This window comes from Arachis hypogaea, chromosome 18 (assembly GCF_003086295.3).
Source record: "Arachis hypogaea cultivar Tifrunner chromosome 18, arahy.Tifrunner.gnm2.J5K5, whole genome shotgun sequence".
NCBI classification, from domain to species: domain Eukaryota; kingdom Viridiplantae; phylum Streptophyta; class Magnoliopsida; order Fabales; family Fabaceae; genus Arachis; species Arachis hypogaea.
In genome coordinates this window covers 124,662,400-124,806,578 of record NC_092053.1, presented here as the reverse complement: position 1 = coordinate 124,806,578, position 144,179 = coordinate 124,662,400, and the positions used below count along the sequence as shown (strand labels likewise).

The 144,179-nt window shown below is 36.2% G+C and overlaps 8 protein-coding genes, 1 long non-coding RNA gene and 1 pseudogene across 22 annotated transcripts; 4 read left to right on the top strand and 6 right to left on the bottom strand.

Moving 5' to 3' along the window:
* Positions 1–4,653: 4,653 nt before the first annotated feature.
* Positions 4,654–18,974, top strand: LOC112770451 (protein DETOXIFICATION 43). Its single transcript, XM_029295210.2, has 9 exons — positions 4,654–4,842; positions 6,199–6,334; positions 6,444–6,540; positions 16,237–16,337; positions 16,446–16,609; positions 16,693–16,881; positions 17,057–17,152; positions 17,400–17,521; positions 18,758–18,974. The coding sequence occupies exons 1-9, from the start codon at positions 4,828–4,830 to the stop codon at positions 18,816–18,818; spliced, it is 981 nt and encodes a 326-aa protein (XP_029151043.2). The 5' UTR covers positions 4,654–4,827; the 3' UTR covers positions 18,819–18,974.
* Positions 18,975–23,079: 4,105 nt separating this feature from the next.
* LOC140181168 (uncharacterized) lies at positions 23,080–24,446 on the bottom strand. Its single transcript, XR_011875942.1, has 2 exons — positions 24,004–24,446; positions 23,080–23,496 (listed from the first exon to the last, which is right to left on the bottom strand). It is a non-coding gene; the product is annotated as an uncharacterized lncRNA (long non-coding RNA).
* Positions 24,447–27,271: 2,825 nt separating this feature from the next.
* On the bottom strand, positions 27,272–28,711 carry LOC112772745 (uncharacterized). 3 transcript variants are annotated; one of them, XM_025817746.2, is made up of 3 exons: positions 28,490–28,711; positions 28,145–28,363; positions 27,272–27,622 (listed from the first exon to the last, which is right to left on the bottom strand). In XM_025817746.2, the coding sequence occupies exons 1-3, from the start codon at positions 28,541–28,543 to the stop codon at positions 27,464–27,466; spliced, it is 432 nt and encodes a 143-aa protein (XP_025673531.1). In that variant the 5' UTR covers positions 28,544–28,711; the 3' UTR covers positions 27,272–27,463. The 3 variants fall into 3 exon arrangements, with proteins under 3 accessions (XP_025673531.1, XP_025673534.1, XP_025673532.1); XM_025817749.2 differs by having other exon boundaries at positions 27,272–27,610; positions 28,131–28,363; positions 28,490–28,693; XM_025817747.2 differs by having other exon boundaries at positions 27,272–27,610; positions 28,490–28,692.
* Positions 28,712–60,741: 32,030 nt separating this feature from the next.
* LOC112770450 (uncharacterized) lies at positions 60,742–61,995 on the bottom strand. The gene has a single exon (XM_025814804.1). It carries the CDS (start codon positions 61,993–61,995, stop codon positions 60,742–60,744), a length of 1,254 nt encoding a protein of 417 aa, XP_025670589.1.
* A 7,788-nt stretch (positions 61,996–69,783) lies between these two features.
* LOC112770449 (phosphoribosylamine--glycine ligase, chloroplastic-like) lies at positions 69,784–73,728 on the bottom strand (annotated as a pseudogene).
* Positions 73,729–83,619: 9,891 nt separating this feature from the next.
* Positions 83,620–86,378, bottom strand: LOC112771061 (senescence-associated carboxylesterase 101). Of its 4 annotated transcripts, none has more exons than XM_025815646.3 (4): positions 86,134–86,378; positions 85,706–86,042; positions 84,856–85,395; positions 83,620–84,746 (listed from the first exon to the last, which is right to left on the bottom strand). In XM_025815646.3, the coding sequence occupies exons 1-4, from the start codon at positions 86,148–86,150 to the stop codon at positions 83,877–83,879; spliced, it is 1,764 nt and encodes a 587-aa protein (XP_025671431.1). In that variant the 5' UTR covers positions 86,151–86,378; the 3' UTR covers positions 83,620–83,876. The 4 variants fall into 4 exon arrangements, with proteins under 4 accessions (XP_025671431.1, XP_025671429.1, XP_025671430.1 ...); XM_025815644.3 differs by having other exon boundaries at positions 84,856–85,401; positions 86,134–86,354; XM_025815645.3 differs by having other exon boundaries at positions 83,620–84,743; positions 84,856–85,401; positions 86,134–86,354.
* A 9,227-nt stretch (positions 86,379–95,605) lies between these two features.
* Positions 95,606–104,517, bottom strand: LOC112770726 (cellulose synthase A catalytic subunit 3 [UDP-forming]). Of its 8 annotated transcripts, none has more exons than XM_025815106.3 (17): positions 104,140–104,517; positions 103,965–104,046; positions 103,628–103,673; positions 103,010–103,218; positions 102,607–102,802; positions 101,530–101,750; positions 101,326–101,443; positions 101,053–101,230; positions 100,607–100,873; positions 100,149–100,494; positions 99,889–100,026; positions 99,305–99,430; positions 98,998–99,210; positions 98,613–98,877; positions 97,954–98,156; positions 96,915–97,265; positions 95,606–96,413 (listed from the first exon to the last, which is right to left on the bottom strand). In XM_025815106.3, the coding sequence occupies exons 4-17, from the start codon at positions 103,031–103,033 to the stop codon at positions 95,829–95,831; spliced, it is 3,231 nt and encodes a 1,076-aa protein (XP_025670891.1). In that variant the 5' UTR covers positions 103,034–103,218; positions 103,628–103,673; positions 103,965–104,046; positions 104,140–104,517; the 3' UTR covers positions 95,606–95,828. The 8 variants fall into 8 exon arrangements, with proteins under 8 accessions (XP_025670891.1, XP_025670896.1, XP_025670893.1 ...); XM_025815111.3 differs by having other exon boundaries at positions 104,146–104,447; XM_025815108.3 differs by having other exon boundaries at positions 103,961–104,046; positions 104,140–104,401.
* A 2,425-nt stretch (positions 104,518–106,942) lies between these two features.
* On the top strand, positions 106,943–107,848 carry LOC112770448 (uncharacterized). Its single transcript, XM_025814803.1, has 2 exons — positions 106,943–107,073; positions 107,155–107,848. Exons 1-2 carry the CDS (start codon positions 106,943–106,945, stop codon positions 107,846–107,848), a joined length of 825 nt encoding a protein of 274 aa, XP_025670588.1.
* Positions 107,849–108,052: 204 nt separating this feature from the next.
* Positions 108,053–110,903, top strand: LOC140181464 (uncharacterized). The gene is made up of 4 exons (XM_072225061.1): positions 108,053–108,895; positions 109,061–109,310; positions 109,514–110,038; positions 110,158–110,903. The coding sequence occupies exons 1-4, from the start codon at positions 108,053–108,055 to the stop codon at positions 110,901–110,903; spliced, it is 2,364 nt and encodes a 787-aa protein (XP_072081162.1).
* A 19,192-nt stretch (positions 110,904–130,095) lies between these two features.
* Positions 130,096–139,798, top strand: LOC112771177 (uncharacterized). Of its 2 annotated transcripts, none has more exons than XR_011875941.1 (11): positions 130,096–130,408; positions 130,495–130,562; positions 131,471–131,552; positions 131,688–131,771; positions 132,251–132,290; positions 133,029–133,074; positions 133,503–133,561; positions 135,591–135,658; positions 137,469–137,552; positions 138,324–139,058; positions 139,365–139,798. XR_011875941.1 is itself a non-coding variant. In XM_025815823.3 (11 exons), the coding sequence occupies exons 1-11, from the start codon at positions 130,353–130,355 to the stop codon at positions 139,427–139,429; spliced, it is 717 nt and encodes a 238-aa protein (XP_025671608.1). In that variant the 5' UTR covers positions 130,096–130,352; the 3' UTR covers positions 139,430–139,798. The 2 variants fall into 2 exon arrangements, 1 of the variants encoding a protein (XP_025671608.1); XM_025815823.3 differs by having other exon boundaries at positions 138,324–138,388.
* Positions 139,799–144,179: the final 4,381 nt, after the last annotated feature.

The following is a 144,179-nucleotide window of genomic DNA, read 5'->3' as shown; positions in this document are numbered from 1 at the left end:
TAAAATATTATTTTGTTTTTCAATGAATTTTCTTTTGGTCTCTAACATTTTAATCGTTTTATTTTTATTTCAAAACGTTTAAAAAAATCGTTTTATTTTTATTTCAAAACGTTTAAAATTACATCAATATTATTTCACTGTCAAATTTTTTATTAATATTTAACAAAATTGATGTATTATTAATAATGCTTATGTTAAAACTCCCTTCTTCTTCATTCTCAAACCCCTCTTAAAGAATTAATAGTGTAAAATAGAGAAGAGAAAGGGATATGAGAATGAGATTTGAGCTTGTTGAGAGAGTAAAGGTAGAAGAATGAGGTTGAACAAATATAGATTTAATAAAAATATTATTAACAGTACATCAATTCTATTAATTGTTAGTGAGTGATTAAAATAGAATTCACTTCAAACATTAGGGACTAAAACAATACTTTACTCTGTTTGTAAAATTTGTGAAAATTAAAAATTTGAAACTTGACAAGTTAAAAAAATTTGTCAAGCATTACAAATTTTTTTAATGGATAAAACCGAAATAATTTATAAGCCTGATCTATGCAGTAACATAAAATTAAATACATTTCGTTAATTTTATACATACATTCATTTATATAATATCATATCAACAAAAATAACTACTTTATTTATATATTTACCACATAAATAATTATTCAAAAGAATAGATATTATTGTATGATTACGTTTTATACTGTTAATATATCAAAATTAAATTCAATCGAGACTCGTATATACCCTATAAAAACATGAGTTTGAATTTCTCTGCATATATGTGAGAATTCTATATAGGAAATTTTGTTTTTTTCCCATATTATTAGGTACTATCTAAGTCTAAGATTGTTCGATAATGGGTATTTAACTAGCCTATAAGCTTCTATCACAGAAATATTAACATAATAATAATTTTATTTGCTATATCACAACTAATAAATAACTAACATTAGTCGAGCGATTATTATTTTATTTGTCTGTTTAAATAAAGAAGTTAGGAAATTAAGAGAAGTATAGCCAACAACAAATTAACAAAGATTTTTAAATTGCATTCTATATTCATTAATTGTCATTAATTAATGATTATTAATTACCTCTTCTTAGTCTAATTTATCTTTTACCATTTATCACGTAAATTCTAATTTCTCTTTTTAAAAAGACGTTCAAACTCTAAAAAAAAAATACCAAAATATAAGATAAAGAATCATCTAAATCTTAAGAAAAAAACATACAAAACATAAGAAAAAAAAATCCAAAACTAATAAAAAAGAATCATCCAAATTTTAAGAAAAAAACATACAAAACATAAGAAAAAAAAATCCAAATCCTGATAAGAGTTACAGGAAAACTTCATCATTAGACACTCAAATAGGAAGAAGAGTGAATTATTGCACCAATTTTTGAAAAACACTTGCACCATAATCAATTGCTGCACCGCTAATGACGTTAACGACCGAGGATAACCGACAAGGGAGCGCCGTAAAAATGTCTTGGATGAAGAAGGTTGGTACTTGCTATTTGGATGAGAGCAAAGGATTCACCGAGGGTTGACGAGAGAGAGAGAGTGAGTGAAGACTAGGAAGGTATCCCGTGATTTCCATCGAGAGTGAAGGAACGTATCCCTTTAAACCTGATTTTGGCGTTAAAACCCATTAATAACAAATATTTTAAATTATAAATGAATAAAATTAAATAAGATAATTATAAATAATTGAGTTGTTTAATTCTTGACTGATTAGAAGCTCGTTCCATATACTTTTTCTTAAATAAATGTCGTTGTTTGAATTTTATTATATGCATGTAATAATGTATTGACCAATTATTTTTAAATAGTTTGATTATTTTAAACTTTGAATTGAAGCTATTTCTTTTGATGCGTAGGACCGGTGGAGCTTGCGGCGGCCGGAGTGGCGATCGCCTTACTGAATCAAGCTTCGAGGATCACCATATTCCCTCTTGTTAGTATCACAACTTCCTTTGTGGCCGAGGAAGATACCATTGAAAATCTTAACATCAAAGCATTAGAGAAGGAGTTCATTGAGGATGTTGAGAAAGGTACAATAGTACAACACATTTCTAATAATAAATCTCCAAAAGAGTTTTTGGCTACCAACAATAATAATGGATCAGCAGCTGATGATGAGAATGTGGAAAAACATGCTATTGTGAACTTTGACGGAAATAATAATAATAATAATGGACAAGGTATAGTTCCTTTTTCTATGTCTAATTCTAATTAACCATGCTTTTAAATTGTTGTTGTAATTGGGGTTTAGTACTGCAAGTAAGGTATCTCAATATTTAAGCAAGAGTTTAATGTATGATCATAACAAAGTATTTGAATTATCTATTCATTTATTTTAGAATGAATTTTAAATATTTTTGTTGATTTTTACATAACCTTAAAAAATAAACAAAACAAAACCCTAACAAGTTGGTCTCTAGCATTTTAAATGATTATATATTCTTTTTAAAAAATAAAAATATAAATTAATCCTTGATATATTCTATAATAACAATGATATATATATATATATAGGTGCTGTCTGTGGTGACTAGTTAGAATCGGTGACTAGCGTGGCTATTCTAAGTTAGCCTGTAATCAAGCGACATGTAGTAGGTTGAATAAAAATGTTGACTGCACGAGTCCAAACTTAGGGAGCGGTGACTATGCTAATGACACGGTAATTTTAAGCAGTTTCACTCCTTTTTTTTTGAAATTTGGGCCCAAACAGATATCACAAAAAAACCAACCATCATAAAAAACAAGCCAATTAATATTATAAACAAAAACTAATTTCCTAAACTCAATGACACTAGCACACACTGATCTTTAATCTCTCCAAGCCAAGACTTAAAAAAAACATAGTTATCTAAAAAAATGATCTTTTATTCATCTTTTTATTATAATATTAAAATAAATTCATCCAATAAATTTAGTATTTTTTAAAAATTGAATGCACATTTAAAATACAAACTAAATAAAACTAAAATTTAAATTTTAAATTTTAAATTTTAGGTTTTAGTTTTAATATTTTTAATTAATAATAAATTAAAATTTAAATACAAATTATAAAATCAAATTAAATAAAATTTAAAATTTTAATTTTAAAATTAATAAAGACTTTAAAATGAAAAAATACTAATGCTCAAATAAATAATAAAAATTTCAACTAATACTATGATAAAAATATGTTAAATATATTTTTATTGAATAAGATCTAAAAAATTTAACTTAATTATTTATTTTAATAATTTAAAAAATATTAATATTCAAATAAGTAACGAAAAAATATAACTAATAATAAAAAAAAGAAATATTAAATGTATTTTTATCGAATAAGATATAAAAAAATAATTTTATTTTTAACTTTTAAATTTAAATTTTAGATTTATGATTTTGGATGTGTTTTAAAATATTTTATATATAACTTAATAATTTTAGATGTGTTATAATTGAAAAAAAATTATTAACATACATTTTAATAATTCAAAAAACGTTAATGTTCAAATAAGTAATAAAAAAATCCAACTAATAATAAAAAATAAAAAATATTAGATGCGTTTTTATCGAATAGGATATAAAAAAATTAATTTTATTTTTAACGTTTAAATTTAAATTTTTTATCTATGATTTTAGGTGTGTTTCAAAAATATTTTGTATATAACTCAATAATTTTATGTGTTATAATTAAAAAAAAATTTATGAATATAAATTTTAATAATTTTAAAAGCGTTAACGTTTAAATATATAAATAATGAAAAATTCCAACTAATAATAAAAAAATAAAAAATATTAGATGAATTTTTATCGAATAAGATATTAAAAAAATAAAAAAAACGTATAGAGAGAATAAAAAATAATAAAATATCTATTTTATGAAATGGGTAAAAAATTTTAAAAAATTAATATTTAAAATTTAAATTAATTTTAATTACTAATATATTTATCTACAAAATAAAAATATATTTTAATTAAAATTTAATTAAATAATATTATTTAAATTAAAAAAACTGATTAAAACCTAAAAATTAAAAAACAACAAGCATCTTCCAAAAGAAAAAAAAAAAAGCCCCAACTTGAAACCAACTGCGGTAAAGAAAACACAAGTTACCGCGTTTATTATGTTAATCAAACATTAATGATGCGCTCTTACAATCCAGATGTCATCATCCTATTGCGTGGTCAACACATAGCCATTTGTAGCCACCACTGGTATAGTTACCAGAGACGCAACCACATATATATATATATATATATATATATATATATATATATATATATATATATATATATATATATATATATATATATATATATATATATATTAACTTGTCTGTTTTTCTAAAGGAGATATTTATCATTTTATTTAAGAATTTAATTTTGATATACGATCAGTGTAAAGCAGTTTTATACGTATATTTAATTATATTTTTTGTGTGAGTAAAAGATAATTATTTTTTACATTGATATTGTAAATAATCATCCAAAAAAAAAATGTGATTAAACGACAACGGTATAAATTATTTTACACTGTCAATGCATCAAAATTAAACTATATATTTATTTTGTTAAAGACTAGTTTATTTTTTTAATGAAATTTTATACTCATAAAATTTAACTATAATTGAGTTCCAGAAGATGGCAAATTGAACAAGTTTTCATCAGCTAATAGAAGTAAGAATAAGATTGAAGCAGAGAAAGTTGGAAAGAAGAAGAGAAATATTGCTTCAGCATCAACAGCACTGCTATTTGGCACAATCCTTGGCCTCCTTCAAGCTTCAATCCTTATTTTTGCAGCCAAACCTCTTTTAGCTATCATGGGTCTCAAACTTGTAAGTTTTTCATTTTATTTACAACACTGCTATTTTAGGTTATGGATATTTATTATTATTTTTTTTAAAAATGTTACATTTTAATTAATAATCTCATAATCGTGCGTTATTAGTATTATAAATATTTAATAAATAAAAAGATAAATAGTATCTATTATATATTCATTTTAAAAAAGAGATGTTTCTTCTATTGCGGTCTCTGCTTTCTCTTTATTACAATTAAATTGTTTTTTTATTGGTGTTATCAATTAGTTTTTTTTTTCAATTATTATAATTTTATCTATTTAGTGCTATAAAAATGGTACCATATCTAATAGTTTAGCAGTTGTTTTTTTTTTAATATGTAGAAATTGCGGCGGATTAAAACCATTGTAATTTTTATTAAAAGCATCCATTAGAATGGTATTTAGAAAAAAAAAACTAGAAAAAAAAATTACAGTCCTGCAAAATCAATTATCTTATTAGCGACGGTTATATCAGCAGTTGCTGAAAATCGCTGCAAAATTTATTGCCCACACCATAAACCAAGACGGTTCATGAACATCTAGAATTGAGTTTTGCAATGATTTAAAACCGCCGCAAATAATGAAAAACTGCCATTAATTCCTGTATTCCTTGTAGTGCGTCTAAACAAACTAAGGCTACCGTCAATTTTTTTTTTTTAATTATAATGAACTCTTGTTTGTGATTCAATGGACCTATTTCTCGTCAGAAAATATGTTTTCTTATTAATAAGAAAAAATAAATGATCTTTTAATCTTGTGTATTTAGTAAAATATTTATTTATTTTTATCAAAATCAAAATTACTAAAATTAAGAAAAATAAAAAACCTAATACTTTTTCAAAGTTTCAATTTTTATCTCCTTAAACGTATTTAAAATAACTAAATTCTTTTATATATACCTAAATAAAAACAAATAATTCATATGAGCTAAAATTTAATAACTAAACCAATTACTATATATTTATACATATTTATACCAATTAAATTATATACTTTTTTAATTATATACTAAACGGTGTATTTTAATAAATAATGTTATTATTGGATTATTTCGTTGAAAAATTTGACAGTAATATACGCACCAATTTAAATAAAATTTGCGTCACTAATTATCGTCGAATATTTTGATAGAAGTCGAAATTTGACTGTAAAATTTATTCCTCGATGAATTTAGGCCGTAATTGTTAGAAAATTTGACGTTAAAATCATCGATAAAGACCAACGATAAATCCGACGCAATATCAAGCGCATGTTTGTTATTGTATGCTAAAATAATTAAATTTATCATAATAAAATAATCAAATCTAAAAACTGATCTATAATATATTAAAACTGTGAGTTGTTTGTTTAGGATTCTCCTATGAGAGATCCAGCAGAGAAGTACCTGAAGCTGAGATGTATTGGGGCTCCTGCTTATCTTCTCTCATTGGCGATACAAGGCATCTTTCGCGGCTTCAAGGACACAACTACTCCTTTATATGTCATTCGTATGTTGCTCTCTGCTTTCACTTTAAACAAACCACAATCATCCAATAAAATTACAACAAAATCGAATCTCATAGTTTTTAATTTGTTTGTTGACTTTTTTTTTTCCAGTTGCGGGATATTCTTTGAATGTGGCATTGGATCCGCTATTTATTTTTGTATTGAAATTTGGCATCAGAGGCGCAGCATTTTCGCATGTCATCTCCCAGTAAGTAAGAATGTTTAAGGTTTATAAATTATAATATTAAAAGGATTAAATTTGATTCTGTGCATATACATCATGTTAAGTAGGAAGTGTAAAAAAGTTACTGAATTAGTCCTACATAAAAAAATAAAAAATTTATAAGATGAAAAACACGTTAACTCGATATGTTTTAAGATTTTAAGTTAAATATTATATATTTTATTTACTCTTTAGATCTTTTTCTTTCTTTTATGACCTTTCTTTGTCTTTTTTTTTTCTTTTGTTATTAACTATTTTTATTAGTATAAGTTAATATTTTAAATAGATACTTTATTTTTATACTATTAGAATTTGTTCGGTACTTCGTGCGTAGATGGGTCGGGGGTGTTCTCCGGATGAGATGATGGGAATTGGCCTAGATATGAGTCTGGTGAGAGAGACGTGAGGGTAAACGACCTCCCGAGCTGGTTCGATGTGGAGGGGGGAGCCACCTGCAATGACACTCCGACGTCTAAGTCAGAGCTTTTCACAGATGGCAAGGAGAATATAGGATAGTAACGTACCGTGGGGGAGGGGTAGGGCCCTCCCCATATATACCCTGTCAGTAGGACGGGTCCCACAGGAGAGGTCTCTTTCCTCGAAACTTCCTCTCCCAGCTGTCGCATAGCTGGCTGCCAGGGGGCAGGTGTCCGGGTCACGATCCGGGCGTATGAGGCCCGCTAGGTCGGCCGCTAGCGTCGAGTCGGACAATGAACCAGTCGGGGCGGGTCAGAACAGTTCCCCCAACGCGCCAGCTACGACCGTGAGCGCCGTTGTTAGCGCGTTATGCTCTCCTTCATGTGTTGTCGCTTGATCGGGGTGCCGTTAATTGTGGTGAGGGCGTGCCCCCTACGCGCGAGTGAGGCTCATCGCTTCGAGAGAATGTCCTGCGACGCCTCGATCTTTGCACCGAGCATTTAATGCTCTTGATGGCTGATTTGAACCCTGCGTGAAATGTCCATTATGCCCTCGTCTTTCGCGCTTCCTTCGCGTCAGTTTTCCTTTCAGTTTCCTTTCATTTCCGTTTCCACTTCCCTATTATCATCATATCTCTCTCGTTTTCTCTCATCTCTTCCAAAGTTTCTTGCTGCGAATCCCCTGCTTCGTCTAAACTTTCCCAAGGTTTTCTAGCTTTCCTCGATCACTATCATTATTCTGGTAAGCTATTTTTCCCATTCATGTTCTTTTAATTTTATCTGGTAGTTGTATGCTTTCCTTCTGTTTTGGCTTTGTGTGTGTGCCATGCTCTTGATGGGTTGCATGCTTGATTAGTTCCTAGGTTAGGTAGACATTCGGGGGGTAACCATTCCAGGTTTTTGGTTTTTTTAGGCTTCGTTTTGGCTGTAGATTTATCCCTTACTTGATTGTAGATATTGAATAGGAAAACTGTAGTTTCTGGTGTGTTAGTCCCGATCTCCCAATCTCCTAGACTGACTCTGAGTGGTGCCCCACTGTAGGTATGGCCCAATGTCCTGTCGCGCGGGTTCCCGTTGCGAGAGCACCCTACGATCGGTATGCCTGGGTGACCTCGGACGTGAAGGAAACCCCCAACCAGATGACCCTAGAGGAACTTAGAGAGTTCCGACAAGCCGAGTACCTTTGCGAAGGAGGCGACGAGGAAAACAACTACGAGGCCTTCGTTCCTACCGACCAGGAACGGATATTCCATCTAAACTTACACTCTCCCTAGTAGCCGATTAGATCTGGGTGTATAAGGCGATGTTCACCAACCTGGGGGTCCGACTCCCCTTTTCCCCCTTTCAAATGGCGCTGCTTAACCGATGTGACGTGGTGCCATCTCAATTGCATCTGAACAGTTGGGCTTCTATCCGCTGTTTCGAGATGGTTTGTCAATATTTAGAGTTGCCGACCTCCGTCAAGGTATTTTTATTTCTTTTTAGCTTGAACAACCCTTCTAAGGAGGGGAGGGCTAAAAAAGGCTTCATGTCCTTCTGGTCAGCCCAAGGTCGGAGGATCTTTGGCCTGTTTGAGGATTCCTACCACGGTTTTAAGGATAAATACTTCAAGGTTCGCCCGACTGAAGGTCGGCATCCCTTTTGGTTGACGTTGGAGGGGGAACGTTGCATCCCGACCTACTGGAGTTTTGGGGCGGGAGCTAATGCCTTTACTAAGGTGACGTACAAAGGGTTACCTCCCGAGAACAAGAGGGTTGCCGACGTCTTGTTGGCGGTCTTCGGCAAGAATCATGTTAACCCCCATATCCTCGTGGGAGATCAAGACATGGCTAGGAGTTATATAGGTCTGTGGTCATTTGGTTGCTGTTTTGTTTGCTTCTCTTTTTTTTACCGTTTTACCGACTAACGAGCTTTGGTGCGTTGTTTCAGTATCAATGGCTGGCGAGCAGGTTGGACTTGATTCCTTGTTTAACAAATTCTTGCTCAAGTGTAGCGATGAAGATTCCGCCACCCGTACTAACAAGGTACCTCACCCTTCTGCTGCCGAGGCCGATGCCCAGTCCCAGCCTACGCAAGGGGAGGTGGCTGGGACCAACTCTGGTCCGAGTCCTCGACCAGAAGTCGAGGTGGAGGTTGGAGGACCTGAGCTCATCGTCGTTGAGAACCCGAGGAAGAGGAAGCTGTCCTCCAGCCCTGAGGGTGTTCTTATGATGATGGAGAAGAATCTTGATGCCAATACCTTTATTGATTCCCATCTCTTACCTGGCACAGAGGACTTCTTCCTTGATGGGGACCTTGCTTCTCAAGCCAAGTGGGTGTATCACACCTTGCTCCGGGCCGGCGCTATAGTGAGGAAAGCAGAGCCTGTCTTGGTGGGAGCTCGGAATCTTGAAAACAAGCTTCAATCCTATGTCAGCTCCAATGAGAAGTACAAAGTTGAGGTGAATTTGCTGTAGACTCAGTTGGCTGCTTCCGAGGATAAGGTCAAGATTTCTGACGTGGCGGTGGCGTGGCTTACCGAGAGGGAGCTTACCCTCGAGAGTAAGCTTAGCGCTGCTCAAGGTCGGGTGTTAGAGCTAGAGAAGGAGCGTTATGAGGCCCTTTCGTCGGTGACCACGGCCAAGGCTGAAACTGTTGAGTTGAAGAAGAAGTATAGAGAGACCGTGAAGTAGGGTAAGGGTGCCATCTTGGCGACTGAGGAGGCTATCAAGACTCAAGTGAAGCTTCTGGCTCCCGACTTTGACACCTCAGTCGTTAGCGTTTTCAAGACCATTAAGGATGGCAAGATTGTTGATATTCCGAAGAAATGATGTAATCTCCCTTGTTGTATCGTTTGGATTTTTGTAATTTGTGTAGATCTTCGAACACTTGAGTAGTCTTATCAAACTCGTTTACCGTTTTGTCGGTAATTAGCAAATTGTTTGTTCGCCGTTTTGCTGGTAGCTAACGACTTGCTTGTTGTGTTTGTTTACCATTTTATTGGTAGTTAACTATTTGCTTGTAATTGTTTACCGTTTCGTTGGTAATTAACAAAGCCAGACCGTGGCTTCTTATGAGTGTCCGAAACTTGGCTCCCGGGGTGATCAGTCCCGGGGTGTCGTGCTGTTATGGAATTGGTTCCCATTACTTGGCAAAGTAATTCGAAAAATTTGAATAATATTGAAATATGAAATGGAAAAGGAGACGACGATTATATCATGACGAGTTGCAAATAAACAACTAGTGGCAAATAATCTAAACATAGAGTAATACGAGTCTTACTAATCCGGTAAAACCGGCAGACTGCCTACTCGCTGGGTGTGCTTCGGCTTCTAGGAATAGAATCTTCTTAGGTTTCTCACGTTCCAGGTTCTGGGAACTTCCCTGCCGTCTAGTCGTTCCAGCTTGTAAGCATCGTTGCCGACTACTTCCTTTACCTTATATGGACCTTCGCAATTTGCCGCCAACTTTCCTTCTCCTGGTGCCGGGGGTCCGACGTCGTTGCGTCGCAAGACTAGATCGCTTGGCTCAAAATCTCTTTTTAGTACTTTGGCATTGTAACGCAGGGCCATCCTTTGTTTCAACGCCATTTCCGACAAGTGAGCCATCTCTCTAGTCTCATCCACCATGTCCTTTTCTATGGCTTCTTTGACTTCTCCCAAAAGTAGTCGTGGGCTTGGTTCCCCAATCTCTACAGGTATTATTGCGTCAACCCCGTAAGTGAGTCAGAAGGGCGTCTCCCCGGTGGATGACTGCTATGTTGTGCGATAGGACCAGAGGACCGACGCTAGCTCGTCTGCCCATGCTCCCTTCTTCTGGTCGAGTCACTTTTTGAGGCCTTGTAGGATGACCTTGTTTGCTGCTTCGACTTGGCCGTTAGTTTGGGGTGTTCGACAGATGAGAACTTCTGTTTTATCCCTAAATCGGTGAGAAACTCCCCAAACTTTTTGTCGGCAAACTGCATCCCGTTTTCCGAGATGACGACCTCTGGGATTCCGAATCTAGCTATTACTTGCCTCCATATGAACTTTCGGAAATTTGCCGATGATATACTGGCCAATGGCTCGGCCTCCACCCACTTGGTGTAATAATCGATGGCGACAATTAGGTATTTGACCTGCCCAGGCCCAACTGGAAAGGGTCCTCGCAGGTCAACACCCCATTGGGAGAACGGTTGGGAGGCCATCAGTAGGCTTAGTTCAGCTGTCGGTGCTTTGTGGAAATTGGCGTTTTCCTGGCACCTTCTGCACTTCTTCACGAACTCTTTGGAATCCGACATCATTGAGGGCCAATAGTATCCGGCCCTAACGAGCTTTCGGGCTAAGGCCTTTCCTCCGATGTGATGGCCGCAACATCTCTCGTGGACTTTGCGTAAGACGTAGTCCATCTGGTCAGATTACGTAGGCACTTCAATAGGGGTTGGTTCAGCCCTTTTTTGAATAGCTGGCCTTGTATTGTCGTGTACTTGGTAGCTTCTCTCCTTAGTGCCTTCGCCGTCTTGCCGTTATCAGGGAGCTTACCCCTTTCCAAGAAATCAATGATTGGATCCACCCAGGAGGAAGGGTCAGTTGCCTGTGTTATTTGTAGGGTTACCGTTGGCTCCTTCACTAAACTTTGAATCAGAGATCGGTTCCCCATTCCTGGCTTTGTGCTTGCCAACTTTGATAGGAGGTCAGCTCGGATGTTCCTTTCTCTTGGAACGTGCTGTACCGTGACCTCGTCAAATTCCTCGCTCAGCTTTTTGACCTTCTCCAAGTATTTCTGTAGTAGCGAGTCCCTGGCCCGGTATGTTCCATTAATCTGTGATGTGACGACCTGAGAGTCGTTGCATACTTCCACTCTGGTGGCCCTGACCTCTCTTGCCAGAACTAGGCCGCCAATGAGGGACTCATATTCTTCTTGATTGTTGAACACCGGAAACTCGAACTTGATCGACTGTTCGTATACGACTCCCATTGGGATCTTAAGGATGATTCCCGCTCCCCCGATCATTTGGTTGGAGGCTCCATCCACATGGAGCTTCCATCGTGTGCTCGGTGTCTCGGGAGGGTTTCCCGTTACTTCTACCAGGAAGTCACCCATGGCTTGGGCCTTGATTGCATGTCTGGGTTCGTACTGCAAGTCATACTGAGAGAGTTCGATTGCCCAGGTCATCATCCTGCCCGCCAGGTTGGGTTTTTGCAGTACTTGGCGGATCGCTTGATCTGTCCTGACGATTATTTGGTGTCCTAGGAAGTACTGTCGCAACCTACGGGAGGAGGTCAAGAGCGCATATGCCAATTTTCCAGCTTACTGTACCTCAGCTCTGCCCCTGCAGTGCCTTGCTCACGAAGTAGACTGGTTGCTGAATCTTCCCATCTTCTCTTACCAGGATGGTTGCCAAAGCTTCCTCAGTTACTGCCAAGTACAGGAATAGCGCCTCATTGCTTCTGGGCTTACCGAGGATAGGGGGCGCTGAGAGGATGGTCTTGAAGTGATTGAAGGCTTTCTCGCACGCCAGGGTCCATTCGAACACTATTCCCTTTGTCATCAAGTTGAAGAACAGAAGGGCTTTGGCGGCCGATGAGTCGAGGAACCGAGATAGCGCCATGAGTCTTCCCGCCAGCCTTTGAACATCTTTAACACATCTCGGGCTCGTCATCCGCAGGATCGCTTTACATTTCCCTGCGTTGGCTTCCTCTTTGTGTTATCATAAAATCCAAGAACTTTCCAGCTTCCATGGCGAAGACGCACTTGAGCAGGTTAAGCCTCATGTCGTGCCGCCAAAGTGATGCAAACCCGGTCTCTAGATCACCGATGAGGTCTTCGGCCTTGGTGGTCTTTACCAGAATGTCGTCTACGTACACTTTCACCGTCTTGCCGATAAGATTGGTAAATACCTTGTTCATCAGCCTTTGGTATGTAGCTCATGCATTCTTCAGTCCAAATGACATCACCTTATAGCAGTACATACACCCTGGAGTTATGAACGCCGTCTTCTCTTCGTCTGGCCGGTGCATCGGTATCTGGTTGTAGCCAGAGTATGCGTCCATGAAACTCAGAAACTGGTATCCCGCGGCCGCGTCTACAAGAGCATCAATATTATGGAGGGGGAAGGAATCATTGGGGCACGCCTTGTTGAGATCGGAATAGTCTACGCACATTCTCCATTTTCCATTGGCTTTCTTAACCAGGACTACATTCGACAGCCAAGTCGAATAGTCCAGTTCCCGGATGAACCCTGCTTCTAGCAGGCTGGCCGTTTGTCTGGCCACCTCGTTAGCTCTTTTCTGGGACATTTTCCTCCTCCTTTGTGCCACTGGCTTAGCTTCCGCCTTCACAGCTAGGTGGCGCGACATGAACTGGAGGTCAATCCCCGGTATGTCAGCTGGTGTCCAGGTGAACAGGTCACCGTTTGCTCGGATCATCTCCACCAATGGTTCTTTTAAGTCATGAGGGAGGTTCCTATTCACGAAGGTGAACTTTCCTTCCGAGTCGCTGACCCTGAACTTCTTGAGGTCTCCTTCAGGTTCTGGCCTGGGTTTGTCATCGACTCTTGCGTCTAGGTCAGCTAGGAAGACCCCGGATGCTTCTTTGGACTTCTTTCTTAGGGAGAGACTAGCGTTGTCGCAAGCAACCGCTGTTTCCAAATCTCCCCTAATAGATCTAACCGACCCATTATCAGAAACAAACTTCATCACCAGTAACTTGGTACAAATTACTGTTTCGAACTCATTGATTGTTTTCCTACCCAAGATGAGGTTGTAGGCCGTGGAGGCCCTTAGAACAACGAACTCCGCCATTACCAACCTCCTCTCTCGGCCTCCTCCTATGGAGATCGGCAGGAAGACTATTCCATCAGGTTTAACAAAGTTATCGCCTACGCCAACCACACCGTGCTGGTGGGTCCTCAGGTCGGTATCCCGGAGGCTCAGAGCATCAAACAAGTTATGAAACATGATGTTCGAATCGGCTTCGGTATCCACGAGGATTCGCCTGACCAGACCGGTCCCCACTCTTGCTATGATCACCATAGGAGGGTTCTTCGGAATGTCGTCAAACCATTGGTCCTCTAGACCGAATGCTATTGGCTGGAATCTCCTGGAGGAAGGCGCAGGATTAGATGATGACACTGCCAAGATCTTGGCATCCTTCCTGCATTCCGACTTCGACCTAGGAGCCACATCTCTCCCGACCACAATGTTCACAATGGTGAGGCCGCGCTCATTTTCCTCCTCAGGTTCTTGTCTCTGTCTCACGGCGTGGCTCTTGTCGTCGCCAAATCGATCACGATCCCGCCCCCTGGGTTCTCTTATGAGGTGAGAGAACTCTGCCAACTTGCCTTCCCGGATCGCCTGCTCCAGAGCATCTTTCAGGTCGAAACAATCTTGGGTCTTGCGGCCGAAGCCCTTGTGGTAGTCGCAGTAGAGGTTTTTGTTCCCTCCAGTTCTATCCTTGAGTTGTCGGGGATTCGATGACAAGATGTCTTTGTCGGCAATCTGCTGGTAGACTTCGATAATTGAGGCTGCCAGGGGGGTGTAGTTGGTAAACTTTCCTACCCGGGGGAACGACTTGAAGGTTTTAGCTGGAGCTCCGTCCTTGGAGTGCTCCCTAGGCCTTTTCCCGTTATCGGGTTGACGAGCATGGTTATAGGCGGGCTGCCGGTTGTTGGCTGCCACGACCTGGCTAACCTCTTCGTCGTTAATATACTCCATATCCACATTTTGGATTTCTTGCATTGTCAAAACGGGCTTGGTGGTAAGGTGTTTCCTGAAATCCTCTTTCAGCAACTCGTTCGTCAAGCATAAACTGGCCACCGAGTTGGTCAGGCCGTCAATCTCCAAGCACTCGTCAATGAACCTATCCAGGTACTTCCTGGTCGGTTCGCCGCTTCTTTGTGTCACCCCAAGCAAGTTGATCGGGTGCTTCGCTTTAGCAATACGTGTGGTAAACTGAGCTAGGAAGGCATGGGTGATGTCCGCGAAGGTCGTCACGGAGCCTTGGGAGAGAGCGTTGAACCAACGTATTGTCGGGCCTGCCAAGGTCACGGGGAAGGCGCGACACCTCACTTCATTACCTACCCCTTCCAAATTCATCCTGGCTTCGAAGACCGTTAGATGTTCTTGGGGGTCTTGGGTCCCATCATACCTCATGTTTGTTGGCTTATCGAAGTGCTTCGGTAGCCGGACCTCGAGGATAGAATGATGGAAAGGGGTTGCCCCCATGATTACCGGATGTCGCATTCTCCTTGGTCTTTCTCTGCTGTCTTCTCGGTTCTCCTCCGCGGTTTGTTTCGTCGGAGGTCGCGTGTAAATTAGGGGATCTCGCCGTCTTCTTGGCAACTCCCTGCTTTTCCCTTGGCTTTCCGATTCTGATCGGAGGTTTGGGGTACATCTGGAACGACTTCTTCGGGGACTTCTCCCTCTCCTTTGAGGAGATCGGGAGCGATCTCGTCCCGGAGCTGGTTGATAGCGCTCCCGGCTTGCCAGCTCGCGCTCCAGGTTCTGCATCCTGTGACGCAGCTCCTGTATTATTTTGGCGTTGTCACTGCCTGTTCCTCCAAAGGGGCACCTCTCCTGAGAGCGCGAGGGGAGCTCGGGTCGTCGCGGGGGGACCTTGTACGTTTGCGGGAGGAAGCCACAGAGGCTACCCTACCGGTTCGGGGAGCCATCTATCCCCCGTGTGGTTCGCCTCTGTCATCCACCTCCACAGGACCCAACAGAAAGTCCATTCATGCCAGTCCCCACAGACGGCGCTAATGTTCGGTACTTTGTGTATTGGACGGGTCGGGGGTGTTCTCCGAGTGAGATGGTGGGAATCGGCCTAGATCTGCGTCTGGTGAGTGAGACGTGAGGGTAAACGACCTCCCGAGCTGCTTCGATGTGGAGGGGGAGCCACCTGCAATGACACTCCGACGCCCAAGTCAGAGCTTTTCACAGATGGCAAGGAAAATATAGGATAATGACGTACCGTGGGGGAGGGGTAGGGCCTTCCCGATATATACCCTGTCAATAGGGCGGGTCCCACAGGAGAGGTCTCTTTCCTGGAAGCTTCCTCTCCCAGCTGTCGCATAGCTGGCTGCTAGGGGGCAGGTGTCCGGGTCGCGATCCGGGCGTATGAGGCCCGCTAGGTCGGCTGCTGGGGACGGGTCGGACAATGAACTAGTCGGGTCGGGCTGGAACAGAATTTAAAATTTAAATTTAACTAATTATTCACAAAAAATAATAAATTTTATTAGTTATATAACATTATTGATGCGTTAAAATTTGAGTTGTTCAAATCTTACAAAAATGACGATCTTTTATAGGTACATGATGGCAACGAGCCTCTTGTTTTTATTAACGAAAAAAGTGTATCTGTTACCTCCAAGGCTGAAGGATTTGCAGATTTTTCGATTTCTCACAAATGGTAATGTTCTTAACTTTGCAAGCAGGCGGTGTGATTTTAAGGTGACATTTACTAAAAGATTACACTAGTTTGATTGATTAACCATTACTGCTTGTTTTTTAAGTACAGGAGGACTGTTGTTGATGAGGGTAGTAGCTGTGACTTTTTGTACAACTTTTGCAGCATCATTAGCATCTAGGTTAGGTCCAATTCCTATGGCAGCATTTCAGACATGCTTACAAGTTTGGTTAACTTCATCCCTTCTTGCTGATGGTTTGGCTGTTGCTGTTCAGGTACACAAAATAAAAAGTATTAATTATTATGGTACCAAATAAATCAAAAGAATTCTCCCCCATGCTTCTTCAATAATTGACAGGCAATTCTAGCATGTTCCTTTACCGAGAAAGATTATAAGAAGGCAGCAAGTTCAGCAACCAGGACACTGCAGATGAGTTTTGTGTTAGGACTATTCCTCACGTTTCTTGTTGCCTTTGGACTTTACTTTGGAGCTGGATTGTTTTCCAAAAATCATCAAGTTGTGCAACTCATCAGATTAGGCACTTCGGTATACACGTTAATGTCTATTTCTTTGAAACAATTTAATTTTGATGCACGATTAATTTTACACGTGCATCCAATTACATAATGCCAAATCAGTAAAATTAACTACCTTTCACGTTGTTATGTTTTCTAAGTTACAATTTTACTCGGTTCCTAATTTGATCTACTTATGTAACCAGTTTGTGGCTGCTACTCAATCAATCAATACATTGGCTTTCGTCTTTGATGGTGTAAACTATGGAGCTTCTGATTTTGCATATTCGGCATACTCCTTGGCAAGTCCAATTTAATTATTATTCACAGTCCATATCTTCAATTTTTTTTCTTTTTCTCTTCGTGATTATGATGCCATATTTTATAATAATTATTAAGTAAAAATTCAAGTACAGTTAACTTTATATAATAACAATTTTTAACTATTAATTTTACGTAAAGTTAACTACAGTTGAATTTTTTTTTACTGTTATTACCCAATTTTATTTAGTTTTTTTTTTCGCTCCTAAAGTGAAACTGTTGGTACAGGTGCTTGTGTCAATAGTAAGTATTTCTACAGAATTTGTTCTCTACAAATTCAAACAATTCATTGGGATCTGGATTGCACTAGCCATCTATATTACTCTCCGCATGTTTGCTGGAATTTGGAGGTAAAAATTAATAAATTTGTCAATCACAAAAGATACTCTACTTTTGAAATTTCTTATATTAAAATTATAGAAAAAAAATACAATTAAATAAAGTTCCTATTTTTCTTTTATAAAAAACTTGTTTTATTTTAGAGTAATTACCCAAATCAGTCCTCGAGGATTTTAGAATTAGACATTTTAGTTCCCAAGGAAAATTAATACATAGATCAATCCCCAAGGTTTTACTCTGACAGACAAATCAGTCTCTGGTTCATTTTCCGGCAAAGTAATTATCCATATCAGTCCCCAAAGATTTAAAAAACGGACATTTTAGTCCCCAAGAAAAACTAATGTACAAATCAATCCCCAACGTTTCTCTCTGTTAGACATAATAGTCCTCCATCCAAAAATAAAATAAAATAAAATAATTATTATTATTAATTGCACAATAATATTGTACTATATTTTTTGTATTTTTTGGACAAAAATAATGATAAATTTATTTATTAAATTCTTATATATATATATATATATATATAGTCACTCAATAATAATAATAATAATAATAATAATAATAATAATAATAATAATAATAATAATAATAATAAATTTATTCATTAAATTTATTAGAAATTATTTTATAAGAAATTCAAAGTTTCATTAAATTCAAAGTTTCATTAAATTCTTATATATTTTGATTATTTTGATAATAATAATTATTTTATTATTATTATTATTATTATTATTATTATTATTATTATTATTATTATAAGAATTTAATGAATAAATTTATCATTATTTTTGTCCAAAAAATACAAAAAATATAGTACAATATTATTGTGCAATTAATAATAATTATTATTTTATTTTATTTTTGAACGGAGGACTATTATGTCTAACAGAGAGAAACGTTGGGGATTAATTTGTACATTAGTTTTTCTTGGGGACTAAAATGTCCGTTTTTAAAATTTTTGGGGACTAATCTGGGTAATTACTCTGCCAGAAAATGAACTGGGGACTAATTTATCTACCGGAGTAAAATCTTGGGGATTAATCTGTGTATTAATTTTTCTTAGGGACTAAAATGTCCTATTCTAAAATCTTTGGGGACTGATTTGGGTAATTACTCTTTATTTTATTGTTGTTGCTGCTTTGCTTCAGATTTATAAACTTTATACTCTACAATTTTTTTTTTATTACAAGCATAATATATATGCATTACATTTATTATTAATTACAAAATTATTGAATTTGCAGGATGGGAACAGGGACTGGACCTTGGCGCTTTCTCAGAGGAGGCTCTTATTCAATTCTTTAGGATCATCTTCTCATGTTTTTAATTTGTACCACTTTGATTTGCGCCAGCATGTTATCATTTCTTATAGTAGTAAATGTTTAATTTTATCCTTAATCCTTAATATAAGATTTTTACACTTTGCAATTATGATTCAATTTAACTTTTGAATTTTCAAAGTATTTAATTTAGTCTCTGGATTACATTATGTTATTCAACTTAGTCCCATTAAATTTTAAGGACTAATTAAATTAAATATTTTTAAAATATTTAAAAACTAAATTGAATCATATATAAAATACCAATAATGATATGAAAATGATGCTTGACTCCATTTTTCATCTCTACTTTTGTAATCCATTTATTGGAATACGTTATGTTATATGTATCGTTGTGTGTACTTTTTTCTTTGGTTTGAGAAACGAGATGTTCCCTGCCTTTGATTTTTAGCCTTAATTCCTTCCTCTTATTATCATGATTTGAAAGCAAATTTGAGGGTAAAAATTTAAGTACAGTTAACTTTATCTGAAGTTGATACTGATAGTTGTTAGATAAAAATTTAGTAAAATCATTTAAATAATTTAATAGCTGTTAACTATCAACTTTATGTGAAGTTGACTATTACCTGAATTTTCACCAAATTTGTAATTTCTAGTACACATACAAGTACACACGCATACACATGCATGCGATTAACGGCTCAACAAATATTATTGTGTCTATTTAGCTGCTTTTATTTTTGTTTGTACTAGATATATTGTTATTGTTAGGTGTATAGATGAGCACACAAGTGGTTGATACTTGATAGTTAGTTTTTTATTTTCTGTTAGTTATTTTAATAACTTTCGGGCCTTATGCTCAAACAAGTTTAACCATTTCAACAATTCATAATTCACTTGCAAATTTTCCAACAAGCATTAAGTTAGTTGAAGTTAGATGAAAATAATTTCAATGTCAAACTCTTACATGCATCAAGTCAAATCAGCTTTAGAGTTATCTTGATAAGAAATCAATGCTAGCAAACAGGGATACACATGATCCGGTCCAGTTCGAATCTGAATATTTTAGGATTCAATGAAGAAGGTCGAGCAAATGAGTTCAATTAAAGGCTAGTAACAACTATGGAGAGTAATTTTGCGAATAGAGTTGTTGAATACAATTATGCCTATAAAATTTGAGAAATAAAAATACTTTACTATCAGATTCAGATCAAAGAGCATAATCTAAAGATTTAGCTAAAATCATGAATCTTGAAAAATAGAATATTTAGTAAAGATAAACAAATTAATAAATGCTGCTTTAACAACTCTACTATTAGAAAGATGAATATTTTGAAGCTGCATTGAGAGGTTTGAACAAAGAATACAGCACAAAGCTGCATTATGTTAGTAGTAGTGTACCCATATAGTTTACTAATTAATTACATATTTTTATTCATTTAAGAATAATTTTTTCTATTGATAATAAATTTAAATGTTACTAAGATTTATCTTTTTTATTATTATATTATTTAGACAATTATTTAAAAATAAAGAGATTAGATGATATGCCAACAAGCTATAGCTCAAATGGCATAGTTCAGATTTATGATGGATTAGTCTTTTGTTTATCGAATTGAGAGATACTGTGGACAATAAAAAATGTGTAATATATATTAAGGTTCTAAAAATCGAACCGGTCATTAAATTGCTCTAGTTACTTATTTACGTTTTTATTGGTTCGTTTGACCAATTCAACCGTAGTTCAACCGAAATAACCATTTTATAATAAAAGAATAAATAAAATATAAATAAACATAATTATGGTCTAATATAAAATTTAATATATTATTCAAATTAAAAATAGTACATCAATTATAATGTTATAATCTCATCCAAATACAAATTCAAAAACCAAAAATCAAAATAAGGGCAATTTACTATATTAAATAATATGGGATCCAAATTTACCAAAATGCATAAAATGCAAAATGGATACCAAAATGCATTTTTTTTCATAATCTATGTAAACCGCGACAGGGGTGTCGCGGTTTACAAATACACGTAAACCGCTAATGGGGTGTCGCAATTTACGTGCTACGAGAAATAAGCATAAACCGCGACAGGGGTGTCGCGGTTTATGTGTGGACGTAAAATGTGCATAAACCGCGAGAGGGGTGTAGCGGTTTATGCGTTAGTATAAATACGCTGAAGGGGTCTCGCGGATTACATTTGTCCTGTCGCGATTTACGTGTGGACGTAAAATGTGCATAAACTGCGAGAGGGGTGTAGCGGTTTATGCGTTAGTATAAATACGCTGAAGGGGTCTCGCGGATTACATTTGTGCTAGAGAAAAAGTTTTCTAGAGAGAGAAGTAGAGGTTTTCTAGAGAGAGGAAAAGAGAGAAAAGTGTGGTTGAGGTGAGATTGGAACCAGGACCATGGCGGAGGCACGTAGTCTATACAGGTTCAACGGCGTTGCGCACGTTGCTGGGAGCATTAACAAAGATGTTAGTTTAATTATTTGTAGTTAATGTATTTTGTATAATATTTTTAGTCTATGCATGTAGGTATTTAAATTTAGATTTAAATTATTATTTTAAATCATAAAATATAGTATTTAATTAATTTAGATTAAGGTGTTGAATCGTTTATGCCTTTCATTGAATTTTGTGGTTAGAAAATATGAACTGTATGTTACCTGTTTAAACTTTAAAATTGTAGTGTTTGTGTTAGATTACTATAAATTAGTGTTGGATTTTTTATATGTTTGGTTTCTTTTGTCACATGCTTCAGCTGACTAGGTGTGTATATAGTGTCCGGAGGTAGCAGAACATGTCTCTGCATGATAGGATCGTACCATATCTGGAGAGGGTCGGTTTGTACCACTTGGCGAGGCTAAACGCCAGGTAGTTCTGATTGGACGAGCCCTTAGTCAGTGCTTTCATTGAGAGGTGGCGTCCTGAGACGCATACCTTTCATATGCCCTTTGGAGAGTGCACTATCACGCTGCAGGATGTAGCATACCAGTTGGGGCTACCCGTGGATGGTTTATCAGTATCCGGGTGCCTTACTGATTTTGAGAAGTTTATGGAAGAAGGCAAATCGGCGTGGGAATGGTTTGAGGAACTGTTTGGCGAGCTTCCACCACAGAATAAGGTGAAGCAGTATACAGTCCACTTCACATATTTTCATGAGAGGTTCAGGGTGCTGCCAGATAATGCTACGGAGGAGACCGTACGCACATACGCACGGGCTTATATTATGATGCTGCTTTCCACTTAGCTTTTCATCAGGGGGCACATCTACTGGTCCTGGTGATAGACCCGCTGAGCATGCAGGAGCGGAGACCCATGAGGTTCCTCTTACACATGTTTCGAGCTCCCAGATATACCATGACATCCATGGCCAGATGTATGATGACCTGGTGGGTCCGACTTTCACGATGGATATGGACCACGAGGTTGGGAGTTCACAGTTCTATTCCGACTTTGCAGATCTCATCCGGGATGATGACCCTCCGCATTTTCAGCAGTAGACCCCACATGATCATGTGCCTGAGACCCAGCCCCAGATGGACGTTGCGCAAGGGTACCGCCCATATATGGATGATATGCAGCGGTACCAGCCGCAAATGTCTGACCCTCATGGATTCCAACCACAGCTACATGTAGACCTGAATGAGCCTGCTGGCAGTCCATATGACAGTTGGTTGGGCATGGGAGGGACACCTGCATCTGCATATGGCGTAGGCATGCCAGTCGATCCTCCAGCACAGTAGCGCCAGAGGCCCGCCAGAGCGAGACGGGCCGCTCGATGTGGTATAGGGTCACATCTCCTAGGCGCATTTGGACATAACTTTGACGACGAGGATGACGACAGGCAGGAGCCGTAGCTTACTATTTTATGTTTTCATTCATGATACCTATGTATGTCAGATTTACCATGTACTTTTGTATTATACGTGTTTGTACTTAGTTTATTTCCATTGAATTAGGTGTATGTAATGTATGTTTTTGTTAACTACACAATTTGTTTTATGTTTATATAAATTGTATACTAATGTATAAACCGCTACACCCTTCTCGCGGTTTATGCTTATTTCTCGTAGCATGTAAACCGCGACACCCCTATAGCGGTTTACTTGTATTTGTAAACCGCGACACCCCTGTCGCGATTTACATAGATTATGGGAAAAATGCATTTTAGTATCCATTTTGCATTTTATGCATTCTGTTAAATATGGATCCCATATTATTTAATATAGTAAATTGCCCACAAAATAACTAAATGTAAAATACCAAATCATCAATGATCAAACCATTTAATCACAGGCCATTTAATCACATACAAAGTTTTATCTACAGGAGCCGATGACAAAAACAATAATTTAAGATCAACAACGTGAACAATTTATGATAAGAAAAAATTTAACAAATAACTGAATATTAAGATTGAGAAGAGTAACTTGGTTGTGAAGGCAGTTGCGCTCACCCTTCAGCTGGATAGATCTGTTGTGGAGTCGGTTGTTGCCTTTGGAATTGTTTCCTATGCATATGTCCACGATTACTATTTTTGGGACCTTTGCCAAATTTTCCAGCATTTTGCATCTGATGCAAGATTCTACCATGATTTCTCGACAACCGAGGTGGTAGAAGTGGTCTTCTTGCTCTATGGGCTTGCCGGGATGCTGAAAATATGAACCGTCATCTACTTCAAAATGCCCTGGAATATACCCAAAACAGTTTTATATGCCGATTCTATGTCTTCCTTAAATCATGTATAGTTCCATAATAATCAACAAATTGGCATTACTATAGATGTGTCAGTATCAAATTAGTAGGTCATTAAATGTTAAAACATTTTATTTTTAATTACTCAATAACATGACAAATTATGAGCTTATTTTGGGAGGAAAGGTTCTTTATTACTCCAAAAGATAAAGATGTAAGACAACCAGCTGATTTTTGTCTTCCAAATTTGCAGCACCCTATTATGCTCAAATACACGCTTATTACTAAACAAGCACAAAGTTTCAGCTGAACAATTTATCATATTAAGATCAACAGCATGAATAATTTAACAAATCAAGAACACGAAAAATCAAAATACAACAACAATTAAAACTTTAAAATACAAAAAACCCAACAACAAAACAAAAACTGGAACAATATACTAATCATTAAAACAACAACTAAATAGTTAGATTGGAGCATGTTCTGAAATACTAACAAAACAGGGAGAGGGAGCTGGACAGGACACGACCAAAGGGCTGATATGGTGGAACAAAGCTGGTGACGACGGGAAGGACGGTGGTTTTGAAGCTCGAGCGGTGGCTGCACAATGGAGGGGAACGACGTTGCAACGGTGTCTTCAAAGCTCTAAGTTGCGACGGCGGCGGTAGCTTGCTGGTGACTGGACAAAAGTGAAGAAAGAGCTCGATGATGATGAAAGGAAGGAGAAGCTCGAGGTCAAAGATGATAGCCTAACGAAAGTGATGCGTGTTTGCTGTTTTAGATAAATTCAGAAAATCGGCTAGGTCGCAATTGGATTCGACCGGCTGGTTCATGGCGGATTCAATGATCCAACGATGGTTTCTCAAATCCCCATTTTTGGCATATGTTCGAATCAATTTTTCTATAGTTTGCAATTTAACCGGTTTGACCAATCGATTCAAACCGATTTTCAGAATTTTGATATATATTCAATTTGTTCCTTTTAATTAGTAAGTTTAGTTTTTGTTTCGAAGTTTACCTGAAAACAAAAATGATAAAAATGGGCCGGGATGTAGCAATCTAAACGCCTCTAAAAATTATCTTTTATCCACATCTGAGCAGTAATAAAAATATCCACAATAAAAATATCCACAATAGACTTTGATACTTGAGTTACTAAGAGTTTAAATATAGCATGTGTAAATTAGATGAAAAATACTTGGAAGTATTATGATACTTGTAGAGTAGAGCAGTGACTTAATCATTTATCATTAGAGTAGTTTTTTTCTTGTTATTAGTAAGTAGTTACTTCCCTACTACTAAAGAATGTATGTCATCCCGAAATAGTTTGATAACCAAAATAGTAGGAATTTTTAACTCTCTTTTTTCAATACTTTTAGAACTCACTTGAATCTAGTGAAGTGAAAGCCACAAATATCCAACAAAAAAAAATATAATAATTGATAACAAGAACAATAAAAATATAATTTTTTAGTGTTTTGTCGATTTTTAGCAAATCGATGATGGTTCGATATCTAGTGATCTGAGAGCGAAACCTACTCCTCTGTGCGAGTACCAATTTTCTAAAAGTGCATCAAAGTGTCTTCGATTAGATGACTATTGAAAATAAAAGTAAAAGAAAGTTTGTAAATTAGTGAAAGAAGCATAAAGATTAAAGTTTTCAAAGGATAAATGTACGGGAAATGTAAAGACTTGCATTGAAATTAAAAGAAAGCAGTAAAATGCTTTCAACTAAATCAAAAGACTTTGACATGAAAACTTAAAGATCCAGAAACAAATAAATCAGACAGAGAAGATAAAGGATACTTGAAGAATAAATTTACTTGAAAAGATAATATTTATAGAAAAATAAATTAAAAGAATGAAAATATGGAAGGAACCCTACAGAAAAGTTACCTCAGACGTAGACTCAAAAATTCGCTGAGGATATGAGTGTGCTTGAGTGTTTTTTCTGATTTCAAAGTTCCAACCCTTATTCCCTAAGACTTCCTAGTATTTATAATTCATTTTAGGTAATTGACCACTAATTACAATTAGGGCTGGAAGTGAGCCGAGCTGAGCCGAGCTAGACCAAGCTCAAGCTCGGCTCACCAAAATTGAGCTTGGCTCATGGCTCGGCTCATTAACAATTGAGCCTATTTCTTAAGCTCAAGCTCGGCTCACCAAAAGCTCACGAGTTGGCTCAAGCTCACGAGCTGGCTCAAATAATAGAAACATAAATACATAATCTATAACTTTATATCAATAAATTATAACTTATATATTTTTAAAAATATTTAAAAAGAACAATTATTGTTTATCTATTAATAAATATAAATTTTTTATTTATGTCTTACATCAAAATTATGTGTAATAAATAAATATAAAATTTTAAATAATTAAGATCATTAATATATATAATTATATATTACTATTTCATAAGTATATATATAATATTAAAAGTATAGACTAGATGCATATAGGATATGTGTATTAATAATTATATATATAATCGAGCCAGCTCACGAGCTATTGAGCTGAGCTTATCCAAGCTCAAGCTCGGCTCATTTAATTTATGAGCTCAATTTCAGGCTTAAGCTTAGCTCACCAGCTTAGCTTATCGAGCTATTAACGAGCCGAGCTCGAACTGGCTCATAAGCTGGCTTGACTCACTTCCATCCCTAATTACAATTAATTACAAGATTAAAGTCTTGAATGCATTCTTTTTGGTAACCGTTCTCGCTTAAACGTTTCTCGTAATTTTCTCGCGTGATGAAAACCTCTAACTTTTCCACTACCACAGTAACTCGATCCCCTTATTCGAATAACATATTTCGATCAGCTAAATCGAGTACCCTGTTCGATCCAACTTGCTCGATTTATCGAAAAGCCTTAAATTCGAACCTGTGTCGAGAACTTTCGTTTAATGCTTACACGTGCGTCTTGTGGAAAAACTGCTTATACATTCGATCTCTTCACCACTTCGAACATTTACCTTGATCGAAAATATTTTCCGATCAACATTTAGTATAATCTAATCTCTATTTTAAATAATTATCTAAATAATATAATAATAAAAAAATAAATCTTAATAACATTTAAATTTGTTACGAATAAAGAATATTATTCTTAAATAAATAAAAATATGTAAATAATTAGTATTTAATTATTTTAACTAAATTTTTAATATAATTTTTTTTTAAAATTTTTTTATTAGTCTTGTTTATAATATAAATAATTATTTTTTGTATATTTCAGATATAAAATATTTAAATAAAAATTTATCATCCTATCTCGTTTTCATTATCATCGTATCTCGTTGTTTTTCTTTTTGAACAAAAAATTACAAGAATTTTTGTTTTTCTTTTTGCTCATCATACATAAATTTTTTTATTTTTCATTCTAATTTAATTAATGATCACTACAAAAACCCATAAAAAACAATTTTTTATATTACATTTTTCCTTTTATCACAGCAATAAACTTCACTTCTCTATTTACAATTCATATTTTTCTTGAATAAATGATAATAAATCTACTTATAAGGTATCATCTATTAAATAACCACTCAACCTTTAATCATATTTAACCACTACTTATTGGAACACCAGAGGCCTCACCAATTAATTAACAGAGATTCTCCATAATCTACTATGGATATAAATTTCACTCGAAATTTTTAGCTGAGATTACTAGCACAACAAATTGCGTCATTTGGTTTACGAAAAAGTGAGATTGTATTTGGAGTTTTTGGAGATAATAATAATATATTATATAAAAAAAAGTTAAAAACCATTATACAATGATCATTTATTAATGACAACTCATCAAAACTGAATTCAATAATCGATCAGAATCTCAAGCTGCCATGCATGATTACTCTTGAGCATTCCAAGAAAAAAAAAAAAAAAAGAAATTAAGGAGACCAAAAAGGTATATCGACACACACACAGAATTATTATAGACACAGGATATTATTATATTGATCCTTCTTGCTTCTTATCATGTTTCCCTCTAACATTGAGACATTGTTGCATTAGTTGTTTGAAACCCTTCTTCTTTTTTGGCTGCTTCATCTTTTTCTCTTGTTCCATTTTCCTTTCCGCTTCCCATTCATCCTCCAACTGCAAGCAAAGCTTTAGTTCAATAAAAAAAAAAGAAATAAATTATTGTCTTGTTGAAAGAAATTCGTTTTCTTTCAAATAACTATCTACTTCGAAGAATTTAGATAAGAAATAGTTTTTCTTTAGTTTCACATTCTCAACATTTAAGAAAAGACAGAGAGCACAATAAATAAAAACAATAATAAAAATTTAATTAAGAAAATTGTAAAATATATATATATTCTACACAAATTCATACCTTCATCAATATCTATCAATTAATTTTTTCAGACAAATTAATCCTTTAATTTATTTAATCCCTATTTTTAAATATTAGAAATCAATTTTTCAATTTTTATGTTACAAAATTAATCATAAGTAGAGTTATTAGTTAAATAAAAACTTTTATGCTTATTACTTAAAAATTATCAAAAATTATTAAAATAATTTAATAAATTTGACTAAATAATTATACGAGATTTTTAACTTTCAACTTCACCCTCAAAACTTGAGGTAAAGATAATAAGACATGAATGTTCACCTATGAATTATTACCTTCAAGACACGGTCCTCCACGTGGCTGAGTCTCTGAATCAACGTGCCTTTGGCTTCGGCCTCCATGATGACGTTCTCAATCGGACGGCAATGCTTCTCTAAGCTCTTAGGGGAGAAATCAAGGGACGAGATTCGTCCATCACTTGCGCTTGTTGGAGTCGACGCACACGAGCTCTTTGATGATCGGTTGCACCCTCTTATTTCCTCCAATTGCCTCAACTGTACTCATTTTTACATTAATAATTACATAGAAAATTCATTTGATCAATTAAGAATTCTTTTGTTTGACATGCAATAAAACCTAAGTAAAATTAAATAAAGGAATTAAGATGAATCACTAATCACCATATTATCCAAGCGCTCAATCCTAGAGAGAATTGGTTCCTCAGCAGTAGCCATTTTCTGTTACTTTCTCAATCAACAAACACACAATTTTCCTTTCTAAACGGATTCCTTCAAAATGAGTATCTTCTCTTTCGATTACTTGCTTTAAGCTATGACTTTTTAGCTCTCTTTTTCAGTTAGAATCTTTAACATGGAAGATGTGTTTTAATTTATAAAGGATATAAATATAAATTAATAATCATGATAAATAATATATAATGATTTTAAGTGCACGTGTCAAAATATTACTGTAAAATGTTAATTTCATATTTTGACACGTGTGATGATGACGTGTGCCGGATTGAGTTAGTTAGATTTTAATAAAAAATGAAGAATGATAAGATGAGATAGACACGTTAGTGAGTGCATGCAATGCATGAAGTTTTAAGACGCCACGTGTCTCCTTACGTAATGCTACAGACGAAGATGTTTCTGGATGAACTGAGGAGGATAAGAGGGGATGAATGTGGCGCAGGAAATAGCACAACAGAATTATGCTTATGCAGCTTAATTTACTTTGATTTCTATCTCGTGTTTTTAAGTAAGAAAAGTATAGATAGATAATAAAAATATTAAATAATGTGAATAATGAATATGTTGAATGTTTAATTTATTAGGTATTTGAATAGTTATTTTAATATTAAAATTTAAGAAATAATTTGTGAGTAATATATTTTTTATTTTATTAAATTAATTTTAAAATTTATTATTTATAAAAATTATTATTTATCTAACAAAACCTTTTTAAAGGAGATATGCCTCTTCTACGGTCCAGTACGGTGTTATATTAGATCATTTTAGTATGATGACTATAGTATCGTAATTACGATAATTATAATGTTTTAAAAGTATTATTAAAAATTAAAATAATATTTTTTATTATTAAATAATTTTTAAAATTTATTATTTAAAAAATTATTATTAAAATTAAAAAATATTATTTTAATTTTAATAATATTATATAATTATTTTAGTTATTATAATATAATTATATTAGAATCTAATATATATATATATATATATATATATCAAAATTAATTATTTTATATTTATATATAAATAAATATATTATTTTTAATATATATTTTATAATTTTATATATGTTTTATATGAATAAATAATTTAATAGTTGAGTTTTTGTATATATACGTGACATATTAAATCTAATATATTATTTTGTTTAATATTTTTTGGTGAATTATTTTGTTTAATATGTAAGTTTACCATAATTATTCCACATAAATAAATAAATAAATAAATAAATAAATAAATAGCATGCTCAAGAGAATATTCTTACATTTTTATTCACGTAAAATTTTTTCACTGATGAAAATGATATACGAAATTTGTTGAGTCATATTTAATTTAACTTTTAAATTTTGAAATTAAATTTAAATTAATCTTTAAAATTTAAGTTAATTTAAATTAAATTTAAAAATTTATAGTTATAATTTATATTATTTTTTAAATTTTTTTTATTAATGACGTATTGATTTAATATGTTAATTTATTATATTAGATAAAATAAATTAATATCATTTTATTTAACATTCAATCATCAATAAAATAACGTCGTTTTATACAAATTAAATTTAAAACGTATTTTATTTTATGATAATCACTAATAAAATAAAAATATATTTTAAAGGTTTTATTTAGTGTAGCAAGTTAGGATGTTAAATTAACATATTATTAATGGAGATGAACTTAAATATTAATAATACGAATTATGATTATAAATTTAAAAGTCAAATTCAAGTTAATTAAAATTTTAAGAGTCAATTTAAATTTGATATCAAATTTAACTTACCTTTTATATATATATCCTTATTCATGCATGATGCGTGCATATTATCATCGAAATCTACATGTTGCGTTTTTTACTGGGATTCATGATTGCCTATGCAGCTGCACACTGAATTCAAGTAATTGTAGACATATTCTCTTCCAATGGGACAAATAAAGAAAAATCCAAAGCCTGCTTTGATCTTCAGATTTGCACAAGATGGAAATTGTGAGCAGAGCTGTCTAGACAAGATTACTAGCCATGATTTTATATTAGGCCAATTCTATGGTGTCTTTTGTTTGGTGTCTAATTTTTGTCTAAATTACTTTTTATAGTAACTTTAAAATATTTAAAAAATTTTAACTTTTATACTTTTAAATTTAGAATTAATTATTTTATCTATTTTAGTAATTAGGCAATATTTTTTAGGCACCATAACAAACACCTTCGTATTATTAACACCATCCTCTTAGAAAATAATATTAAGATTACTTTTAATTTTTAGTTATTCTTAAGTAAAAATTGCAGTTCATCCTATGAATATAAAGTGTGTGTTTGAATTACCGTTTGCAAATAGGAGTTTGCATAGAATTAATTTTGTAAATTTGATTTTAATGAAAAGTTTTTTTTTGAAAAGTAAGTTTGTGTTAACGTGATTTATATTTGGCAATCTTTATATCAAAATGGATTATAATAAAATAAATATTGTTTGGATTATACTACTCAAAATCGCTTTTAGATGAAAAATTATTAAAAGAGACATCAATTAAAATAATTTTTTATATTATTCTATTATTCTACTTTAGATATTTAAATAAATCTTATTAATTCATTTTATAATAAAGTTAATATTTACTTACTAAATTAAAGTAACATATAAAAATTGATAAAATATATTTTAATACATAAAAACACTAATAAATATTAAATTAAAAGATAAAACACTAATGAAATATATAAAAAATAATATCTTATACAAAATTAGTACATAAGAACACTATTATTTCTACTGCATGTGATTAATAATTTGATCTCTAATCGAATCTCGAATACGGTCCATTTCTGCAAAAGAGCTAATGGTTAGAGTTTGATCTGAGCTTTCACCAACATAACTATTATATTCTCCATCAAAAATGTTTGTATGTTCATATTGATTAAACTCAGTATCTGTTTTAGAATGTCTTCTAATAAAATTATGAATAGCCATTGTTGCACACACTATCTGCACTTGAGTTTCAATTTTAAACTTGGGCATGTGTCGCAAGATAGCAAATCTATTTTTTCACACTCCAAAAGTCTTTTCTATTATGCATCTTAAACTTGAGTGATAATAAATAAATAATTCATTATGATTTGTAAATCCAAACGCCTAAAATCTGCAAGATGATAGGACCAATATATCCTTTCGGTATTGGATAACCGGCATCTACCAAATAATATTTACTTAACGAGGAAAAAAATTAGTTACATGATAACCAAGTAAATATAGTTTATTTGTAAGAAAATAATAAAAATTAACATGGAGGTGGATGCAAAAAATTCATAGTAGGAGTTGTAATAACATTATCAAATACACGAGCATCATGCGCAATGCCTTCCCATCTAGGTAAAGAAAAATAAAGCACATGTTCCAATCACACAAAGCCATTATATTTTGTGTTGGATATCCTTTTTTTTTCCAATAAATTTGGGTTGGTCACTTGGGCTAACTACACATAGGATATGAGTACCATTAATTGCTCCTATAGTATTTTTAAAAAATGGCCAATTTGTCATTTTTTATTTTACTATGAACATTCTAAAACTTAGGATCCGATGGCTTAATATATTTAATAGATAATCTCAAACAAGCAACCAATATCTCATGAAAATGTCTACTTACTGTCTTTTCAAAATGTTGAAATATTTTTTGTATCATCCTATTACACACCCCATGACCAACCGTATTTAAGAACATTGCAACCATTTCCTGACAACATTGAAAAACATGTTTTTCCATCCGAAATATTTCATAACAACGAATTCTATGGTCACATAAAATTTCTTGCACCCATAAATAATCTGTTTGTTCACTAGTTCTGCATGATTTTTTGCATAAATAATTGACTGCATATTGACCAATTAATGCAGAAATATTTTCAATTTTATTTGTTTTTTCTTGTATAATGAAAAGTAATTTTAATTCTTCATGTTGTTCCTTTTTATACTCTTCAAATAAATACTCCATGTTCATTTCAAATTAATTAACAAAAATTAAGTCCTACATAAAAATATAAATAAATTCTTATCAATACCAAGCTAAGAAATAAATTATGTATATTAAGAACAATAATTAAGTACCACAAACATTATATTATAAAATGATAAATAAGCAACACACAAATTTTTCTATTGTCTTATCTTAGCATAACAAAAAATTTATGGACAAATTAAAATGGAGTACAATAATAACTTAATTAGTTTTGCATGAAATCACAAAAAAAAATTTTTTTTGCATGAATGGTAGTGGATTATATGCTGCATGTTTGAGCCAATCCAACAATCTTTGCTCATATCCTTTTAAGGATACAAACATTTCTCTAGCGGTTTAAACATCATTAGTTGACAACAACTTCTATGAAAATTAGGATCACTAGTGATCATTTCTATCTTTTGAATCTCAGCCATTACTTCCCCAATAGATGCACCGGGTACTAGAAATGCGGACACAATAGTTGAGCGTGATTCAGATGCAGGCAATTCTATTTATTGCATCTGCAATTTGCTTTGAGGCAGGGACTTTAAAATTTTTCTTCTTTTTTGTTGTTTCACAAACTACATCTCTCTTTCTTTTTTCCGTACTCTTTTGACTATTATTTTCTTGAGAAGAGCTAAGATTTATGTGTTGAAATTCAGAACTAACTCCCACACTAGCACCTATACATTCTTCACTATCTCCAGAACCTTCTTCTATATCAACATGACCTTCCTCAAAGTATGATCGATATCTATCCCTATCTTCTTCTATGCCACTAGGTAACATCCCAGATGAGGGAGCCCAAGCATCGGCCATAACATCTTTAAATAATATAGTTAACTCATCTTTAAAAGGAATTCCTTTATTTCTGAATTTTTCATATAAGGGATTTTCTTGCATGTATACAACTAATCAACACAAGACTTATTACTAAAATTAAAGTTAAAATTTTTGCTTTACTAATAAGTTACTACGTACCAATTGTTTTCTCTCCCACCATTCATTTGGTACATCAACGGTATGTTTAGTATAATTCCATCCTAAACTAGTTTCTTTGCCAAAAAGTTTGTACCATGCTGACCATTCCTTCTTAAGATTGTCCCACTTATTTTTTAATTGAATCTTATTATATTATTTTCTAGTTTTTTCATTAAATTGAGACAAAGTATCTTTTCAACTTTTTTTTATAAGAGTGGTTCCATTAAGTTGTTGTTTAGCAACTTGATCTAAACATGCTTGGATAAATTGTTTAGTAGTCTCCATATCTCATGCTGCTTTTGTCTTTAGAGATTCATTGTTACTCATTATTCTATTAAAAAAAATATAAATTTTAGATATATATAAGAATATTTAATCAAATATGTTACCTTTTTTTAAATTTCAAGTAATAACGTGAGAATGTTAATTTAATATTATTTTTATACCGTCCTCTCAATAATTTTATTCTTATAAGACTTTTTTGGTATCCAACATTCATAATTTTATTAATACTTTATGAATAATTTTTTATTTAGTTTGACTTTTTTAATGGGATCAATTAATCTATATTATAAAAAAAGTTACAATAAAATATAATATATGAGAATTATAATTATAAATTTTACATAGTCGAATAAAAAAAAAAAATTTCAGCTGACACAAAAATAAAGTATAATAAAATATAAAACGAGAACTCACGCAAATAAAAAACGATAAAAATTTTATAAAACCAACAATATATATCATATGAATAAAAGAAATATAATAAAAGATAAAAAAATTCATATGAACTATATCAAATAATAAAAATAAAATAAACTTCATATAAGATATAAACACAGTGCATAAAAGAGAAAAAAATAGAATTCATATGAATAAGAAATAATAAGAACACCATAAAAAATTAATAACATACCTGAGAGATTAGAACACTGAAAAAATAATATAAAAAAAAGTCAATAATAAAAATAAGTAAAAAATAAAAAAGAACAAAGTCAAATAAAAATAAAAAAGACACTTTACATATTAAATATAAAGAACAGTAAATAATAAAAAAATTCATATGAATTAAAAAACAATAAGAAATAAAAATATAAAAGAGAGTACTATACATTTTATAATGTTAAACAAAAAGAAAATATTTTATAATTTATTTTAGTGCCGTTAGTATTCTTTAATTTAGTATCATTTTGAACTATAAATTTTTATTATTTATGACTCTTTTGTTACTTTTAATTAGTATATAATAAAAACAAAAATACAGTACAGTAAAAAGTACAATAAAAATAAAAAACAAAAACAAAAAAAATCCATACAAACATAGTATATAATAATTACAACCAACAACATATATTATATGAACAAAAAATTATAAAAAAAAGTAAATAAAATTCATATGAATAAAATCAAATAAAAAAATAAAAAATTTTATACACAACATAAATATAGTACAATAATAGATAGAAAAAAATAATTTATATAAACAAAAAATAATAAAAATATAATAAAATTAATAAAAATAAAAATTTATATTAACAATAGTTGTGATATAAATAAAAAATTACAATAAAAATAAAACAATAGAAAATTAATAAAATAACATCAAAACACTAAAAAAATAATATCAAAAATATTTATTATATAAATAAAAAATATAAAAATCAAAATATAAAAGAAAGAACTAAAAATAATAAAAAATTAAAATCTTTACTTTGGCAGTGATGAAAACAAATCTAGAAAAAAAATCTAAAACAAAGAACATACAGAGAACTACTGTGAAATTATGTAGTTATGTGCATCTTTTTTATAGAAGAAATGAAGGGTACAGTTAGTAGATATGTAATAAATTTCTTACCTAATTCCTCCAACGGTAATTAACCTTACCAACGTGAACGCAGAAGCTAGAATTTTTAGCTTCACTACCTTCAAAGGTAAAAGCACTTCTGAGTTAGGGATTCCAAAAAGTTACCAAACATAACAATGGGACGTTCAAGACGCTCAAACGAGCTTTTCTATTCCCCAGCGTGAACCCCAAACACACCCAAATTTGTTAGTAGCAACACAAAAATTTTCAACCTAAATGAAGTGAATACTGTTCACTACAAAAAAATATTGATACCGTTAAAAAAACGAATAAAATCCGAAATACACTACGTTTATTGCCAAATTTTATGTCGGAACTTATCCGATGGAATAAACTTTGCCAATAATAAATTATCATCGGCTTTTATGTATCCGACGGTAATTTGCGTCGAATTTAATGACAGAATATGGATATAAAAAAATGAAATCTATTGTAACTTACCGTCGAAAATTAAATTTTCTGACAGTAACATTGACGCCAAAGCATACGGCTTCGCGCTCCCTTATCGTCCGACGGAAATATTTTCTAAGTTTTTTGGAAAATTAGCTGAGGCATTATCGTCGGTATATTCCAACGGTAATTCCTACGGTAGATTTTTTTAAATAATTTTTTCCGTCCATCTATAATATACCCGGATAATTAATAATTGAAACAGTGATATAAACCTGAGGTGAAATATCAAATATAGAAATTAAAAACACGAAATGATGGTAATTGAAATATCTGAAACAATACTAATTATATTACATTCTTCTCAAAGTTTGGTAAAGAAATATATAAGATAGAATTATAGTTGTCATATAAATAAAAAAATACAATAAAAATAAGACAATAGAAAATTAAAAAAAGAACACCAGAACACTAAAAAAATAATATAAAAAATGTTTATCATATAAATAAAAAATACAATAATAAACATAAAAATCAAAATATGAAAGAAAGAACTAAAAATAATAAAAAAAAAAATTAAAATCTTTACCTTGGCCGTGATGAAAATAAATCTGGAAAAAAAAAATCTGTAACGAAGAACATACAAAGAACTACTGTGAAATTATGTGGTTATGTGCATCCTTTTTATAGAAGAAATGAAGGGTACAGTTGGTAGATATGGAATAAATTTCTTACTTAATTCCTCCAACGGTAATTAACCTTCCCAACGTGAACGCAGAAGCTAGAATATTTAGCTTCACGTGAACGTACCTTCAGAGGTGAAAGTACTTCTGGGTTAGGGATTCCAAAAAGTTGCCAAACATAACAATGGGACGTTTAAGACGCTCAAACGAGCTTTTCTATTCCCCAACGTGAAACCCAAACACACCCAAATTTGTTAGTAGCAACACGAAAATTTTCAACCTAAATGAAGTGAATACTATTCACTACAAAAAAAATATTGATACCCTTAAAAAATGAATAAAATCTGAAATACACTGTGTTTATTGCCAAATTTTATGTCGAAACTTATCCGATGGAATAAACTTTGCTGATAATAAATTGCCATCGGCTTTTATGTATCCAATGGTAATTTGCGTCGAATTTAATGACAGAATATGGATATAAAAAAATGAAATCTATTTTAACTTATAGATGGAAATTAAATTTTCTAACAGTAACATTGATGTCAAAGCATACGGCTTCGCGCTCCCTTATCGTCCGACGAAAATATTTTCTAAGTTTTTTGGAAAATTAGCTGAGGTGTTATTGTCGGTATATTCCAACGGTAATTCCTACGGTAGATTTTTTTAAATAATTTTGTCCGTCCATCCATAAGATACCCTGATAATTAATAATTAAAACAGTGATATAAACCTGATGTGAAATATCAAATATAGAAATTAAAAACACGAAATGATGGTAATTGAAATATTTGAAACAATACTAATTATATTACATTCTTCTCAAAGTTTGGTAAAGGAATATATAAGATAGAACTATAGTTGTCATATAAATAAAAAAAATATAATAAAAATATAACAATAGAAAATTTAAAAAAATAACATCAGAACACTAAAAAAATAATATCAAAAATATTTATCATATAAATAAAAAATATAATAAAAAATATAAATATCAAAATATGAAAGAAAGAACTAAAAATAATAAAAAAAATTAAAATATTTACCTTGGCAGTGATGAAAACAAATCTGGAAAAAAAATCTGTAACGAAGAACATACAGAGAACTACTGTGAAATTATGTGGTTATGTGCATCCTTTTTATAGAAGAAATGAAGGGTGCAGTTGGTAGATATGGAATAAATTTCTTACCTAATTCCTCCAACGGTAATTAACATTCCCAACGTGAACGCAGAAGTTAGAATTTTTAGCTTCACGTGAACGTATCTTAAGAGGTGAAGGCACTTCTGGGTTAGGGATTCCAAAAAGTTGCCAAACATAACAATGGGACATTCAAGATGCTCAAACGAGCTTTTCTATTCTCCAACGTGAACCCCAAACACACCCAAATTTGTTGGTAGCAACACAAAAAATTTAAACCTAAATGAAGTGAATACTGTTCACTACAAAAAAGATATTGATACCGTTAAAAAAACGAATAAAATCTGAAATACACTGTGTTTATTGCCAAATTTTATATTGGAACTTATCCGATAGAATAAACTTTGCCGATAATAAATTACCATCGGCTTTTATGTATCCGACGGTAATTTGCGTCGAATTTAATGACAGAATATGGATATAAAAAAATGAAATCTATTGTAACTTACCGTCGGAAATTAAATTTTCTGACAGTAACATTGACGCCAAAGCATACGGCTTCGCGCTCCCTAATCGTCCGACGGAAATATTTTCTAAGTTTTTTGGAAAATTAGCTGAGGCGTTATCGTTGGTATATTCCAACGGTAATTCCTAAGGTAGATTTTTTTAAATAATTTTTTCCGTCCATCTATAATATACCCCGATAATTAATAATTGAAGCAGTGATATAAACATGATGTGAAATATCAAATATAGAAATTAAAAACACGAAATGATGGTAATTGAAATATCTGAAACAATACTAATTATATTACATTCTTCTCAAAGTTTGGTAAAGAAATATATAAGATAGAACTATAATTGTCATATAAAAATAAAAAAATACAATAAAAATAAAACAATAGAAAATTAAAAAAATAACACCAGAACACTAAAAAAATAATATCAAAAATATTTGTCATATAAATAAAAAATACAATAATAAACATAAAAATCAAAATATGAAAGAAAGAACTAAAAATAATAAAAAAATTAAAATATTTACCTTGGCCGTGATGAAAACAAATCTGGAAAAAAAATCTGTAACGAAGAACATACAGAGAACTACTGTTATGTGCATCTTTTTATAGAAGAAATGAAGGGTACAGTACAGTTGGTAGATATGGAATAAATTTCTTACCTAATTCCTCCAATGGTAATTAACCTTCCCAACGTGAACGCAGAAGCTAGAATATTTAGCTTCACGTGAACGTACCTTCAGAGGTGAAAGTACTTCTGGGTTAGGGATTCCAAAAAGTTGCCAAACATAACAATGGGATGTTCAAGACGCTTAATCGAGCTTTTCTATTCCCCAACGTGAACCCCAAATACACCCAAATTTGTTGGTAGCAACACGAAAATTTTCAACCTAAATGAAGTGAATACTGTTCACTACAAAAAAAAATATTGATACCGTTAAAAAAATGAATAAAATCCGAAATACACTGTGTTTATTGCCAAATTTTATGTCGGAACTTATCCGATGGAATAAACTTTGCCGATAATAAATTGTCATCGGCTTTTATGTATCCAATGGTAATTTGCGTCGAATTTAATGACAGAATATGGATATAGAAAAATGAAATCTATTGTAACTTACCGTCGGAAATTAAATTTTGTGACAGTAACATTGAAGCCAAAGCATACGGCTTCGCGCTCCCTTATCGTCTGACGGAAATATTTTCTAAGTTTTTTGGAAAATTAGCTGAGGTGTTATCGTCGAGATATTCCAACGGTAATTCCTATGATAGATTTTTTAAATAATTTTTTCCGCCCATCTATAATATACCCCGATAATTAATAATTGAAACAGTGATATAAATCTGATGTGAAATATCAAATATAGAAAGTAAAAACGCGAAATGATGGTAATTGAAATATTTGAAACAATACTAATTATATTATATTCTTCTCAAAGTTTGGTAAAGGAATACATAAGATAGAACTGTAGTTGTCATATAAATAAAAAAAATATAATAAAAATATAACAATAGAAAATTAAAAAAAATAACATCAGAACACTAAAAAAAAATATCAAAAATATTTATCATATAAATAAAAAATACAATAAAAAACATAAATATCAAAATATGAAAGAAAGAACTAAAAATAATAAAAAAATTAAAATATTTACCTTGCCAGTGATGAAAACAAATCTGAAAAAAAAATCTGTAACGAAGAACATACAGATAACTACTGTGAAATTATGTGGATCCTTTTTATAGAAGAAATGAAGGGTACAGTTGGTAGATATGGAATAAATTTCTTACCTAATTCCTCCAACGGTAATTAACCTTCCCAACGTGAATGCAGAAGTTAGAATTTTTAGCTTCACGTGAATGTACCTTAAGAGGTGAAGGTACTTCTGGGTTAGGGATTCCAAAAAGTTGCCAAACATAATAATGGGACGTTCAAGACGCTCAAACGAGCTTTTCTATTTTCCAACGTGAACCCCAAACACACCCAAATTTGTTGGTAGCAACACGAAAATTTTCAACCTAAATGAAGTGAATACTGTTCACTACAAAAAAGATATTGATACCATTGAAAAAACGAATAAAATCCGAAATACGCTGTGTTTATTGCCAAATTTTATGTCGGAACTTATCCGATTTAATAAACTTTGCCGATAATAAATTACCATCGGCTTTTATGTATCCGACGGTAATTTGCGTCGAATTTAATGACAGAATATGGATATAAAAAAATGAAATCTATTGTAACTTACCGTCGGAAATTAAATTTTCTAACAGTAACATTGACGCTAAAGCATACGGCTTCGCGCTCCCTTATCGTCCGATGGAAATATTTTCTAAGTTTTTTGGAAAATTAGCTGAGGTGTTATCGTCGAGATATTCCAACGGTAATTTCTACGGTAGATTTTTTTAAATAATTTTTCCGTCCATCTATAATATACCCCGATAATTAATAATTGAAACAGTGATATAAACCTGATGTGAAATATCAAATACAAAAATTAAAAACACGAAATGATGGTAATTGAAATATCTAAAACAATATTAATTATATTACATTCTTCTCAAAGTTTGGTAAAGAAATATATAAGATAGAACTATATTTATGTTAACCCTATTCATATTCATCATCTTCTTCCTCTGGTTTACCATCCTCCTCTTCCAAGATAGTTTTCTGATTATCGAACTCGTCTTCATCTTCTTTGTCGTCCTCAACCCTATCTTCTTCTTGAAGATCATCGTCCTCTAGTGGTAGTATGTTGTCATATGTTCGAAGGTAAATGATGTCATCATCCATAACAGCCAACCTAAGGATGATTGGGTCACCGGTATCAACCACCATTTTCGAATGAGTTGGGTCATCAATCTGGTAAAGCTCCTGACCATCTGTCCCATCAGACTCGATGTAGCATCTTGTTCGTCTTAACCACAACCGTCCAACTAAACTTGCATGAACCCGAATAAGGAAAATATTATACCTATTGTGCATTTTGAGGTAGAATAAAAAAATCGTAGTGCCTATATTTAATGGTTACATTAACTTCAGAGATATCGTAGTCCTTATGCTTTCATGTTTCTTGTCGCGAACTTGGATCATTATTCACATTTAAACACGCACACCTTGTACATACTTTGACAGAAATACTCTAATTGAATTGTATTGTGCAACACACCAAACCAATCCAATCAGAATGACCACTGCATGAATCCCTACGAACCCAAACTCCGATGTTATCTGTTTTCTTTCCAATCGACTACTCTAAAAAATGGAACCAATATCCATTAACATTGTATATTGGGTAGCTTGTGTCCTTATTCATTGGGCTCCAACTAAGTGCAACTAATTCCCAATCTATTGTGTTAGCTAGATGCACGCTAACATATTCTCTGAACCAATGTGAAAAATTGTTCAATGAGGTATCAGGATTTGTCTTTTGTAATAACCTATATGATAGAATAGGATAAATAAGTTTTAATTAGATTAAGAAGTTATTATCTTACTAATTGCAATATTTACAAAGACTTGAAAAACTCACATGAGGTAGAGTGAAATCTGGTCACAGTTTAGCAGCACATGCAGATGTGCGGCATCGAGTTCCTTCTTCTCTAACTAGTAGTCACTGCCCGCACCCATTGCAACTCCTTCCGGAGCAAGGATTGGATATGTTGTTCCACTTGAGGAGGATTCTCCCCTCTCATTGTTTCTTTCAACCCTTGTTCTACGTGACTCAACATAAGACTGAAAATAGAATGAGCAAAATGTGGATGTTTTCTTAGCTAGGAATGCTTCACAGATGCCACCCTCAATCTGAGCTCTGTTCTTCACAGTGTGCTTGAATGAATCAATCATCCTCTCAAATGGGTATATCCACCTAAATTGGACCAACCCACATAATCATGCTTCGTACGGTAGGTGGATTGTTAAGTGTTCTATAATATCAAAAAAGGATAGAGAGAATATCCTCTCTAGCATACAAAATATGATGGGAATGTTCTTGTCCATGACTGTGAGATCATTAATGATAAGTTTTGTAGCACATAATTCCCTAAAGAACTCACTTATTTCTGAGGAGTTTCCAGATGTTGGTTGGAAGTTCTCTGAATGCGACAGGAAGCAAAGACTCCATGAAGACATGACAATCATGACTCTTCAACCCAGCAAGCTTACCCTGTGAGACGTTTGCACACCTACTCAAGTTAGAGGAGTAACCATTAGAAAACCTCAATCCTCTAATCCACTTACAAATATTTTGTCTCTGGTTCTTCGTTAGAGAGAACAACGCTTTTGATTTAACCCACCGTCTGTTCTCAAGTCTTTTTAAGTTTAGATATGGCCGCCTGCAAATGTCTACCAAGTCTAACATAGCCTTATCGTTATCCTTTGTTCGCTCATCGTCCATTACTATGTGTATGATATTATCAAACACATTTTTTTAATGTGTATTGCATCAAGACAATGTCAAACCAAGTTGTCTTTCTAATAAGCTCACTCTCAAAATATACTCTGTTTAGTCCAATTATGCTCCCTGCCATATCCTGGAGGTCTCAAACTTACCCCCATTATCGACGATCCTTGGGATTCTATTGACACAATGCCAAACTTGCCTACCACCCAACCTCACGGGTGCCTATTCTTGTTTGGTTTTTATTCTTTTTGAATGAGTCCTTGTTGCACCGAAAAGGATGATCCATGTCGAGAAATCTTCGATGCAATCAAACCACGAATTCTTACCGCCATTCGTCAACCAAAATGCCTTTGTATCCTTCATACAATTGGGACATGTCATTCTGCACTGAGTGGACCAACCTGACAACATCCTGTATGCAGAAAAACCGTTAATGGTCCACATCAACGCATCATGCAGTTGAGAGTTTGTCTTCGTCAAAATATTATACGTTTCTATACTATGGATCCACAACTCCATTAACTCATCTACCAAAGGCTGTAAGAAGACATCTATTTTGAGCTTTGGATTGCTGGGACCAAGTACGATACAAGTTAAGAACGTGTATGGGTCCTTCATGCACATTTCATGACTAAAGTTATAAGGAGTTACCATATAGGCCAACAAGAGTACGTGTTACCAAAATTGGAATTTGGTACGAATCCCTCAGAGCACAAAGTTAGTCTAACGTTTTTAGACTCGCTTGCAAATGTAGGATGGACTCGATCAAAATGCTTCCAAGTATCACCGTGTGATGGGTGTGTCATGATTCCATTATCTCTCTTGTTGGTACTATGCTAGGTCATATGAGGGGCCGAACTCATCGATGTATACAAGCGTTTCAGCCTAGGGATTAAGGGCAAGTAGTGCATCCATTTCATTGGAACTTTCGTTAATCGCTGTTTACCAATCTGTTTTCTCTCGACTTGAAACTTCGGTGATCCACAAAATCTACATTCAGTTAGATCTGTATCCCTCTTATAATACAGCATACAACCATTTAAACATCAATCAATACTCACCGAATTTAGACCCAATTTCGAAACAAACTTCTTTGCTTCGTAGTGGCTCCGGGGGATGCTAGTGGTCCCAACAGGTACCAGTTCGTTGCAAAGGGTGCCCACTTATCAAAAGACTCTTGTGTATGATTTGACTCTGACTTAGTGCTCATCATTCTAACATATGCAGACAACTTCCAATGAACGCACCATTCAAACAAGGTTTCGCGGCAAATTCTAACAGATGATAAAATCTCTGACTTTGGGTTAGGCTCTTATTCAGCCTGTTCTATTACCGTAACACCTGTTGTATCAAACACCATCTCGTTGTATCTCTCTTGGTTACCCTCCTAATTCATTTATTCTATATTTTATTTTCTCACCACCCGAACCCTCGTTGATCGATCATCGGACCTATTCAAATTCGAGGCAGACCGGTTAATTCCCTACTCGTCCACTTCTCCGTGTTCCATCCACATCCAATACCCATCTTTGAATCCATTATGATAGAGGTGAAGCGTTATATTCGAAGGTCCTAACCACTTAGTCAGTCGACACTTATGACACAAACACCTAGATACCCCTTCAGACCTAAACGGTTCCATGCTGAAGACATGCGTAACAAAAGCGTCAACCTACTCAAAGAATTTAGTTTTAAACCCCCCGTTCACCGTCATCCCTATCATACATTCATAGACGATGGCTTGGCATTATATTGAAACACACACCCTAGAATTCAACGAATAACACATTATTAAACTTTTTTAGAAAGTTCGGCAAAGTGTACCCTATAATTAGAATCTTCCTCCAAATACAATTATCATTTTCTAACAAATCAAGCATGTTTTAAATAATTTAAACGATATTTCGGCAGAACTTCTCCTTAATTTAGAGACATCCATAAAATAAATATAACATTTTTCACAGAGAAAACAACTACAGGCATAAATTATAACATACATGCATTCAATAAAATATCAAATCCTAACCGTTCTAGTGCGCAACCCCTCATAATGCCATAATTTTTCAGCAAACAAGGGTTTTAAGAAGGCGCCACTACGCGACTTTCTCCCACTTCCGTCCTAAAACTCTATCTTAGAAAAAGTAAGTCCAACATAAAATTTAAACAATTCATTATATTTAGAGATAGAAAACTAACCTGAAATATTACTGCACATGCTACAAAAAAAAAAAAGCCAACTCCAACTGATCTCAAAGCAAATAACACCGTCCTAATAAAAAGGACAACTTATTAAAATTCACAAGTTGAAACTAATTTGAAAGAATAAGTAAAACTCATTATTCTAATTAATTAAAGCTTAATTAGAATTTCACCAAACTAACAACAGGCATCACAAAAATAAGCGACATAAGTTTAATGCAATTGAAAGAAACTCATTCACTAAATTTAACTCAAATCTTCCAATAGTTCAAACACTTTTAATCTCATCGTACTTAACCTACCCTAACATTATTTAATTTTTAGTTACATTAAATTAACACAACTCCTAATCACATACTTCATCAAACAAATTTAATCATTGATTTAACAAAAACTCTAACAAAATGCTAAATTCACAAAATAATCTGAAAAAATAAAATAACCATACTAACAATAAATCTGATGATAGTGACTGCAGGGTCTCTTTAACGTGGTGGTGACAGAGGCGGCAGTGACGTCGACGTAAATAGCAACTGCGATAGAGGATGTGGTGGGGACAACAGCAGCATCGACAACGACGACATGCTCTCGACGGTCGCAACAGTGACAGCTTCAACGGAGAGGGAGAGAGGAGAGAGAGAGAGAGAGAGAGAGAGAGAGAGAGAGAGACCTTGTTCGCAGAAGTGAGGGAGAAGGGTTTCATGTTTGAATTTTACCCTAAGTTTACCGTTGGATTTACTGGCGGATTAATCCGCAATCTACTGGTAAATTACCACGACGACGCGTTTCGTTAAACCGTGATACCAACAGAATATACCGACGAAAAATCCGAAGATAAAATTGGCACAGATGAATTACATTTTCGAGCCTTTAATTACCATCAGATTTAGCGACAGAAAAGCTATTCCAACAATAATCTTTTTTTGTGACGAATTTTTCCTCCTGTCCTTTGAAAAATTCGACACTAAATCTGCCAATAAAAATTGACGCTAAATATAACAGTAAATCTAATGATTCTCAACAATTTTCTTGTAGTTGTTATAACCAACTCATTTAATCACAATTGAATACTGTTGTAACCAACTTCCTAAATAACTAGCCTATAATGTTACACTTACATTTGTCACTCAAATTATTCTATATTATTATTAATATAAGATTTCATATCTCACGCTCATGTCTAAACAAAATTAGCAGAAATCCGCAAATGAATTTACTATTTCTATGAGAATTTGAATGTCCCACAATTTTTGGCACTTGTAAGACTATCCCTTTGAATAAAAAGCGCCGTGATCTTGAACACAAATAATTAACCATCTTAATTTCTTAAACGCACAACATAACAAGAATAATGTTGCAAGATCAAGAGCAATAATGTTTAGCACAAGGTTGTATATATAAACATATATTATCGCGTTTTAAAAAATATAAAAGACATACATATGCCAACATGTGTGAGACATAATATTATAATATTATAAGTTTAATTACTCTGTTAACTTTTATAGTTTTATTAAATTTTTAATTAAGTTTTTATATTTTTTTTAATTGAGTTTTTATATCAAATTTTTTTATTTTATTTTATCCCTATTCGTAACAGACATTAAATAAAACGTTTACATGTGTCTAATTAACCAAAATACCTATATCTATAACTCTACATAATCATTATAATATTCTTTTAACCTTTCACCCTTTCTTTTTTTCTTATTTCTTTCTAAAATTATCTCATCTTGTATGGATTCTATCCAATTTTTTTCGAAAATTTCGAGTTCAAAAAGTCTCAACAAGAGAAGATATTTGTGTTTTTGTGGGGAGGCAGTTGTTATTCTATCTTCTTCGAAAGTGTCAAGCTATGAAAAAAGGTATATAGCTTGTGGAAGGGTAACAAAATGCAGTTTCTTTGAGTGGATTGATAATGAGAATGATATGAAAAGTGAGTGGTTGAAGCAAAAGGAAAGGAGATCCGTTATTTCTATGAAGACACTCTGATTCTCAAAAATTCTGGTACACCTAAGAATCTAAATAGAAGATTCATTTCTTGCTCAAATAGGAGATGCAAATTTTTTGAGTGGGGGATTGATGAAGAAAAGAAGGTTGGCAATGTTTGCTTGTTGGCTTCACAGCATCATTTTGGTTGGGTAGAGGGTGAAATGAAGGATGCTAATGTAAAAAAAAAAAGGATAGATAGACTAAGTATTGACATATAGAGAGGTTAAATGTGAAGATTGGAGAAGTAGATACTTATGTAGGAAGAGTTTGTGTTGAGTTCAATTCGGTCCAAGAACAACTTCGAAGATTGAAAGAAATTATGAAGAAGCAGAGCAAGATGTAAATGATGGTTTTCCTTTTCTTTGGAATCCTAATAGTAGTAGTAATTCGTGGAAAGGTTAACGGATGAAGTGGCCACCGTGGGTTTTAAATTGACTGCAATGATAAAAAGTGTATTTTATGTTGTTTAAATTGAATGGGATGAAGTGTGTTTTTTATTTTCCACTGTCAATATAATATAATGTTGTAGTCTTTAATAAGACTGTGTACAATGAAAAACAACTACGGTGAGAGATTCACTTCAAGTTCGTTCCACCATAGTTTCGTATATTTCTTGTAGTCTAAATCCTTCAACAAATTCACTATTCCTTCAACAAATTCACTATCTCTTGCAAGACCATTCATCTAGTTCATAATGCAAATCCTCCACAACTACCCCACCTAAATATTCTAGCCCATGCATGTCCTATGTCAACAAATTTTTTACCGTGATGGAGCTCTATTGTGAACTTTGATTCTCCTATTATTACATAGTATAGGACCTAATTGAAAATTTGATGAAACTATAGGACCAACAGAGTAATTAAACTAATATTATATACAGATAAAGTACTATTTTGATCTCCAACATTTGAACTAAATCTTAATTTGATCCCTAATGTTTTAAACGTCTTATTTCTGTCCCAAAATTTTTTAAATAGATTTAATGTGGTCCTATCATTGAATTTGACACTAATAGTTAACAGAATGAGTGATGTAGACATTAATAATATTACTAGTTAAGTCATATCTTCTTCTATGTGTTAGAAAAACATAACCAAAATTTTATTGTAACACTTTTTCTCCTCAATTTTCTTTTTGTACAAAACTACAAATCCTACAATCAATCATCAATGCTTCAAAATCAAAGAAAATTATTAGCTCTTCAATATGCAAACTATTTGTGTCAAATTTAATGATGAAATAACATTGAACCTGTTTAAAACTTATTTGAAATTAAAATAGGATGTTTGAAAGTTTTGAGAATTGAAATAGGATGTTTGAAACATTAGGGACCAAATTAAAATTCGACCCAAATATTCGGGACCAAAATAATATTTTACTATATTATATAATTATTACATACTTCAAATATAAATATAAAATATACTCAAAAAATCTTAGAAGTAATTCCACCTTGCCATCAAATATTTATTCGGTAAATTAGAAATAATATATTAAATATCTTAATATTTATCAAAGTTAATTTTTCTTTCAACGTTTAAAACATTCAATTTTATCCCAATTTTAATGTGTTAATATTTTTCTCCTTATAAAATTATTAATGGTCAACTATTAATCAACATTCAACATAATTAGTCAATATGTGATGAATTGATAATATAGAAATGTATAAATTGATAATATAGAATGGTATAAATTGATAAATAGATGAATTGATAATTTAGTATTAGTTTTTTATTTTTTTGAAAGAAAATGTATAAAGACCCGAACATTTTATTATAGTCTAGATATAAAAGAAAAGAAAAAAAACAATTAATTGACTTAATTTTTATCTAAGTATATAAAATGATGAAGTTCATTCTAAGGTAAAAGTTATTTTACATACTAGGCACTTGAAGCATTTTTAGTCATAAGATCAATCGTGGCTGTTCTTTGAATCAAGATAATATCAGTCTTTCAATTTTAATTCATAATCTCTTAAATTTTTTTACTAGGTTCCTATCCAGCATAATATCATCAAAATTCTTTCTATGCACCACTGTACAAGATGTTTCTGGTATGGGTTGAGAGATAGATCGAGAACTTGCGGGTTGAGGCAGATGTCGGATCACTTGACTGGAGCAATGGGGGGAGGTACCTGCAAAGACACTCCGACGCTCAAGTCAGAATGGATCTGAGAGGTGTAAGGTGTGAGGGATAAATGAATACCTGGAGGGACCTGGGTCCTCTATTTATAGGTGATGGTAGCTGTCTTATCTTATCTTGTTTGGCTAAGATAAGGGAGACGTTTGAATTCGAAAATTGGTTAGGAGCTCTAGTGGGCTGGTTCGGGCCTTCTAGAAGGTCTTGGTGGGTCGGATCCGTAACAGTTGCCCCCGCAGTGGGAGAGCGAGCGAGGTCGGTCTGTCGCTGGGAGGTATGGTTTTGACCGTTTGTGGCCTTCTTTTATTTTATTGGGTCGTCGTTTGATGCCTTTGAGGGGAGGTCGGTGCGCTGGCCCTGGTTTTTGTGGCTAAGCCGAGGTTTCGTCTGGCCTTTTAGGTTGATGCGACTCTTCTGCGTCCTTGCGCCTGTTGCGTTTTTCGAGGCATGCTTTATTGGTTTCATTTTCCAAGGGAGCATTTATTGTGAGGGGATGTTTTTGGGTAGCTTTCCTTTATTGCCCCTACGCCCATTTTTACTTTCCGGGGCTATTTGCATCTTTTTGTCTTTTTTAAAACCGTTTTGTCTTTCCTTCTTACTTCCCTTGTTTGTTTCATTTCTCTTTTACTCTCTTCTCTGAAGAAATCTCTTTCTCTTCCTTGCGTTCTGGTGTTTCTTTATGGTTGAGTTTCTGCTTTCCTGCTTCAACATTTTTCAGGCTTGCTTTCTGTATTGCCAGGTTAGTTTCCTTTTGCTTTCATCATTATGTGGTATTTTGTTGTTCCGTATTTGCCATGCATTATTTTGCCATCTGCTTTCTTGTACCGTGTTTTGCGTTTTGGGTAGTGGTGGTATTATGTTTTGGAGGGGCTGAGCACCACTGTGTTGGACTGGTGGTAGGTGGTAGGTTTTTGGTTGTCTTCTCTGCTTCTGCGTAGGGTTAGTGGCTGATGGTGGTGCTCCTTCCTGTTTTAGGTATGCATCGGCGGAGAAGTGAGGGTGTGGGTACTCCGATAGCCCCTTCCAGGGGGTCCCCTCCCGCTATACTTGGGTGACTAGCGATGTGTGGGGTGTTCCGTCGCGGATGACAGAGGCTGATCTCCAAAGGCTCCGCGATCAGGGGGCGGTTTGCGGTGGCGGTGATATGGAGCGGCAATATGAGCTTGCCCTCCCTGACGCTGATGAGCGGGTTTGTTATTTGAACCTCAATTCACCGACCGTGCCGGACTGGATGTGGGTCTATGAATCAATGTTTACTCGACTCGGTGTGCGGCTCCCCTTTTCGCCGTTTGTTCAGGAGTTGCTGAGTCGGTGTTCCGTGGCGCCATCTCAGCTTCATCCAAATAGTTGGGTGGCTGTTCGTTCCTTTGAGCTTGTGTGTCAATATCTCGATCTTCCGGTCTCTGTTCCTATTTTTCTTTTTCTTTTCTTGTGTACTCTTCCGACTAAGGAAGAGAAGCATAAGAAAGGATATATGGCGTTCAGGGCTCAGCCTCATCGTCGTATATTTGGTTTATTTGAAGATTCTTTCCATGGTTTTAAGAGAGAATATTTTAAAGTGTGCCCTGTTCAGGGGCATCATCCTTTTTGGTTGACGTTAGAGGGCGAGCGTCGATTCCCGACTTATTGGAATTTCGGTGCTGGACCGTTGATTTTGACCAAAGTTTCATATGATGGTTTGTCTCCGGAGGATAAGGACATCGCTAGTGTCCTTTGGCATTTGTTCGGGGAACGTCCGTTAAATCCTCGGGACGTCATGGGGGATCCTGTGGCCTGCCGAATGTATATTGGTGTGTGGCTATCATTTTCTTTGTTTTTATGTTTGTTTTACCGATTTTTTGACTTTGTGTATTTCTTTGGTTTTTTCAGTTGAGATGGCTGGTGGTTTGACTTCTCTGGCGAGGTTGAAGGCAGCAATGGATCGGGAGGAGGGGTCGTCGGCATCTCCTTCTACCCCTGTCTCGAATCCTGCTGTGGATTCCCGAGCTGTATCTCAGGAGGTGATTTCGGCTGGGGTTAGGGTTGGTGCTCAGGTTTCCCCTGGTCCCGTGAATTCGCCTGAGGAGGAAGTCGTTGTGGTCTCAGCTGCCGAGGCTTCTCGGAAGAGAAAGAAGCTTGAGGAACCTAGTAGTGAGAACTTGGGGGAGGAGGGTGCTGTTCCTACCGTGATGGATCGGCGTTTCGATGCTTTAGGGTTTATAGATCAGTACCTGATGCCTGGCACCGAGCCATTTTTTGATGACTGTGATGTGTCTTTTCAAGCCAAGTCGGTATATCGCGCCCTCCTCCGATCTGCTGTTATTGTCCGGAAGGCTGAGCTGGTGATGGTTCAGGTCGGTTTGCTGTATAAGAAGCTCCGTCATTCCCAAGCTGATGCGGCCAAGTTGAGAGAGCAGCTTGAGGCTGTCGAGGTAGCGAGAGAGAAGGCGGTGAAGTCTTCCAAGGAGGCTGGGGCTAAGGTCCTCCGTCTTTCCGAGGTTGAGACTTCACTTCTATCTCAGCTGGGTGTGGAGCAGAAGCGGGCTTCCGATGCTGAGTCTCAGGCTGCCGTGCTTCTTGGCGAGATGGAGGTTCTGAAGGCTGAAGTTGCTGCTTTGAAGAGGGAGAAGGTGGAGTTGCTGGCTGATGCAAAGGGTGCGATTGCGGCTACCGAGGAGACGATGAGAGCTCAGGCTTTGGTGCTGGCTCCGGGTGTGGACGTGTTTGTGATGGGGGCTTTCAAGACTGTCCATGATGGCCAGATCGTTGACCTTGAGTAGCTTTTTATTATAACTTGTTGTATTGGTTTATGGGACTTGTTAGTTTTTTGGATGTTTGTTGGCCTTGAGGCCGTGTATTTTGATACTTTTTGCTGAACTTTTTATGCCATTGTGGCCATTTATAACTTGCTTTTCTTAATGACTCTTGTATGATTGTGGCCGTTCGGGCTTTTTCGTTTTTCGAGCCGTTTATATTTTGAAGCCGTCGTGACTTAGGACCTTCGGTAGGCTGTTCGGTAGTGTTTGAGGATATCCGTTTGTTAGGCCCCGAGGGTGATCGGTCCTCGGTGTTGGCCGCTTTGTTTGTTTTGCCGTTATAGTGGTATTGGCAAATGTATTTTTGTAAAAATAAAATTTTATTAAGTTTGGGCCTCGTTAAAACCCTCCATTTTTTGTTTTGGGAGGGAAAGAGTACCCGAAGATAATGAAAGAAAACTATACTAGAGAAAAGAAAAATAAAGTTCAGATAAGTAAAAGGGCATAGTTTTTTAGGGGAGGAGCGTCTTTATGTGTAGTATCGTCGTAAATTGGCGGCTGACAAACCCCATTTGTAGGGTTTATCTTGTATTGATTTTTGGGGATTTTATCAACTTTTACCCACATTTATTCAATGAAATAGCATGGTTTTATAACTTCTCCCTTAATTGTGCTTAAGAGTGAAAACATGCTTTTTAGGACTTAAAATAGCTAAATTTAATTCACCTTGATTCTATTAGATGCCTTGATATGTTTGTTAAGTGATTGCAGATTTAGGAGGCAAAGATTGGATTAAGGGAATGAAGAAAAAGCATGTAAAGTTTGAGAACTCATGAAGAAATGATGGAACCAAAAAGCTGTCAAGCCTGACCTCTTCGCACTTAATTGACCGTAACTTGAGCTACAGAGGTCCAAATGATGCAGTTCCAGTTGGGTTGGAAAGCTAACATCTGCGGCTTCGAAACGATATAAGATTTGTCATAGTTGCATCGTGCATAGGGGCGCGCACGCGCACGGTACGCGGGCACGCCGTTGGTGGCACATGATTCACTTAATGCAACACGTGGCCAGCGATTTGAGAAGCCTTGTGGGCCCAATCCAACTCATTTCTGATGCTATTTAAGCCAAGGATTGAAGAGGAATGGATATACTTTAATCATGAGTCATAGTTTAGTTTTAGAAATAGTTAGAGTTAGAGAGAGAAGCTCTCTCTTCTCTCTAGAATTAGGATTAGGAATTAGGGTTAGATTAGGATCTCATAGTTCTAGGTTTAATTCAAGTCTCCTTCCACTTCTACCTTCAATTGATGATTGCTACACTTTGGTTCTTCTCTCTATCCCTATTCTCTTGTTGTAATTTCTCTTATTTTGTTTCTAGGTTTTGTAATTGAGATACTCTTGTTCTCTTTATTTTCTTTCAATAATGCAATTTGAGGTCATTCATGATAATTGTGATTTCCTTGATTGTTGTTGTTAATTCTTTACATTCAATTGTAGTTAGAATTCATTCTTGTTGTGATTGACTATACTTTTCTTTTGTGCCTTCCAAGTGTTTGATTAAATGCTTGGAAGAATGTTAGACTAGAATTTTATGTTCTTGGCTTGAGAAGGTAACTTAGGATTTCTTGAGTCACTAGTGTCCAATTGATTGATAGTTGATAGCCATTAACTCTAGCCTTCATTAATCCAATTAGTGGAAAGCTAGGACTTATGGACTAGGATTGATATAACTCACTTGACTTTCCTTTGTTAATCGATTTAAGGATGACTAAGTGGGATTAATCCTTGCAACTACCATACTTGTGGCTAGTGATAATGATGAAGACCCTTGACAACCAAACCTTGCCAAGACCATTTTGTGAATAAAGTTTTCCTACCATTTACTATTCACATTCCTCATCCAAAACCCCAAAATAAACAAGTCCATAACCAATAACAAGAACACTACCCTGCAAGTCCTTTGAGAGACGACCCGAGGTTTAAATACTTCGGTTTATAGATTTTAGGGGTTTGTACTTGTGACAAACAAATTTTTGCATGAAAGGATTATTGTTGGTTTAGAGACTATACTTCAACGAGATTTTATTTGTGAAATTCTAAACCGTCAAAAATCTGTTCATCAAAATGGCGCCGTTGCCGGGGATTTGCAATGGTGTTGTGTTATTGGTTATTGTACATATGTGAATATTGTGAATAGGTTTATCTTTTGTTGTTTCTTAATTTTTGTTAGTTTTATTTTGTTCTCTCATTATGAATTGTCACCACTTTGGCTTTGAGTTTGGTTCTAAGTGTGTTGTAGGAAATGTGGACTTTAACGGCAACATGTACCATGGATGGAACTAACAAAGATGGGAAGAGCCTCAAGGAATTGATCACTCCTATTGGCAACAACCTCCGGATACTTATAGGTATAATTTCCATCCTAATGCATGCCAACTTAGCGGCTATGATGATTCTTTTTGTGACACTCAACAACCACCATCATATGCCTATGAATCTCATCCTCAACATGAACCTCAACCATTCTCACAAGCCTTTCATCACCAAGCACCACCCTATGATCCATATCCATCATATAACCAATCATCCATACCATATTTTTATGGCCATTATGAGCAAGAACCTCTAGAATCACCACAACCATATCAAGATTACTCCCAAGAACCACCTCAATACTCATCATCTCCATACCTTTACCAAGAAGAACCACCTTCCTACTATGAACCCTCTCTCCAAAATAATGAACCTTCCTATTCACCCCAAGCCCCAATAGACGATCCTCTCACTTTGTTACTCCAAGGACAAGAAGCCATGAAGCGGGATACACTTGAGTTTGTGACCAATTTGACCAAGGTGGTGCACACTTTAGCCCACCAATGCTTGAATACTCAAGGTACTTCCGTGACCACATGTGAAAAGTCAAAAGAATAGCAAAGTATGAAGGAGAAATTGGAAAATTCGGTGGAGAAAGAGGAGTCAAATTTTGTATTGGAGCAACTAGAGGAACCTATAATCATTGAAGAAAAGGAAGAAGTGGTTGAAGATTTAGGAGATGTTGAAAGTCCAAGGGAATGTAGTCTCATGGAGCACTCTTCCAAGGAGCTTGATATTGAAGTTGAAGAAGGTGCGCAACCCCCAAGGCATATCATCGTTGGAGACTTGGAAGAGGCTTATCAAGAGATGGATTCAATCATGGATGAATTTCTCTCTACAATGGAATCCTCTCCCATTGGACATGGAGTTGAAATTATAGAAGAGTGTGCACAACCTCCCATACCCTTGGTGAGCAATGAGAAAGAGAGCTACCAAGAGGAAAACGTTGGCACGATGTATATTGAGATTGAAGACTATGAAGAGGTTGATCAAGAGATGGATTTAGTCATCAATGAATTTCTATCCAAAATTGAATCACCTCCCATTGGGCAAGAAACCGAGGTTCTTGAAGACAACACCAAGCCAAGTAAAAGGGAAATGGTTGAAATTAAAGAAATTTGTCAAGAGGTGGAAATACACAAAGAAGAGTACAAGGAAGTAGACCCTGCATTGTCTAAGTGTGGGGAGGTATCCCTTCCCAACTTACCATCCAATACAACATTTAAGTGGGTAAAATCTCTATCTCTAGGCTTTAATTTCCCACTTGAATATGGTTTGATTGAGAATAATAGACAACTTAGAGCTCTCTGTGGACTTAAAGGAAAAAGAGAATTGTGTAGTGGTTGCAAGTTAGGAATTAGGCTCATTAAGGTCAAGGTTTCAAGGCATAGGAACGATGATTGGAAGAATGCCACATTGCATGGGTCTCAACGGAGGGTTTGGTATGTTAAAGAGAATTCTATATGTCTACCACCCGGAAGGAAAAAGTATGAAGATCAAATTGAAGACGAGAGCGAAGATAAGATATGGGACCCCGGCTCGCTAGGTGAAGACCAACTATGGGGACTCATATCTTGGGTAGAACTTTGCCCAAGCTTGACGAAAATGGTTGGAAATTCTGTCAACCAATTGAGAAGCAAGGATCCTTGGAGATTCAAGGATGAGTACAAACATAAGCCACCATGACAATGAGCCCCTCAAAATGTCCAACTTAAGGACTTAAACTAAAAGTGCTAGGTGGGAGACACCCCACCATGGTAACCTCTTTCCATTCTCTTTTGGTTTTGTATAATAAGTGATTTGAGTTGCCATTATTGATTTGTTTGTAAAGATTGGTTGTTAGTATGTTGTATTCATTAGTAGTAGATGAATAAATCCTAAAATCAAATTGTAATTTTGTGAATTGTTTGATATTTGATTGAATAAAGAAGAGTTTTGGACATTATAGGGAGCTCTTGGGCATTTTTTCTGCTTTTTGGGCAAAAAAAAAAAAAAAAAAAGGCCATCGGCGCGCTAGCACGCTGTGCGCAAGCGCGCACATTGCACTTCCGCAACTTCTGGTACAAAAACCAGAGAGTTGTGCGCGCGTTGTGCCAGCATTGTGCTGGGAGCACAAGCTCATCCACGCGTAAGCGCGCTGTGCGCGCGCGCGCGGATCGTCCCTGCTGCACCCACGCGTGAGCGCGCTGTGCGCGCGCGCGCGGATTTGCACCCTGCTTTTCTCCTTCCTCCTTTCTCCTTCTTTCCTCTTCTCTTCTTCTTTCTTTCTTATTTTTTTTCCTTTTTCCTCTCTTGAAAGATTTTTTTTTCTTTTCTCTTTTAATATAAATAAAAAAAAAAGAAAATTTTTTTTAATAAAAAAAAAATAATAATAATAAATAAATAAATAAATACATAAAATACTAAAAAATTAAAAATATAAAAAAAAAATTTTTTTTTCTCTTCTTCCATTTCCTTTTGTCTATTACATTTGCATACTTTTATTCTTTGCATTTTAATTCTATTTGTTCTCATTTTATTTTCTAAATTTCTCATTTTAATAATGGTGTTGAATTCTCTCACTAAATTGTTGAGAATTTCTTGCATTTGTTTTGGTGCTTCATGACTTGTTACATTAATTGTAATATTTGTCAACACACAAGATTAGTGCTTTAGTCCTTCCTAATTCATTACCCTTTGTTTTTTTCTTGTACCGCTTCATCATTGAGTTAGGATAGAATCAAATGCTTTCATGCGTATCACTAATCTTGTTTGTGTCAATTCTTATTTGATCTTGATGCTCAATATACTCTCCATGCCTTAACTTTACTCTTGCATCAAGTATCAGTTGATATGCTTTTTGCTTATATTGATTTCTCACTCACATGTTGTAGCTACCATGTAGTAGAGAATCATACTCTTATCTGGCATTAGCCCCCGCCTATGTTCTATTTACTTTGATATCTTTGTTGTAGGCTTAATTTTCTTTCTTTTTCTCTCCTTTTAGGCTGGCCACCAAGAAAGGAAAAACGAAAAAGCTTTTAAATGGGGCAACGAACAAGTCATCTGTACAACCTTTCGAAGAAGCTCATCAATTGTAGCAACCCATCCACCTTGCTCTCCTTTGCATGCACCGAGGGCGGTGCAATCTTCAAGTGTGGGGAGGTCATTCGACCGATCTCCATGGGTAACAATTTCCTTTTCAACACCAAATTTTTTTTATTTTTCTTTGTTAGAGTAGCTATTGCATTGCATGATAGGTTGCATGTTAGTTAGAATTTGTACATATTCTTACCACTTCTTTCATATTAGGACTACTTGGTTATGGTGATGATTTCTTTTCCAAAAAAAAAAAAAAAAAAAAAACTATGTTTTTAGGGCACCCTACCAATTTGAAAATTTTTGTTGAACTTGCTTGAAAGAATTTATTTTGGAACATGGTTTTGAGCTAAGAACACAAGCTTGTGAGATTTGAGCCTAATAGTGTGGTTACATCTTATAACCACTTATTTTCCTTCTTGCGTGTAATTGTTCTCTTTCTATGATTGTAATCTTTGATTTGTTTGAATCTATATGTCCCATTATTCCTTGTATTCATGCATTTATATGATTGAGGCCATCATTTCATTAGCTCACTTATCCAAATAGCCTTACCTTTTACTCTCCTTTGTTAGCCGATTTTGAGCCTACGCTTAACCCACTTGTTCTTATTTTAGCACATTACAAGCCTTAAAGCGGAAAACAATGAATGTCCTTTATTTGGATCTTTGATTGGCTTAGGCTAGTGAGTGTGAGTGTCATCCAAGAGTGGGAAAACTTTGGGACATTGGTTGGGATAAAAGGATGTTTGTGTTTTGTATTTTTATATTGGGGAATTGGTACATACTCATGTATTGATTAAATGTATAGACCTTATGCATTGATGTTCTTGTGTATAGTTTGAAAGAAAAAAGAAAAAATGAAAAGAAAAAGAAATAAAAGTGAAAAAGAAAAAAAGAAAAGAAAAGAAAAAAATGTATATAGAAAAAGAAAGAAAAAAAAAAAGAAGAGCAATAAAGGGGACAAAATGCCCCAAAATGAAGCTCAATAAGAATCAATGCATAAGTGTTGTGAAATGAAAAGAAAATGCATGAGTATGTGAAAAAGTGAGGAATGGGTAGTTAGATTAGTACTTAATTGTATAGGTCATTATATAGGTTAGGTGGGAAAGTTTAAGTTAATCAAAGATTCAAATCCTTAAGTCCACTAGCCATATATGATCCTACCTTGACCCTAGCCCCATTACAACCTAAAGAAAAGACCTCATGATACATGTATGCATGCATTGAATAATTGTTGATTGTTAGAAGAAAAACAAATCTTGGAAAGCATGATTAGGGGAGAATTGAGAGAATCAACCCCAAACACCGAGCGACTAGAGTGCAAACACTTCCGGTGAGGGTTCGATGCTCAATTCCTTGATTCCCGGCTTTCATGAGCGTTCTTCTCGCAAGTCTACTTGAACTTCATTTTGATATTCGAATTGGTAGGATTCATGAATCGTTATATGATCTTGGCCCTACTTGTGCACGTATGACTTGGAGGATTGATTTATTTTTAACCAAGTAGGTAAAACCATTTTGCATTTAGTTGCATCCATTTAGATAATTGCATATAGTTTAGGTTGCATATAGTTTATTTACATTGAATAAATGTTGATACCCTTTGTTTCTCTCTTGGCTTAAGCATGAGGACATGCTTGGATTAAGTGTGGGGAGGTTGACAAACCCCATTTGTAGGGTTTATCTTGTATTGATTTTTGGGGATTTTATCAACTTTTACCCACATTTATTCAATGAAATAGCATGGTTTTATAACTTCTCCCTTAATTGTGCTTAAGAGTGAAAACATGCTTTTTAGGACTTAAAATAGCTAAATTTAATTCACCTTGATTCTATTAGATGCCTTGATATGTTTGTTAAGTGATTTCAGATTTAGGAGGCAAAGATTGGATTAAGGGAATGAAGAAAAAGCATGTAAAGTTTGAGAACTCATGAAGAAATGATGGAACCAAAAAGCTGTCAAGCCTGACCTCTTCGCACTTAATTGACCATAACTTGAGCTACAGAGGTCCAAATGATGCGGTTCCAGTTGGGTTGGAAAGCTAACATCCGCGGCTTCGAAACGATATAAGATTTGCCATAGTTGCATCGTGCATAGGGGCGCGCACGCGCACGGTACGCGGGCGCGCCGTTGGTGGCACATGATTCACTTAATGCAACACGTGGCCAGCGATTTGAGAAGCCTTGTGGGCCCAATCCAACTCATTTATGATGCTATTTAAGCCAAGGATTGAAGAGGAATGGATATACTTTAATCATGAGTCATAGTTTAGTTTTAGAAATAGTTAGAGTTAGAGAGAGAAGCTCTCTCTTCTCTCTAGAATTAGGATTAGGAATTAGGGTTAGATTAGGATCTCATAGTTCTAGGTTTAATTCAAGTCTCCTTCCACTTCTACCTTCAATTGATGATTGCTACACTTTGGTTCTTCTCTCTATCCCTATTCTCTTGTTGTAATTTCTCTTATTTTGTTTCTAGGTTTTGTAATTGAGATACTCTTGTTCTCTTTATTTTCTTTCAATAATGCAATTTGAGGTCATTCATGATAATTGTGATTTCCTTGATTGTTGTTGTTAATTCTTTACATTCAATTGTAGTTAGAATTCATTCTTGTTGTGATTGACTATACTTTTCTTTTGTGCCTTCCAAGTGTTTGATTAAATGCTTGGAAGAATGTTAGACTAGAATTTTATGTTCTTGGCTTGAGAAGGTAACTTAGGATTTCTTGAGTCACTAGTGTCCAATTGATTGATAGTTGATAGCCATTAACTCTAGCCTTCATTAATCCAATTAGTGGAAAGCTAGGACTTATGGACTAGGATTGATATAACTCACTTGACTTTCCTTTGTTAATCGATTTAAGGATGACTAAGTGGGATTAATCCTTGCAACTACCATACTTGTGGCTAGTGATAATGATGAAGACCCTTGACAACCAAACCTTGCCAAGACCATTTTGTGAATAAAGTTTTCCTACCATTTACTATTCACATTCCTCATCCAAAACCCCAAAATAAACAAGTCCATAACCAATAACAAGAACACTACCCTGCAAGTCCTTTGAGAGATGACCCGAGGTTTAAATACTTCGGTTTATAGATTTTAGGGGTTTGTACTTGTGACAAACAAATTTTTGCATGAAAGGATTATTGTTGGTTTAGAGACTATACTTCAACGAGATTTTATTTGTGAAATTCTAAACCGTCAAAAATCTGTTCATCAGCGGCGTTCCAGGTTCTCGGGAGCTCGGTTCCGTCGAGCTTTTCGAGTTTGTAGGCTCCTTTCCCGACTATTCCTTTGACTCGGTATGGTCCTTTTCAGTTGGGGGTGAGTTTTCCTTCCCCTGGCGTTGGAGTTCCGATATTGTTTCGTCGTAGGACCAGGTCATCGGGTAAAAGTCTCTCCGTATTACCCCGTGATTGTACCTTATTTTTATTTTTTGTTTTAGGGCTAACTCTCTCATGTGGGCTACCGACGTGACCTTGTCATTGAGGTCTCGTTCGGCATTTTCTTCGTTACCCCGATGGTTCTTCTCGGGCTGGGGTCCCCAATTTCGACTGGGATAATGGCTTCTATTCCGTATGTCATGCGGAAGGGGGTCTCCCTGGTGGAACTTTGGGGGGTGGTCCGATATGACCAGAGGATCGATCCGAGTTTGTCTGCCCAACGTCCCTTGGCTTTGTCGAGCCATTTTTTTAAGTCCTTTGACTATTGTTTTGTTTGCCGATTCGACTTGCCCGTTCGTCTGGGGGGTGTTCTACCGAGCTGAAGCGTTGGGATATGTGTAGTCCTTCCAAGAATTTCCTGAACTTCTTGTCGGTGAATTGTGTTCCGTTGTCCGAGATTACTACTTCCGGGATGCCGAATCGGGTGATGATGTGTTTCCAGAGGAATTTACGGCACTGGATAGCCGTGATGGAGGCCAGGGGTTCGACTTCGATCCACTTGGTGTAGTAATTAATTGCAACAATGATGTATCGGAGCTGCCCGGGGGCTGTCGGGAAGGGGCCGACAAGATCAATGGCCCAAGTTCCGAACGGCCGATCTGCTGTGATTATGTTGAGCTGGTGTGGGGTGGCTTTATGATAGTTGGAGTGCTTTTGGCATTTGTCACAGTTCCTGACTGTTTGTATGGAGTCCCTGATGATTGAGGGCCAGAAGTAACCGGCTCGGATGATCTTCTGGGCCAAAGTTCTGCCTCCGATGTGATGGCTGCAGCAACCCTCATGGATTTCGTGAAGTATGTATTCCGTGTCTCCGGTTTCGATGCATTTGAGTAGGGGCTGCGAGAATCCCCGTTTGTATAGTTGTCCTGTTATGATGGTGTAGTTGACGACTTCCCTTTTTACCCGGTTTGCCTCTTTAGGGTCTTTGGGTAGTACTCCGTTGAGGAGGTATTGTAGGATGGGAGTGGTCCATGACTCTCGGTCGGAGATCGGTAGGCTGTTGTCGGTGGTGTTTGATAGAGATGGTGTTCTGACGATCTCTTGAATTAACAATCGGTTACCGTGTCCTGGTTTGGTGCTAGCCAATTTTGAGAGCAGGTATGTCCTTGCATTTCGTTCTCGGGAGACATGTTGAATGGTTACCTGATCAAAATCTTCCTTCAGTTTGTTTACCTTGGTGAGGTATTGTTGGAGTAAGGGGTCTCGTGTTTGGTAGTCCCCGTTGACTTGGGAACTGACTACCTGTGAGTCGCTGCATACCTCTAAAATTTTTGCCCCGACTTCTTTTGCTAGAATTAAACCGGCCAAAAGAGTCTCGTATTCTGCTTGGTTGTTGGAAACTGGGAACTCATATCGAACGGATTGTTCGATTATGATCCCGTTTTGGCTTTCGAGTATGACTCCGGCTCCGCTGGAGGTGGTGTTGGATGAACCGTCTACGTGTAGTTTCCAAGTTTCGGGGGTGGGGTTTCCTGGCGTCATTTCGGCGATGAAGTCGACCATGGCTTGCGCTTTGATTGCGTTTCGGGGTTCAAACTTTATTTGGAATTAGGACAGTTCGACAGACCATGCCAGCATTCTCCCCGCTAGGTCGGGTTTTTGTAGGACCTGTCGGACTGCTTGGTCAGTTCGGACCGTAATAGGGTGGGCTTGGAAATATTGTCGAAGGCGGTGGGATGCCATGAGGAGTGCGAAGGCCAGTTTCTCGAGGCGTGAGTAGCGTGATTCCGTGTCTTGTAGGACTTTGCTTATGAAGTAGATGGGTCGTTGGGCTTTATTTTCGTCTTCTTGGACAAGTGCTGCAGCGAGGGCTTCTTCAGTTATAGATAGGTATAGGTAAAGGATCTCTCCTGTTTGAGGTTTAGCGAGGACCGGGGGTTCCGCTAGGACTTTCTTAAAGTGTTGGAATGCCTTTTCGCATTCCGCTTCCCATTTGAAGGGGATTCCTTTTTTCATGAGCTTGAAAAAACGGAGCGCTTTTTGAGTTGATGCCCCGAGAAAGCGGGATAATGCGGTTAACCGGCCGGTGAGTTTTTGGATGTCTTTGAGGTTTTTAGGGCTTGCCATTTCGAGGACGGCTCTGCATTTTTTGGGGTTTGCCTCTACCCCGCGTTGTGTGATCATGAAGCCGAGGAACTTTCCTGCTTCCATTCCGAATGCGCATTTGGTTGGGTTGAGGCGCATTCGATGTTTCCTTAAGGTGTTTATTATGAGCTCAAGGTCAGTGATGAGCTGTTCGCTAGATTCAGTTTTTGCGAGCATGTCGTCTATATAGACTTCTAGCTTGGTCCGGGACAGGTCTTGGAATATTTTGTTAACGAGTCTTTGGTAGGTGGCTCCGGCATTTTTCAGGCCGAAGGGCATGACCTTGTAACAGTAAGTGCCGTCGGGAGTGATGAAGGCCGTTATTTCCTCGTCGGGTCGGTGCATAGGTAACTCCGCCTATGTTACACTTACGATACATAGCCGGTCCCAAGCCCGGATAAAGGAGGAGGGTTGTGTTAGGTCTTCGGCAACCAACATAAAAATATAGCCGAACCCCCATGACATGAATCAAAGACATTATTGCGCTAAAGCTAGGTCGTTGCTCGGAAGCAACGCACCGTATGGCTCGAGTACGGTGTCAAAGCAAGAGCCGCTGCATCGGTGCCCGGATGTAGTGTTAAATGAGCAAGGGTTCTCGCATTTTTGTGAACGGACGAGGGTAAACAAGCTAGTTCACAAAGTAAAAGGTAAAGGTCGAAGCGACAGAAGGTTGAGATTTGGGACATGGAACATAGGCACTCTAACAGGAAAGTCCATGGAGGTGGTGGACACCATGACAAGGAGGAAGATTAACATTATGTGCCTACAAGAAACGAAATGGGTTGGTGCAAAGGCTAGGGAGTTGGATACTTCTGGTTTCAAACTTTGGTATACAGGAAAGGTGAAGAATAGGAATGGGGTTGGAATAATTGTGGATAAGCAGTGGAAGAAGGACGTAGTGGATGTCAAGAGGGTGGGAGATCGGATCATCTCTATCAAACTTGTGGTGGAGGGAGGTGCTTTCCATGTGATTAGCGCCTATGCACCGCAAGTGGGTTCGGACGAACAACACAAGATAAGGTTTTGGGAGGATCTAGAGAGTTTGGTTCAAGGCATACCTTTGGGAGATAAGATTTTCTTAGGAGGAGATTTAAATGGCCATGTTGGGAAAGAAGTGACTGGATATGGGAGTATTCACGGAGGCCATGGTTTCGGGGTGATCAATGTCGAGGGTAAAACTATTTTGGACTTTTCCTCAACCTTTGATCTTCTCATCGCAAATACATGGTTTAAAGAGAGAGATGAACATCTTATAACCTATAAGAGTGGCATGACAAGCTCTCAAATCGACTTCTTCTTGTTGAGGAGAGTCGACCGAAAATTTTGCATTAACTGTAAAATTATCCCGGGAGAGAGTTTGACAACACAACATAGGGTGCTCGTCATGGATTTTCGCATTGAGCAAAAGTTGAGGAAAAGACATCATACGAAGAACCCAAGGACGAGGTGGTGGCGGATGAAAGGTGAGGAACAAAGAAGCTTCCTAAGACGGGTAGGAGAAGAGGCAAAGTGGGATGGGAATGGAAGCGCGGAAGAGATATGGAGGGAGATGGCAGAAGTTATTAGAAGAACAGCAAAAGAAAGTTTTGGTGAATCTAAAGGAATAGGACCAAGAGACAAGGAGTCCTGGTGGTGGAATGCGAGTATACAAGAAAAGATAAAGATAAAAAAGGAATGCTTTAAAGAGTGGTCTTTATGCCGCAATGCAGATAATTGGGAAAAATATAAGGCGGCTAAGAAAGAAATAAAAGTGGCTGTAAGTGAAGCAAGAACAAGAGCATATGAGGGTCTCTACCAATCTTTGGGCATGAAAGAAGGAGAAAAAGCTATATATAGAATCGCAAAGAGCCGAAAAAGAAGAACGAGAGATTTGGATCAGGTTAAGTGCATAAAGGATAAGGATGGAGAGGTATTGGTTCAAGAGGAGAAGATTAATGAAAGGTGGAAGAGCTACTTCTACGAGTTATTTAATGAGGGACAGAAGACTCTTCCGAGCCTTGGTCAATTATGCACAAGGGAAGAAGATCAAAACTTTGACTACTATCGAAGGATTCGAGACTTCGAGGTAAAAGAGGCTCTAAAGCAGATGAAAAATGGCAGGGCAGTAGGACCTGATAATATCCCGATTGAGGTTTGAAAGGGTCTTGGAGAAAAAGGCATCAATTGGTTAACTATGCTTTTTAATGAGATTTTAAGGTCAAAGAAGATGCCTGATGAGTGGAGAAAGAGCACCTTGGTACCTATCTACAAGAATAAGGGGGATATACAAAGTTACGGAAACTATAGAGGGATTAAGCTTATGAGTCATACTATGAAGTTATGGGAAAGGGTGATAGAACGGAGGTTGAGAAAAGAGACACAAGTAACAGAGAACCAATTTGGATTTATGCCAGGCAGATCTACCACTGAAGCGATATACCTATTAAGAATGATGATGGAGATGTATCGTAGTAATAAAAGGGATCTACATATGGTGTTTATTGATCTGGAAAAAGCGTATGATAGGGTACCAAGGGAGGTCTTATGGAAGGTTTTAGAAAAGAGGAGAGTAAGGATCACATATATTCGGGCAATTAAAGACATGTATGATGGGGCCACAACTAGTGTGAAGACTCAAGGTGGTGTGATAGAGGAATTCCCTATTGGTATAGGATTATACCAGAGATCATCCTTAAGTCCATACCTTTTCACATTAGTCTTGGAAGTACTCACAGAGCACATCCAAGAGCCTGTGCCATGGTGCATGCTTTTTGCCGATGATATCGTCCTTATGGGAGAGTCAAGGGAAGACCTAAATAAGAAGTTGGAGTTATGGAGAGAAGCTCTAAAAGTGTATGGTCTGCGCATAAGCCGTAGCAAGACGGAATATATGGAATGTAAGTTCAGTCTGAGAAGGGAAAACCCCAATATAGAGGTGAAGATTGGAGAAAACATCTTACGAAAAGTTAAAAGTTTTAAGTATCTTGGGTGCATCATACAGAATAATGGAGAGATTAAACAGGATGTAAATCATAGGATCCAAGCAGGTTGGTCAAAATGGCAGAGTGCATCTGGTTTTATATGCGACAAAAAAGTGCCTTTAAAACTTAAAGGTAAATTCTATCGCACCGCTATAAGACCGGCTATGCTGTATGGTACGGAGTGTTGGGCGGCTAAAGGGGAGCACGAACATAAGCTGAGTGTGGCAGAGATGAAGATGTTGAGATGGATGAGTGGTCATACGCGATTGGATAAAATAAGGAATGAAGATATAAGGGAGAGAGTTGGAGTAGCACCCATTGTGAAAAAGATGGTTGAATCGCATCTCAGGTGGTTTGGACATGTGAGAAGAAGACCGATAGAACATCCAGTCAGGAGGGTGGATGAGATGGAAGATGGACAAAGGGCGAAAGATAGAGGAAGACCTAAGAAGACCATCCATGAGGTGGTCAAACGAGATCTACATGTAAATGGTCTCTCTGTAGACATGATACATGACAGAGCACAATGACGTCGTTTGATTCATGTAGCCGACCCCACTTAGTGGGACAAGGCTTTGTTGTTGTTGTTGGGTCGGTGCATAAGTATCTGGTTATACCCTAAATATGCGTCCATGAAGCTAAGGTATTGGTGGCCGGACGCGGCGTCTACTAATCCGTCTATGTTTGGTAGGGGGAAAGCGTCTTTCGGACAGGCTTTGTTTAAGTCCGTGTAGTCGACGCACATTCGCCATTTACCGTTTGCTTTTTTGACTAGTACGATGTTAGCCAGCCAGGTCGCGTAGGGTAACTCCTGAATAAAGCCTGCTTCGAGGAGGGCTTTGACTTGTTTTTTAACTTCGGCGGCTCGGTCGGGGGACATTTTCCGTCTCCTTTGTGCGACGGCTTTGGCCATAGGGTCAACGGCCAGTCGGTGGGACATTAAGTCGGGATCTATGCCTGGCATATCCGCGGGTATGAATGCGAACAGGTCTCTGTTTTGTTTCAAGAGGCGGGAGAGGTCCTCTTTGAGGTCGTAGGGAAGGTTCCAGTTGATGAAGGGGTGTTCTTCTCTGGTTTTGTCTATTTGTAGCTTCTCCATGTCTCCCTCAGGTTCTGGTCTAGGTTGCCCATCTTGTCGGGCGTCTAGGTCTGCTAAGAATATGCCGGCCGCGTCTCGGGATCTCTTCCGTAGGGCTAGACTGGTGTTGTCGCATTCTGCCGCGATTTTCCGGTCTCCGTGGATAGTCCCGATCGAGCCATCTTCCGCTGTGAACTTCATCAGGAGGTATTTGGTGAAGATGACTGCTGAGAGGTCGTTTATAGTTTTTCTTCCGAGGATGACGTTATAGGCGGTAGAGTCTTTAAGGATTACAAATTCGGATAGTATTGTCTTTTTCTGGTCTCTTTTTTCTATGGTAAAGGGGAGGATAATGGAGCCATCTGATTTGAGGAAGTTGTCCCCTAGCAAGGTTACTCTGTTGCGATGTGTTTGGAGGTTCTTATCATGGAGTCCGAGTTTGTCGAAAGCCCCTCTGAAAAGGATGTTGGAGTCTGCTCCTGTGTCGACTAGTATTCTTCTTACCAGCCCGGTTTCGATTTTTGTCGAGATAACGAAGGGGGCATCATCCGCCGAGGTGCCGTGCTGGCAGTCTTCGGGGGAGAATGTTATTGCTCTATTGGTAGCGTTTGAGTCTTGTTGTCTAACTGCCAGTATTTTGAGGTCCTTTTTTAGTGCCGACTTCGATTTTCCCGGGACGTCTTTACCTGTGATGATGTTTACGATAATGGTTGGGTCGGCTTCCGGGCTTTCTCTGGGGCCCTATTTTTGTGTTCTCGGGTTACGTCCTTCTCTTTCGAGTGATCTTTCCTTTTCCACGCGTCTTGGTTTCCTGATGAATCTGGCGAACTCGAGGAGTTTGCCGTCTCGTATAGCTTGCTCGAGGGCATCCTTAAAGTCAAAGCAGTCTTGCATCCTATGTTCGTATCCTCGGTGATAATCTCAATATAGGGTTTTGTTGCCGCCTGTTCTTTCCTTTAGCTGTCGGGCCTTCGGGAGGATGCCTCGATCTGCTATTTGGTGGTATATTTCAGTGATCAGCGCAGTTAGTGGTGTGTAATTGGAGAATTTTCCGACTCTGGGGGGTCGATTTGCGTTTATCGGCTTGTGGTGTTCTCTCTGATTCTCTTTGGGGGTCGGGTTATGTCGGTTTGCCGGCAAGCCGTGTTGTGTGCTGCCGTGTTGCCGTTTGTTGGCGGCTACGACCTGGCTTACTTCTTCGTCATTTATGTACTCCTTTGCGACGCCTTGTATTTCGTGCATCGTCCATACTGGTTTGGTAGTGAGGTATTTTCGGAAGTTTTTGTTCATGAGTCTATTTGTAAGGCAGAGGCTTGCGACCGAGTCTGTGAGCCCGTCGACTGTTATGCACTCGTCGTTGAATCGGTCGAGGTATTTTCTTGTGGACTCGTCATGTTTCTGTGTGACTCTCAATAGGCTGATGGGGTGTTTGGCCTTGGTGATTCTGGTGGTGAATTGGGCCATGAACCTCCGTGATATGTCACAAAAACCGGCTATGGACCCGTTGGGGAGGGCATTGAACCATTTGATTACTGGCCCGGCTAGGGTTACTAGGAAGGCTCTGCATCGAACAGCGTCGGTGGCGCCTTCTAGGTTCATTCTAGCCTCGAAGGCCGTTAAGTGCTCGTGGGGGTCTTTGGTTCCGTCGTATTTCATGTCCGTGGGTTTATCAAAGCCTTTGGGGTGTTTCGCTTTCAAAATTCTCTCCGTGAAGGGGGTGGCTCCCATTATCACGTGGTCGTTTCTCATGCGTTTGGTCTCTCGGTATCGTTGGTCGTCGTCCGTGTGAACAGGATCGTGGGAGGCGCTGCGGTCATACCTTTTGCTGTGTCGCCGTTCTGGTGATCTGTCGTGTCTTAGGTCGCACGAGGTGCTTCTATCGTGTCTCTTGGCGTGTCGCCGTTCTGGCGATCTACCGCGGCGAGATCTTGATCTGGAGGTCGCGTGACTTCCTTTTTCCTTAGTGGCAACCCGACCTTCGAGTTCCTGTACTCGGTGGCAGAGTTCTTGGATTATCTGGGCTGACTTATCTTCCGAATTTTTAGGATGTCGTGTTTTTGTGATGACGGGGCCATTCTCTTTGTTATGGATGGTGCTTGCTATCCTTTCGTGGAGTACGGCTTCTTGGTGTTCTGGAGTAGGGTTTCTTGTTCTGGAGTCATCTTGGTGGCTAATGGAATGCTCTTCAAGTTCGTCCGCCATTCCGACTCAACCGGTGCCAGTCCCACAGATGGCGCCAATGTACAAGATGTCTCTGGTACGGGTTGAGAGATGGATCGAGAACTTGCGGGTTGAGGCAGATGCCTGATCACTTGACTGGAGTAATGGGGGGAGGTACCTGCAAAGACACTCCGATGCTCAAGTCAGAATGGATCTGAGAGGTGTAAGGTATGAGGGATGAATGAATACCTGGAGGGACCTGGGTCCTCTATTTATAGGTGATGGTAGCTGTCTTATCTTATCTTGTTTGGCTAAGATAAGGGAGACGTTTGAATTCGAAAGTTGGTTAGGAGCTCTAGTGGGCCGGTTCGGACTTTCTAGAAGGTCTTGGTGGGTCAGACTCGGGTAGCCGGGTTCGAGGACTATCCCGGGTGTAGAATCCGTGGACCGAATCCGTAACAACCACAAAAAAAACATCCAAATAATCTGTCTCACAAAAATGATCCCAAAAATCATATTCACAAGCAAAAATTAAATCCCTCCAAATAGTATAGAGCTTAGCCTAGAGAGCACTAGCATTTTCTAACTTCTCCGACAAATATTTTCTCTGACACCCATCAAAACTACGAATGAGACGATCAAAACCTGCTAACCAATTAAGAGAACTCTGACTAGCATCATAGTTTACTTTAACCAATTTTACAAAAAGAGAAACCGAAAAGAATTAATTAGAAAGACCCGAACTTAGTACTAGATCAATTATACTATACGTGTTTTATACAAAAACTCGCCATTCTCATGCTTGTAACCACAGTTAGTTATTGATCAGTGCCTAAATGTGACTCTTCCAATAATTTCTTATGAGGTTCCACATTCTCCTCCAAATGGTTTATGTTGTAACCACATTACCTAATCTTGTTACACAAAAACAAATTACAAGATTCATCAAATGAGGATTGACAGTTATTGATCAGTGCCTAAATAAGTAAATATCACTCTTCTAATAGTTTATCCTCTAGTCGCATATTGTTTTTGAGAAAGGGCTGTCCAACCAATATCCTGGCGATAGAAACCTACCAGGGGGCAGCATGCTCAGCTCCTTCAAGGTTTTTAATCAATGTTACCTTCTCATGTTTTCCAGGATATCCCTTACTCGCCATTACCACTACCATGGCCGACCCGGGCAACCAGTTCAGAGATTCCCCGCTCAGCTCTCCTCTGCAAGCCGCAAGCAGGACTTGTGCCAAATCAGACTCCAACCGAACCATGAGAACCTGTTTAAAATTCCCAAAGGGAAAATGAAATACATCGGTTAACAACGTAGCCTCAACATTAGTAACATAAACACAGAATTTTGTATATAAACCGATAATTGTTTTGATGCAAGCAACCATCTCAGGACTTTAACTGACCTGGCACTCTGGATCACCGAATCTCACATTATACTCGATTAACTTCGGCATGCCAGATTTCTTCTCAATCATAAGACCAGCATACAAAAGGCCAACAAACTTGCAACCTTCTGCTGACATTCCTTTCACTGTTGGGGTGATAATATGATCCATTACTATTGACTGAAGCTCCTTGGTTAATACAGGAGCTAGAGAGTATGCGCCCATGCCGCCAGTATTTGGCCCTGTATCGCCATCACCAATTCGTTTTGGTCCTGAGCAGATTCAAGTGGAATTGTACTTTCTCCATCAACCAATGCAAAAAATGATACTTCTTCTCCCTCTATATATTCCTCAACAATTACCCTACAACCTGCAGAACCAAAATCACCCTTTACCAGCATTGAATCTACAGCTTCATATGCTTCTTCCAGTGTCCTGGCAAGGGTAACTCCTTTTCCAGCAGCCAGTCCATCTACTTTGACAACAATCGGAGCTCGCTGTTCTTGAATATATTGTTTTGCAACAGATGGGTCTGTAAATATTTTGTAATGCATTAATTAATCCAGGATTAATAAGACATTACACATCCAAAACCCAACAGAATACAGGTTTAACTAATCCTCTTAAAATAAGAATGATACGAGATTCAACGAGACAAATTAGAAACAATGCATGAAAGAATAATGCACAAAGAAGCAGGTCCAATAAAATAAGGATAAATTACTAATTTGATCAATGAGAAACAGACCTTAGCAGTTGGAATATCATACTTGTCATACAAATGCTTCATGAAATTCTTAGAACCTTCCAAAGCTGCAGCCTCCGCAGACGGGCCAAAAGTTGGGATTCCTGCCTTAACTAATTCATTTACAAGACCTGCAACAAGTGGAGCCTCAGGTCCCACAACAACTAGTCCCACCCCGTGTTTTACGACAAAATGAGATTACTGCTGCTGCATCATGGACATTGAGGTCTGTAATACAAGTGGTGTTTCCAGAGCTGGAAATTCCTGCATTGCCGGGGGCACAAAATACAGCATCACAGGATGGTGATCGTTGCAAAGCATAGCAAAGTGCATGTTCACGTCCTTCACCACCAATAACAAGAACAATCACCTTTTCTTCTTTTGCACAGAAATGAAAGTGAGTTAGTGAGCAAACATGTGAAAATAAAGACAATGTCACAGAATTGAAAAGTTTGAACTCATCAATCCATTTAGCAGAAACAAAGGCTCCTATATTTATCAGTAGCCAATCAATTACTTGAAAGCTCTCATTTCTATTCATGTACATATCTGCAAAAGTTCATTTGAATAAAGAGAAAAGATTTTGAGGACATTCTAGCTAAGATTTTACTCCATCTCCATGCAATGCAATTGTGTTGGTTTTAGAATATGGATTCTCCAAAAAAAGAAAAGGGCATAAAAATATTTGGTCTTATAGATGAAATTATTAGTGTATTTGTCTTACTTTATTTTACCAAAAAACTACATATATTAAATTATGTAGAAAACTGATTCTACATAATACAAAAACAGGGGAATTTATAAATAAAAAGATAAAGAGTAAGTACAGTGCTTACGAGAACTATTGTTTGTCTCAAACCCAACAGAACCTGATAACTGAGTTTTGAGCAGGGCATTTGAAAACACTATGGCTTGGGCTTGAGGCGCTAAGACTAACATTGGAGCTCCTAAAATTCAAGTTCTAAAGGAAAAGAGAAGTAGAAGACGACTTCTGCAACACAGAGTGTTGGACTCTAAGGTGAAATGGGTTAGAATCTCCAACATGAGAGCATCCATGAAGGTTGAAAGAAGCTCCAACGTTGAAGATGACACATGACATTGTTATAACTCACTGATCCCCTGCAAACAAAAATTCAAGAACCTGTTATGGTTTGAACGAAATTAGCATCATCAACGAGAAATGGAGCTTAGAAATTACTCAAATTAGTATTATAATGTTGGGCACAAAATTCGTTCAGGCATTTCATCAAACAGGTTGTGCACTACCAAACAGGTGAAAAAGTTGCACACTTGACATTACAAAAAAAATATAATAATATACCATAGATTTAGAAAATAAATGCAAGACCATAGATTTATGACATTTGAATCGGTTATTTAGTAAACCCTAATGCTCAATATGCCACACCAACATCAGTCGACTATGGGCAGTTGATGACTGCATCACAACCTCTGCCTCCTCCACCATAGTATCCTCTTAACGCTCCTCACTATCAGACAGAGCTATATCCGTGGCCACAGTATCGTCATCCTACGCATTTCCCACCTCCTCCACCGCCCGGCCGACGAGATCGTCACGTAAGACACAGCCCCCATTGTGTGGCACGGGGGATTGCCTTCACTACCCACCTGACCAGCATTGCCGATTTATTTTAGTTACTTATTTTGTACTGTATCATTTTGATTACTTTGAATTCCTTGTAAAATGTAATTTATTGTTAATTTTCTTGTATGATAAACATTTTTTAGTGGTTTGTATAATATTGCTTTATATGGTATTTGTGCATATTTTTTGAGACCCATGAAGTACATTAAATTATAAAACACAAAAAAAATAGCAAAATAAATAAACACAACATACGATTGATAGCTAACACGACAATTAAAAGATTTCAAAACACAACTACGAAATAAATACAAAATGACACACAACTAGTCATCCTCTACTGGCTGGTTCGGGCACCCTCTCCGAGTGTGGCCTAGTTGCCTGCATAACCCACATCTTTTCTCTGCACGCACAACCTCGTCCATCTCATTCTGGAATTTCATAAAAACTGATCTTTTTGTTGCTTTCTGTCGTATGGCGGGATTAGGATGCAGACGTGTCCCATACCACTCCGGCCATAGCTTTTTATCTGGTATTGGTGGAAACTCTACCCCATACACCTTGAAGACGTTTTTTTGCCTGTAAACCGGATGAACATATCTCCCCCATCAATACTTGCAGCGGCACAAGCTGCAAGTGCATGACAACACGGAAAATGAAGAGACTAAAAATACCACAGTCACATGTGCGCGCACTCAACCAGACACGAAATGAGCCTAGACTCCAACTCTCAAGAGGCTCTAACTCCTCTACCACAAACACTAAGGTCCTCCTATCACAATGTGTTACGCGCATCTTCGACAATCCTTCCCTATTCTTCTCAATAGCACGTACAGCCACTGTGAAAACTCTTGTCCAGCCGCCAGTTGTGACTGTGCCTCCCTGCCCTTTATGACGAACAATTGTTGCAATCGCTCGTAAGTGCATCTAACAATAGCTTCTACCGGTAAATACTGCGCACCCATTAACACTGCATTTATGCACTCTGTGAGATTTGTAGTCATGTTCCCAAACCTACGACCACTATCACAATGTTGTAACCATATCTCCTTGTTGAATTTGTTGGTCCAATCTGACATCTTACGGGATAACCCTCTCAATGCATTCATATACCACTCGTATCCAGCCCTGCTTGGACTATATGCAGCATTCATCAAGTATCGCTTACCCTCTGATGATTTGAAATGGGTCATGAAGTTTGCTGCCATGTGTTTGACACAGTACGCATGAAAAGCATTAGGAGGTCTTTAACCACTATCATTGGCTCTCAATGTGGTTTCGATTGCTTGGGATCTATCAGATATAAGCAACAGCCCTTCTTGTGGTGTCACATGCATCCTTAGATTGTTTAGGAAAAACGACCGTGACTTAGTCGTCTCAGACTCTACGATAGCAAAAGTAATAGGGAGAATATTATTGTTACCATCTTGTGTCACGGCAATTAATAACACACAGCCATACTTGCCATACAAATGTGTGCTATCCACAGAAACAAAGGGCTTGCAAGGCTTGAAAGCCTCAATACAAGGAGGAAAAACCCAAAATACCTCATCAAATTGGCTGTAATTGCGGTCCAACAAGTGGTTATCATAGTATGGTACCGCACTGAAATCACTTATTGTGCCGGGACAACAACTCTGCAATGTTTACAACAATATCGAAATTTTGTTGTACGACTCTTCCCAATCACTATAGATCTGGGCTATTGTTTTTTGCTTTGCCATCCAAACCTTCCTATATGAGGGTTTATAGTAATAACTCTGTCTGACTGCATTTTGTAGGACAGGGATAGATACGGCTGGGTTGGATTGTATGAGGGGCATGATGACATTACAAATGAGGTTGCTGTCTAACTGTCGATGGTCCTGAGACATGGTGGGAGCTAGACAGATATACGGTCCTCCAAATTTACGTACCTCCCTGTTCAATTAAATTAAAATGGAATTATTATATGTCATTATGTTGGTCCCAAAATAAATATGATAAACAAAAATATGCTTACTTTAGACATCATAAAGTGGCTTACCAATATCCAAGATTTTATCGGAGTACAATACACACATTGTACTTCATTCGATCAGACTCGACAATCCTGTACTCAGCACTCCTCCGAATGCTATAATTCTTCACACCTAGCATGACAGCCTCCCTACTCTTGAATCTATGTCCAATGTGAAACTCCACACTACTGTTTGTGTTGTAATCCCCCCCCCCTCGTATTGAAAACTGGAGTATCCTCATGCATTGCGTCAAGATTCAGTGTGTGATAGTGACTAGCTACAGCTGACAACTTCGAAACTGGTTTTGGGGCAGGCAAAAGATACTGAACTGTTCCACCTACCGGGTTCTCTGGTACAAACTCTTCCTCATCCCCAGAAGAACTACTTTCGTTGCTGTCGGCGATGTATTCTTCATCCAACTCCTCGCTATCCACTTCCATGTGTTCCACTGGACTAACACGCTGCAAAGGTGGTGGTGCAAAAGGTGGGTCATCTTGGACAAAATTTGAGTGCCCAGGATCACCATCTTACATCACTAACTTCCGCAGAAAGCTCCATCACTTGTTGGGTTATGATTTTTCGGTGGATATCAAACATCAGGCGCATCTGCTGATCGCCATGTAACCGAAAAAGATGAAATCGACATACTTTATTTTCCATTGGTGCTAACAATCTATACCCAACTCTTCCAACCTCTTTTGTCTCATTAGCACTCAAACTCGCCAATATTAGGTTCTTCAACTCAGACAACGAACCTAATCGACGAGTGCGCAATAGGATAGGACTATCACACTCAAAAATAACTCCATCATCACTGTTTCTCATTTGACAATTAGGATATACACTCACAAAAAAAATTCACCACTTACGTCACGAAACTCCGCAAAAAGCTCCATCACTTGTTCGGTCATGATTTGGTGGACATCAAACATCCAGCGCACATGCTCATCGTCATCTAACCAAAACAGACGAAACCGAAATACTCTATTTCCCGTCGGTGCTAACCATCTATACCCAACTCTTCCAACCTCCTTTGTCTTATTAGCACCCAAACTCGTCAATATTAGGCTTTTCAACTCAGACAAAGAACTTAATCGCCGAGCGCGTAATAGAATAGGATTATCACATTCAAAAACAACCTCATCGTCACTGTTTCTTATGTGACCATTCAGATATACACTCACAAAAAAGTATTCACCACTAGACATTTTTATTAAACCTATTGAAAGAACAAAGAAGAACAATGGGTAAGAAGTGATATATTTATGCTCAAGGCGAATACTTACAAATCATTTTATAATTGAGCGAAATTTGCCGTACTATATCTCTCATTTACAATGTAAACGAAATTATTATGTCCGTATCTCATTTATAGTATAAATAAATTAATAAGACATGTATCTCGTTTACAGTTACATTGGGATCCTTCGTCGCATGTACACCCGTTTTATTTGTTTAAAAAATGTGTCTTGTCTTACTACGAGATACATGTATTATTAATTCATTTACATTAAATAAATAATGTTACCTAAAATTATAAATTACCTCTATATTTTAGTAAATAAAATATTTAAAATATTTATTTAAACAAAATCCAGAAAAAAAATTAACTTAGTGGCAAGAAATTCAATAAACTACTACATAGCAAAAAAATTTAACAAACCAAACAAAAAACAATTAACTCATATAGCAATTTATCAAATTAACAACAGCAAAAAGTGAAGTAGTGAACTGTGAACAACACATCAAACAGCAAGAAGAATAAACCCAACAGCAGCAAGGATCAAAGAGGACTAGAGAATTATGCGTACCGGAACTGAGGCACCGACGGCGACGAGACGGAGGAAGACGACGATGGGAAGGCGACGGCGGCGGGAGAACTTCGCGGATTCTGGGAGAGGGAGAAGGGAACTCGTGGCTTCTGGGAGAGGAAGAAAAGAGTGGCGGAGGGGGAGAAGTGAGAACGGTGGCTGGCCGAGAGAAGAGGAGGACGGTGGCTGTGGGAGATTATTGGTCTTTTAAAACGACGTAGTTCTGGCCCTGGTTTAAAAAACGACTAGTCATGATATTTTTGTCTTTTAAACAATTAATACTAAAATGATATTTTGGTCTATTAATAAACAATTATGCTAAACATACAAGTGATACAAGTTGGAAAAAATCCAACAAAAAACACGCCCACCTATAAAAGCGTGTTAACACGCGTTACTCAACCGTTTTCATAGCGCGCTTCGCATTCCTCTTCTTCCTTCTTCTTCTCCTTCTTCTTTGTGTTTCTCCTTCTTTTACTTCACGTGTTTCATCTTTATCGTCATTTTTTTGCTGTATTTTTTTTCCTCCTCTTCTTTCTATTAATTTTACAACATTATGTATTTGTTTTTCTTTTTTGTTTGATTTTTTCTCCCAAGAAGAATTATAAAAAAAAAACAAAAAGAAGATGAGAAAGAAGAAGCAGTAGAAGATGAGGAGGAAGAAGATGAAGAGTTTTGAATTATGCAAAAATTATCAGAATAAAAATACACCCAAAATTCTTAAAAATATACTCAAATATCTTCGTGTTACACCTAAATTTGCTGCAAATACAGAAAAATGTTTTCTCTAATTTCTTCTTCTTTTTTTCTTATTTCTTTCTTTTTTTTTAGTTAAATGAATGTAAGTTCATTCTCTTTCAAGTAATTTTACAGCATTATGTCTTCTTCTTCTTCTTTGTTTGATTTTTTTATTTTTATTCTTGTTAAGAGAGTAAAAAAAATTTGAGAAGGTAAAACAAAAAAAAAGATGAATAAAAGAAGAAAGAAGCAGAAAATGGTGATGATGAAAAGAAAAAGTAGAAGATGAGGAGAAGAAGCAAAAGATGATAATATTTATTGGTCATATAGCATGACTGATTAAACTAAATGATTTTAATTAATTTGATAAGGGTATCACTTTTTTTTAAATTAGTTCTAAAAGAATATTTTGGTCTCTTAAAATAATTTTTTATATATATTTTAGTCTTTGTAAAATTAAATTAAAATTTAATTTCTAATACAATTAAATATCTTTAAATTTAAAAGAATTTTTTTCTAAAACAATCTTAAACTTTGATTTGCATTTAATGCTTAATTATGCATTATATATTGTCTTACCAAAAAATATATATTATATAATGTCCTTGTTGTAGAATAAATAAATAAGGAAGATATAATATAAAATAAAATGTAAATAGAAGACTCTAATTTTGATGTTTACTAATATAATTATCTCACTATAATAATAGAAGTAATTTATATATTCACTACTATTATATATTAGCAACGTATGAAAAAAGAGAAGAAGACAATATAGAAAGAGAGGAGATTGTTGTTATTGATGTGTTATCATCCGAAGCTTAAGCCTCTATTTATACACATACAAAACCTTGATTTTTCACACTCTATTAATTGAAAATTAAAAATTATTTCATTGAGAAATTGAGCCGCCAAAGAATTAATGGGCATCCAACTCATTTCTCATTCTTATCACAATACTCCCCTTGGATGACCATTTAGGATTATGCCTCGTTAAAACCTTAAAGAAAAACACAATGGAAAAAATTTTAATGAAGGAAAAAGAGTACAAAATCCTTTGTGATGGGACTGCCTTGTTAAAAACCTTGTCAAGAAAAATCCATTGGGAAAAAAATTGACCAAGAAAAAAAGAGTACAGTCTCCTCCTCTTGTCGACATCATTTAATGTCTTGAAATCGGCGCATCCCAATTTCATGTACCAATCTTTCAAAGGAGGATTTTGGGAGTGACTTTGTAAATAAATCTGTCAGATTGTCACATGAGCGGATCTGTTGGACATCAATTGTCCCTTGATTTTGAAGATCATGAGTGGAGAAGAATTTGGGAGAAATATGCTTTGTTCTATCACCTTTGATGTATCCGCCTTTAAGTTGAGCAATGCATGCTGTATTATCTTCAAACAGGACAGTTGGAGCTATCTTATGATCAATCAGTCCACATGATGACAGGATATATTGGATCAAACTCCTGAGCCAAAAATACTCGCGACTTGCTTCATGTATTGCTAGTATTTCAGCATGATTAGATGAGGTTGCTGCTATCGTCAGCTTCGTGGACTTCCATGATATAGCTGTACTAACATATGTGAACAGATATCCTGTTTGAGATCTCCCTTTATGTGGATCAGACAAGTACCCTACATCTGCATAGCCAACTAGTTGTGACTTTGATCCATAGGGATAAAACAATCCCATATCAACCGTTCCATGAAGATATCGAAAGATTTGTTTGATTCCACTCCAATGTCTTCTGGTTGGAGAGGAACTATACCTTGCTAATAAATTTACAGCGAATGATATATCGGGTTGTCTATTATTAGCAAGATACATTAGCACACTCCAATGGCACTAAGATATGGTACTTCAGGACCAATGATATCTTCATTTTCTTCTTTAGGACGGAATTGATCCTTTTCAACATCCAAAGATCTTATGATCATTGGGGTACTCAAGGGATGTGACTTATCCATATAAAATCTTTTCAAGATCTTCTCTGTATATGTTGTTTGATGAATAAAGATCTATTTTTTATATACTCGATCTACAGGCCGAGACAAAATTTAGTCCTTCCAATATCTTTCATCTCAAACTCTTCTTTTAGAGTTTTTATAATTGTTGGAATCTCTTCAGGAGTCCCAATGATATTTAAATCATCAACGTACACAGCAATTATAATGAATCCAGATGCAGATTTCTTTATGAAAACACATGGACATATATCATCATTCTTAAATCCATTTTTGGTCAGATACTCAGTAAGACGATTATACCACATTCGTCCAGATTGCTTCAAACCATATAAAGATCTTTACAATTTGACTGAGTATAACTCTTGCAAATATTCATTGGATGGTTTAGATATCTTTAGTCCTTCAAGGACTTTCATATAGATATCCCGATCTAATGAGCCGTATAAATAGGCTGTTACCACATCCATTAAATGCATATGCAGTTTATGATAGCAGATAAACTGACCAAATAACGCAATGTTATCGCATCCACTACAGGAGAATACGTTTCTTCATAATCTATACCGGGTCTCTGTGAGAAACCTTGTGCTACAAGTCGAGCTTTGTAGCGTACAACTTCATTTTTCTCATTTCATTTTCTCACAAATACCCATCGGCATTCAACAGGTTTTACATCTTCTGATGTACGGACTACAGGTCCGAAGACTTCACGTTTTGCAAGTGAGTCTAACTCAGCCTTCATGGCTTCTTTCTATTTTGCCCAATCATTTCTTTATCGACATTCTTCAATTGATCTTAGTTCAAGATCCTTATTTTCATGTATGATATTTAATGCCACACTATATGCAAATATTTCATTGACAATTGTCTTATTTCGGTCCCATTTCTCTCCTGTAAAGACATAATTTATCAAGATTTCGTCATTTTCACAATTTTCAGGTACCTGAACGTCTTCTGGCGTTAAAACTATATCAGAATTTTGGACAACTGCAGGTGTCTTTACTATGTCTTTTTCAACAGGAATAGTATTTACCTCTTTTCTCTTTCGAGGATTTTTGTCTTTGGAACCGACAGGCCTGCCACGCTTCTGGCGTGAATTTTCTTCAGTGGCTACTTGTCCTACTGGGACATCAATTCGAATTGGGGCATTTTCCGCTGGTATATAAGATTTGGTTATCCTCTTTGTATCGGAAAATGCATCAGGCAATTCATTTGCTATTCTTTGCAAATGTATAATCATTTTGAACTTCTAGTTCACATTGCCTTAATCGAGGATCTAAATGCATCAAAGATGATGCTTTTCAATTAAGTTCCTTTTCAGGAAGCTTATTCTCTCCCCCTAATATTGGAAATTTTGATTCATCAAAATGATAATCCGCAAACCGAGCTTTAAATACCTCTTCAGTTTGTATCTCAAGATATCTCACTATAGAGGGAGAATCATATCCAACATATATCCCCAATTTTCTTTGGGGTCCCATTTTGATGCGAGAAGGTGGTACAATGAAAACATATATCGCACACCCAAATATTCTTAAATGGGAAACATTTGGCTGCTGGCCAAAAGCTAATTGCATAGGAGAGAACTAATGGTAACTTGTTTGCCTCAAACGAATAAGTGCCGCGGCATGTAAAATAGCATGCCTCCAAACTGAGGTTGGGAGATTTGTTCTCATAAGTAAGGGTTTAGCAATTATTGGAGGCGCTTAATAAGTGATTCTGCTAACCCATTTTGTGTGTGAACATAAGCTACTGGATGTTCAACACTTATTCCATTAGCCATACAATAAGCATCAAAAGCTTGAGAAGTAAATTCACCAGCATTATCAAGACGAATTGCTTTGATTGGATTTTCTGGAAATTGTGCTTTTAATCGAATAATTTGAGCCAGTAATCTCGCAAATGCCAGGTTGCGAGAAGACAATAAGCACACATGAGACCATCTCGAAGATGCGTCTATTAGGACCATAAAATATCTAAAAGATCCACATGGTGGATGAATAGGTTCACATATATCATATTGAATCCTCTCTAGGAATTCTGGGGATTCAAATCCAATCTTTACTGGTGATGATGTTAAAATTAACTTTCCTTGAGAACATGCAGCATAACAAAATTCACTAGATTTAAGAATCTTCTTGTTCTTTAGTGAATGTCCATGGAAGTTTTCAATAATTCTCCACATCATGGTTGTTCCCAGATGACCCAATCGGTCGTGCCAAGTTATGAATTCATTTGGGCTAGTAAACTTCTAGTTTACAATGGCATGTGATTCAATTGCACTAATCTTGATATAATATAACCCAGATGAAAGTGAGGGTAACTTTTCTAATATAACCTTTTTTATTTAAATCATGAGTTGTGATACATAAATACTCATGATTTCCTCATTCATTGTTTCAATATGATATCCATTTCGGCGAATATCTTTGAAACTCAACAAGTTCCTCAAAGACTTGGTAGATAATAGTGTATTATTTATTATCAATTTTGTTCCTCCAGGAAACAAAATTATAGCTCTTCCGGAGCCTTCAATCACATTGCTTGAGCCAATAATAGTATTAACATATTCTTCTTTTGGCACAAGATGGGTAAAATATATATTACTTTTGAGGATGGTGTGCGAATTCGCATTATCCGCAAGGCAAATATCTTCATTAAATTTTCTTGCCATTTTATTCGAAGACAAATAATAATAATAATAATAATAATAATAATAATAATAATAAAATGAGTAAAAATACATGCACAGTAAAATTATTCATATGAATACTTAACAAACACACATATTAAACTATCACATCATTGATCAAATAGCCAATATTTCCTTCAAGATCCTCAAAGAAATTAGATACATCATAATGAGTGGTGAAATTTTCATATTTTGAAACAAAAATTGTTTCCTTTTCTTTGTCATCCTTTTTTCAAGGATGCTTGATAAAAATCAACTAGGTGCCTCGGGGTACGACATGTACGTGACCAATGGCCCTTTCCACCACAACGGAAGCATTTATCCTCAATTGATTTACTTTGCCCATTGTTTCTTTTTTTATCCCACTTCTGGTGAGATACTTTCTTGTGAATATAATTCTTCTTCCTTCCATTTTTCTTGTTACCAAAATCTTGCCATTTATCTCTTATGGGGTAATAATTTGCCGCATTTACTTCAAGAAATGGGGCGGCGCCAGTTGGGCGCACTTCATGATTCCTTAAAGTAATTCATTGTTGCATTTAGCAACAAGAAAGCAAGAAATTAACTCAGAATATTTTTTAAACCATTTTTCTCGATATTGCTACTGCAGGAGCACATTTGAGGTATGGAAGGTTAAAAAAGTTTTCTCTAACATATCAGGCTTGAGGAAGTATCACATGATTGTACCTTTCTTCAAGGTCTTTCCACAGATCTGTAGGATCTTTTAATGTGAGATATTCATTTTTCAATCATACGTCAAGATGACGACGAAGAAAAATCATGGCTTTGGCTTTATCCTTCTAGGATGTATTATTTTCAGCCTTAATGGTATCTCCAAGATCCATTGAATCAAGATGGATTTTAGCATCTAGTATCCATGATAAACAATTGTTTCCAAATATATCAATCGCATTGAATTCAAGATGAGAGAGTTTCGACATAATGAAAATTTGTTACCTGGAGTCTTCCTAAAATTTGATCAGAGTCTCGTGCTGATAACGTGTTGTAGAATAAATAAATAAAGAAGATATAATATAAAATAAAATGTAAATAGAAGACTCTAGTTTTGATATTCACTAATATAATTATCTCACTATAATAATAGAAGTAATTTATATATTCACTATTATTATATATTAGCAACGTATGAAAAGAGAAGAAGACAATATAGAAAGAGAGGAGATTATTGTTATTGATGTATTATCATCCGAGGCTTAAACCTCTATTTATACACATACAAAATATTGATTTTCCACACTCCATTAATTGAAAATCAAAGATTCTTTCGTTGAGAAACTGAGCCGCCTAAGAATTAATGGGCATCCAACTCATTTCTCATTCTTATCACAATAGTCCTTACAATTGTAAAAATATTTTAAATTTTTTCAATTATGATGTTGTAAGTAAATACTCAAAATTTTTATTAAAAATTAAAATGAATATTTTATCCTACATTAACACCTAACTTATTAAATAGTATCGATATGTTTGCTCTATAATGTAATAAAACGAAAGACTTCTGCTCAACAAAATAATTTTTCTGTGTTATTACTTATTACTGAAACGAAAAAGAGGAGAAAATCACCTAAAAACAGAAACTTATGAGGAGATAAAAAAAGAAAAAAAAATGCTATTTACATGCCAAGTATTCTTGACAGTTGTATAAAAAAATGATTGTTACTAATTAATTATGTACTTAAATTATTTTTTAATTAACAACATAAAAAAATATATATTTAGTTGTTAAGAAAATACCGATGTCACAACGATATTTAATATAAACGATGTAAACATAGCGAAATTGGTAAAAAGTTAACCAAGAAACATCAAAAGACAACCCAAGAAAGAATAAAAGTAAAGACATCATCTTATTGATATGGATTCGAGTATATTCTAACTCATATTTTTATTATGTAATAATCATAAATGTCAAGATCTGCTATTCATTGTTAAAAATAGTTTCTGAAGTAATTATAAAAACAAGAACTAGAACTAACATGGCTAAGGTTCTCAAATAGAAATTTTGCAATAATAAACTAAACATTTTGAGTTTTTTACAATACATTTATTGGAACACCCAATTCTCACTTTCTTTCAATCACACTAATGACTAATTAACCAAAAGCATTAATTAGAGAGGCGTACTTCAGTTGAAATTATAAGTTCCCTTGACATACTTCACATTATAATTATTAGCATTGCTCATGAATCTTCCTAGTTTTGAATAAGAAACTGCTCCATCAATTTTCTCATACTCATTCCACCAAGTCATGTAACTACTGTCCCTCAAGAAAATATCTGATGACACTTCATAATTCTTGAGCAAACCATAAACATAGTCCTCAAACTCAAGCAACTTCTTCTTTGCCTTTTCCTTCAGTTGGACATCAACTTTTACATCTTTGACCACCTTGCATGAAATGAATGCCTCTTCCACATGGGCCCAAAAGCAAGAATCAAAGGTTAAAATGGATTCCACATTCCTTGTTCCTGTGCTGTTGGAATTGCTTGCTGCTGCTGTTCCTTCTTTTAGCCACTCTTCTAGCTGCTTATAATGTTTAGACCTAGTTTCAAAATAGCTTTTCCGAGATTTTTTGTAGCCCTCATTTGAATAATAGTAGTTGGCAATCTCAAGGGGCTCGACCATTCTCCTATAATTAGTCCCGGCGAAGAGCCAACGCGTGCGAAATGCTGCACCTTCTTTCTGGGGCTTCAGCTCTGCAGTTTCAACCATCTTTTCCCAGTAATTTGTGAGGTTTTTGTGGAAATTAACCACATCTTGGTCACTTGTTGAGAACTTATTCGTTGAGAGCATGTTCTTGTAGCGGTCGTAGTACCCTATGTTTTGGTTTCTAGAATCCTTCTTGTACCATTCAAGTTGGACCATGTCTACCTTCATTACATTCAATTTCTTGGTAGGGTCAAATATTGTCCTCTTCTGATGATTGTATTTCTTTTCCAATATCTCTATAGTTCTCACCAAGTTATTGATATCAATGTTATATTGTTTCTGCTGCTGCCAAATTAAATATATCAGTTCAAACTAAGTTTCAAAAAAATACAAGTCTAATTACACATAAAAAAATCTAGTAAGGTTAACTTGGAACTCTCATAACAAATTCTACCTGCATCTGTGGAGTGAGTCCTAGTGCAGATAACTGCAAAATGATACTCGCTTGTAGCGTACTACAACCGGTCATGTCTACACCACGTGCCAATAGGTCCTTGTAAATTGATTTTTGATATAGCTTCTCCACTATATTTCCATAATCAGAAGACTGAAATCCTTGATTTTCACCCTGAATTGAGGCCATTGCCTTGAGAACTACCGAAATGGACTCAGGGTTTTCAAAACAAGTAGAACTTTCATCCGAACAAAAGAGAAATGTTCCGAAAGGCATGTATTGAGTAGCATGAGGACCGACAAACATCCTCAGAAGAGGGTCTTTGTGAGACACAACTTGTAGAAAACAAGAATTCCAGGTAGTGCTACGCGACATGGCCTTTTGCAAGTTCATGTCGCCAATAAGAGGCGAACCGAAAGTGATGCATAGCGGGCGGTTCTTTCCTGTAGTAAATATGTCTAACAGTGACAGGGTAAAGAGAATGGCAACTGATCCACCAAGACCTTGTCCAGTAACAATCAATCGAGTGGAGCTTGTAATCTGCAACTAAATTGCTACAAATGTTTACATAGGAAAAACAACATACAAGACAATGTATTATCTTTGACACAGAATTCATCTCACTAATTGCTGTAAGAGTAATTGAAAAACAAAATGAAGAACATCATACTCCTAAAAATATACTAACTTCAAATTTACACTAATTAACAACCTTGACTTGTCCACACATCAAACTTCAGGAAACTTTAGTTTGTTGGTTTGTTTCTTTTCCTAATTTGTAATAAGTTCCACTTTTTGGTGTTGAGCTCCTTCTTTCAAAAACAGAAACAGTGAAAGGAAAAAGGCTTACATGAGATTTCAACTCATCAAGACTCTGAAGATTTTCGTAGAACAGGTGGTATGCATCCTTGTTAAGCTGGAACTCTGGATTCTTTCTGGTACATAGAAATTCAAAATGAAGGAAATTTTGGTTCTTGAGCTTTAAAGACGAAACCAAATCAAGTTTAACTTGTGATGTTGTCTCAAACACTATGATTTTCAAATCAGCATCTTCTTCTTTGTGAACTTTCCAAGAAAGCCTCTGTCCCTCGTTTGAAGCTATGCTTGAAGATGATATGGTGTTCCATGATCTGCAGAGAAGACCAGAGCTTGTGACATAAGATGCAAGCTCAATTCCACTGCTGAATCTGTAATAACAAAGTGATCATGTTAATTGTTATTGAGAACCAAAAATATTTTTTAAAAAAAAAATAAATTAAAAAAGGGGAAGAGGAGTACTCATTGAATTGGGTCATGATGAAGATTATGTAATGAAAACGTGGTATGAGGTTGGTGTTGGTGGTAGATTATAATTATATAGGGCAAAGGGTTTCTGCCATGGGAATTTCTTAGAAGGAAAGAGGAAGAAGACATGGTAGATGATGCCATTATTGTTAATGTTAAGAAAGGAATTTTTAAGTCAACAGAGAGAGAGAGAGAGAGAGAGAGAGGCCTGAGACAAAGATCAGTTGTTAAATATATATAATATAATAACATTATTTATTAATTATTATATGTTTATGAATAAATATATTTTAATATTTATTTTATATTTTAATATATATTTTATATATAATATAATTATTGTTATAATTATATTTTATTATTATAAAATATGATTAGTTTTTAAATTAAAATATCGAATTTACAAATTAAAATATTAAAATAGTAATTTAAATAATAACATATAATTTAAAATTTTATTATTTATATTTTATATTTTAAAAAAATTGAGTAATTTTTTAATAATAAATAAAAATCGAAATATATCTCTTTATATATATTAGTAAATAATTATTTAAAAATTTACTTCTCATAAAATTAGAAGTCAATTTTTATTGATATTTATAGTTAAAAAAATTCTTTCAAATAATATAGTTGCTATGAAAAAATTTGATGCTAATATCAAAAAAGATAAATAATATTTTTTTCAGTTAATTTTAAAAAAAATATATAAATTTTATTTAAATTGAAAAATAATCATTCTAATAGACATCTAATATAAAATTTGTAAATTGACTATTAAATACTAAAAATTGAATAAAAATTAGTACAGAATCAAATTTAATAATTTAATAAAAATAAATACATATTATTATCATATATTACTCAAAAAATTTTAAAATTGTAATAAGAATGCTTGCCCCACATCCTCCCCCATAACAGTTAATAGAAAAATTAGAAATTCATTAGAGTTTAGTTTTGGATTAAGAACATAAAGAGTATATTATTCGAGAGAATATATCTAATTATGTTTGAAAAGACATTAGTTTCTTCTTTTTATAATAATGTACAAATAGTTTAATAATACAGAGTTTACTGTTTACGACTTTAAGTAGTATTCATAAGATTCCTGAATTGTGTAACAATCCATTAAAAGTTTATTCTTTTTCCTTGTCATGTTTATAAGTTTATTCATATATACTTAATAGTAGTGATATTTTTTATTTTTCTGCAAATTTTTCACTCATGTGTATTTCATTTTATGGAATTAAATATTTTTTATTTTGTATAAATAAAGACCATAACTATGTTACAATTTTATTTTTTTTAGGCTTAAATTATGATTTTAATCATATAACTTTACTTAAGAATAATAATACTTTTGTTTAATCTTCCCTAAAAATAATATCAGACAAAATTAATTAAGTATATTATTGTTAAACAAATTAAATATTTACTTTTTAAAATAATAACATTAAAATCCCATCCCACCCCTTAATTATTTCGTTAACTCTCTTTCCACTTCTTATCGATTGAAAAATGATATTGCGACTCCTAGGCTGTGTTTGTTTTTAGAGACAGGATAGAACATGACACTGAAACGGAGACAATAAGACGGAGACACTAAAAATTATCTTTTGTGTATTGTGTTTGGATACGATGGACAAGACACTAATGTAATGTCTAGTATTATGTTTGGATACACATGGACAAGACTAAAATATTATATGAAATGACTAAAATAGCCCTGTAATTCCAAATTTTTTACATCAATACAAATTAATTTAATAAAAAATGAGAGTACGTAGGAGTACAGACGAAACTTGAAAAAAATATTTGAAGAGGCAAAAAATTTTAATAAAAAAATATATTAGTATTTATATTAAAATAAAATTTATAAATATAATTATTTTATTTTAAAATTTATTATTAATATGTAGGAATACATATGGTTAAGATTAACAAAAAAAAATAAATTTGAGTATGGTTAATAAAAAATTTTGTTTAAGTTAATAAGTCAAATTAATTTTAAATAAAAAATTAATTTTAAAAAAAAAATTCATTTTTACATGAAAAAACAATTAGTTTTTACATATAAAAATCTATTTCTATTTAAAAAAACTTTTTTTTTAATTTAAAAACTGATTTTTCTTTATCAAAAACTGATTTTTATTTAAATTATATAAAATCAATTGCAATTTTTATAAATTATTTTTTAGCATTTTAAAAGATCAATTTTACTTTTGCTAATATTTATCTTTCAAAAGTTTTAAAATTAATTATTTTTGTTATTATTTTTATTACAAATCAAATAACATAATATAAGGTTAAAATGGTATTGAAGTAAAACGATAAAAAGAAAAGAATTACTACTCCCAATAAAAAATTCTACAGAAAGGAGATAGTACTTGGAAAAAAAGAGATAGAGGAAGAACAGGAAGAAAAAAGTATCTCTGAACAACGCAATGGAAAAAATAAGAAGGGGGTAATAGTGGAAAAAAAGGAAAACAAAATTTATAAAATTGTCCGTGTCCACTCTTCTAAATCCCGTGTCCATCACTGTCCTTCGTGAAAGAGTGGACACAAAAGTATAAAAAACTGTCTCGGAGACAATATGTCCACTGTCCATGTCTCTGCTTCCAAACATTTTTTAAACAAGTGTTGTCCATGTCTCCGTGTCCTGCCCCGAAAACAAACGCTACCCTAATGATTAATTTTGCTAGACATTCTCTGATAATGTCTCCGTCTAGAACTAACGAATTTTATCTACGTGTCACGTTAACTGATAATGTGTCAAGAAACCATTTCAAATGACAAAACGACTCTTGTCGTATCAGCAAAATACTGCAGTAAAATAGGATAATTAAAAAAAATTTAAGAGTCACTTAAACTCCTAACCAATTTAAACGTAGACACATAAATTCATAATGAACTATGAAATAGGATAAATATTCCTAAATTTTAACAACTCATTGTATTTGCTATACTGGTTGCTGGTTTTGGTTGGCGGTAATCTCAATTCCTTGCTCCTTTTTCTCTTTCTTTTTCCTATGAGTACAGTAAAAGTCTCTCATCAAGTTTATCTCTTTCAATTATTTTCTTTTTTATTTCCAATACAAATTTTATATCTCTATCTTTACAATATTTATCTATTAGCGTTGTAAACGTGATCTTATTAGATTTTAAACATTTTTCATTCATCTCATTCACAAATTTTTTAGCTTCTTTTAAATCGTAGATCTTGCAAATGTCATTGATTAGCGCATTGTATGTGATCAAATTCGGCTTAATGTCTTAATTGATCATTAATTCTTCTTCATATTTATATGGTCTATCAATTAAAGTAGTGAAAGTAACATTATTCGAGACCAACTATTTCTTACACATGTCATCAAATAAAATTTCTGCAACATAAAAAAGTAAGAAACTAAGGCTTCTGCCAACTAAAACCAATAATTAGTGCAATAACAAGTACAATAACTTATTAAAATTTAAGGATACTGATTCTATTTTATGGTTTATTATAGGTTTATATTTAAATTAGTTTGAAGTTTAAATGTCTCTTAAAAAATTTTTAAAGATTTAATTATTTTATTTTACTGCAGCATATTATTAACATGACAAAAACGTTTTATCTTTTGAAATACTTTTTTGATATATCATCAACTAATATGATACATAAATAAAATACGTTAACTCTAAACAAAAATATTAACAAAAATAACTGACAAAATTAATTATTAAGAATCACAATTCCAATTGATAAATAACAGAACGAAAATTAGCAAAATTACTCTTTTTTATACACAAATGTGCCAAAGGTACACCAAGGGAACGGGAAGACCGAAAAGAGTGTAAAAGTGTTAATTGCTTGGTTTCTTCGAGGGAAGAATGCATTGTTTATTTCTTACTTTCCTACACAGTACATACCCCACACGGTGTACGTCTCAAAACGACAACTTGACTTGACCATACGTATTCATCGTTATTAACGAAACAACAATAGTATTTCACCAATAAAATTTATTATTTTAATTAATAATTAATTTATATTCTATATTTTTTTATATTTTAAATATTAAATTTTAAATTCTAAAGTTTAAATATTAAATTCTAATTTTTAACAGTAAATATAAGATATTGATTAAAAATATTAGTTAATATCAATAAAAAGTGTTAATTGTTAACATTTCTTTTAATAAAAACTATATATTAAAAATATATATAAATAAAAATGCTTAAAACAAATGAACTTTAAAAAATATAAAATAATTGCCTAAAATGACAATTAAACGGATTGATTATGTTGATTTAGACTCGTCCATTTAGGTCTTTATATCAAAATATATATGGACCTTTAAAATGAAATTGAACACATTTAAGATATGTCGGACAGACTAAACGGACTAGTCTATTTGTTTTTATTTTTCAATCTAAATAAACAATTTTAATTAAAATTAATCAATTTTTGAATTAAAATATTAGCTTTGGATTAGATTGTAAAAAACTTTCAACAACAACAACAACAAAGCTTTGTCCCACTAAGTGGGGTCGGCTACATGAATCAAACAACGTCATTGTGCTCTGTCATGTATCATGTCTACAGAGAGACCGTTTACATGTAGATCTCGTTTGACCACCTCATGAATGGTCTTCTTAGGTCTTCCTCTGCCTTTCGCCATTTGTCCATCTTCCATCTCATCCACCCTCCTGACTGGATGTTTTATCGGTCTTCTTCTCACATGTCCAAACCACCTGAGACGCGATTCAACCATCTTTTCCACAATGGGTGCTACTCCAACTCTCTCCCTTATATCTTCATTCCTTATTTTATCCAATCGCGTATGACCACTCATCCATCTCAACATCTTCATCTCTGCCACACTCAGCTTATGTTCGTGGTCCCCTTTAGCCGCCCAACACTCTGTACCATACAGCATAGCCGGTCTTATAGCGGTGCGATAGAATTTACCTTTAAGTTTTAAAGGCACTTTTTTGTCGCATATAAAACCAGATGCACTCCGCCATTTTGACCAACCTGCTTGGATCCTATGATTTACATCATGTTCAATCTCTCCATTATCCTGTATGATGCACCCAAGATACTTAAAACTTTTAACTTTTCGTAGGATGTTTTTTCCAATCTTCACCTCTATATTGGGGTTTTCCCTTCTCAGACTGAATTTACATTCCATATATTCCGTCTTGCTACGGCTTATGCGCAGATCATACACTTCTAGAGCTTCTCTCCATAACTCCAACTTCTTATTTAGGTCTTCCCTTGACTCTCCCATAAGGACGATATCATCGGCAAAAAGCATGCACCATGGCACAGGCTCTTGAATGTGTTCTGTGAGTACTTCCAAGACTAATGTGAAAAGGTATGGACTTAAGGATGATCCCTGGTGTAATCCTATACCAATAGGAAATTCCTCTGTCACACCACCTTGAGTCTTCACACTAGTTGTGGCCCCATCATAAATGTCTTTAATTGCCCGAATATATGCGATCCTTACTCTCCTCTCTTCTAAAACCTTCCCTAAGACCTCCCTTGGTACCCTATCATACGCTTTTTCCAAATCAATAAACACCATATGTAGATCCCTTTTATTACTACGATACCTCTCCATCATCCTTCTTAATAGGTATATCGCTTCAGTGGTAGATCTGCCTGGCATAAATCCAAATTGGTTCTCTGTTACTTGTGTCTCTTTTCTCAACCTCCGTTCTATCACCCTTTCCCATAACTTCATAGTATGACTTATAAGCTTAATCCTTTTATAGTTTTCGCAACTTTGTATATCCCTCTTATTCTTGTAGATAGATACCAATGTGCTCTTTCTCCACTCATCATGCATCTTCTTTGACCTTAAAATCTGATTAAAAAGCTTGGTTAACCAGTTGATGCCTTTTTCTCCAAGACCTTTCCAAACCTCAATCGGGATATTATTAGGTCCTACTGCCCTACCATTTTTCATCTGCTTTAGAGCCTCTTTTACCTCGAAGTCTCGAATCCTTCGATAGTAGTCAAAGTTTTGGTCTTCTTCCCTTTTGCATAATCGACCAAGACTCGGAAGAGTCTTCTGTCCCTCACTAAATAACTCGTAGAAGTAGTTCTTCCACCTTTCATTAATCTTCTCCTCTTGAACCAACATCTCTCCATCCTTATCCTTTATGCACTTAACCTGATCCAAATCTCTCGTTCTCTTTCTCGGCTCTTTGCGATTCTATTGTTGGGAATAAGACACCATTCCCCCTTGAGAAAACACCTTTGACAGAGAAATAAAATAGATACAATCACAACACAAGAATTTAACGTGAAAACTCCAATTACCGGAGAAAAAATCACGGCCGTTATCAAATGACAACCAGAGAATATCACTATGTGAAAATTGTTATAACACATAGACTTCTTTCTCTCTAACACCGGCACCCCAGTACACCCACACTCTCTCAAAGCAAATATCTAACTACACTTCACAACACTCTCTAATCAAAGAGTATAGAGGAAAAGAAAAATCAGATATAAGCTTAAAGTGTTTCTGACTGGTGCAAAAACAAATGGAGAACTTAGCCTCATATTTATAGCCTAGGCCACCCACTCCATTTGCTATCCTAAGCAATGTGAGACTAATTCAACCAAATCCTAACAATCTCCACCTTGATTGAAATAGTCACACATCTTCAGCTTCCATTATCAACACCGACAATTCTTTGCTGCCATTGTCTATACCGACAATCATAGTTCAGAGAACTATCATACTCCACCATGAAAGTATACTCACTTGGAATTAGACCACTCCAAGCATTTCGCCTTGGTACAGATCGAAACCTTGCTGAAAATTCATGGTGCAACTTCCAAATTGGCTTTTCCTGGAAGTTCTTCAGCCATCGACCTAACTCCGCCACACACCTTGCATCTCAACGCCAACCAATGCCCGTGTGCAATTGTGGACCCGATTGCCACAACTCATCCTTATCCATGGCAGTGCGGTAATACCATGAGGATACTTCTTGTCTTCTAGAGAACATCATCTTCTCTCATAGAGAGAGCAACCAGAGATCTTCTCCTTCAACGGCTTGTGCAAACCTGATTGTATCAACACATCCTTGACTTGTATTTGCCACAAGCCAAAATTGATTCTTCCATCAAATTTCTCTATTTCAAACTTCACAGCACTTGAATATCCTGACATTGTTGCAACCGTATACTGGAATAGTATAACTCAACTGTAGACCGTGTACTAGGAAGAGTTCCCAGGAAAGAGATGTGGGTCACAATGGACACACTTAAATACCAAGTCTTTCCTTAGCCAGAACCTTTCCAAACTGCACTCTCACAGTGTCACACTGCCTTCCAGCAACAACAACAGCAACCAAAGATCAACCTCAAGCCACAGGACAAAATTCTTTTCTGATGTGGAAGGTCAGACTAAGCTGCAGCCACAGAGCATACTAAGAATAAATCCCACCAAACCGAAGCTCTGATACCACTTGTTGGGAATAAGACACCATTCCCCTTGAGAAAACACCTTTGACAGAGAAATAAAATAGATACAATCACAACACAAGAATTTAACGTGGAAACTCCAATTACCGGAGAAAAAACCACGGCCGTTGTCAAATGACAACCAGAGAATATCACTATGTGAAAATTGTTACAACACATAGACTTCTTTCTCTCTAACACCGGCACCCCAGTACACCCACACTCTCTCAAAGCAAATATCTAACTACACTTCACAACACTCTCTAATCAAAGAGTACAGAGGAAAAGAAAAATCAGATATAAGCTTAAAGTGTTTCTGACTGGTGCAAAAACAAATGGAGAACTTAGCCTCATATTTATAGCCTAGGCCACCCACTCCATTTGCTATCCTAAGCAATGTGGGACTAATTCAACCAAATCCTAACATCTATATATACCTTTTTCTCCTTCTTTCGTGCCCAAAGACTGGTAGAGACCCTCATATGCTCTTGTTCTTGCTTCACTTACAGCCACTTTTGTTTATTTCTTAGCCGCCTTATACTTTTCCCAGTTATCTATATTGCGGCATAAAGACCACTCTTTAAAGCATTCCCTTTTTATCTTTATCTTTTCTTGTATACTCGCATTCCACCACCAGGACTCCTTGTCTCTTGGCCCTATTCCTTTAGATTCACCAAAACTTTCTTTTGCTGTTCTTCTAATAACTTCTGCCATCTCCCTCCACATCTCTTCCGCGCTTCCATTCCCATCCCACTTTGCCTCTTCTCCTACCCGTCTTAGGAAGCTTCTTTGTTCCTCACCTTTCATCCGCCACCACCTCGTCCTTGGGTTCTTCGTATGATGTCTTTTCCTCAACTTTTTCTCAACGCGAAAATCCATGACGAGCACCCTATGTTGTGTTGTCAAACTCTCTCTCGGGATAATTTTACAGTTAATGCAAAATTTTCGGTCGACTCTCCTCAACAAGAAGAAGTCGATTTGAGAGCTTGTCATGCCACTCTTATAGGTTATAAGATGTTCGTCTCTCTTTTTAAAACATGTATTTGCGATGAGAAGATCAAAAGTTGAGGAAAAGTCCAAAATAGTTTTACCATCGGCATTGATCACCCCGAAACCATGGCCTCCGTGAATACTCCCATATCCAGTCACTTCTCTCCCAACATGGTCATTTAAATCTCCTCCTAAGAAAATCTTATCTCCCAAAGGTATGTCTTGAACCAAACTCTCTATATCCTCCCAAAACCTTATCTTGTGTTGTTCGTCCGAACCCACTTGCGGTGCATAGGCGCTAATCACATGGAAAGCACCTCCCTCTATCACAAGTTTGATAGAGATGATCCGATCTCCCACCCTCTTGACATCCACTACGTCCTTCTTCCACTGCTTATCCACAATTATTCCAACCCCATTCCTATTCTTCACCTTTCATGTATACCAAAGTTTGAAACCAGAAGTATCCAACTCCCTAGCCTTTGCACCAACCCATTTCGTTTCTTGTAAGCACATAATGTTAATCTTCCTCCTTGTCATGGTATCCACCACCTCCATGAACTTTCCTGTTAGAGTGCCTATTTAATCCACAAATGAAAATAAAATGAGAAAAAATTTAAGAGAGTTAAACGGCTAATCTGTCTGTATAGTAGATCAGCCTGTTTAATCCACAAGATTGAAACCAGTAAACATATAAATGAACCAATCCAACAGACTTGACTCATTTTGTCAGCCACTAATAAATTATAATCCATTTATTATTGAATGGTTATATTAAACTTAAATATGAATAGGATATCCTTCTGTGTATCTATACAAATAACTAATAAATGGCTAATTTCTGATGTGCATTTTGGAAAATCTTTGAATGAAACAATACGATAAGTAATTTTATCTCTAGTTCTCTCAACTCATTGGCCATTTTTGAACTGCGTGCACCCATTCTTACCCTTAAAACAAACCCCGCTCCCTCTTGAATTCACTGTATATGAGATTGAGCGGAAAAAATTTTAAAAACCATCATATCTGAATACCTTTATATATATGCTTCTCCAGAAAAGAGGTGAGTAGGTTACTATTACAAGCAAAATAACAACCTTCCCCAGCTTAGTACTAACTCGGATTTCTTACATATAGATATAAACTGCACAAACATACATAAACATATAAAATCTACAGAGTAATAATTACATTCCTACACATTCCCATCAAGCAGGCTATGTTTTTTGGTCTAGCAGTTTATGCCACATATCTCAGCATCAGGACCAGTGACTCTTGTGGTGAATGGATCAACTCTCACCCATAAAAGAGAAAAAATGGATGCAAGAAGAATGGACCAAACCACCACAATGGTCGGCGTTCGATTCTGGCGACCCATGAGACCTTTGAGGAAAGGGTACAAATGGATGATCACCCAGAATGCAAAGAAGAGTTTACCAAAGAGGGGACCCCATGATTGGTAACCACTGTTGATGGCGTAGGAGATGCCAGCTACGACGCCAACCAAGTTCACTATGAGAAGCGTTGTCGGCGGAATGAGAAGTGTTGTCCATTTGAACATGTAGAGTTCAGCGAAGTCCCCGTCGTCGTCTGATGCCTTGGAGGTAACGGTGAAGTTGGGGTCAATACCAGCCAGCACTTTGAGTAAGCCTTGGAGCACAGCAAAAAGATGAGATGAAACACCACCGATGACCCAAAATTGTTCGTTCCTCCACCACTCGTCGATTCCTACTCCACTCCACCTCATCTCGAGAATTCCGGTTGCAAAGATGGAAAGGAAGAGAGAAATAAACCATAAACTTGCAATGTTACTGATCTGCAAAAACAAGATAGAATAAATTAGACCATTATGTTGCACAAGACCACATGATACTCTGTGATACAATAATAAAACAGCATTCAGAATATAGTAGTGTTTTGCATAGGAAGGTCAATTCAGAAAGGCTTTAGACACCAGTTACAAACCAAACAATGTGATTTCTAGGAGAAACAAGTCAAGTGATTGTTTGGTTAGTACTGTAACAGAAATAAGTACTGTTTCTAAAAACTTATCAGTACTGATAAAATCTTTAATGGCGTTTGTTCTTTTCAAAAGAAAAAGGTGCTAACAAATCAGTCTCTGACATATCTGATTGACAATGCTCAAAAATGCATTCTTTAGATATAACTTAAAAAAACAACAGAATTCATCATTGGGGTAGCATTGACTAATAAAACATCTTTTAAGGACTTATTTATCAACATTTTGATCTTTTGGGAGGTCAAATTGGTGTTCACCCTACTATAACAATATTATGTTTAAGAAGAAATAACACACCTGGGGAATAATGAACTTGTTGGTCAACAAACAGACGGCAGGTAAGGTACAATACATGAGAAGGGGAATGGCTGTGATTGGATAGATTGTTGTGTTCACATACGCAAACCTCTCGAGCCACTTGAGCCTTCCACCATAACCATACCAGATGGGGCAGTGCCGACTTAGAAGAATTTCCACAGAACCTAAAGCCCATCGAAGCACTTGGTTCAGACGATCCGAAAGATTGATTGGAGCAGAACCTTTAAATGCCGGGCGCTTAGGCATGCAGTACACAGACCGCCAACCACGAGCATGCATCTTAAATCCAGTAAGAATATCTTCTGTGACAGAACCATATATCCATCCTATCTGTGGAACAGAAAGAAGATAGTGAGTATAATTGATGCTCTCTCTGTGCCTCAACCCCCCCCCCCTCTTTTTCTCTTCTTTTTCTTTTCGGTGTGTACATATTCAACAAAGAAAATGCCTATAAATTAAAAAAGGTTGAGACATATATTAAGCCTGTCATATGCTTCTTAAATCAGCTATCCAGTTAATAAGTCAGCTTTTGGCAATGGATCCAATATTCACACGAGATTCCAAGCTCAAAAGATAACATGAAATGTCTCTTACACTGTAATTCATTCTTCAATTTCTTATGAAACGCCACTCTTACAATAGTGAAGAGTGACTCAGCCTAGGGGATTTTTGGGAAAGGGCTTCCCAATGGAGGGTCTTGCCCAATGAGTGGTCTAGTAGGTACCTAATGTAACCACTTAGATATGCTAAAAATACTTCATATCTTTCATTGGATAAATTAATAAGAGCAAAGGTTCTAAAGCTCCACCCTAAAACTCCAAAGAATGACAAGGAGAAATTAAGGAACAGACACCCCACTCCATAGTTCAATTCAACAAAGACCAACTCATTCAACAACCGGCTCAAACAGAAATTGATCCATTTGGAAGTCTTTTTGTAAACTCTTAACCTACTTTAAAGTTAAATGTAGTCCCCGAATGTACATCAAATAGCATTAGAACATATGATAACATCATACCTCAGCTCCCCATTCAGTTTTGTCCTCATAACCGCAGCTGATAACATGAATTGCCTCCTTAAGAAGAGTTTCTGGAGTAGCTGACTGAGGCACGCCACCATTCTCCATAAGAGTGGAGGCAACAAAAACAGCAGATTGACCAAACCTTTTCTCAAGGCTCACTTGTGACATAAGTAGAGTTTTCTCATCATCAAATCCAGTTCCTGAAATAGAAAAGAAATAAAGAAATAAATAACAAATGATAGGACAAACAATAGGTCTAATTAGTTGAAAGCTGGGTGAAATCATGCCCTACAACATCTCTTTAGATTATGTGGAGTGTAGCACAGTTTCCAGATGGGCTAATCAATTTAAGATATCATAGGTAGCAGATCTCTAACACTGATAACGATGTAATGAAAACGAAGGACCTATTTGGTTCCTGCTTTCAAGTTTAGAGTTTTTCAGTTTCATGATTTTATGAAGAAAAAGTGTAAACAACGAAAATAATAAATTCTAAAATTCTATTTTCACTTTTTTCTTTGTAAGATTCTGAAAACAGAAAACACTAAAAAAGATATCAGAAACCAATAGAACCTCTGGACATTACAATCTCCGTACAGCTATGTGGTATACCCATCAATGTTAATGTAGGCAGAACAAAAGCACAACAGGCCTACCTTCTACTCCTTCTTCAATATCCTCTAGACTGAAGATGGGCACAGTTGGATCAGCATGCTTGCTAGATTTTTTCTTGTCTGATCCATTCTTACTAGATTTAGAACTCTTCTTTCGCCTTCCACCACAGAGAGAAGATAGCAACCCAGGCTTTTTATGCTTCGGTTTAAGAGGCGGTTCATAACCATATAAAGCTGTCCGGTTAAAGACACATCCCGTACCCACATATACAGGACCTTGGATTCCATCCAAACCTCTCAAGTTTATCTATTTAGAACTTTTAAGTTAGTCAATCATATACTCATATATATGTAAAGCACAAGGATGACACAAGACAAGAAGTAATAGCATTATTAGAAAATCAAACAGTATGAAGAAGACACCTACATCGAAGAAAACAGTGTTACGATTGGCATATCGATCATTCCTATCAATACCATCAAACCTCTGTGGAAACTGTACATAGCAAACATATTTCCCCAGATTGGGATCCATCATAAAGCACATAGCTTCCCTCAAGGCCTTGCTGTTGTTTATGTAGTGATCACAATCGAGATTCATTAAGAAAGGTCCATTAGTTAGGACAGCAGAAACCCGAACCTGCACAGGCAATAATAATTACTACCAGTGAGATTAGAAAAGAACATGGGAGTAGATAATGTAACTTCCCAATTTTCTGTTGTAAACCACTCACCAAGGCATTCATTGCACCGGCCTTTTTGTGATGTTGAAACCCTGGACGCTTTTCACGAGAAACATAGACTAATCTTGGAAGTTCATTACCTTCAGAGTCGAGTCCTCCGCTTTGACCCAAGAAAACCTGCAGATACAGAATTCAATTTTGGTGAACATCTTGCTCACATGGACCCAAAAGGTTTTGGTAATACGGGCAAATATAATACATATACATATTACATGATTTCCATTTTAGTGCAGGAAAACATAACAAGATAATGGGGCAAAATATGCATGAATTCATGTACTACTAAATAAATCCCCAAATCGTAGTTGGGCACATGCCCTCAATACCTTGCACTTGAATCCATCTCTACTCACAAGTAATACACTATAGTAAGTTAGAAATACAGATAGTCATATACAAGTCACATGTACAATATTTAGAACAATTGCATGCTCATAACTTCATCATCTATTCCATTGGCATAGACAATAACCCCAAAATAACTCCAAAACTAATAAAAAAAAAAGCATTAGTTTTGAAGAAAGTCATCTTCATAACAAAAACTCAACTGGCCAATAAATAAATATGAAAACTACCTGGATCATTCCAGGATGGTCTCTTGTGTTATTTCCAGGCCATGGCGTGCCATCTTGCATCACCCATCCTTCTTCGGGAACTTTCTGTGCCTTTGAAACAAGTCCATTGATGCGAACTTTAAATTCTTCGTATTCTCTCTGTGGAAACAGAACAGGAAAGTAAAATTAAAAGATGCTCTTCCACAACGCAACTCTCATGCAAGTAGATCACATACAAACCAAGACAGCGAATAAGTCAATTATACGAGGCACACACTAACCTTCATTGCTCTGCGATCCTTGACAAATGATGGCTGAACCTTATCTTTCAAGTAGTCAATCTTCTGTGCAAAGTACCACTCAGGTGCACGGGGTTCAATGTTATACTTCTTGCAGAAAGGAACCCATTTCCTTGCAAATTCTGATGTCTCGGCAAGTGCTTCAAATGTCAACATAGCAGCACCATCATCAGACAGATAGCATGAGACCTTATCCACTGGGTAGTCAACTGCAAGAATTGACAATATAGTATTGGCAGTAACCAGTGGAGGCTCCTTTAAGGGGTCGACAGTACTGACAAAAATGTCAACAGCTGCTAGCTGAGACGGTTCTCCTTCTCTGTCATATCTGCAACTCACATGGATTCTTGGTTAGAAGAATCTCAAATTGAAAAAATAAACACTAAACGCAATGTATTTGTACGATAAATACATTACGCTTAAGTCTAGGAAGGACCTACCTTAGCGCAAGCCTATCAAGATATGTTTCACGGTTTACAGGAAGCCACTTAGGGAATTGATCCAATATCCATGATATAGCAAACCAAATCTCACATATAACTGATATTAACCACAATGCAAATGCATTGGGCACTGGGTTTGTTATACGGTAGTGCAAGAACATGCAGAGGATGACCAACCGAAGAATGATGACCATACGATATGGATTAATCCTAGACGACGGAATCGAAACCTTCCTTGAAAGTGGTTGCCGAGCTTCATCATTCCTTCATAACAAAGAAAATTTATCTCACATACAATAGACAAGATTGAATGGCACAGATAATTACATATCAGTTGATTACCAAACCATCCTTATGTTAATTGTCATACTGCATATTAAAATATGAAATTCTTAGAGTGAACTACCATTTGGCCCTCAAAAAATTATAAATGAAACACTTACAACAAGGAATCATCAACAAGCACATCAGTACTAGCATCAATATCTCCGGCTCCTCTTTCAGAAGCAGCTTGGCCTGTGCTCATTGGAACAACATTCTTTTCTTGCTTCATCTTCCAGCCATCAACTCTTTCTTTCCAAGCTACATTGCCCAACCCTGGATCCCCACCCCTAATATTTGCTGCAAAATAATATCCATGCACCACAAATCACTATAAGACAGCAAGATAATGAACAATAACAATTACAGTTTATCAGAAAGGGAAAGAGATATACGAGATTGATTAACATCTGATGAATATGGAGTATGATGGATAGTACGCTTCCCACCACCAACTCCAGGAGATGCCATCGAGAGCCTCTCAGGTGAAGCTGCGGATAACTCACCAGAGACCTGAAATTGAACGAGTAAGTGGATAATTTGTTTTCAGTGTGGAATGGGTAGAGATGGAAACAAAAGAAATGTAGCAAGATAAACACCTCTTGTCCGCTGGTCAGCAAGGGAATGTGGTTGTGAGAAACTTCCTTATCATAATTTGGAGCACCAGCCTCTGCTCCCCGGCCATATGTCATGTGCCAGCTCAACATGCGCTCTGAAATCTTTGTCTTTTGGTTTTGATTTTCTGAATCATAATTGAAGTCACTAGAAACATCATCAGCACCAACATCCTCTTCCCTGTCTCCAAGAATGGCAGGGCTTCCTGTAATCAATTAAATAAGAGGTAAGATTACCAATTAGAGTCAAAAGTAGAGGTACTAATGAAAATGAAAGGATTTTGCACTTTGGAGGCACTGGAGCAAGAAACAAAATTCAATGCAGCTGTTTTGTGATACTTTAATGCAGATTACAGTTGCACTACACGGAAGCAACAAGCAGAATAAGTTAATCACTACAAATCCAGTTAATTCAAAACCCTGCTGAACCCTTTCACATAAAACAAAACACAGATGCATGTCAAATAGGTAAGGGAAAAACAGCCACTATTACTCAAGGGCCAAGGAAATCCCCATTATAGTTCAAACCTTCATGGTATAAATGAAATATTCTAGAAACTTCCATCCAGTTAGCAGATTTTGTTTAGTCTAGAGCTAGTCTATGCAGGACATGGATAAACCCTATCCAATAGCAGAAAAGATATATTATTGCATCTGGTTCACTTGAAAGTGGTCTACTATTCAAATTGCTTCCAAGCATACTGCATATCTTTTTAAGTATAAAAGTTTCTTTTGCTACAAGGTAGGACATTATTATCATAATAAAGAAAGAAATTTGTTAGGAACGTTGACATCGAAGGGAGCATAGCATGGCTACGCAAGCCATCAGTATTTGGGGAAGACATTTTTATAAATAAAATAATAAAAGATAATGTGCTGTACACTGAATGTAAGGCTAGACCTGACTTTAACATGAGTGCAATGCCACCCATTTGTTTAATTTGTTGAAGATTTAAGCAGCTTGCTATGCTAAAAATCTTTTGCACAGTTGCGACATATGAATGAAGAATGGTGAGAATTAACACATACAATAGGTAGCACAATGGAGATTTCATTTTTCACCTTTGTGCCTCTTGTAGCGAGTTTTGCACTGGGGGCAGCACTGGTTCCCATCCTTCCTTTCATACTCGTAACAAGGCCTGCACACAGGGAACGCACAAACACCGCATGCGACAAATGATTCGCCATCCACAGTCTTCCCAACATTATCACCACAAATTTGGCACACTTGCGCACCCAAAGCTGTAATTGGCTTTGCCTGAGTAATACCAAAAACCAGACATAATTAAAATGTTATTTAATCAAATATCATTCGATCACCAATAATTGCACTGCAAGAAAACAACTTAAAGTGTTAAAATAGTTGGACTCATAATAACATGTAATAAAATATCATTCAATAACTAATAGTTGCACCAAAATAAGTGGGAAAAAATATAAGATGTCTGAGGTAACAATTACCCACCCCTGCTTCTCCTTCTGACTCCATAGGAACTCTTCACGAAAGCTCTTCCAAGATGATGTCAATAAGGGATCAAATGCTTTGTTCAAGCTTAAGGTACACACACATTACTTAATAGATTTTCTGAACTTTCTACTGATAGCTTAGAAGATCAATTGTAAATATTCCTCTCTTTTGATCCACTCCTACAGCAGAATATGCTCCTTTTTTTTCTGTAGAAACATTTAAGCTATTAGAATAGAAAAAAGCTAGCTCCAAAAAAGTATTCATATAAAATACTTTCAACAGTTTATAAAGTGAGAAAAAGAAACTTTTGGCTCTTAAATTCTGTGTTTCGTTTTTTCTTCTTCTTTCTACGTTTTTTCCCCTCTCTTTAAAAAGTGGAATCTTCCCTGTGTATGAATGAGATATCAAAGAACTTTCCGCACAAACAAAAAATTAATAAATAAATAATGGTTTTTCTTTTTCCCTTGATAAACAAGAATGATCAAATGATCAACAGTTAACAGAAATCTCAACCTTGGTTTTTGTTAGAAACTTAGGATTTAGGAACAGAAAACAATTACACATTTCTCACCTTTCTCACACTGAAATTGCAAAATCCGTTATGAGAAAACTTACCATAAAAAATCAAATAAAAGCACTCTTCTTCTTCCACGAGTTTCCACTGAAAACAGGGGTAGATCACTCAGAATTTGAACAAAACCTAGACGAATTTCTTGTACAATTAACCCAAATAAACCCCAAAACAACAAAAACCCCACTCAACAGTTCACAAAGGAGGAAAGAGAAAGAGAACGGCACAAAATCAGGAACCATCAACAGCGAGAAAAATGAAAAACACAAATGTCAGAATCAGAACTGAACAGAAACACACAAACAAATGAGGAACAAAAACACTTTTCAAAGAAAAAAAAAAGAAGAAGAGAGAGAAGCAATGAAGAACTCCCTTACTCACAGTGTATCTCTATCTATTTATCTCTCTTCATAGCCACAAAAGCTTGAAGCAACGCTTTTCAGTGTGCCAAATTGTGTTATAGCTGTGAATGAATAACAATAATGATAATAATGAATTAAAAACGCTTAAGACTTAAAGCAAACGAAAGCGACAATGCAATTAGTACAAAACCTACCGACACCTTTTCACGCGCCATAGAAAGAGACACACTTGTTATGGCTGAAGAAAAGATAATCACAATTCACAAGGGTTCTTAGCTTTGTGTATCAAATACTCAAACATTTATCCTCCAACAATGATTCCGTAAGAACAAAAGATCTAAGCATTAAACAAAATGTTATCCTTAAAACCGAGTGGAATAAATTATTGCTACTAGTACCAGTGAGATTTTATGGAATTTAATAATTTATAAATAATTATTTATCTGAGTTTATGACAAAAGGAACAATTTTTTTTATTTTGTATTAAAGGGGTTGTCTCGTTGTTGGGAATTTTTGGAAGTGTGGATTGACCAAGTGAGTGACGATGCTTGGGACAATGTTAACGTTACCTGACTGTATCCAATGTGACGTGATACAGAGTACAATTTAATAAAACCAAAAATTACATTTATTTTGGACTTTTTAGTTTTTACATAAATAAATAAATAAATAACACAAAATTTATTTGTTTTCCCTAAAGCTTAAAGAAAAATTAAATACACCAATGTCCTCTTTATATATTCAATAAAGTATTTTTTATCTCAAATGTTTTTAAAATTTTTTTAAAATTATTTTTAATGTTTAATTCTTCATTATTTTTTTTTCGTTATCGTCGTCATCAACATCACCTCTTTCTCCTTCTCCTCTTCCTCCTTCTTTTTTCATTGGATTTTCTTTTCTTCCTTTCTTTTTCTCTTTCTCCTCTATCATCAGTTATCTCATTGTTGAATATAATTAATAATTCAATCAAGTGGCTGAGATGTGGTTCAATTCAGAAGACAAAAATGCAGCATTAGAGGAAACATTTTACTGTATTTGCAGCAAATTTGGGTATAACACGAAGATATTTGGGTGTAAAACGAAGATATTTGGGTGTATTTTTATTCTGATAAGTTCTGTATAATTCAAGACTCTTCCTCTTTCTCCTCCTCATCTTCTGCTGCTGCTTTTTTTTCCATCATCGTCACCATCTTTTTCTTCTTTTTTTCGTATTCATCTTTTCCTTTTTGTTTTACCTTCTCAAGTTTCTTCTTGTTTTACTCTCTTAACAAAAATAAAAAAAAACAAACAAAGAAGAAGAAACACATAATGCTACAAATTTACTTGAAATATCATGAACTTACATTCATTTAACTAAAAGAAAGAAAGAAATAAGGAAAAGAAGAAGAACAAAAAAAATGCAGCATTAGAGGAAACTTTTTTCTGTACAAAAATGCTATTTGTACACTAAAATCAGCCACCAATGTATTTGTGTATAAATACATATGTCCTTTAATTTATTTTCAATGTATATTTGTATTCCAGTATGTATTTTATACTGATAGCTGACTTTGGTGGCTGATTTTAGGGTACACGTAGCATAACTCATTTTTGTATTTGCAGCAAATTTGGGTATAAAACGAAAATATTTGGGTGTAAAACGAAGATATTTTGGTGTATTTTTATTTTGATAAGTTATGTATAATTCAAAACTATTCATCTTCCTTCTCCTCATATTCTGCTGCTTCTTCTTTTTTTTTCATCATCATCACCATCTTCTTCTTCTTCTTTTTCTTATTCATCTTTTTCTTTTTCTTTTACCTTCTCATGTTTCTTCTTATTTTACTCTCTTAACAAGAATAAAAACAAAAAAATCAAACAAAGAAGAAGAAGAAACACATAATGCTATAAAATTACTTGGAAGAGGATGAACGTACATTCATTTAACTAAAAGAAAGAAAGAAGTAAGAAAAACAAGAAGAAGAAAAAAATACAACATTAGAGGTGTTACGGCCTGACCTAAACCATTTCAGGGCCGGCTCGACCCGGGCACCACCCGACCCGAACGGTCGGATGTGAGACGCTCAGATGCCGACCCGGACACGCGTCCCTGACACGTGTCTCTGACAGCTTCGCTACAGCTGTGCAAGGGAAGCCTCGAAGAAGGTGGGAGCTGTCCCTGCAGGGCCCACCTCTGACACGGTATATATGGGGAAGAACCTGCCCTTCCCCCAAGGTACGTCACATACCAATCAACCCTTATTCGCCTGCACACTTGACTGACTTGAGCGTCGGAGTGTCTTTGCAGGTGACACCCCCCTTTCTCACACGAAGTGCTCGGGACGTAGTCTACCCCAACCCGGCAACTCAGGATCAGGAGAGATCCCCTCCATCAATCAGGATACCAACCCGAACCGTCCGGTACCCGACCTACCGAACATTGGCGCCGTCTGTGGGGACCGCCTGAATGGAAGTAGTACAAGGCCCTAGAGGAGCAGGGCGAGAAGCCGGGCAAAGAGCGGAACCCATCGTGGCATCCTCGGAGGAGCGCACAAGATCCCCCCCCCCATGACGAACCACACGATCCCTAGAAAGACGCCCCTTCGGGGGAACCGGCGACAACAGCGCCAGGATAATGCAGGAACTGCGTCACAGAATGCAGGACCTAGAGCGTCGATTGGCAGATCGGGAACATCGCCAGCGAATGCCTGAATCAGGCGACTCCCGTTCTCCCCAAGAAGCCGCTCCCGATGCACGGGTAGCCCAAGGTCCGAATCTGAGAGCCCTAGGGAGGAAGGACGCACAAGGAGGCACTACGACCCACTCATATATGTCAGGCACAGGAGGCGGCGCACCACAGATCACGCCGCCGCAGATCGCGACCAGGAAGATGGTCGACGGGAAGATGGCGAAGGGAGAACGCGGCGAACATGCGGACCAGTCATAGTAGGTGCGATCCCATTTCATCGTTCCATCCTCGAAGTCCGGCTGCCAAAGCACTTTGACAAGCCAACGGACATGAGGTACGACGGAACCCAAGACCCACAGGAGCACTTCACGGCCTTCGAGGCCAGGATGAACCTGGAGGGAGTAGGGGACGAGGTAAGGTGCCGCGCTTTCCCGGTCACCCTCGCGGGACCTGCGATACGGTGGTTTAATAGCCTCCCGCAGGGCTAGGTGGCCAAGTTCTTGGATATAAGCCACGCCTTCTTAGCCCAATTCACGACCAGGATAGCCAAGGCAAAGCACCCAATCAACCTGCTTGGAGTAACGCAGAGGTCCGGAGAACCGACAAGAAAATATCTAGATCATTTCAACGACGAATGCCTGGAGATCGATGGACTGACTGATTCAGTTGCCAGCCTATGCCTGACGAACGGTCTCCTAAACGAGGACTTCAGAAAGCACCTCACGACGAAGCCGGTATGGACAATGCATGAGATCCAATGCGTAGCCAGAGAATACATCAATGACGAAGAAGTCAGCCAGGTCGTGGCTGCCAATAAACGGCAACCCTCCTACAGTCAAAACCGGCACCACGGAAGCGGAGAAAGGCAGAATGAACACGCTAGAGACGACGGCCCGAGTAAGAATCCCAGGCCTTTCCCTCGGGTCGGGAAGTTCACTAATTACACTCCCCTCACCGCACCAATCATGGAAGTTTATCAACAGATAGCCGAGAAGGGGATCTTGTCGAAACCCCGACCACTGAAGGAGCGAACAGGGGGGAACCGGAGCCTCTACTGTGACTACCACAAGGGCTATGGGCACAAGACTCAGGACTGTTTTGACTTGAAGGACGCGCTGGAGCAGGCAATTAGAGATGGAAAGCTAGCCGAGTTCTCCCACCTCATTAGGGAGCCGAGGAGGCGGAACCGCGATCACGAGAGCGAGGATGGAACACGGGCAAAAAAGCGACGTTAGGAGCCGGAAGAGAACGACCACGGCCTCACCATAGTAAACGTGGTAACCGCAAGAAACGCGGCGCCCAGGTCGAAATCGGCACATAAGAAGGACGCCAAGGTCCTCACGGTTTCCTCATCCCCTGCGCGAAGCACCAAGAAACTCCCATCCATCTCATTCGGCCCGGAGGACAAATGGTTTGACGAGGTCGGGGAAAGTCCTCCCATGGTCATAACGGCCATAGTAGGAACCGTTATCGTCAACCGGATCCTTGTAGACACGGAGGCAGACTCGAACTTCATGTTCCGCAATGTGTTCGACGCTTTAGGTCTAAGAGACGCCGACCTACAGACTCACCAGCACGGCGTCGTAGGGCTCGGTGACCACTTCATCAAGCCAGACGGGATAATCTCCTTGCCGACCTCCGTGGGACAAGGTCAAAAGAGAAGAACAGTGATGGCCGAGTTCGTGATCCTACGAGACTCCACCGCCTACAACATCATCCTGGGGAGGAAGATCCTCAACGACCTAGGGGCAGTCATCAGCACTAGGATGCTGGTAATGAAGTTCATAGCTGAGAATGGGTCGGTAGGGTCCGTAAAAGGAGATCTGGAAACGGCAGTCGCTTGCGACACTGCCAGCCTTTCTTTAAGGAAAAAATCTAAAGAGGCCTCGGGGGTATTTCTCGCCGACCTGGATGCCAGAGTTGACGACAAGCCCAGATCCGAACCAGAAGGGGACCTGGAAAAGTTCAGGGTCGGGAATACGGAGGAAAAGTTCACATTCGTGAACAGAAACCTCCCCCATGAGTTAAAAGAGCCTTTGATGAAAATGATCAGAGCCAATGGCGATTTGTTTGCCTGGACGCCAGCCGACATGCCGGAGATAGACCCCCGACTCATGTCACACCACCTAGCCATCAAGCCGGAAGCCAAACCAGTGGCTCAGAAGAGAAGAAAGATGTCTCAGAAAAGGGCAGAGGAGGTGGCCAGACAAACGGCCAGCCTCCTCGAAGCAGGGTTTATCTGGAAACTGGACTATTCGACCTGGCTCTCAAATGTGGTCCTGGTAAAAAAGCACAATGGGAGATGGAGGATGTGCGTGGACTACTCCGATCTCAACAAAGCATGCCCCAAGGACTGCTACCCCCTCCCCAACATTGATGCACTCGTCGATGCGGCCGCGGGATACCAGTATCTGAGCTTCATGGATGCTTACTCTGGCTACAACCAGATACCAATGCACCGGCCAGACGAGGAAAAGACGGCGTTCATAACGCTAGGAGGAACCTATTGCTACAAGGTTATGCCCTTTGGCCTGAAAAATGTGGGGGCCACGTACCAGAGGCTGATGAACAAAATATTCAGCGATCTCATTGGCAAGACGGTAGAAGTCTATGTGGACGATATCCTTGCAAAGACCACCCAACCTAGTGATCTCATAAGTGACCTGGAGAATGTGTTCGCGTCCCTCCGACAACACGGCATGAGGCTCAACCCGCTTAAGTGCGCCTTTGCCATGGAGGCCGGAAAGTTCCTGGGATTCATGATAACCCAAAGGGGGTGGAGGCCAACCCGGAAAAATGCCAAGCGATATTCCAGATGAAGAGCCCGGGCTGCATCAAAGATGTTCAGTGACTGGCGGGAAGGCTCACTGCGTTGTCCCGGTTCCTCGGTGCATCGGCAGCAAAAGCCCTGCCCTTTTTCAACCTGATGAAGAAGGGAATAGCGTTTGAATGGACCCCTGCGTGCGAGGAAGCGTTCAACCACTTCAAAGAAATCTTAGCAGCACCCCCAATCCTCGGCAAGCCCAGAGCCGGAGAACCACTCTACCTGTATCTGGCCATAATAGAAGGAGCACTTGCAACGGTGCTGGTGCGGGAAGAAGCGAAAGCCCAACAACCAATTTACTTTGTGAGCAAGGCGCTACAAGGAGCAGAACTTAGGTACAACAAGTTGGAGAAACTAGCACTAGCACTCCTAACCTCTTCCCGCAGGCTACGGCAGTACTTTCAAGGTCACCAGGTGGTCGTAAGAACAGACCAGGAAATTCGTCAAGTGCTCCAAAAACCCGATCTAGCGGGAAGAATGATGACTTGGGCCATCGAGCTATCCCAGTATGACCTAAGGTACGAGCCTCGACATGCAATCAAGGCACAAGCAATGGCAGACTTCCTGGTGGAAGTAACGGGAGATCCGACCGAGGACACGGGCACACGATGGAAGCTCCATGTAGACGGAGCCTCCAACCAGACGTCCGGGGCGCCGGGGTCATCTTGGAAAGCCCAACTGGGGTCATTTACGAACAGTCGGTCAAGTTTGAATTTCCAGTGTCGAACAACCAAGCGGAATATGAAGCCCTCCTAGGCGGCCTGATATTAGCCCGAGAAGTCGGGGCTACGAGGCTAGAGGTATGCAGTGACTCACAGATCGTCACGTCGCAAGTGAATGGAAGCTACCAAGCTAGAGACTCGTTACTACAGAAGTACTTAGAGAGGGTTAAAGAACTGAACAAACAGTTTGAGGAGGTCACGGTCCAACACGTCCCAAGAGAAAGGAACACACGGGCAGACCTCCTATCCAAGCTAGCGAGCACGAAACCGGGAACCGGCAACCGCTCCCTCATTCAAGGCATCACGAGAGAACCAGTGGTTGCCCTCCACCTGACTAAGATAAGCCCCTCCTGGATGGACCCCATCACCAATTTCTTGGAAAACGGCGACCTCCCCGGAGACGAGAAGGAAGCTAAAACGTTAAGAAGGGAGGCTGCCAAATACACAGTCATACAGGGCCAACTACTCAAAAAGGGACTTAGCCAACCTCTGCTGAAATACCTACATCCCGATCAGACGGACTACGTGCTCCGAGAAGTCCACGAAGGGTGCTGCGGTCACCACATCGGGGGCAAAGCCCTAGCAAGGAAGCTCATCCGAGCCGGATATTACTGGCCGTCAATGATGGAAGACTCCAAGGCGTTCGTAAAAAAATGCGTCAAGTGCCAAGAGAACGCCAACTTCCACAGAGCACCGGCCAACGAACTGAGCCTGATGACGTCCTCCCAACCTTTCGCACAGTAGAGAGTCGACCTCCTGGGACCCTTCCCAGTCGGCCCAGGGCAAGTCAAATACCTCGTAGTCGCCGTTGACTATTACACCAAATGGATAGAGGCCGAGCCGCTGGCCACCATCTCCTCGTCCAATTGCAAAAAGTTCATGTGGAGGCAGGTGATAACTCGTTTCGGCATCCCGGAGTTCGTCATCTCAGACAACGGAACGCAATTCACCGACAAGAAGTTTGTAGAGTTCCTCGCAGGCTTGGGCATCAAACAGAGATTCTCCTCGGTAGAACACCCCCAGAAAAACGGACAAGTCGAGTCCGCAAACAAGGTCATCTTACTTGGCCTCAAGAAGCGACTAGACAGCAAGAAAGGAGCATGGGCTGACGAGCTCGCCTCGGTCCTCTGGTCCTACCGAACAACCGAGCAGTCAGCAACGGGAGAAACCCTTTTTCGCCTGACATATGGGGTAGACGCCATGATGCCCATTGAGATCGGCAAACCGAGCCCACAGGTACTTCTCAAGGGGGTTGAGGAAGCAGTAGAGAAGGACCTAGTGGATGAGACCATGGAGAAGGCCCACCTGTCAGAGGTAGCACTAAAGCAAAGAATAGCCCTGCGCTACAACACCAAGGTGCTCTAAAGGGAATTTGGGTAGAACGACCTCGTCTTGCGACACAATGACATCAGCCCACCGACCCAGGGAGAAGGTAAACTGGCGGCAAACTGGGAAGGCATGTACAGGATCAAAGAAGTGATTGGCAACGGCGCCTACAAATTGGAGAAGCTCGATGGAAGGGAGGTCACAAGAACTTGGAATGCGGCAACCTGAGAAGGTTCTACTCTTATATCAAGTATGCCGACCAGTCGATCTAGCGAGCTTAATCATTTCCCTTTGTATCTGTCAATGGTAACAGACTTGCTTAATTGCCGATTAATATTTACTTACCATTTCTTCTAATTTTATTTCTATTTATCCTTTTTCCTACTTACACATCGCACGACGACGAGTTCCTCAACGCATTAAACAGAACCACAATACGGCACCCCGGGACTGATCACCTTGGGGGCCACCTAAACCACAGCCACTACGAACGGCTACAACGATAACAAAAGGCCACGACCTGGCCCCGCTACCAACACAACGGTAAATGAACGAGCACTAAGCTCACACCAACAAAACAGTAACGCGACGAAGTAAAAATACCACCACGGGCAAAGACGACGGCAACGATAAGCTGATCAAACGTATTTTAAAGGTATAACAATATAACCGCAAATCCATATAAAAACATAAAGGCACAAGAGCTCATTTCCTCGACATCTCAACGATCTTGCCATCCTTGATCGTCTTGAATACTCCAATGGCTGATGTGTCGAAATCGGGAGCCACGATCTTCACCTGAGCCTTAAGGGCCTCCTCAGTCATGAAGATCGCGTTCTTCCCCTGCTCTTTAGTTGCCTTGTGTTTCTTCTTGAGCTCTTCAACCTCGGCCTGAGCAGCTTTAGCCAGCGAGACGGCCTCATCACGCTCTTTCTCCAAGGCCACCACCCGACCTTGCGCGGCGTTCAGCTGGCTCTCCAGAGTCATCTCCTGCTCGGCTAAACGGGACACAGTCTCATCGAAGGCTCTCATTTTTTCCTCGACAGACATGGCCTTCTCCTCGGCAATCTTGAGTTTCTCCCCCGCTTCGGACAGCTGCCCTTGAAGCAATTCAACTTGAACTTTGAATTCGTTGTTGGCCGTGGCAGCAGACTCAAGTTTTCTTCGTAGTGACTGCATCCCCGACAACTCGAACTCGGCCTTCCGAGCTATTACAGCCCCACGAAGCAGCGTGCAATACATCCACCTCGCCTGGCTCGTCAGCTCGGTACCAAGGAAGTGATCCTCCGTGCCGGGGATCAGTTGGGAGTCGATGAAAGCCCCAGCATCGAAGTTCCTCTCCATCACAGTAAGAGTCCCCTCAGGGCTAGAGGATGCCCTCTGCCTTTTGGGAGTAGGACGAGCTTTAAGTCGGGACTCTCTTGTCGGGAGGAGGAATGTCCAATGCCGGCCGTCTCCTCAGGAATAGGGGAAGTATGCGCGTCGATAGGATTCTTGTCAGACATTTTGGCGTCACGAGGTGAAGGCACCGACTGATCTTTCTTCTCCGAAGAAAGGTCCTCCGGCTTCCCGACAACCTTCTCGTCGGCCTTCTCCTCATCGCTATCCTCCAAGAAGGTCTTATACAGACCCTCGAGCCCTGTCACAGAAGCCGACATCTCCACTGCAACGGAAAAACAAACGTGTTAGTCGTGAAGCCGATAAAACCAAATAAAACGAATAACAATGCAAAAAACACAAGACAAAGCAGCTCACAAATATAACTCCTGGCGACCTCCCGTTCGCCCATGAGGAGGTGGGGGTTCACATGGTTCTTTCCAAAAACTGCCCACAACACGTCGGCAATTCTCTTATTTACAGCAGACATTCCTTTATAAGTCACCTTTATGAAGGTATTAGACCCCGCCCCAAAACTCCAATACATCAGGATGAGGCGCTCCCCCTCCAACAACAACCAGAATGGATGGCGACCTTTGGCGGGACGGACCTTGAAATATTTATCCTTGAACCCATGGTAAGAGTTCTCGAACAACCCAAATATCCTTCAACCCTGGGCGGATCGGAAAGACAAGAATCCTTTCCTCGCTTTCCCCTCCTTGGAAGGGTTAGTAAGGTTGAAGAAAAAGAGAAAGACGTCCACGGACACCGGCAGCTCGAGATATTCGCACACCATCTTGAAACAGCGGATAGAAGTCCAACTGTTCGGATGCAGCTGCAACGGCGACACGGATATCCGGCTGAGAAGCGCCATCTGAAAGTCAGAAAATGGGATGCGAACGCCCACCTGGGTGAACATGGCCTTGTAAAACCAAATCCAGTCGGCAACCCGGGGGGAATGAAAATTAATTTCATACAGCCGTTCGTTGGGGGCAGGAACGAAGACGTCATAATTGGCCTCCTCATCTGTCCCTCCACACAGATACTCGGCTTGTCAGAACTCCGTCAACCAGTGTTCTGAGAACCGGACCGGACCGGCCGGTTCGACCGGGTTAACCGGAAACCGGCCCTCTTACCGGTCCGGTTGATGCCAAAAACCGATCTGCAAAAAACCGGTCAAAAAACCGGTCAAACCAGTGGTTAACCGGTGAACCGGGTGAACCAGTCCGGTTTTTTGGAGTGCCGGTTAGCTATTTCTAATCAAAACTGCACCGTTTTGATTAATAATAATTGGGAAAACTGAAAAGAAAGCCCAAACGGGCAGAGACAGACACCCCCCACCCTCTTTCCCTTCTCTCTCTCTCACCAAAATCCAACCCTAAAGCCAAAACCTTGCTAACACACACCAAAGTCGCGCTGAAGGAGAAGGCGGCGAGAGGCAGAAGACGACGATAGAGCTCACGTAGTGGGGGATAGAGGAACTCGCAGCTTCAATCTCTGGGAGAGGAAGCGCATGCACCGTCGGAGATGAGGGAGACGATCACGACGGAACAGAAAGGACGGCGGAGTCTAGAGAAGAACTGGACGCTGGTGGCTTCTGCAGAACGGGACGGTGTTGGCCTTCTGGGAGTGTGGCGGACTGGAGATGGCGACTGGACAGTGAAGAAGAAAGGGTATTGATCGAACTAAACTAGGTTACAGGCGAGACGAAAGGTTCGAATTGATGGCGCTCAGTCGCGGAAAAAAATCCAATAAACGGCGGTGAACGATCGCCTCGATCATTGTTGAGTGACCAAATTGATTTGGGATTAGGGTTTCTCTGTCCATCGTTGCCTTTCTATTTTTCGTTGCTTGCTTCTTCGACGTCGTCAACGGTAAGCTCCTCCAGTGCTTCTTCAGTTTGATTTCTGGGAGTTGATTGCTGTTTTTCTGGATATGTTTATCGCGAATCGTTTTTTTCTGGGTTATATGCTTGTTCATTGTTGTTGTGAAGAGAGCTGGATTGTTGGTATTTGTTCTAACTTTTGGACTATTATTGTTGATTACATATAATGTTGTGAGTTATTTTTGTGTTATTGTTCTGATTTTTGGAGTACTATTGTTCTGACTTCTGGTATTTGTGCTGATTCTGAATTAATTTATTTGTTATTGAGTTGTTGCTGAGTAAAATTATTTAGGAATTTTTTATTTTGAAGATGGAATAATGAGATAGTGATCACTAAGTTAAAAAATTTAATATATTTATTTTAATATTTAATTAAACCGGTTCAACCACGGTTTAACCACGGTTAACCATTAAACCGTTGAACCAGTACCTCTACCGGTTTATTGACCGGTCCGGTTCTCAGAACCTTGCCGTCAACTCCCCCTCGTCCATTTGATTTGGCGAGTCTTTCACATCGGAAGTCACCCAGGCGTAAGGGTCGTAATTCGCGGTGGAAGGAGAAGTCCGAGAAACGATGCGAGGCATACCTACAGTGGGGGTACCACTCCGTTAGTTTATGAGGTTGGGAGTCCAGATAAAGCCCAGAAACTATGTTCGTCCTATTCAACAGTTAAGACCAAGCATGGCTAGAAGTTATCTATCATAACAAGCTACCTAAACGCCTACCCTGGAATGGTAACCCCCCCTAACGCACCTACTTGGCACTAAAAATTTATCTATCGATGCAAATCAAACATGCAGCAAAACAAGTAACAAGCACAAGTAGAAAAACCAACAGCAAAGACAAGACAGCCTCGAAGCAGAAAGAGAGGAGAATAGTGGTTACCCGGATTGGTTGCGGAAGACTTGAAAGGAAAAGGAACGCGCGAAGATGCAGAAACGGTGCTTTGGATATTAGGGAGAGAAGAAAATGGAAGTAGGAGGAGCAAGAATAGGAAGGGAAAGAAAAGGCAAACTGTTTAAAAACCGCTACACAAAGCGCGAAAGGACCAGGGGCACAATGGTCTTCACGCGCGGGGTTTTCCAACCCATTATGAGTATTTAATGCTCGGCGCGAAGAACGAAGCGACGAACGGTTGCCTCAGTAACAAAGAGACACGCGCGCAGGAGGCACGTCCCTCCCACAGGTAGCCGACCTGTCGCCAAGCGCACGAAAGAAGAAGCAACGCGCCCCCAACAACCCTCGCGATTATTGCTGGCGCGTCGGGGGCACTGTTACAGCCTGGCCCAAACCATTTACGGGCCGGCCCGACCCGGGCACCACCCGACCCGAACGGTCGGATGTGAGACGCTCAGATGCCGACCCGGACACGCGTCCCTGACACGTGTCTCTGACAGCTTCGCTACAGCTGTGCAAGGGAGGCCTCGAAGAAGGTGGGCCTGTCCCTGCAGGGCCCACCTCTGACACGGTATATATGGGGAAGAACCTGCCCTTCCCCCAAGGTACGTCACATACCAATCAACCCTTATTCGCCTGCACACTTGACTGACTTGAGCGTCGGAGTGTCTTTGCAGGTGACACCCCCCTTTCTCACACGAAGTGCTCGGGACGTAGTCTACCCCAACCCGGCAACTCAGGATCAGGCGAGATCCCCTCCATCAATCAGGATACCAACCCGAACCGTCCGGTACCCGACCTACCGAACAAGAGGAAACATTTTTCTATACAAAAATGCTATCTGTACACTAAAATCAGCCACTAAAATCACCTACCAATGTATTTGTATATAAATACATGTGTGCTTTAATTTATTTTCAATGTATATTTGTATTCCAGTATGTATTTTATACTGATGACTGACTTTGGTGGTTGATTTTAGTGTACACGTAGCATAACTCGTTTCTGTGTTTGTAGCAAATTTGGGTGTAAAACGGAGATATTTGGGTGTAAAATGAAGATATTTGGGTGTATTTTTATTTTGATAAGTTTTGTATAATTCAAAACTCTTCCTCTCTTCCTCCTCATCTTCTACTGTTTCTTCTTCTTCATCTTCTTATTTCATATTCTCATAATTCTTTTTGGGAAGAAAAAATCAAACAAATAAAAAAATATATATAATTTTACAAAATCAAAAGAAAAAGGAGGAAAAACACGACGATGAAGATGAAACACGCGAAGAAAAAAGAGGAGAAACACAAAGAAGAAGGAGAAGAAGAAGAAAGAAGAGGAGGAGGTGGAGGAGAAACGCGAAGAAAAAATGACAGTTGTGGTTTTCATCGAGGAAGAAGAAGAAGAGTCATTCATAATTGTGAATGTGCGCTTTAGAAACGTCATGCGCGTGTTAACACGCTTTTATGGGTGAGCGTAGCTTCTGTTGGGTTTGGCCCAACTTGTAAAACTTATAAACCAAAAAGACTTGTATGTGTAGTATAATTGTTTTAATTTTATCTTTATTGCTAATTTTTTAACACTCAAAATTATCCCCTTTTTTTCCCCTCTCTCACTTACTCACCCTCACACTCACACTTAGGGGTGGGAGCCACAATCCTATTTGCATGTGCTCAATCCGATCGGATAGAGTTACCAACCCGATCCAGATAGGATTAAGCATATAGTGGGTTGATTTGCTTGTCAAATAGGGTGTGAATTGAGTATTGAACCAAAAACCTTTCATTAATATAAAAAAATTTTAATCACTAAGTCAAGATCTTTAATTGGAACTTTTACACTTTTGTTTATATAAAAATCAAATATGTTTAATGATATATAAATACCAAATTACAACTCCAATATCTCATCAAATTATTGAATATTATATTTTTTTATGAGCCGCGGATAGGGTCAGATACCTACAGATTGAGGATAAGTAAAGTTAGGGTTGATATGTTATAAACCCGCGAATAGAGCAGGGTTCAGCTTTAGTGAAAAAAAATCTGCAAATAGATTTAAGGTTATGTCTAAATCCTACCCTATCACATCTATTGTCACCCATTCTCTCTCTCATCTTCTCATTCTTCTCTTGTCTTGTACATGATTGCTACCATCGTCAAAAGCTAAGTGATGACGACAACAACGATGGCCAAGAACAAGTGTGAATAGTTAGGCGTATTCTGCCCTAGCTCATGGTTCTCTTTTTGTACTGGGTTCTACATCTGCAATATTCTTAGATACTATCGCATTTTTTAAGAAGACGATGAGTAATCACAAGATCATAGTTAGAAGTAGGGATTGCAAATTTGTTGGACTCACGAGTACCCACTTTGCCCTACCTAATCGGGACGAGTAATTATCTGACCCGGTGCGAGGTGAATTTTTTGCAGCGCGGGATCGAATTTAGGAAATACTATATAATAATAATAATAATAATAATAATAATAATAATAATAATAATAATAATAATAATAATAATAATAATAATAATAATAATAATAATAATAATAATAATAAATAAAATAATTAATAATATTTCATCATTTTTAAATTTTTTTTTTAATTTATGTTATATATGTGACGATAGTTATATAAATTTTGAAATTTAATTTTATTTGTTAGATTTTAATAATTATAGAGGCAAGATAGAGTGGGTATTCACAGGAACAGGGGGTTAGGGTTTAATTTTTTATTATCCATTGGTAGAAGTGTGATGAATTCTATGCCAGTTATTATATGGCGGGACGAATTTAAACAGAATCGAATAGGACAAAAACTCACCCCTACCTGCATTATTACCCCTATCTACATTTTAATTGGTTTTACGACAGTAAATCCAACAGTACTCAACATTTTTCTTATAGTGTCTTCTTTCAACTATCTATTTATCTATTCAATTAAGGGGAAAAACTTCGACCATGGTCAATATGGTGTACTTGCACTTGAAATAAATTCAATTTAACATATTAATTAATGTTATAATATTAATTATATACCGATGATACTAAATTTAATAACTTTTTTTTACCAGCTACAAACATAAAAGAACACCACTAACTCAGTAACTCTTAGTTGGTAAAGAACAATATCGTATATAATTATTACTAAATAAAGTAACCTAACAAAACAGATGTTGTTCGAGACACATTCACATAATATAAAGGAATGGTTAACCACCAAAAAGTCTCCCGAAATATTTTGTCACTAACAAAATGACCCCATTTTTTGTATCGACAAAAATACCCTTTAATAATTTAAAAACGTGCATGAAACACTCATTCGTCAAGAGAAACGTTTTTCGTTAACGTGAATATCTAATGTGGCAAATAGAAAAGCATATATGGCAAACGGAGCTGCCTAGCTGATAACCTATTCCCAAATTTTTTAATCCTAATCCCCAATTTTCAAAATCAAAAAGTCATCTCTGTGAAGGTGGTTCCCAGCAATAGTAGATAGGGTATTCTCTCTCCTTCATCTTCTTCCATCGTGCTTTCTCTTTCTCTCCTCTTTATCTTTGTGCTTTTCTCATTCCTATTCTTTCCTTATCGATGTCTTTCTCTCTTCTGTGTAGTTCTTCTCTTTCTTTTGTACATTAATGGTGGCTCCTCCATTTTTTTGTGCGAGCTCCTTCTTTTTTTCTATGCCACCTTCCTCTTCTTCTCCTCCAAGCCTTTATCACCTTCTCCCAATGTCGTCGAAATCGAATTAGTATTCTATTTAAGCACTTGCAATAAAAATGGTGATTTTGGTATTAGAAATTGAGGATTTTTTTGTGAAGAAGGTTTTGGAAGTTTAGGATGAGAGTGGTGTTAGGAATTTGAGAAATTTAGAATCTCCATCATGAATCATTTTGAAATTGGGGTTTAGTTTAATTAAAATATGTAAAATTAGTGTTTTAAATTAGAAAAATAAATTGTGCATGTTTTATTCTTCAATCTAATATCTGTTTTTGTTCTTTTTTGTAATTTTAAAGAGGAGGTCAGTGATTGGCTGTGTTGATAGTTAGGAGTTGAGAGAGGAAAAGTGAGTGTAAAGAAGTGAGAGAAGAAAAGAAAAAGAGAATATAGAGGGGGATGGTGCTGCGGCGGCGGTGGTTTGCCGGCAGATATGTCACGGATGACATAGGTGTTGCGGATGGGTGAGTGAGTGAATTGGCGGGTGGGTGAGTGAGAGAAGAGAAAGGGAGGAGAGGAAATTGGGAAAAAAGAGAAGAGTGTGTAGGCAATGTCATCCTCTCGTTTGTCACATTAGACAATCACGTTAAAGGAGAATATTGCTCTTGACGGTGTTCCAAGATCAGATGTGGGCTAGTGGCAGCGGCGCTACTAGAGCGGCACCGACATCAGTGCCTAGTTCGCCGCCTCAGCAGGATCAGGGGAATGACGACGACTATTTAGACTGTTTCATTATATTTTATTTATTTGATTTTTATTTTTTTGTAACTTGATATTTAATTTACCATATTTGGTTTCTATTATTTAGAATTTGACTATTAATTGTGCAAAAAATAAATTTACCTAAAAAAAATTAACCACCTATTTTGTTTAAAATAAAAAAAAAAAACTAAATTTATCAGGTGAAGAATCTGACAATAATTAGGCGAAAAAGAATATAGTAGAGCACCAAAATTATTGGCAGAAATTTTCATTCCGCCAGTAATGAACTAGTTTTTAGGTAAAGAATCCATTGCAAAATCCGATAATAATTGGTTACCGGCGAAGGTTATACCGTCGAATTAGTTTCGACAAAAAATTTGCCAATAAATATATTACCAACAGATAATTTTTGTTATTCTGCCGATACTCAATATTTTTTTGTAGTGGGTGTTTCGTGCACGTTTTTAAATTATTAAATGGTATGTCGATACAAAAAATGGGAATTATTTTTGTCAATAACAAAATATTTTAGGAGTTAATTCTGTCAATAATAGAATAATTTAGGGACATTTTTTATGGTTAAATTAATGGGTCATCTTTTTTTTTATCTTTTTGAAAAATCTAAAATCAAACAAGATATCTCAATTTTACATATTTTAATATTCTCATTTATCAAATAAATAATTTAAATTATTCAATTTGATAACTACATATATGCATTTGTGTGGTCAATAAAGCTCAAGCTAAGAAAATATACGAAGAATTGCAAAAAATTTTCACTCGATACATTTTTTATATTATCATATTTTTTATTAATTATTTTTATAATTTGATCTATGAAAAGATAAAAAATTTTATTTTTATTTTTTTTTCATTTTATAGAAAAATAAAAACTTTTTTAAATTTAGATTTATATTTTAGACTATACTTAACAATAACAAACAAAAAAATCCATGACACTTGAATATCATACTTCTTTAGTAAATAACTTACCTCTATTTTGTATTTAATATATTTTATTTAAAACATAATGATATTATGATGATTACCGTATGGATTAAGATGTCACAAATTATTTTTTATATTGAGATGAAAATGATATTTTTTATTATCATGGGATATAAAGGTATTAATCTCAATTATGGTACTTTTTTATTTAAACTATAAAAATTGGACTCTCTAATTTTTAGGAACAAAAATCGGATCATTCAACTTTTTAGAAACAAAAATCAGAGATTTATAAACTTTAAAATAAAAAATTTACAACAAACAAAATAAACTCTCTGATTTAATTATTAAATTTTTTTAAAAAAATTTCTTATAAAGTAATCGGACTATCCTATTATATAGTCCCATACTAAAAAAATAACTTACACAAAACCAACATAATCAAACTGCACACGGTCTTTTTTGATGAGATAATTCTTGTGAAAAGGCCAAGCGACTGGGAAAGGGTTGCCTCTGGTCAGGTGAGAGGTCACCATAACTCCTAAAAGGGCAAGAGGATTGGGTATTAGGGATACTTCTTGTGCTAACATGGCGCTTCTGGAAAAGTTGGTATGAGATTGTCTAAATAATTGTGAGAAGTTGTGGGTGCAGGTTCTGAAGCATAAATATCTCAAAAATCAGTCTGGTATGAGCGGAAACAATAGAAATTCTTCATCGGCTACCTGGAAGAACATTGTTAGTGCCTATGAGCATCTCAAGGAAGGGTTTCGTTAGAATATTGGGGATGTCCACAAATCAGTTTGGTATGATGAATGGACTCCTTTGCTTTGCAACCTGGTTCCTTATGTGCATATTTCTGAATCAGATTTCATAGTGGCTGACTTGTGGAAATGAGTGACTTAGGAGGTTGATAATCTTACCACGTCTATTCCGCATGAGATTAAGCAGTTTATTTGTGGTCTGAGATATCCTAGTTCGACTGAGTTAGAGCCACAGTAGGAATGGTGGCCTGCAGCAACAAAAAAGTATAGTGGAAGGAAGGGTTATAGATGGTTATTAGAGAAAACCTTAAATTGAAATGCCAATAGTAACTGGAATTAGTTGTGGAATACAAACATTTCAGAGAAGTTCAAATTTACTATGTGGCTCGACTTACATGATGCTCTACCAACTAAGACCTTTCGATTCAAGCGGCATTTAACTTCTTTAGATATGTGTAAGAGATGTAACAAGGCGCAGGAAACTATGGAGCATTACCTTAGAGACTGTGAACGATCAAAGGCAATTTGGCTATGTTGGATCCTAGGATCCTGGACTCGACGGCATAGGGTGTGTTTGGCAAACACGTTGGGGAGGAGAGAAGCCCGTTTGAGCTTCTTGAAAGTTTCACTTTGATGTTTGGCAATTTTTATCCTTGTGAACGCAGAATTGATTTTGCCTCTAAACCCACGTTTAGGAGAAGCTCAAATTTGTAGCTTCTGCATTTCACGTTTCACGTTTCACGTTTCACGTTTAGGAAAAGCTAAAATATTTCTTTTTTACCAACCCTACCCTTCATTTTCTTTTATAAGAATGATACTAGTAACTATTATCTTTACAGTCATTCTTTGTAGTTCTTCCTACTTCTTCATAATTTTTTAGTTCCATTTTTTTTCATCAAAATCGTTCAGATTTATTTCAATCACTGACAAATTGAAATTTTTTTATTTTTATTTGATTTTATTCATATGAATTTTATTTACGTTTTATGGTATTTTTTTTGTTCATATGATATATGTTGTTGGTTTTATGGAATTTTTATTATTTCTTATCTATATAATTTTTTTCTATTCTTTGATGTACTTTATTTTTGTTTTGTATTAATTTTTTTTATTTTTTATTCTGAATTTGTAAAATTTGTAATTGTAATTATTATATACTATGTTTATTATCAAAATTTTGAATAATATAAATTATGATCCTATAAAAAAAGGACAAAATAAATAAAAAATTAATTATAAGTAACAATAGAGTCATAAATAATAAAAATTTATAGTGTAAAATAATACTAAATTAAAGAGTACTGACGATACTAAAAAAAATTATAGAATATTTTCTTTTTGTGTGACATTATAAAATTTATAGTACTCTCTTTTATATTTTTATTTTTTATTGTATTTATTTTATTTATATGATAAATATTTTTTATATTATTTTTTATAGTATTCTGATTTTGCATGTATATAAAATTGATGTCTATTTTAGTAATTTTTCATCTAAAAGTGATTTTGAGTAGTATAATCCAAACAACATTTATTTTACTATAATCAATTTTGATATAAAGATTACCAAACATAAATCACGTTAACCCAAACTAACTTATCATCAAAATCAATTTTACAAAATCAATTTTATGCAAACTTTGGTTTGCAAACTGGAATCCAAACACACACATAGTCATTGAAGTAAATATCATATTAGGCTGCATACATCACAATTATTTTTAAGTATAACCTTCTCTCGAATTCTGAGTTAACGCAAGGGGTTAGGGTTAGGCCCTGTGTATTCAAATGATGCAATCAAGTTAGATTGAAAAAAGGTTACATGATGAGATGCACCTGTATCTGGATACCAAGCTGGGTCAGAGATAGTAAAGAAAATCTTGAAAATTTTGATCCAAAATCTTATGAAGGAATGTTTGTTGGATACTCCACCACTAGCAAAGCGTTTAGGGTTTACCTCAAAGAACATACAACAATTGAGGAACAAAGCTATAAAGAATGGGGAAGATAAGAATAGGGAAGATTCATTGGAGTTGGGAGATGTTGCTCTCTTTGGATCAAATTCAGATAATCTTATCTTCAATCATGCAACTCATTGTCCAACCAAAATGATCATCTCTTCTTTCTCTACATAATCATATGACTTATCAAGGTTGGAATCAAGGTGAGTTGGCTGCACCATCTCCCTTTTGCTTCGGTTTCAAGGAAACATGCTTAAACATGTGTTTTCTTGATGTTCTTCCTTAGGAATCATGCTTAACTTGACTTGAGGGTACATTGAAGAGTGGTTTCGAAAGGCCTTGGCTAACAATGAGGCACCTTTTGGTGCAGGGCTTTGGACTAATACACAAAAATATTCCCAAGATTTTTTTCTAGCAGACAAATCAGTTCTGGACTTACTTTCTCCATTTGTGCTTGACGAAAACTGATGAAGTGGCGCGTTTAGACACCACGTAGACTATTACGTGTTAGGGTGACGTAGATGGACGAATAAGTCCCTATCCTTGTCATCAAAACGACGTCATTTTTATCTATGGCGCCTCCTTGTATTTGTTCTCTGAAAATAAAAAAATCCCACATTGTTCAAATTCTGAAATTGGACGTGTTCCAAATGGCAAGTAGTGGAGGAGGCTTAGCCACCACGGAGGGAGATTCGTCCATGAAAACGCTGGAAATTTAGGTTTAAATAAGGAGGGTAAAACCCGAAATGCTTATGTGATCTTTTTGTAATTATCTCCAATTCTGTCACCATCGTGAATCTAAGAAGGTTGTTCTTTAGGTGTCCAAGGTATAAGATAATTAATGCTACTTTATTATTAGAATCGAATCATTTAGATATAAAATCTTGTGCACACAATGAGGGTTTATACATTACAGAAAAAATAATCCTATATTTGCAAGTTTTTTTGCGTGGGTTGACATGGTTTTTAACTTCAATACAAAGAATGTTAGTCTGAAAGAAGTTATTGTTGTTGATAATTTGGTTGGTGGTTTTTGAGTGTTGAAGATGCAAGATAAGGTGGTTGCATTAGAAAACAATAAAAATACAGCTGTGAAGAAAAACTGAAAAAATAATTGCTTTAATGTGTACTTATTGTTTAGGTTTATTGTGTTAGTTTGTGTAGTTGTGTTTAATTGTTCTACAAAATCTTATATTTATATGTTTCTTTTGAATTTATGAATGAAATCAAACTATTATGTATATTCTGTAATTTTTAGGGTGATTTTTTTTAGTAAATTTGTGTTGAATTCATAAGAGTAGTTGCATGTTTCAAAACAAACATAAATTAGAAGTGTATCTTCCAATTTGCTATCATAGGTAACTAAGCAATGAACCAATACTTGAATTAAGAAAAGACACAATTGAGTACCGTAATTGAAAACATATTTAGTCACATACATTCAACACTATAAATTCATGAAAGATAACAACAATAGAAAACGAAACTGCCAATTTAATGCAAGGCAGTAGCATGAGCAAGCATGGAGTAGTTTCTCATCACTTTTTCCTAGGAGCCTTGAATCTTGAATTTGGGATGAACTGGAATATTTTTGACATTGTACCTTTATTAGCAACAGCAGTGTTTCTACCGAGACTCCATCACTGTTTCTAGGAGGTGGGACAGGTGATGGTGTGCTTGGCTGCACTGGTGATGGTGGAGAATGATGTGATCTAATAATAGGCAGTTTAAGCTCTTGCATGTGGTAGAACATTAAATTCCAATGCAAGATTCTGTAAATTGCAAAACTAAAAAATATAGTTATTATATACTCTACTAAAAGAGAAACACAACATTGCAATTTTGCAACAACTCACCACATTTGGAATTGAGTTAATGTTAAGGTGAAAAGCTTGATTCTGACCAACATTTTCACCACCATTTTGAAATAGTAATAATATATGGTTTAATAGATGTCCAAATCAAACCACCAAGAAAACTAAAACAAAGACAAATTAGTCCCCAGAAAATTAAAAATAGTCATTTAAGTTTCTAGAAAATTTTAAATAATCCTATTCAGTCTCCTCGATCAATTTGGTTCATGTTATACGTGAGATTGTAGTGCTGATTAGAAAACATGGATCTCACCTGTCCCTTGGTTAGAGGTTCCAGAGCTGGTTCCAGTATCAAACCGTTTGAGTATGAGAGATCATGAATGGTAACGATTAATGAAATGTGGAATTCAATCAACGTTAGTGACGATGGTGATGTGAGAGATGAATGTTCCAACAAGATATGGCTTTTTCTGTAAAAAATTGAACATAAGTAGGTGTATGGGATCTTTTACCCTGATATTAAGTGAAATATATGAGAGAAGAGACACTTTTCATATCCCTCTCAAACGATGTGTTTCGTGCCACAGATACAAATGACATTATTCGGTTGATAAGAAAAGGGTTAAGTACTGAAATCGTCCCTAAGGTAAGGGGCGAAAATCAAATTCGTCCCCGACCTTTTTTTGTTATTAAAATCATCCTCAACGCTACAAAACATTATAAAATCGTCATTTTTACCAATTTTATTTTTTTATTACCAAATTACCCTTTATTAAAAAATTATAAAATAAAATAAAATAAAAAAAGAAAAGAAAGGCTGAGGGAGAAAGAGAATCGGGAGAAGGGGAAAGGGGGGGGGGGGGGGCGAGAAACAGAGGGGGGTGGGGGAAAAAGGAAGAGGGGAAGGGGAAGGGGGGAGGGGGGACGGCGTCGGCGAAGGGGGGAAAGGGGAAAGGACGCGGGGTGGGGGTGGGGGGAAGGGGAAAGGACGCGGGGTGGGGGTGGGGGAAGGGGTGTGGGGGAGGAGGAGTGGGAAGGGGAAAGGGGGGAGGGGATCGCCGCCGTTGGAGGAGCCGCGTGCTGTCGCCGCCATCGCGCCAGTCACCGCCGCGCCTTCGTCGTCGTTCCTCGCCGCCTCCACCTCCGCCATCTTTTCTCCTCGCCGCCGCCACCGGTCTTCATTACCGCCGCCGATCTTCGCTGTCGCCGCCGCCGCTCTGCTCCTCGGGGAAAGGGGGAAGGGAACGCGAAGGGAGAAGAGGGGGGAGGGGTTTCGGGAAGGAGAGGGGGAAGGGGAAGACTCCTCGCCGCCGCCACCGGTCTTCACGGACGCCGCCGATCTTCGCTGCCGCTGCCACCGCTGCACCGCCGCCCTGCCGCCTGTGATCCGCCACTCCTCTTCTTCTTCTTCTTCTCCTGTGAATTGGATTTTTGTTGTAAAATTTCTGAATTTTTTGTGAATTGTTGCTGAGTTTTGATTATTGTTTATTGCTGAGTTTTGCTGAGTTTTGATTATTGTTGTTGCTGAATTTGTTATTGCTGAGTTTTGTTGAGTTTTGATTACTGTTGTTGCTAAGTTTTGAGTTCTGATTTTCTGGGTTATGTTGTTGCTGTTGCTTGATGTTTTTGGTGTTGGTGTTGGTGTTGGTATTTGTGGTGGTGGTAATGGTGGTGGCAGTGGAAGTGGTGGGGGTGAGAAAGGTGAAGAGAAAAATGATGATGATGAGGATATTTTGGTCCAAGAATTTGGGGAAGGATAATTTTAAAGCGTTTTTGAACGTTGATGATGATTTTAATAATGAAAAAAGGTTGGGGACGAATTTGATTTTCGCCCCTTACCTTAGGGACAATTTCAGTACTTAACTCATAAGAAAAATGAGCTTATTTGTCCATTTGTGTCACCCTGACACGTAACGGTCCACATGGCGTCTAAACGTGCCATTTCATTATTTTCTATCGAGTACAAATGGAGAAAGCAAGCTAGGGACTGATTTGTCTACCGGAAAAAATTTTGGGAATGTTTTTGTGTATTAATTTTTTTTGAGATTGAAATATCAACTTTTAAAATCTTCAGAGACTGATTTGAGTAATTACTCATTGTTTTAATAAAATGTCCGCTTTTAATTTTTCTTGAGAACTAAAATATCCAATTGTAGTTTGATTTGGTAAAACTTGTACTTTTCAAAAGTAGTAATATCTATATTTAATAAATTAAATTAATAATAGCTTTTATTAAACACAAATAATAACAAAAAATCGATATTAATATAAAAATTAAATTTGGATAAATTAATAAATGATGTTATATTAGACTTTTTAATTTTGATACAAACTAATTTTTAAAAGCTAACTTTGAAAAACTTGTAAGCATAAAAATGAGCTTTTTAATTTACCAAACAACACAAAATGAGGTGAAGCACCTATTCAAGGAGACTTCTACTGTGGTGAAAGAATATCAAGGTCCTTAAAAGACCAGGATCTTTATGTAGTTTTTTTTTTAATTTTAGAGCTCATTTGATATTAAATCAATTTAAAATTAAAATATACTTTTTAATTTATTTGTACATGTGACACAACCACATTTCACTCTTTTGACCGTCAAAATGATCATTTCACCTTCCATACAAATAAATCTCTATTATATTTAATTTATTCTCCAGTTTTTTTTTTTTTTGACAAATCCAATTATAAATTAAAATTACATTACATAAGTAAATTATAATTAAAATAACCTTTCATTTATTAGTGACACACAACTTTATAATTTAAATAGTATCTTTCATATAATAATGACAAATAATTTATCATAAAAGGTATTTTATTCTCTTAAAATTAATTATAAAAAATTATTTTAGTATTTTAAAAGTTAAGTATAGTAATATTTTTATTTTTTACTATTATATTAAAATTTTTAATTTTAATATAATCAAACAATTTTAATTAATCTTATAAAAAAAAATTAGTCTTTTTCATGCTAATGATTAAAAGGGTATTTTAGTATTCTAAATATGAATTACAAGAGTTTTTTTTTATTTTTATTTTTAGATCATATTCAAACTTTTTAATTTTAACACAATCAATAATATGAATTAGGTTTTTTTTTTTTGAATTAACCTTCAAAGATTGTTTTGTTTTTTTGAACATCAATTATAAGGGTATTTTAGTCTTTTTCAAATTAATACTAAAAGTCTCTTTTTGTTTAAGTTTTAAAAAGAAAATATTAGTCATTTAAAATAATCTAAAAGAGTATTTTACTCTTATTAAAATCAAATTTAAATTTTCAACCCCAAACTATTTATTCATGTGAATTATCCAATTATCTAGGATAATAAACATAATAATACCAATATCTTTTTCCTTATTAGTCTTAAAAAAATGTATGAATAATATAAGCTGATATTTTTTTGGTAGGAAAACAATAATAAAAATTATTAATTAAGTTAATTGCATAATAAAAAAATATGAATAATTTTTTAACTAATAAAAAACAAAGTTACTATTTTTTCATGATACAATTTTACAAAAAAAAAAAAAGGATAATAAATCAACTTTTAGTAAATTACACGTCAAATATTACTATTACATACTAAAAATATATATATTATCAAATATTTTAAAATAAATTAATTTATATTCATACTAAATAATATTTATTTAAATTATAATTTAAATTCTTGTGTAAAGCACGGAAAATGAAACTAATTTTATATGAAGAATGCATGTATGGCTAATATATTTTTTTATTAATTTTGAAAGGACTAAAATTAAATTATGATCGACATATATATAACCTATTTGTCCTTAATTAGTAATTATTATATTAATTTAAAATAAAAAAATGTTGAAATTTTTTCATTTTAAATATATTAAAAACAATTAAAGACTGGATTATATTTACTTAACTAATAATATTATATAAACAATAATTAGAGTAATTAAATAATATTACAGTATTTTTAATATTTATATTACTCATGATATATATAATTACTAAAATTTATCTACTAATCTCTTTGAATATATATAAATTACATAGTTTGTAAATAAGGGTTTTAGTCACCAAAAAAAAAAAAATAAGGGTTTCAAATTAAATATTTACTTTCGTTAATAATTTTGTTGAAAAATTCAAATTAATTATATATTTTTTTGGTACCAAACAAATAAAGCAAAACAAATAAAATTAATACTAATTTTATTTTATTTTTATCAATATAAAAAAATAAAGGAATAACTAATTATTTTGATATTTACTTATATATATTAGAATAAATATACTTTTTGTCCTTAAAGTTTGGCAAAAATTTTAAAAATACCTCTAAATTTTATTTTGTTTCAATTTTGTCCAAAAAATTTTCGATTTGTATTAAATATACCCTCGACAGCTAAAATTTCAAAAAAATTTAAGACCAATCTAACAATATAAAAAAATAATGTAAAAAATTTTTAGAGCCACAAAAATAGTATATTCTTTCTAATCCTTAAAGAACCACTTTATACTTTTCTCAGCATACACAAATCCCCTATTCAAATAATTTTACCAAGCCTATATCAAAGTCCAAACCAAGCCTATATCCGAGTGAGTCCTCTTTTTTTCCCGACGACTACACCTTCTCTTTTTTTTTTTTTTTTTTGGTCAGGAAGACAACACCTTCTCATATCTACTTTAGACCCTGTTGGGCTTCAGGAAACAATTATAATTAAAACCCACGGGCCCAAAATCGCTTCCATCAGGCCAGCACCACTCCGGAACAAAGGGCAACCGGCGGCGAACAGAGATCGACAAAGGCAATCTGAGTCGTCGAGGGAGAAGAAACATGGCCTCGTTTGGTTCTCTAAAATCCACGATATTCGAAAGAGAAGAGAGAAAACAGTGCGTATTTTTTCTTCTTTGTTCTTTATTTCTGCGTCTTATTATTTTCTTGTTCTTTAGGGTTCCATAACGTGAATGTTTTTCAGGCAGTATCAGGCGCATATTCGAGGCCTCAATGCATACGATCGCCACAAAAAATTCATAAAAGATTATGGTATGATGATTCCACATTTCAAGTTATAACTATACAGCTTCTTTTCAATTTGACTATTATTATTATTGTTGTTTTGCTTTGTTCTTCTTGATTGAATTGTGAAAGTGTAGGAATGTGTTCATCTTTAGTGATCTTTGATACTGTCAATTGCTTTATAACCAAGAAGAGTTTATATTATTATGTGTATGTTTTTAAGAATTTAAATTGGTTGCCCAGTGTAAAAAAGTTTTATGAATGATTTGGTGCTTTATTTCCGTTACCTTAAAAAGTTTTACAATTCAAGAATTTTCTTGAATGCTTGTTTAAGATTCTCTTTTAGTGGATAGAAATTATTAAGCTTGATTTTTTAAATAGCACCCTCAAATAATTTTTGTTTATAAATGGACAAAAGGAATTAATCAAATCCTGAGCATTTTGATTTGGTTGGGTCCTTATGTCCTACAGGAAAATGGATGATGAACAATCTCCTCCTCTGAGAAAGAAAGGAGGCTACAATCATCCTGAAATTTAAGTAAAACCCTGTTAGTGTTCACAACTTGTTCTTATGTTTTTTCTTCTGGTGCCATTACCAATTCAAGAATAATGATGCTCTAGAGTTAAATTAGCTTGTTGTGTTTCTTCTTCTGTTTTCTGTGTTCTGTTAGTGGCAACTTTTAATTTGCTTCAATTTTCTGCTGGAAGTTTGATGTGAAACACCTTTCCAAAAAGTATTGATATTTGGTAGGGTATTGTAGTAAGATTTCTTCTATTGTTGCTGTTGTTTCCGGGAAGTTTTTGTAGCATTTCTGTGTAATGTAATCCTAAGTTCAAGTGCTCCAAGTTATTTTATTTTATTATCTTGGTACTATTTCCAACAAGAGACTTTTCCTTATCTTAGATTTTTTAATTTTTATTTCTTGACATTACAGTTAGTTTCTACAGGCAAGATAAACCTTCAAATATAAAGTTGCCTATCAAAACAGATCAAGACACACTAAGAGAAGGATACAGGTAGGATTATCATATTCACAGCTTATATTAGCTAAAACTGTACAGGCATTTTATTTTCTATCCTTATCATTTCTTCTCTCAACTTGTGTCATATATGACAAAATCTTAATTCTGTTAATCTAAATCTATTGCAAGATTCATACGCTCCGAGGAAGATGATATGGATTCATCATGGGAACAAAGGCTGGTGAAGCGTTATTATGATAAGCTTTTTAAAGAGTATCCTTTAGAAACTTTGATCATTTTGTGCTAAAACTGTATATACAGTAGGAATGCTGGTTTATTTTATTTTATTCTTTTTTCAATTACTTTTTGTTGGTTTCATATTATGAATTTGTTTTACTTATTTGTTAAAAAGATTGTTGAAAATGCAAATTTATTGAACTATTTCAACTTGAATTCAGATGGTTGCCTGTAATATGTCAACAATTCTTATACCAGGCCTTATATTTTTTATTAGACTACCAGGCCTTATATACACTTTTATTTTATGAATGTTTATTTTACAAATCTTTATTTTTTCCACAATGTGACCATGAGGGTTGTTGTGGCCTTGAGCTTGTTGTTCACTTGTTTGTTATTGATGAGAAATATTTATTTATTTATTTTTCTTTTACAATAAGTTTATTAAATATACCATGAGTTTTGCTGTGAATTTTGTTGCACTTGTTGGCTTGTTTACCTTAAATCTTTTCAAGATACTGCCTTGCTGACATGTCGCAGTACAAGAGTGGTAAGGTAATTGTCTGCAACATATATGCTAGATTGTTGTGCCATTATGGTTGTTTAGGGTGGTAATCCGAAATTGGTCACTCTTCAATTGATTAGATCACCATTGGTTGAGCCCTTGACAAAAATTTCTGTTTCTTTACTTCCCATATTTCATATTCCTCCATATGAGTCATTGTTTGTTTATCCATGTAAGCAAACAGAGTGCACAGAAGGAGTTCATGCTGATTCAATCTCATTGGACGGTTTTTTTGTTTTTTTTGTTTTTTTTTTTTTTTTTGAGGTGGTGTGGGTATGTCAGTGTATCAAATTTACACTTGGGTCAGAATTTATAATACGTTCCTCTACCTTTGTGCTAAGTGGCAGGGTGGATATCTATTAAGGTTCTTGCAAGCTATACATCTTGTTATGATTATTTTCATTGTAAGGTCCTCGGTTAAGAAGCTCCGTTTAACTTTGGTTTGGCCTTTTGATTGATCTCCATTTTGCTTAAGCGAAAAGCTGTTTATTGGTAATGAGGAGATGTGTAACGTGATAACTAGGATAGTTGGTGATAGAGGATATTTTGAGAATCTCGTCCTAGGATATCTTTGTAATATCCTCTCTTGTATAGATTGGGTTAATGTGTTTTAGATTTGCCTCATGTCTAGGGATGTTGATGAGGGTTTTTCTCAAGTCAAAATAATTTAAGTGATCTAAAGTACATCTCAAAGGATCACTTGTTGATGAATGGAATTTTCTTTGTAGATTGGTCTCAGGTGGAGGACAGAGAAGGAAGTCATGTCAGGCAAAGGTAATAATTATTCACTGGCTAGTTAAACTTAATATCCTCTTGCTCTTTGTCCCTGTCTTCCTGCAACTCATATATTGTGCGTTATTTCTATAGACTTCACTCAATTTTTTTTTACAAACGAACTCAACTATTCAAGAGAAAGAGCAAAACCCTCATTTTGTCATCCAAAGATACAAGCGTAATCACCTTATCTCTCATTATTTACTAGAACATTTTAATTCCAGTTTTTAAGCTTATCCGGGAACATTTTTTTATTTACAAACTTTCAAAACTTTGGCGGGACACGATATAGTTGTGCTGGAGATCATTTATAAACAACGTAGAATCATTTACCTTGTCCTTTTCTAGATTTATTCTGCTTGCATTGCTGCAGAAGTACTTGTCTTGGTTTGTTTTATAGTTCTAAACTTTCATTCACAACTTTTCAGGGCAGTTCATATGCGGTAACAAGCATTGTGATGAGAGAAATGGATTAGCCAGCTATGAAGTAAGTGCTTATTTATTGAATTTCTGTTGAAAACTCTGATAGGTATTTTCTTATGTGTGTACTAATGTGATACAGAATTAAAACCCATGAATCCTGTCTATGGTTGTACTAGACTCCAATCATAAGAGAGCTAGCTATACATAAATTGAAATACTTAAGAATAAGATATGATTTTAATAAGATGTTACCTTAAAATTGGTATACAATTATCATTGGTCTTAACGAACATTATCCGGACCTATTATGCATAATTTTCTCAATCATCCGATCTTGTTAGAACTGGAATAAAAATATGGAGAAAAATTTAAAATGAATCTGTATTATTAGGTAGCGTTTGGAAGAGAGACAAAGACTGAGACTGAGAGACAAAGATTGAAATAACTTTCAGTATTGTGTTTGGTTTAAAGTGGGAGACAGAGACTGAAATAAGAATGAAGCTCTAATTTAATTTGTACAAAGGGTAAAGTTGGAATTAATTAATTGAAATGGGAGTATTTTAGGTATAAAATGTTATTAAAGTTTTAGTCTCTGACCCCAAAAATTTCAATCCCCTGCGTCCCTACTTTTTGGAAGTACTGAAATATTAAAATTTTAGGGACAGAGATTGAAATTTTAGTACTAGTCTTTGTGCCAACAAATATGATACTGAATCCCAATCTCCCAATCTCCGTCTTAGTACCTCAGAACAAACGCTACCTAAGATTGGATTAATCTTAAAGTGCCAAGATCCCTAGAAAGACTACACTAATTTAAGAACAGTTAGAGCTTCTGAACTTTCAAAGGTGCTAATGAAATGCCAAAGACTCCTAACTGATTCCATTCTCTCCTGATTTGTATTCCCTATGTAATGTAACTAATTCCTAAGTATCAAGCTCCTAACCAGATCTATATAGCCAACTTGGTGGAACATGATTTGGTAGCTGTTCTTTTGAACCTATGATGAGCTTGACTCCGTCTTTGGGATTGTTCAAGGAATCAAGAGATGAAAACTAATAATGGAAATTGTGCAAGAAGGAAAGAAACTGAGAGGAGAGAAAATGTACTGAATGCTATATCAATAATGATAGCTCTAAATTTGATAGGGTATGGTATATTGTTACAATGTGTATACAACTTTGAATCTTCTATGCTTGCCATTAATTTCTCACAACAGGAACTTGCTCAATCATGACTTACCTCAAAGGAATCATTGAAACCTACTTGCCTTACATGTAACTTATCACTCTCTAAGATACTTGTAAATATTCTAACAGTTACCAATTGATCATTTTTCATTAGTTCATCAAGATGGAGATGAAAAGAAGATTGTTCCAATTGAGGGCTTAGTTTGATGAGCTTCTCCACAGATTTTTTGAAAGACTAGCAATTATTTTAATGTTTAGGTGTCATATTAAGATCTTATTTATCCTTAAGCATTCCTTTTTTTTTTTCCCTGAAAGATGAAGAATGTAACTTCTCAGAAAATATATTCTTTTTTCCTACTTTCCTTGTGGCTATGCTTTTACCAAAAAGTTTTACTCAAACATAAAAGAATAGAAGTACTTATAATTTAAACAAAAAAAATATTTTACAATAATAATAAGCACTGAAATAATAAGCACTAAAGGGATGGGGCATTCCTTAGCAAGCATTTGGGGAGAGACCCCTTGAATAGGACCTTGATTGGCTTGATCTAACTGTTTTAGTGAAAGTATGGTTTTAGATAGAGCCAAGTGGCAATGACATCAATGCATGTAACAAACTCTGACTTTTAGGATGGGGATAATGCTTGGTTTTTTGATGTTGTTTAGCTTGTTTCATGATATTATTCTATCACTGGCTTCTACGTAGACATGATGCATAGCCGTAATTTGCATATTACTTATTAGGCGCACAGCACCGTAATTTTTACCATTTTGTTTGGCTTGTTTTGTTAAAACGTTGTTTTATCCTTCATCGATCAATTCTATCACCGGGCAATGCACAGCTGTAATTTGCATATCACTTGTTAGGTGTCCCACTAAAATTTACCATTTATTTTATATTACAGGTTAACTTTTGTTACTTCGAAGCTGGAGAAAACAAACAAGCATTGGTTAAATTGGTAGCATGTGAGAGGTGAGTTGGCACGATACATGCTGGTTTTATTGGAAATTCATTTGTATTTTTTATCGTGTCGTTTTACATATCTCCTTCTGAATGAGGCTCCCCATCACATTTATTAAGTGTTTCTACCCTCTTAATTGTTGCTTATGTACCTTTTACATACTGATAATGATTGAAATTCCTATCCTTGGAAGTGATTGCTGGATTAGGATTGCATTGATGTCTAAATCTTTTCTCGTCTTCTGAATTTACCTTTAAGAATCAATGCTGATGTGATAAGAATACAATTTAATGCATGTCTCAAGAAAATTTACTTCCATATAGATTTTAAAATATTTGTTTGACACTACAAAGTTTGCTTTCTACAACAATACCTGAACAAGAAGCCATCACTTGAGCACTTCTTGGTGACATTCCGTAATAGAAACTGAGTTTTCCAAATGTAATATCTGCAGGTGCCCTTCAAACTAGTCAATTTGTCAAATTCCAAATCCCAAAATTACCATGACTCCCTGGACGAATAGTTGTTGGCTGTAGCTTACCTACTTTTGATGCATAATCATTTAAAGGTTGTTTCATAGGGTTTTTGTTCACTGTGATTTATGTGTCTGATTTGAATTCACTTGAAACTGGGCCTTTTTAAATGGGCCTGAATTTCTAGCAAATAAGATAGAAATGTGGATAACTTCACTAAACCAATATCAAGGTAATATTTAGAAGAGAATGATGGAAAGACACCATGAAGAAAACAAACACCTAGAAAATGAAGATATGCATATTATTGGATGCAAGAGTGCTTAATCCTCTCTCTCTTTGTAAGTTCCTCATTTCATCCTTTTTCTTCACATTTCCTGCCCCTTCCTTATACCTTCCCTAACTATCCAACTTCCTACCCAAAACAACAACAACGAAGCCTTATTCCTCTACGTAGGATGGACTACATGGATCAAACGATGCCATTATGCCCTGTAATGTATCATGTCTACGGGAAGATCGTTTATACTTAAATCTCTTTTGACCACTTCATTCAAAATCCTTTTAAATCTTTCCTTGCCCTAATCACTGGTCTATTTTCCATTTAGCAGTTTTCTCTCCACAGGCCCAAGCACCTAAGATGGATTCTTCAATCTTTTCAATAATAAGTGCTTCGCTGACTTTCTCTCTTATGTCTTTGTTTCCTATATTGTCCATTTGTGTATGACCACTAATCCATCTAAGCATTTTTATTTTGGCCACACTAATCTTATGTTCATGCATCAATTGTTGCCCAACACTTTGTTCCATACAACGTTTAATGGCAGGGCAATAAACTTTATACTTAAGTTTTAAGGGTACTTTTTTGTCGCATATAAATCCCAAAGTACTTTTCCATTTTGACTAGCCGACTTGAAACTTATGGTTACATCATCCTGTATTTTTTTTTATTGTCTTAAATAATATAACTGAGATGCTTAAATCTCTCGACCTATGGTGTGTGATATATTCCTACCTACTCTGTGACCTTTTTTCTCTTTGCACCATCAGATTTACTACCTACACTGCTCCCTGAGTAGTTCAAATTTACACTACATCCAAGTAGTTGTTGATTACATTACAAAATTGGCAGTTAGGGATTTGAGGTCTTGCAGCTTTTTCCAGTCTGAATATTTCCTCCTTAGTGTACATCTGTGTTACGAATGGGGTCTATCGGTATACTATCAGCCCTTTGGGTAGGAGTGTCTCCTTCAAAGACATTAAGAGCTTTGCTTGACATTTTTAATAATTGAAGGTTTTATGGAAGATAAGATTCGTTTCAATTTTTCACTTGATTAGTTTTTAATAGATGTGCAGAGAAACTTAACTACAAAAGGCAAAAAGAGAAGGAACAATTACAGAAAAGAGTACAAGAAGAGGATAGAAGAAAGAGGTAAGGAGGAATCTTTCTTTATTCGTTCACTTGCTTCCTCTTTTTCTTTTCCTTTTGTTTTAAATTCATTTTAACCTTTGGTGGTATTAAAACTGGATCAGCCGGTTCAATTGGAAAACCGGTCATTGGCCTAGCTTGGTTTTGCATTTGAACCAACAGCTGTCAAATGTATTGAAATAAGTGTAAACAGGCCGGGTTTGGGACCAATTCGGTTTATGAACCACTATTGTTGTGAATGAGTACAATGCACATACAAAATTCTGCATTAATTATATCCATGGCCCATGATTGAACCAGGGTGCTGTAACATGTCAGTGATATGCACCAACCACTTGGCTAGCCTGCTTTTTGAGATATAAAGTCTATTTTTCATATTAATTCAGAATTGAATTATATTTTATATATTCATTTAATTAATTAATTCAATTCAATTTAATTTAGTTAATTTTTATTTATGCAATTAAAGTATTCACCTAATGATCCACTGACTGGTTGAACTAATGACCCAGTGGCCCTACCTTAATTGTCTAGTCGGTTTTTATAACTATGCTTTGATGATATCCCAGCATTGCTGGACTAATCCTTTCGGTTCTTTGACAATTGACATACCCTGAAATACCATTGGACTTGATACTGAGGAGGGCCCTGATTAATTGGTGCTTTTCCCCTGCCTCCCAGGCTTGAGCCAAGCCCAATTAATCATCGTTATTGGCTTATTAATTCACTTGTTATTGACTAAAAAATATGGAGACTTAATCTTTTCAATTTCAGGAACCGGTCAAAGAGTGCTGATGATCTAGATGAGTTCCAAGAAAGCAAAGATAGAAGACGGAAAGGTTCAGTTTATTATTTTCAACTGGAATGCCATTTTTACCTGATGGTGGGATAATTTCGGTATATTTTTAGATGGATTGATATGATCATTTTAGCACTTTAAGCTCTTTCTTTGTGGAAGGGGCAGGGAATCACTAGAGGAACATAGCACGAATTGTTGTGCCTAGTAAAGGAATTAATGCATTTAAAAATGGTTTAATGGTTAACATTGCATCACTGTTACTGGGCCTTGTAACTAAAAAAAATGAATTGGTAGGGTTGAGTCTTGTCTTTGAAACGATTACTTTTTGTGCTGTATGGGTTTTGTTGACATTGGGTGAAGAGCATTCAAAATGTAGCTTATGGGCTTCATTCTCAGTTGTGTTTTGCCGCTCATCATGTCATCATTTGCTCTCATTAGTCATTACTTAAGTTTTATCTAACGAGCATGAGAAGCTTGGTATTAATTCCGGTTTTGCTATATCGATGGGTCAAATGTATGTTTTACTTTCTTTGATTAAGATGGTGAAACTGGTAGAATTTTGCATTCGTGGTTTAAGTAGGATGATATGGAGTTGGGGTTGCACCAATTATAGAGAAGATGGTGGAATTTTGTCTGAGATGGGATGGACGTGTTTGGAGAAGGTATGCTGAGTATTGAGGCTCCAATTCAAAAGTTGGATCACATGAAAGGTAGTTCTGTAGTTAGAGGTAGAGGGAAACTTAAGAAACATTTAAAGAAAATTATCAAAAGAGATGTGATTCAAAAATAACATGATTTATGATAAGGCACTTTAGCATTGTTTGATCTATGTATAACAGATCTCATATAGCTGGGATATGGCTTAATTGTTGTCTTGTGATGGATGATTGCTATACACTTTGCCTTCTTCCCTTAGAAATGCCTGTTTCTTTTGTCTTAACATTTATATGCTTCAATTTTCCTTTTTCTTTCTCTTCTGGTTCATAGCTATAATTCTTTTCTACATGCATTTACAGGTAAAAAGGCTGCCATTGATGATGAAGATAACTTCGACGAGTTTCTCGAGGAGATGTTCCCCTGATCATGATTGGCTCAGGAATGCAAGAGATACACAAGATTAGGCATTCATAGGACAGCCATTCTTACTGATAATCAGTAAAACCGCTCAGAGAATGTTGTGGCAACTATGATTATGTATATCTATAATATGGTAGGTAAATTTTTATTGTGCACGATACATTGAATGGCTTACCTATGTAGTGTAAATAAAGTAGCTTTGCAAAAGGAACTAATTACTTGGTACTGGGAAAAACCACATTTAGTATGTGTATTGAAAAATTTATGACTGCTGGGACCAAACAAGGGGAAGGGGTTGTTATTCCATTTGGGAGTAAGATATTCATCCATTTTATAGTGATAAAATAACTATTATTATTTACAAAGAGAAAAATCTTTTTTTTTTTTTTAGTTGTTGCGAATATGTATTTCGAGTAAATGTTCAAAATGGTTTATGAATTTCAAATCGCTATTAAATTTAGTCTTTGATTTTTAAAAATGACCAATTAAATCCCTGAAATTCGAAAATGTGCATCTCTGTTAGTCCTTTGTAGAAGTGCTGTGTAAACGTTGATGATGTGGAGCGTGAATTGCTATGTGGGCGTTCCAGCTGTATGCTGATGTGTACTAAGGTTGAATTTGATTCAAATTGGTATCTGGAATTGCTTAATAATACCCAAATTAGTCCATTTTTAACTATAAAATCCTAATCTCCAAATTATTGTCTTCTCTTCTTCAACCTCTATGTTGTCTCCTTCTCTTCTTTGACTCTCTTTCTCTTCTTCGCCCAAATACTCAAATTGATTTCTCGTCTGCGTGAGTGATGATGGGTGGTGGTTGATGGGTGGTGGCGAGAGAAGCCAAAGTAGCTCAAGTAGGAACAACTCTGCAGGGAGACCTTATGGGCAGCAAAGGAATGCGCAATCGGGGAGGTAAGCACCGTTTTTTGCAATTGCAGGCTTCGAACGGTGATGAAGTACTCAACGACGGCAGAGAATCCTGGTAGACCATTTTATGGTTGTCCGAACTATGAGGTAAGGTTATGGCTGTGAAGAAAATGTTAAGATGGTTTCACTTTGAGTTTAGATTCACCTGCGTTTTTTACTCTGCACTCTGCAGTATGGAATCCTTTGTAATTTTTTTCATTGGGCTGATGGATGTGAAGAATCAGTTTGTGCAACACTCATTCCACAAGAAGTTTTGCATGAGTTAAATTGGAGGATGACAAGCTTGAAGAGTGATATTAAGACCGTGAAGATAATGACAATAGTGCTTCTCGCTTTTGTAGTTACTTTTGGTGTGTGTTTAGGTTTTAGCTTGTTGGGATTTATAGTCAACAAATGATGATTATGTTATCAAATTTTAAATTTCTTAAGTAGTATGTAATGTCTTGATCAAGATGGAATAAAATGAAGATGGGATTCACAGATGGGTCTGCATCATCTTCAGAGTCTGGTGGAGTCTTCAGTTGATCAGATTTTCAACTATCATCAGAAAAAGTCACTGCCATACATATTCATGCATTACATCACCGATAGAAAAAGAATAAAATCAATACATATACTTAAATGGCATTAATTATAATAAAAAAATATACTTTACATTGCAAGTTTTCTTCTTTCTCATTATCATATACCTCCTTCTCATAATCAGATGCATCCATTGAAGGGGGACAAAAAATATCTTCATCATTAATAGCATTTTTCTTGCTTTTATCATTGTCATTGTCAGTCTTCCTTTTTCTCCTATTGCTGGAAGGACCAACATCATCATCGTTGTCATTGCTTGAGTCCACACACTCAAGTGGCATGTGTAGCTTGTAGAAACTGTCCTCTGCAGATTCATAAGAATCAGATGAGCTATCAACATTTAAGTGAATTGGCTCCTTACTTACTTGTTTCCTCCAGTCTTGTGATTTTGTGATATATCTTCTAGGCATTTTTGTAGATGTGTTGAGTTTAAAGTTAATAGGCTTGGCTTGTTTCTTTGATGCACTAGGTTTCTTGGTTTGTGCATTATTGGTTGAGGGGGTGGGTTGAGAGAAGACTTTGTGAGATATGAGTTTAGAAGTAATAGGATTTGGTTGGGATAGAGATTTAGTGGACTTGGCCTGTGAACAAGGTTTGGAGACATTAAAATTGAGGGCATTGGATTTTGGTGGAATGGGCTTAGAGGCAGTAGGCTTGGGGGCATTGGGCTGGGTCGCAGTGGGCTTGGGGCAGTGGACTTGGGGGCAATGGGCTGGGGGCAGCGGACAGGGGCAGTGGGTAGGGGATAGTGGGCTTGGTGTAGTGGATTTCAATTCAACTTGGATAAATGTAATTGGTTCTTCAAGTTGACTTAATATTGTGCTGGTTTTCTTCACAGCTTCAACACCTTCTACTCTACCTTCTTCCATGCTTTCTATTCCAACCTTCTGGCTTATAGCATGATCATCGTCATCTTCAGTCTCAGACAACTCTATTACATCAATTATATCAAGAACTGAAGGTCTGTGCTCAAAATAGATGTGGATGATGACGTTATTCTCATGGCAGTGCTTGATCATACTAACAAGGTCCTGGTCCACTTGCAATCTCCTAAGACCAAACTCCAACTCATCTTCAGGGTCCAAAAACCAACATGCTTCAGCCTTGTCATACCCCAATTCTCTATAATAACCTGTTACCGCAAACACGTCAAGATAGTCTTCATTGATTGCAACCCATTCATCATACAAGTCAGATGTGTAGATAAAACTTTCACCAGGATTTGTCTCAAACTTTCTACCATGGTGAAAAACAAGTTTCAATTGATCAGGCATTTGAAGGTTACAGCACAATGCACCAAGCAAACAGCATTAATCATTTTGTCGCAAAGCAACCATGTTGCAAAAAACAAGAAATCAACACTATATTTGTAATAAGAACGCATATATTTACTTCCTATTGACTATAACTTAAACTAGATTATGATTTATGTAGTTACAAGGTTCATATCAGAAACCCTAAACCCTAATATTTGTGCCATTAACAACTACAATATTCTACACCACTCACTTATGTATACAACAATTCATTCACACATAACTATCAAGAACCCTCAATAGAATACAAAAAATAGAAGAGAAGGACCAACATGAACTCTTACCTCTCACCGTCAGCAGTGTGTGAAGGTGATGCTTCGTCGATAAGTCCTTCACTGACCAGAGAGAATAGATTCTAAGGATGATCGCCGACGAAAAAGTGTGAGTGGGAAGTATGTGAGAATGAACGGACAGAGAAAAAGAGAAAGCTTTTTCGAGGTTTTGGTGGGAAACGTTGAAGTGGAGGGGGGACCAGCAAGAATTGTTTATTCAAAGGGGAGAAGATGTTGAACGATGTCATTTCACACACTTAGGGCATTCTTTCTCTCAACGACATCATTTAATGGAATGTCCACATGGCAGTTCACGCTCCACATCATCAACGTTTAGACGGCACTTCTGCGAGGGACTAACGGAGATGTACGTTTTTAAATTTCAGGGATTTAGTTGATTTTTTTTAAAATTAAAGACTAAATTGAATACAATTGAAATTCATGGACTATTTTAGGCATTTACTCTATGCATTTCAGTTCTTTGAACATCTAGAATATTTAAAAACAGCACAAAAAATAAATTAAAAAAAAAAAGAAAATCTACACATTAAGGTTGTGTATTATGCTTGACTACTGAGTTTGAGTTTTGATTTGATATAAATAGTTGTTAGTGGGATGTGTATTTGGAGGATGGTTATTAGGATTAGGAATTCATGGGAGATTTGCCTATAAAATTAAGCAAAGTTCCATAGTCAGTAGGACAACAGTAGAAGAACACACCTTTCCCGTCTTGTGATTTCCATTATCCATAGAAAATTTAGACTGAGGTGTCAAACATCATATTTGCAAAAAGAATTACTAAATATTTTTTGCAAAAGGAGAAAAAATATATATATTATTTTTAAATGTAGATATTACTTTCCAGACTTTTTGTTTTTTGTGTTGTAGTAGTAATGGTGTTTTTCAATAATATAGAAATTTGGTAGATTTTTATTTTGTACGGATACCATAAATTTGATTTTTAGATTTGTGGTTTTCTTTTTTGTTTTAATTTATAAAACCAACCTACCAATTTGTTTTACAGTTAAAAAAAAATTCAATCCACACAATACCAAAAATCAGTTCTATAGTTTTTTTTTTTAATTTACAAAATAGATCTATCAATTTTCTCCTGATCACCTAAATCGGACTCTAGGTTTTCTTACTTTCACAATTCCGAATTTTTAATTTGTGAATTATAATTTAAAAAAGAATAATTTTTTTTATATTTATAAAAAATATGCCAACAATCCATAACAATAGATAACACGTAATAAAAATTTATTACCAAAAAAATTAGCCTACTTTCGAACATAGGAGGGAGTAACAAATCCGTCCCTAACAAACATTATCATATCATATTCTAATGGAGTTGAGAGATTACATAAAACATGCATCTTTTGAAGCAAGTGTATTTGGGTATTATATATCAAAGCATTTTTGTGAACGTCAGAAACTAATCGTGAATATATATATTCGTCTTTTACATATTTTTCTAACAGTATAATTAATTATTAAAATAATCAAAATTTAAAATTTGAATAATCATTTTGTTTTCAATAAATTATTCAAATATTTTTACAATAAAATAATTAAATTTTATATGAATATCAAAAATTAATTATTAATTAGTCATCATAGTATTTCTATGAGATTCATATTTTGATTATTATACTATT

Coding starts and splice junctions, on each gene's coding strand:
- LOC112770451 (XM_029295210.2), top strand. Junction 16,610..16,692: donor GTTTGGCTGTTGCTGTTCAG/GTACACAAAATA, acceptor AATAATTGACAG/GCAATTCTAGCATGTTCCTT. Junction 16,882..17,056: donor TCATCAGATTAGGCACTTCG/GTATACACGTTA, acceptor TTATGTAACCAG/TTTGTGGCTGCTACTCAATC.
- LOC112772745 (XM_025817746.2), bottom strand. CDS start 28,543: ATGGCTACTGCTGAGGAACCAATTCTCTCTAGGATTGAGCGCTTGGAT. Junction 28,364..28,489: donor TTGAGCGCTTGGATAATATG/GTGATTAGTGAT, acceptor AAATGAGTACAG/TTGAGGCAATTGGAGGAAAT. Junction 27,623..28,144: donor TGGAGGACCGTGTCTTGAAG/GTAATAATTCAT, acceptor ATTGAACTAAAG/CTTTGCTTGCAGTTGGAGGA.
- LOC112770450 (XM_025814804.1), bottom strand. CDS start 61,995: ATGGTCGACTTCATCGCCGAAATGACGCCAGGAAACCCCACCCCCGAA.
- LOC112771061 (XM_025815644.3), bottom strand. Junction 85,402..85,705: donor TTGATGAGTTGAAATCTCAT/GTAAGCCTTTTT, acceptor GTAGCAATTTAG/TTGCAGATTACAAGCTCCAC. Junction 84,747..84,855: donor GACTCACTCCACAGATGCAG/GTAGAATTTGTT, acceptor TTAATTTGGCAG/CAGCAGAAACAATATAACAT.
- LOC112770726 (XM_025815106.3), bottom strand. CDS start 103,033: ATGGAGTCAGAAGGAGAAGCAGGG. Junction 98,878..98,997: donor GTAACACTGTTTTCTTCGAT/GTAGGTGTCTTC, acceptor AGTTCTAAATAG/ATAAACTTGAGAGGTTTGGA. Junction 96,414..96,914: donor ACAAGTTCATTATTCCCCAG/GTGTGTTATTTC, acceptor TTGTTTTTGCAG/ATCAGTAACATTGCAAGTTT.
- LOC112770448 (XM_025814803.1), top strand. CDS start 106,943: ATGAGGTACGACGGAACCCAAGACCCACAGGAGCACTTCACGGCCTTC. Junction 107,074..107,154: donor CTCGCGGGACCTGCGATACG/GTGGTTTAATAG, acceptor ATTCACGACCAG/GATAGCCAAGGCAAAGCACC.
- LOC140181464 (XM_072225061.1), top strand. CDS start 108,053: ATGGTCATAACGGCCATAGTAGGAACCGTTATCGTCAACCGGATCCTT. Junction 109,311..109,513: donor CGCGTCCCTCCGACAACACG/GCATGAGGCTCA, acceptor GTGCATCGGCAG/CAAAAGCCCTGCCCTTTTTC. Junction 110,039..110,157: donor AGATCCGACCGAGGACACGG/GCACACGATGGA, acceptor TTGAATTTCCAG/TGTCGAACAACCAAGCGGAA.
- LOC112771177 (XM_025815823.3), top strand. CDS start 130,353: ATGGCCTCGTTTGGTTCTCTAAAATCCACGATATTCGAAAGAGAAGAG. Junction 130,563..131,470: donor AAAATTCATAAAAGATTATG/GTATGATGATTC, acceptor TTGACATTACAG/TTAGTTTCTACAGGCAAGAT. Junction 137,553..138,323: donor GAAGAGGATAGAAGAAAGAG/GTAAGGAGGAAT, acceptor TTTCAATTTCAG/GAACCGGTCAAAGAGTGCTG.